Source organism: Cherax quadricarinatus, chromosome 4 (genome assembly GCF_038502225.1).
Source record: "Cherax quadricarinatus isolate ZL_2023a chromosome 4, ASM3850222v1, whole genome shotgun sequence".
NCBI classification, from domain to species: domain Eukaryota; kingdom Metazoa; phylum Arthropoda; class Malacostraca; order Decapoda; family Parastacidae; genus Cherax; species Cherax quadricarinatus.
The window spans coordinates 35,585,272-35,729,450 of record NC_091295.1 but is presented as its reverse complement, the minus strand read 5'-3'; the positions used below and the strand labels follow the sequence as shown (position 1 = coordinate 35,729,450).

General features: G+C 41.5%; 3 protein-coding genes across 10 annotated transcripts in view; 2 read left to right on the top strand and 1 right to left on the bottom strand.

Moving 5' to 3' along the window:
* Positions 1–15,654, top strand: part of Ppn (proteoglycan-like sulfated glycoprotein papilin) — a 504,188-nt gene extending 488,534 nt beyond the window's left edge. For 5 of the 6 annotated variants that reach the window (XM_070095679.1, XM_070095654.1, XM_070095670.1 and 2 more), the window contains 4 exons: positions 3,136–3,648; positions 6,332–6,487; positions 8,140–8,253; positions 12,989–15,654. In XM_070095679.1, the coding sequence (XP_069951780.1) occupies positions 3,136–3,648; positions 6,332–6,487; positions 8,140–8,253; positions 12,989–13,179 (974 nt within the window). In that variant the 3' untranslated portion in view covers positions 13,180–15,654. The remainder of the gene's footprint in view (positions 1–3,135; positions 3,649–6,331; positions 6,488–8,139; positions 8,254–12,988) is intronic. The other variant, XM_070095675.1, reaches the window with a different exon arrangement.
* A 19,306-nt stretch (positions 15,655–34,960) lies between these two features.
* LSm1 (U6 snRNA-associated Sm-like protein LSm1) lies at positions 34,961–80,667 on the top strand. 3 transcript variants are annotated; one of them, XM_070095643.1, is made up of 3 exons: positions 34,961–35,152; positions 61,750–61,934; positions 79,141–80,667. In XM_070095643.1, the coding sequence occupies exons 2-3, from the start codon at positions 61,758–61,760 to the stop codon at positions 79,312–79,314; spliced, it is 351 nt and encodes a 116-aa protein (XP_069951744.1). In that variant the 5' UTR covers positions 34,961–35,152; positions 61,750–61,757; the 3' UTR covers positions 79,315–80,667. The 3 variants fall into 3 exon arrangements, with proteins under 3 accessions (XP_069951744.1, XP_053626800.1, XP_053626801.1); XM_053770825.2 differs by lacking the exon at positions 34,961–35,152 and adding an exon at positions 56,047–56,205; XM_053770826.2 differs by lacking the exon at positions 34,961–35,152 and adding an exon at positions 56,071–56,209.
* Positions 80,668–85,018: 4,351 nt separating this feature from the next.
* On the bottom strand, positions 85,019–142,909 carry LOC128684375 (uncharacterized). Its single transcript, XM_070095623.1, has 2 exons — positions 142,689–142,909; positions 85,019–86,286 (listed from the first exon to the last, which is right to left on the bottom strand). The coding sequence occupies exons 1-2, from the start codon at positions 142,704–142,706 to the stop codon at positions 85,636–85,638; spliced, it is 669 nt and encodes a 222-aa protein (XP_069951724.1). The 5' UTR covers positions 142,707–142,909; the 3' UTR covers positions 85,019–85,635.
* Positions 142,910–144,179: the final 1,270 nt, after the last annotated feature.

Genomic DNA, 144,179 nt, shown 5'->3' with positions numbered 1-144,179 from the left:
CAGGCCTGACTTCCTACAAATAAAACTCACCTCTCACCCTACATTAAGACTACAAATATTTTAAGGTAAGTAATGAGTGTACTGTGTGTATAATACTTTTTGTAGATGAATGGTTCAGAGAACTGACATGTTGATAAATTAGACACATGTGCAACTCTTGGGTATCTTTATTGAGGAAACGTTTCGCCACACAGTGGCTTCATCAGTCCAAGAGTTGCACATGTGTCTAATTTATCAACATGTCGGTTCTCTGAACCATTCATCTACAAACCTGTCAGACACTGCAACTTCTTGGGATCTTAATACTTAGGAATTCTTCACTTGCCTAATTCTTGGGCACGACCTACTTCCACATTGAACAAATGTGACACCACCTATGACTGCTGCACCTCTTCTGCCATACGGTTTATAAGCTGCTTCTCTGCTCATATGCCGTATTCTATTCAAGATTGATGGACTGAACACATCGACTCAAGGTTGAGGGACTGATTACCTCATTCTCCTCCTGTTCTTCAAGTTTCTCCTACGTATGGACTGATGAAGCCACTGTGTGGCGAAACGTTTCCTCAATAAAGATACCCAAGAGTTGCACATGTGTCTAATTTATCATAATATTTTTTATTGTTTTTAATGCCTAGTTCTATTGCTAACTTAATATATGTTAGTGTAAACTTGTTACCTGGCATTTATATGCATTTATAAGTAGAAAAAATGGCATTCTGCTTTCCAGCGATGTCTGCTTTTAGGCAGTAGCCTGGAACCTAACCTGCCAAATAAGTGGGGCCCTACTGTACAAATTAATATTTCTAATATACATGTATTGGGAAATATGTATTTTTTCATAACTGTCAGGACTTTTTAAATGCACGAAATATAAATTAAAATAGGGTAATAAATTTTCTGTTATAGGTACTATAATGTATGCAAAGATAATGTTAGTTGAATTATGGTAGTTATAATTTTTTAACAATTGCATGAGTTTGGGTGATGTTTTCTTTCTCTCTTATTAACATTTAATAAATGTTTACATACTGACTATATAGTTTCCATATATTCTGCCATATTGTTCAGTTTATCTTGTACTGTACATTCATTAACAGGTGTTCATTTATAAGAAATTAATTTTATTATTATTTGTTATTAATGCAGTCTCATGGCAGTACTATGTTGATGTTGGCTTTTATTTATGTATTAAATATTACTGAAGTTAGTTAAATACTTTGTCAGTATGCAAACAACAGAATAATTAATATATAATTAAATTTATTAATAAATTAATTTAACTTGTTGTTTTACTGTTTATTGAGATTTATCATAAGCTAATACTAATGAACATAGCTACCTCTATATCTGTTATCTCTATCTCAGTTCAACTTGATAGCATTTGTCATATTATAAACTTCATTTTTATTTAGTAGTATATTGTAGACTTAAGAATTTTGTTTATTATAATGAATTTTTTTTTTATCTTAATGGCCATCTGCCACCAAGGGTGACTTGAAGAAGGAAACACATTCACCATCATTTATTCAGTGACTGTCTTGCCAGAAGTGTGCTGCCATCACAATTCAGATTACTGTTCAACTGCAACATTCCAACCTCTCCTTCAGTGTGCAACCACTGCTGTTCCCACCTCCAGGACTCAAGTCTGGTTAACCTGTTTTCCTGAATCTTTTCATTAATGTTACCTTGCTCACACTCCCACAGCACATCAAGCATTTAAAATCACTTGTATCCACTGACTCCAGTCTATCATACTCAAACTAGCCTGATGATTGCTCGAGCCCTTTCCCTGAAAATGCTCTTTTCCCCCTCCTTATAACCATTTGTAGGATAACCCTTACTCCTCCTTCCTTCTACCCCAGGTTTATATGTCTTCATGATCCTATATCTCATCCCATCCTCTCTAAATACCCAAGGCATCTCAGTAACTTCTCCTCAGACTTCTGAGTTTTATCCTTGTTAACCTTTATATGGTCCAAATTCTCTGCATGATAATCATTCAACACATTGCTCTCAAACATAACCTTTCCACTTCCTCTATCCTCCTCCTCATTGCATCTTCCAAAGCCCATGCTTCATAGCCATACAAATATGTCAGTACCACTATACTCTGGTACATACCCCCTTCTTTGCCTACATATATAAACTTCTTTTCACAGATGCTTTAACATACCACTTACCTCCCTTCCCCCCATCCCCATCCTCATCCATTCTATGATTCACCTTGTCTTTTATAAACCCATTTGCCAAGATGTGCACTCCCATATACTTAAGTACATTCACTCCCTCCAATATGATATCCAATCTTGTATTGCCTAGAGTTTTTGTTACTCTTATCTTTGTTCATTTTTAATATCTTCTTTTATATATCCTCCCTATTTCATCTACCAGTCTTTGGAATTTACCCACAGAATTCCTCAAAAGACCTATGTCATTGGCAAAGAGCAGATATGACAACTCTTACTGCATATTAAATTCATCATCTTTTTGTCCTAGAATGATGGGGACTTCCCCATCATTCTAGCATTTGCTTCTTTTACAACCCCATCTATAAATACATTAGCCAAAGTGCCATCACACATCCCTTTCTAAGTCCTATCTTCACAGGACAATAGTCCTTCTCTCTCCTACATGCTCTAACCTGAGCCTCACTCTCTGCATAAACACTCTTTGCTTCTTTTAGTAACCTGTCATCTTATCCACACATTTGGAATATCTGCCACATTACTGCACTATCCACCCTATCATAAGCTTTTTCTAAATCCATAAATGCAACAAAGAGCTCCTTACCCTTATCTAAGTAATGCTTGATTATATGCTTTAATGTAAACACTTGATCTACACATTACCTACTCTTCCTAAATACTCCTTGCTTTTCCACAGTCTTTCAATAATAATTTTAATGTACGTTTTCCCCAGTATACCTAAGAGGCTGATTCCTCTATTATTACACTATTTTGTAAAATAATTCAAATCTCATTAACAGATAATTGACAATTGTGATACAAATTGGTAATAACTTCTATACTAATTTAATCATCAAAAATTATGCTTAAGTTGAACTGAGAAGGGGTTAGAGATTAATATATTTAAGGTGATGGTTTGCACCTACTAATAAAACTTGCATGTCAGATCCAAAACCACGAGAATCAGCTGTAGTGCCTTGGAACCATGAATCTCCTGTGGTCTCACTGGGAAATCCCACCTCGCTATATTGCCGAGCTGTTGGCTGGCCAAGACCCTCTGTCACATGGTGGCGAAATTCTGACATGTTACCACTGTCCTCTCTGCAATATGAACAGTTCCGAGATGGCTCATTAACTATTCGTGTAGTAAATCTTCAGAATCTTGGTCCATACACTTGTCATGTTTACAATGGTCAAGGGCAGGCTAAATCTCAGACAATTGTATTGCGAGCTCTTGGGCCTGTCTACAATATAGTTAACAAATACCGGGATTTCCTTCAGTATATAGTTGACCCACCCAAGGCTCCTGCCTCCACCAAACCCCCTCAACCTACTATTCCTACCACTCCTTTCCCTGCTATACGTCCTGGGGAGAGACCTTATTGGCCTGCATATAGACCACCGCCTACTCAAAAAACCACATCTGCTTCTCGACCAACAACTCCTAGACCGTACATAGGTGAGGTCTTGCATGTTATTTTTCCTGGGATTACTAATTTTTCAATGTATAAACATAATTATACATATTTCATTAAGTCTTTATATATTTTGTGTGTGTGATGTACCTATTTATTGTGTAGCTGTCACTGGCTTACTTTAATCAAGGAATGGTTACTTTATAATACTAATTTTTTCATATTTTGGCAGTCTTTTGCTGGCATGTTCTCCATAAAAAAAAAATACAATATTAATATGATTTTCTTCAGCTACCAAGTAAGAGAAAACAAAGATTCAATCATATTTAGATTAAATTTAATTACATAAACTACATTTCTAAGTACTAATCCCAGAACTTTTGATATTGTATTTGTTTGTAATTCCTGGCATTTCGTTAAAAAAATCATTATTATTAGATATCTTTAGGGTATATCAGACTGTTGATTATTCAAGACAAGCTGAATTAAACATTATTTATTATGTAATTTGCCATAACTTCAGATACTGTATCTAAATTAACAGGACTTAAATCTTTGTTGTCAGTATTTAAAGTGTACTTATGCTGATGATGGCAAAAGAATATACAAAGCATGTACAATATGATCCCAAATGGATGAACAATAGATTAAAACATCTCATTGGTCAAAAGAGAGGCATATATAGGCATATCAAAAGAGGGAAGGGGCACTTAAGAAATCAATATATTCAGTTAAAGAGAGAGATAAAAAAAAGAATAAGAAAAGCAAAAAGAGATTACGAGGCTAAGGTCACAAGGAATTCGAAGACTAACCCAAAAGGGTTCTTTCAGGTATACAGAAGTAAGATTAGGGACAAGATAGGCCCACTTAAGAGTAGCTCAGGTCAGATCACTGACAGTGATAAGGATATGTGTTAAATTTTCAGTTCTTACTTCCTCTCAGTTTTTACTCAGGAAGATACTAGCGAAATTCCAGAAATAATAGATTATGTAGAACAGGACGATAATAAACTCTGCATGATTGCGGTAACTAGTGATATGCTCCTCAGACAAATAGAGAAATTAAAAGCTAACAAATCCCCAGGCCCTGATGAACTGTTTGCAAGGGTGTAAAAGGAATGTAAAGAGGAACTTAGCATACCTTGGCTGATCTTTTCAACATATCACTACAAACTGGCATAGTGCCTGATAAGTGGAAAATGGCAAATGTAATACCTATTTACAAGGCAGGTGACAGGTCCTTAGCTTCAAACTATAGGCCAATAAACCTCACCTCCATAGTGGGGAAATTTATGGAATCAATAATTACTGAAGCAGTTCGTAGCCATCTCAAAAGGCATAAATTAATTACTGAATCTCAGCACAGTTTTACAAAGTGGCGTTCCTGTCTTACGAATTTACTAACTTTCTTCACTAAGGTATTTGAGGAGGTAGATCATGGTATTGAATATGATATTGTGTATATGGACTTCAGTAAGGCTTTCAATAGAGTTCCACATCAGAGGCTGTTGAGGAACCTTAAGGCACACAGAATAGGAGGAGAAATATTTTCCTGGGTTGAGGCGTGGCTGACAAATAGACAGCAGAGAGTTTGCATAAATGGGGAGATATCAGAATTGGGGCACGTCACAGTGGTGTTCCACAAGGGTCAGTGTTGGGCCCCATGTTGTTCACAATTTACATAAACGACATAGATAAGGGAATAAATAGCGACATAAGTAAATTTGCTGATGACACCAAAATAGGCCATCCAATTCATTCTAATGAGGACATTAGAGCACTCCAGGATGATTTGAATAGACTGATGCAGTGGTCGGAGAAGTGGCAGATGCAGTTTAATATAGACAAATGCAAAGTTCTAAATGTTGGACAGGAAAATAACCATGCCACATATAAACTAAATAATGTAGATCTTAATATTACGGATTGCAAAAAGGATTTAGGAGCTCTGGTTAGTAGTAATCTAAAACCAAGACAACAGTGCATTAGTGTTCACAATAAAGCTAACAGAATCCTTGGCTTCATAGCAAGAAGTATAAATAATAGAAGTCCTCTGGTTGTTCTTCAATTCTATATATCTTTGGTTAGGCCTCATTTAGATTATGCTGCACAGTTTTGGTCACCGTATTACAGAATGGATATAAATGCACTGGAAAACATACAAGGGAGGATGACAAAGTTGATCCCATGTATCAGAAATCTTCCCTATGAGGATAGACTGAGGGCCCTGAGCCTGCACTGTCTAGAAAGGTGTAGAATTAGGGGGGATATGATTGAGATATATAAATGGAAAACAGGAATTAATAAAGGGGATGTAAATAGCATGCTAAAAATATCTGACTTAGACAGGACTCACAGCAATGGCTTTAAATTGGAAAAATTTAGATTCAGGTAGGATATAGGAAAGCACTGGTTTGGTAATAGAGTTGTGGATGAGTGGAACAAACTTCCGAGTACCGTCATAAACGCTAAGACGTGTAGTTTTAAAAATAGGTTGGATAAATACATGAGTGGGTGTGAGTTGGACCTGACTAGCTTGTGCTACTAGGTCAGATGCACTGCTCCTCCCTTAAGTGACGTTACTGACCTCACTCTGTTAAGGCATTGGCTTAAGCCGGTGGGAGAAATGGAGCTGCCTCGCATAGGCCAGTAGACCTGTTGCAGTGTTCCTTCTTATGTTCTTATGACTGTTCAAAAAACTATGTCTCATAAGTTAATCCTCACACAGTTCCACTGCGTGCCATAATCCGTCTGAACACTACTGAGTTCACACCGTCTTCAACTATACGTATACCCTGTGAAGTCAAAGGCTATCCACATCCAGTAACAACATGGTTTAAGGGAGAATATCCTGTAGAAGCCTCTGAAAAATATGAGATTGAAGGTAAGTCAGAGAATTATTACTTTTAACATGTATTTTGTATTTGTTGACAAGAATGGAAAAAAAGGAATGTTTTGCTGCTAATTTGTACTTCATCACCAATGATGTTACTGCATGCTATCAGTCATAAGTCGTTTTTATTTTAAAATGTGGCCAGTTATACATCTTATGAGTGCTTAACACAAAAATATACTGTTTGAAAAAATATTTGTATTTGAAAAAAGTAGTTAGAATACATCACCTTATGTTTTAGTTATTATTGGGTAAAGCTTTGTGATGATCTGTAAGCCATCACAACTTCCTGGATATTGTAACCCTTCAACTCATCAGTAATCAACTACCATGGGATGGAAGATTCTTTTAAAATATATCACAGCAGTCTGTCACTGAACTGTGAGCATGGTAACATTTTGTGAAGGAGTAAGGAAAGCCAGTTAGCCAGACTTGAGTCCTGAAGGTGCCTGCACTCTAGAGAAGTGGGGATAGTTACAGTTTAGAGGGTCATTTGAACTGTAATATCCCTGCGCCTCTGACAAGACAGTGATAGAGCGACTGATGGTTAAAGTTTCTTTTTTGAGTCAATCTATCTCTTTTTATGGGCGTGAAGCATGGGTTGTGAATGTTGCAGCAAGGAGGAGGCAAGAGGCAGTAGAGATAATGTGTCTGAGGACAATGTGTGGTGTGAATGTTATGCAGAGAATTCATAGCTTGGAGAGTACGAGGTGCAGGATTACTAAAAGTATTATTCAGAGGTCTGAGACAGGGTTGTTGAGGTGGTTTGGTAATTAAGAGGATGAAGCAAAATAGGATGACTTAGAGAATATATAAATCTGTAGTGGAGGGAAGACAGGACAAGGGTTGTCCTAGGAAAGGATGGAGGGAGGGGATAAAAGAGGTTTTGTGTGCAAGGGGCTTGTACATCCAACAGGCATGTGTGAGTGTGTTAGGAGTGGCAGAAAACTTTTGGAGGGACCTGATGAACTGTTGGAGTGTGAGCAAGGTAACATTTTGTGAACCGATTCAGAGAAACTGGTTAATGGGACAAGAGTCCTGGAGGTGGGAAGTATGGTGCCTGCACTCTACACACCTCTGGCAAGACAGTGATAGCATGAATGGTGGTAAAAGAATTTCTTTTTTTTTGGTCACCCTACCTCGGTAGGAGATGGCCAGTATGTTAAAAAAATTGTGTACTGTGTATGTATAAAATACACCTTAATTATTGTTTAAGTCCATAATTTGATATGTTGTTGAGGACGAATCTTGGATCTGATAAAACAAAAGTTGTCATCTGCAGTCAGGACTGGTTTAAGTTCCTGAGAAGCACTAAGTAGGCCATTGATGTAGCTCAGGAACAATGAGGGCCTAAGATGCTGTCCTGTTGCAACCCTATATTGATAGGCTGGGTTGATAAGGTTGTGTCATTAATAGTCACATGCTGGCATCTGTCTCTTAGGCAGGACTTAATGTAAGTGAGGGCATGGCCTCTGATTCCATAATATTCTAGTTTAAGCAGCAGGATTTTGTGGTCTTCTGCATCAAAAGTTTTTCTTAGATCATTGAAGATAGTCTCTTGTAACTTACTTATTTCCCTATGATGGAGTAGTATTGTTTTTTGTATGATAAACTTCTCAAATATTGAATTCTTATCTTTCCAGAGGATAGGACATTAGCAATTAAGGATGCACAGACTGGTGACTCAGGACGATATAAATGCCAGGTTCAAAATGAATTTGGCATTGCTGACAGCACCACTGTTATCACTGTCAAAGGTATGAACTTTAGTCACAAAATGGTTTATATTTTGTATTCATTACCTTCTTGTTCATGCCCTTACAATTAGATTTCCATACTACTTGTATGAGACAACTCACTTGTGGACTTCAAACTTAATTGTGCTACATATTTCTTTACCATCTTTTTCTCTCATATGATAATACTACACTTATAGCTTCATTAACAAGTAAATTTAATTATAAAGCAATCAGAATAAATAATAAATATGTACATTGTTTGGTTTATTGTAAATATCACTGAAGAAGAAGTTTTAGTTGAAATATATAATATAGTACATGTACCTGAATAAATGCAATACTCAATAAAGGCCAGTATAATAGGTGTATGATGCAAGAGAATAAGGATAAGGAAATAGACCAACAAGATTGACCATGGAATAGATATACAGTACAAAATCTTGGCTTATATACAGAGGGACACTCAGAATGAAATGAGACATTGAAACAGGTACAAAAGAAAGACTGAAATAAACAGAGAGGGGCAGTGGAAGAGAAATAAAAGGAGGTTAGTAAAAAAGAGAAGAGTAATATTTGAATAGACAAGATGGGATAGTAGAAGATGTAAAAGAATATAAAATTTGTTGTACTTCAGGGATGGAAGGGGAGGTGAAAGTAAATAAATTGGAGAAAGGCTCACTAGATTGGGAGTATAGGTAATGGGGAAGGGGGTCAAGGGGGTAGATTTAAGAATGAAGTGTTGGAGTGTGCAGCAGAAGTTAGTGAATATAGAAGTATGAGGGGTGAAATGAGGTAAAGAGGATGGTAAAGCAGAGAAAATAAGGATATGAGAGGCTTTTAGGATGTAGAAGTGTCATACAGAGGATGGAGTATATGGAGAGAAAAGGAAAGGTTAAAAAAATGGTGAGTGCAAAAGGTGAGCCAGTGTGAGAATGGGTGAGGATTTATCAATAAATTTTGCTGAGAATAAGAAATAGTTTTGGAGGGAAATTAATAAGTTAAGAAAACCCAGGAATCAGTGAAAAATAAAAGAGGGGAAATGTTAGATGAGGAGGTAGAGGTACTGGAAAAATGGAGGGAATATTTCAAGGCATTGTTAAATGTTAATGAAGAAAGGGAGATAATGATTTCATACATTGAGCAGAGAGGTAAGGAAGAACCAGCTGTGAATATAAGGGATATGTGTTAGGCAGTGGGTAGAATGAAAGGGAATAAAGCAGCTAGAATAGACAAAATTAAGACAGAAGTGTTAAAAGAATGTGAGAATGTAGTTTAGGGGAAAAAGGGGATGAAAATGTTTAAGGATTATAGGGAGATGAGCCTGTCAAGTATACTGCATCAAGTGTATGGTAGTATTAACCCTTTCAGGGTCCATCCTGTAGATCTATGGCTTTACGTTCAGGGTCCAAACCGTAGATCTATGCCATGAGCTCAGCTCACTCTGATAAACTGTGAGTGGTAAATTTGGGCCTAGATATGAGAGAATACATCTATTTATTTATTTATTTATTTATTTATTTATTTACAATTTGAGCACACATACAGAGGTACAAAAAAATACAGATAAGAGCAGCATGCCAAAGCCACTTATACTATGCATAGCATTACGGGCTGGCTTAAAATTAACTTAAGATTAACTAAGCAATGATGAAATCAGTGATAAAACATTAATGTAAACAGATTACTATAAAGCACAAGTGAGTATTACAAAGACAGGTCATATGGTTGCATGCATTGTTGTACATTCAGTCGTATGAAGTATTCTGTTAGGTAGTGTATTTAAAAAATAATAAAGTTAGATTCGGTTTTAGGTTTAACATTTATGTGATATAATTGTGAGAAACATTTAAGATATACAATTTATAAGGTTCAGTTATTCAGTATTTATTTGGTTTTGGGTGAGTAAGTGATCTTTGAGAAGAGACTTGAATTTATAAACAGGTAGTGTTTCTTTTATATTTACAGGTAATGAATTCCAGATTTTAGGTGGTATGTGTGCACCACATAAAACAAATCCTGCAGCACACTGTGTATAATGAGAGAAAAAGAACTGAGAACATGATTTTCGATTAAAACAGCGACTTTGCAGTGTTTTTTGTATATTTTTTATAGTTGTATTTGCGATTTCTTGGTCTCATTTGATAGAATGGAAGACATATTACAGAAATAGAGATGATTTTGATTGGTTTTAGCACTGGAAATGGCTTGAAACTGAGCTCAAAGTAGCGGAAATGTTAAATTTTTGCCGATGTTCAAGAGTAAACAAACGACCTCACACGTCTAATATACGCCAGCTGGTGGGTCTAATATACATTCACAAATGTGGTGATGATATTTATACAATTATTACAATATTGCATAACAGTAACTCTTCTATTTTTTGGTGTGAATAAAAATTCACAGAGGAAATGTTAGTTTAGTGCCAGGAATACCTACATTATTTATTCTGGACCCTATTTTGAAATTGGAATATTTTGAACTTTGTGTTAAATTGGCCAAATTACCATTTTCCGATCACTTTATTTTGTAGTTGAAACAGTTGACTTGGCGATTTCTTGTGCTCAATCGATAGAATGGAAGTAATACTAGTGAAATAGCTAAGAATTTGGTTGACTGGAATAATGTAATTGGCCTAAAATGGGAGTCAAAGTCGGCAAAATTGCCAATTCGTAAATATCGCTGACACATCAAAATTCGCAGGAGCATAATTTCGTCAATTTTCCATCAAATTTCGTACTTTTTGTTTTATTACCTTCACAAAAAGATTCTCTACCATTTCATAAGAAAAAATAACAATTTTTTTTTTTTTTTTTTTTGAAAATTTCTGGACACTGGGGCACCACTTCAGATTTTGGCCTTGGACCCTGAAAGGGTTAAAAGAATTATAGGTAAGACAGAAAGTAGGACTGCAGAGGAATTAGGAAAATTTAGGATGGATAAGGGATGTGTAGACCAAGTATTTACGGTAAAGCATAATGGTGAACAGTACTTAGCTAAAGGTAGGGAACCTTATGTTGCATTTATGGATTTAGATAAGGTAAATGATAGGGTAGGTAGGAAAGCATTGTCACAGATGTTGCAAGTGTATGGAATAGATAAATATGAGGGAGTTATTTTCCTAATAAAAGTAGGACTTAGACAAGAGATATGTGATGTTATGATGGTTGTTTAACATATTTATAGATGGAGGTTATAAAAGAAATAAATGCTAGTATGTTGGAGAGAGATGTGGTGTTAAAGGTTAATAAATTATATAAGCTGCAAAAATTGGAGGAGGAATTTTGGAGGGTATGTAAAAGAAGGAAATTAAAAGTGAACACAGGAAAGAGCAAGGTGATGAGAGTAAAAAAAACCTAGATGGTGAAAGATAGGAGGGAGAGAGCGTAGAGGAAGTAAATGTATAGCTATTTGAGGATAAACCTGTTTGCAGATGGTGCTATAAAAAAATAAAAGGTAAACCATAGAATGGAAAAGGTGGGTGGTACATTGAGATATGTATGGAGACAAAGAACTTTATCCATGGAGGCAAAAATTGGAATGTACCACAGAATATAGTGGTACCAACATTGTTATATAGGTGTGAAGTGCACGTTATAAACATTGAAGCTTCAAGCAGTGGAGATGTCATGTTTGACAGTGATGTGAATATTAGGCATAGAATTTAAAATGTGGATATTGGTTGTTTAGAGGTTGCCAAAAGTATAATTCAGAAGAATAAGGAGGGGTTGTGGCACTTAAGAGAGAGTGGATCAAAACAGGATGACTAGGATGGTATATAAATTTTGGGTGGAGAGGAGGGTTAGGGGTTGTCCCAGGAAGGGTTTGAGGGAGGTAGTTTACTACCTCCCTCAAAAAGGCTTGTGTGAACATGAGTGAGTAGAGTGCCTTTTGTGACCTGATGTGCTGTTGGAGTATGAGCAAGGTAACATTTATGAAGGGTTTCATGGAAACCCTTCATAAGGTACAGGGTCTGCACTCTAAAAAGAGGGGTGAGTATGTCATAGTTCAGAGGGCCATCTAAATTATGATAGCCTGCGAAGACAGCAATTGAGTAAATGAAGTTGACTCTTTCCTCCTTTTTTCTGGAGTCACCCTACCTCAGTGCAAGATGGCCCTGTGTATTTAAAAACTTTTTCATATATGTATCTTTTTTGCATAATTATATATGAATTACTTAAACTTTAGTATGTAGACTGTAATGTACAGTGGTACCTCAAGTTACAAACTTAATTCATTCCAGAAGGCTGTTCAAGTGCCGATACCAAACAAATTTGTTCACATAAGGAATAATGTAAATTAGATTAGTCCGTTGTAGACCCCCAAAAATACACTTACATAATTGTTCGAGTTGGGAGCTGTTCGAAACTTGACATACCACTGTATTATGTTTTCTTTATGTTTCAATAAATGGTAGAATTCTGTAAAAATATGCATGGTTATTATATAGGTAAAAAAAAATGACATGTGTTTGTGCCCTTAAACTCAGAAAAGAGAGAGTTTTACTTGCAAGAAAAAGAAGTTGAGATAACAGTTTGTGTAGATACTGTAGTTAGACTTCATACATTGTGGAAAACTGTTGGTGGATAAAGAATAAACATGGTAAAGAAGTTTTTACCACAAAAGTGGAAAGAGGAAACCTTAAAATGTATCTGATCATCTCTGACTAAACCATTTATCAAATAAATATATATCTTGTCGTGTATAGTAAATATATTTAAATATACACCCATGTAATAATTTTTAATTCTTTCAGGAGTTTATGTACATCCCAGCTGCACAGACAACCCCTTCTTTGCAAATTGCAAGTTGATAGTTCGTGCTCAGTATTGTACAAATAAATACTATGCTCGATTTTGCTGCCGTTCCTGTACATTGGCTGGACAACTGCCTTTTGATGGCCCACATCTATTGAATTATCCAAGTAGTAGTAAGAGAAGGAAGTGAATAAAAAATTCATAGTTTTTGTTAATGCCGTAGTGAGGCCAAGTTAGCAATGGCTTAACTAACATTACAACAGGCAACTGCCTTACATACCCAGGATTTGGTGTAACAGAATGGAGATACACTTGGTATTTTAGGATTTGATAAAGCTCATATGACCATGAAGACTGTTACGAATCCTGGACAGTGAAGGTGGTGGGTTCATCATAACTTCACAGATAAGACGTATTTTTTAACAACAAATGAAAACATTTTGATTCTGACATAGATGACGTTCATTCTTGGAGTCTTATTTCGGTGTATTCATTACTTATGATATTTTTACCATTTAATATATATAGCAGTATAAGGGGTAAACGTTCATTAAAAATAGTTTGTAATAGCTCCTCAAATTATATATTCAGTACTATCCCCATAACTTATAACATTTGGTATCTCTTAAGACTTGCCATATTCATCTTGAAAAATTATGAAAAATAAGTAAGATTTGTATTATAGGTGCAGCAGTAGTATAAAACTGAAAAGGGGAGAACCACATGTAGGACTCCAATTATGATAAAAATGCAAACAATGTGAGATTAGCTATAATTTCACTTGCTCGAACTCTTCCCCCCCCCCTTTTTTTTTTTTTGTAGAAAGAATAAAATTTCATTGTTAAATTACAGAAAGTTATAGTTAAAGAGTTTGAACACAGTGACAGCTGTGGCTATGTAGTCCTCAGGCTTGTACATAATGCACAGAATTTATACTTTAACATGACCAGAACCAATATGTTGGAAGTGAAATTCCTTTCACTTTCCAATACAATTCTAGGTTTAAACTTTTATTTAATTAAATATTCAAAATTTAATTATATATTAGTATTCATATACTGAAAACATGATCTTTTTTTAACTAATTTTGGTCTGTATTTTAGAATAATTAATTATAGAACCTAAAAAATGTATATCACTGTATAGTTTGTTTTTTCAAATAATGATAGCTTAGATCAAAGTTCATTAATACTCTATATTGTAGATATGGATAATTGTTTTATTATATTTTAATTGAGGAATGGAAATTCCACTTACCCATACAGCTGTTTACAAGTCTTATAGAGTAATTGCTCAAAGTCAATCACAAGTTTGTGACTAGTGTGGGTTTGAAACATTAACTGCCGTATATATGGCTTGGAGAAGTGTCTTGTTGAATACGTAGTGGTGATAGTTGCTAAACTGAAGGAATGAGCACTCTTAAATTTGCAATCTTTCACATATGGTTGCTTCTTAAAATAAATTACAAATATCAGGATAATATCTCCTTGTGAATATTAATTTATACAAAAAATATGGTTGTTACTAATTCTTGAAATTTTTGGGCGAGTGTAAGTTATAAGTAATTCGAGTGTCTTATCTGCAGCCATGTCTTCTGGAGGTGTTACCTTGATGTACTTGTAATCTGTTTCTGTGATGTCAGCTGAAGATCACATTTATTAGCTATGGCTAATGATATCCAGAGGTTTTACTCGTTCAATATTTTGGCACAGAGTCTAGATAATATCTTTGATGGTCATGGATTCTCAAACATTTATCCTCGCAAAAACTGCACGTCACTGCCACAGTGTTGTCAATAGTTTATAGGTTACCTTAGATCCAGGTAGTCCAGTGGTGCTCATTTATCTGATACAGTATATATTAATGAATACAAAATAAAATATTAAATGTATGTATAATTACTGTGTCTTGCTTTTTAAGCTGAACTTGCCAACTTTCTTTATATGGCAAGAATATTTTTACCAGACAGGCTAATATTTATTATAACTACAAAAAAATCAGTCTGAACATAAGAAAATTAATATTTTTGTTAAGGTTAAATAATTTTTATTAAATCTAAGCTGATGTTAAATAGGTTGGATAGAATTAAACTATATTATACTAAATTTGATCAAAGTTTCATTAGGTATCTAAGTTTCGATGCAAAATATAAATTTTTTACATGATAATTCACTTGAATGTATCCCTCATTGCTTAAGATGCAATTTTTAAAATGTATATCTTTAAGGCAATTAAGTTGTTTGAGTGCAGGGTATAAGAAGAATCACTATAACGAAAGGTAAATGGAATGCTTGAATGCTTGTGTGATTATTGACATAAATACACACATTACACACACACACACACACACACACACACACACACACACACACACACACACACACACACACACACACACACACACACACACACACACACACACACACACATTACACACACACACATTACACACACACACATTACACACACACACATTACACACACACACATTACACACACACACATTACACACACACACACATTACACACACACACATTACACACACACACATTACACACACACACATTACACACACACACACACACACACACACACACACACACACACACACACACACACACACACACACACACACACACACACACACACACACACACACACACACACACTGTATATTAACATAAGACCAATAAATATGTTAAATGATTGTGCCAAAATGATGTGATTTTGCTGAAACTTTTAAAAGAAACTGTAAATAAATGACTAAAAACTATTCGTTTTTAAAGTGCTTATCTCCACCTTATTCTTATAAGCCTTGGTGCATATGATTGTATTTCTTACAAAAAATTCATATTGATTGGAAAATATAAGCTTATTTGCTTGGCTATAGTAGGCCCCTGCCAACTAGTTTTCATAAGTACATGTACATACTAACCTTTTATGGTCATAAATAAGTTACTTCTAACATAGGCAGACTAAATTTTTTTCAAGTTATAAAATGCCTAAAAAAAAATTGTTGTGATTCTGGGCTTATAGTGTACTAACGTGCTGTTAATTAAGATGCAATCTTCTATGAAGTTTTCGATGTACAACAATTGCAGAATTGTGGCATATTTTTCAATTATGACTGAAATTAATTAATGATGGTGCAGCTTCATTGGAAAAATAATAAGTGTTGCAGGGCTGGACTGCTAATAGGATCCACAGCATTTCTGACAAAGCTTAGTCTTGTCCTAAAATCTACGTAGTTTTATTTTTATATTTTAAGGAGGTAATACCTGGTATTAATAGGAACTAAAAACAGACAAGTAACAAGATACTTCATGAATTAAAAAAATATATAATTGTAGTTACAAAAGGAGAGTGGTGCTAGTTTATGAAGTTACAATACAAAACAATATAATGTAATAAAAGTGTTCGGGTATCAGTTTATGAAGTTAAACAGGATTTGAAACTTCATTTTGAGTATTCTGAAGTTCTGATTAGTCAAGTTGTCTACCATTATTGTTTAGTGGTGCTACTTGCTGCATAAGTCATTCCAATTTGTTTTTCTCCATTTATTATTATAACCTGCTCACTTTTAGCCCTATCCATGGTTTCAGCAAATAAAGAAATGCTTCTCGTTGTGTAAAACACATACACCGTACATTGCCCATAGAAGATAAGGTGGCTCTGAAGCCACTGTCAGTCGCCATGAGCTCAGCTCACTCAGATAAACTGTGACTGGTAAATTTAAGTTTACGTGTGAGAAAATAGGTCTGTGTGGTAAGTGTGCACCATATAAAAAAAATCCTGCAGCACACAGTGCATAATGAGAATAAAGTGCGAGTGTTTATTTTGTAAAACAGTGACTTTGCGGTGTATTTTCGTATGTTTTTTATGGTTGTATTATAATTTTTTTGGTCTCATTTGATACAGTGGAAGATATTTTACAGAAATAGATATGATTTTGATTGGTTTCACAATGGAAAGTATCCTGAAATTGAGCTCAAAGCAGTGAAAATGTTCAATTTTTGCCGATGTTCAAGAGTAAACAAATGATGTCACTGTCCAATACGTGTCCATCTGGCTGGTCTAATATACTGTCATGAATGGGTTGACATTGCTTATACAAGTATTACAATAATGCAGTACTCTACATAGTAAATTTTCTAATCTTTGTGTAAATAAAAATTCAAAATTGAAAGCAAGTGTAATATAAGAGGGGCTTGGAGACATGACTAATGAACAGAGATAATGTTATTTTAGTACCAGGAATGCCTGCATTGTTTATTCTAGACCCTATTTGGAAATTGGCATCTCCTGAAATTTGTATGAAATTGGCCAAATTACCAATTTCTGACCACTTTATTGGGTAGCTGAAGTAGGTAAATGAGCAGTTTCTTGTACTCAATCAACAGAATGGAAGGAATACTAGCGAAATAGCTGTAAGTTTGGTGGACCGGAACAATGGAATGGGCCAAAAATAGGGTGTAAAGTGGGCAAAATCACTGATGCATAAATATTGCCGTTGGATTAAGTGTATTCTAACCTAACCACTCTGTAATCCAGCAATATCACTTATCCGGTACCCTACAGGTCCCAGTGATGCTGGATTAGTGATGGTCAACCTGTATAATAATCATAAGCTTAAGTGGAGTAGAACTGGTGGAAAATAGGTGTTTTATACTGTGAGGAGATTGAGGAAAGGAAGGAGCACTGTCTATTGATATTTTGTATCCATAAATAAAACTTCATTATTTTTCTCAAAAGTGAGGTATTCTCCTATTAGTAAAATTTTCTTTGTTATTTATGAATACAGTAGACTGTCATTTAGCACGGATTTATTTGGCATAATTCGGGTATAGCACAACTGGAGAATTGCTGCACAATTTTATGTAACACGTAAAATTAATATAACACGGTTCAGTTTGCAGGAAGGAAAAAAAAAAATTCCTTTTTCTCAAGCGGCCGCCTTGTTGTGGATCAGCCGGAGAGACCTCCCGCCATCCCCTGCCACCCCCTGACACCACCCCACTATCCTAACATTCATAATTCATAAGTGTCCAGTTAGTTTCTCTTCTCTGCTACAAGCTATTTGTGTTTGTGAATTGTGTTTTGATCTTTTAATTACTATATCTTGTATCTGCCCAGCAATCATGACACCCAGTAGGCATACCAGTATTGCTGAAAATGGCAAGAAAAGGTATAAGCATTTAAGTCTTAGAATTAAAGAAAGAAAACAAAGATATTAAAACAAGATAACCATAATGAAGTGTTATTTTGCACACATAAAAAGAGGTAAACATGAGTTTGTGTGACTGACTGACTTACTGACTTGACTGAATGACTTACTGACTTGACTGAATGACTTGACTGACTGACTGACTGAATGACAAAGTTAGGCACTCCAGTACAACCATCGACTTCAGTACCAGAACCTCTACCATCCACTTCAGCCCAGTAGGGCCACAGCATAGCTCTCCACTCTTCACAATCATCCACGAACACCAGCACCCACAATTTAAGGTAAGAAATACTATTATTTCTGTTACATTTGTAGTCTTAACCAATAAAAACAACATAATACATCACAACAATGAACTACAATTACATATTCACTTTTATTTTTGTAAGATGTAGAGGCATAAAAAAAAGTTGTTTGGCTTTTTTGGGGCTCCAAGGAACGTAACCCTATTTTTCCCATAAGTTCTTCAGTTCATCTGACACGGTTTTTTACCTAACACAGCATTTTCAGGAACATAACTACCGTGTTAAATGATGGTCTACTGCACACATTATGATTTTTACACACATTATTCAGGAATCATGGTTTTACAATCCCTTGAAGGGAATCTGTAATAGCCTTGACCATTTATGTTTTATGTATTTATTTTAAAATTAAGAATTTGGGGGGATATAATATAATGTGTCATTCAATTCCTTCTATATAATTTGTTTTTAACCTTTATTGTTCATCTAAAGTCCAATACAAAAATCTGAAACATTAAAAATTTGGCACAAATTTTTCCAAGGTGTTGCAGTATCAAAAATCATTATTTTTTCTCTGCTTATTTTTGAGCAAACGTCATGAAACTTCTAATATATACTTTGGACCACCTTAGCTCACAATAAAAAGTCATTGAAATTGGACTACTTTTACATTTTCCAAGTTGAATCCTGCTCCTCTTTTTAAGATTTTCATGTCACGTTGAACTGCAGATAACAAACCATGGAAACTGAACCCACAGATACAGGGGTCCTACTGTACTTCCAACCTCCAGGACTAGAGCCAAACTAATCAGTGTCAGAGAATATCTTCATGAAAATGACTTGTCCCCAGTCACTCCAATGACATGCTGACACACCTGGATGCTTAGGACTCACCAGTTTAATACCTCTTTCACAATGTCTCTCCAACCCATCCAGAATAACCCCCAGACTTGCATAGTTTATTGGCCCCTGTTTCTCTGATAGATCAAAGTGACTTACTACTTCATATTATCATTCCCTGATTTAATGGGTTTATTGAACTGCAGTTGATCTTACCTTGACACATCGCTGACTATACTCATTCAGTTGACATATATATGTATGTAATATTTCCTTTTATAGCCAACTGACAGAATAAATGTGAAGGGATCTTAGCCCTGATCAGACTATTAATTGTAATGATATAATAAATGGTGTTTTGATCAATAGGACTATTCATGATTACACCTAATATTAATGTCTGCCTGCGATGGCTCAAGCTAACGTGCCAGTCAGGGGGTACCCAGGCCACTGTGCCAGTCCAGGGGTACCCAGGCCACCGTGCCAATCCGGGGGTACTCGAGCCACAGTGTCAGTCAGGGTTCCTGGGCCACCATGCCAGTCAGGGGGTACCTGGGCCACTGTGCCAGTCAGGCAGTACCCAGGCCACCGTGCCATTCCGGGGAACCCAGGCCACCACCATGTCAGTCCGGGAGGCCCAACCAGGGGTGTCAACCTGGTACAGCCCAAGTCAGGGTGTCAGGCTGGGATGGCCCAAGTCAGGGTGTCAGCCCGGGACAGCCCAAGTCAGGGTGTCGGCCCGGGATGGCCCAAGTCAGTGTCGGCCCAGTATGGCCCAAGTTAGGGTGTTGGCCTGGGATGGCCAAAGTCAGGGTGTCAGCCCGGGATGCCCCAAGTCAGGGTGTTGGCCCAGGAAGGCCCAAGTCAGGGTGTCAGCCCGGGATGGTCCAAGTCAGGGTGTTGGCCTGGGATGGCCCAAGTCAGGGTGTCAGCCCGGGACGGCCCAAGCCAGGGTGTCGGCCTGGGACGGCCCAAGCCATGATATCGATCTGGGGACACAAGGCACCATGTCAATCTGGGGGACCCAAGCCATCATATCAGCTGGGGGACCCAATACACAATATCAGTCTGGAGGACTTAAGCCACCACAACAGTCTGGGGAACCAAAGCCACCACATCAGTCTGGGGGACCCAAGCCACCACATCAGTCTGGGGGACCCAAGCCACCACATCAGTCTGGGGGACCCAAGCTACCACATCAGTCTGGGGGGACCCAAGCCACCATGTCAGTCTAGGAGACCCAAACCACCATGTCTTTTTGAGAACCTTAGCCACTATTTCTTTTTGGGGAACCCAAGCTACCATTTCTCTTTGGCAAACCCAAGCCACAATGTCTTTCTAGGGAACCCAAATCACCATGGCTTATTGGGGAACACAAGCCACCATGTCAGTCTTGAGGACCCTAGGCCTTATGTCATTGTAGATAGTATGTCTACTCCATCTGTTTCACATACCTCCCAGTAGAGGCAATTGCTGGCCTACAGCTTGGTTTCATCAGTGCCCAGCAGCAGGAAAGCACTTAGGTCTGTCCTCCCGCCAAGTACTCATCCTCGCACTTTGCCCAAGCAACCCTACTTGTGTCTACCTAGGCACCCCTATAGCCAATAAACTCTGCTATAGTGTACATGTATCTATGTAACCTGAACGCTACCACTCAAGCATACTTCATGGATAACACAGGCAAGGTTTACGGTGGCCTGGTAGGCAGTGCTCTCACTTAACATGCTGAGTGTCCGTGGTTCAATCCCCAGCAAGGGTGGAAACATTGGACATGTTTCCTTACACCTGTTGTCCTGTTCACCAAGCAAACAAGTAGGCACCTAGATGTTAGTCAACTGGTGTGAGTCGCATCCTGGGGGAAAAAATGGAGGACCCCAATGAAAATAAGACAGACAGTTCCTCAATGACACACTGCCTTTCTTGAGTTATTCTGGGTGGCTAACCCTTTGGGGTTAAAAATCCAAGCAAAACCTTATCAAGATGGATTGCCTACATGCCAGTTACCATCTATGCAAACATACAACCATTACCTCAATCCAGGGGTACCCAAGCCATCATGCCAGTCCAGAGGGTCCAAGCCACCAGCCATGCCAGTCTGGGGAGACCCAAGCCACCAGCCGTGCCAGTCCGAGGGGACCCAAGCCACCATCTGTGCCACTCCAGGGGACCAAAACCACCATGTTGTCTAAGAGGCCCAACCAGGGGTATCGACCTGGGACAGCCCAACCAGGGGTGTCAACCTGGGATGGCCCAACCAGGGGTGTCGACCTGGGACCTCCCAACCAGAGGTGTCGACCTGGGATGGCCCAACCAGGGGTGTCAACCTGAAATGGCCCAACCAGGAGTGTCAACCTGAGACAGCCCAACCAGGGGTGTTGACCTGGGATTGCCCAACCAGGGGTGTCGACCTGGAACTGCCCAACCAGGCGTGTCAACCTGGGACAGCCCAACCAGGGGTGTCAACCTGGGATGGCCCAACCAGGGGTGTTGACCTGGGATGGCCCAACAACGGGTGTTGACCTGGGATGGACCAACCAGGCCATTGGTCTTCAGATGCATTATGGAACTTATGAACTAGCTAAGTTGTATGCTTTCAAAGAGGGGGTAGATTACAATCTTGGCTTGTAAGTTTGCAGTTTGAGAACAATAATACGAAAAGAACTTCAACTGTATTTTATTGACCTAAGACTCAGGGAAATTGACATTAGTCAGTCCATCTATCATTATTCTATCATACAGAAGGAGCCACATGTCTATGGTGCATCCAACAAAATAAGCCGACTCTTGGATGTCACTCCCCTCGAGGAAGGTTCCTTGATGTTGGTGAGGGGCTCTTGATTTAGGTAATTGGATCTGTGCTCCAGTTCCCCGAATTATGCCTGAATGCCTTCCACATCCCCCCCCCAGGCACTGTATAATCCTCCGGGTTTAGCGCTTCCCCTTGATTATAATAATAATAACTGGATGTCACTACTGCCCGGCTCCGGCTGGGTTACAAGTATCTTAGGCAGGTTAAATCACTACCGCCAGATGTAGACCAAACGAAATGCAAACTTTGCCAGATAGACTATTGTCACACCCTGCGTCATTATGTAATGGAGTGTGATAAAATTAATGCATTCAGAGACAACTCACTCAGAAATGTTCAAGATATATTTAAGTATTTTATCCACAGTGGTATATTACAGACCATTCTGGAAAAATACCCTGACTTTGCTCCTTATGTTGGTCAGGAGCCCTGAGCATACATGTCTGTACTTCTATTATATTATGATCTGAGTGTACTGTCTTTGATACTGTTATATATTGTACCAGGTTATTATTATTAGTGAAGATGAGGTTAGTTAGTTACTTTAATATGTTTATTATGCACCCCATACCCATCCTGCAGGCAGTAATCAAAAGATTACAGAGGTACATAATGGGTCCAGAGACTGGGCCCCAAAGTTTTGATAGCTGAGCAAGTTACAAAGGTAATGAACTCCAGGTAGATCTGGCCACAATCATGACAAGTTACAAAGGTATTTATAGATTACAGAGGTACATAATGGGTCCAGGGACTGGGCCCCCCAAAGTTTTGATAGCTGAACTAGGTACAAAGGTAATGAATCCTGTAAGTAAAGTTACTTACTTACGTTTATACATGGCTACAATCATGAACAAATTATAGAGTAATGAGCAATTCACACATTCACACCTGGTCACAACTGTAATGAGTTACTGGTGCAAATATTAATTGTTGGGTCACGCACACACACACACACACACACACACGCAGATGATGTGAAGTTGATGAGAAGAATTCAATCAGACGAAGACCAGGCAGAACTACAGAGGGATCTGAACAGACTGCAGGCCTGGTCCAGAAACTGGCTTCTGGAGTTCAACCCCACCAAGTGCAAAGTCATGAAGATTGGGGAAGGGCAAAGAAGACCACAGACGGAGTACAGTCTAGGGGGCCAGAGCCCACAAACCTCACTCAAGGAAAAGGATCTTGGTGTGAGTATAACACTGGGAACATCTGAGGTGCACATCAGCCAAATAACTGCTGCAGCATACAGGCGCCTGGCAAATCTTAGAACAGCATTCCGACATCTAAATAAGGAGTCATTCAGGACCCTGTACACTGTGTACGTTAGGCCCATGTTGGAATATGCAGTGCCAAGCATGTATGGACACTAGAAAAAGTGCAAAGGTTTGCAACGAGACTAGTCCTGGAGCTAAGGGGTATGTCATACGAGGAGAGGTTAAGGGAAATTGACCTGACGATGCTGGAAGACAGGAGAGTTAGGGATGATATGATAACAAACTAGGGATGCCAAGCCCATGATGACACTCTTCAGGTCACTTGTTCTATCTGGGCTGGAATATTGCTGCACAATAACAGCATCTTTCAAGGCAGGTGAAATTGCTGACCTAGAAAATGTACAGAGAACCTTCACAGCATGCATAACGGAGATAAAACACCTCAATTACTGGCAGCGCTTTAAGTTCCTGAACCTGTACTCCCTGGAATGCAGGCGGGAGAGATGCATGATTATATACACCTGGAATATCCTAGAGGTACTAGTACCAAACTTGCAAATGAAAATCACTCACTACGAAAGCAAAAGACTCGGCAGACGATGCAACATCCCCCCAATGAAAACCAGAGGTGTCACAAGCACGTTAAGAGACAACACAATAAGTGTCAGGGGCCCAAGACGGTTCAACTGCCAGCATACATAAGGGGGATTACCAATAGACCCCTGGCTGTCTTCAAGCAGGCACTGGACAAGCACCTAAAGTTGGTACCTGACCAGCTGGGCTGTGGCTCGTACATTGGATTGCATGCAGCCAGCAGTAACAGCCTGGTTGATCAGGCTCTGATCCACCATGAGGCCTGGTCACAGACCGGGCCGTGGGGGCACTGACCCCCAGAACTCTCTCCGGGTAAACTTCAGACATACAAAATACTGAGAGGTATAGCCAGGGTGGACAGAGACAGGATGTTCCAGAGATGGGACACAGCAACAAGGGGTCACAGTTGGAAGTTGAAGATTCAGATGAACCACAGGGATGTTAGGAAGTATTTCTTCAGTCACAGAGTTGTCAGGAAGTGGAATAGCCTGGGTAGTGATGCAGTGGAGGCAGGATCAATACATAGCTTTAAGAAGAGGTATGATAAAGCTCACGGAGCAGGAAGAGCGACCGGGTAGCGGCCAGGTGAAAAGGTGGGGCCAGGAGCTGTGACTCGACCCCTGCAACCACAACTAGGTGAGTATACACACACACAAATAGGTGAGTACACACACACACGAGTACAAGCACTCATATATGAGTACACAAATACACATACAAACACACACACCAGCACACACATACACAGATCGTGAATAGCCTAGAAAGTGATGTAGTGGAGGCAGTTTTAAGACGAGATATGACAAAGCTCATGGAGTGGGGAGAGAGAGGACATAGTAGCCACCAGTGAAGAGGTGGGGCCAGGAGTTATGACTCGACCCCTGCAACCACAAATATGTGAGTACAGACACACACACACACAAGGGGCCAGGAGCTTGGACTCGACCCCTGAAACCTCAACTAGGCGAGTACACGAGCGGGGTCCCACAGGGGTCAGTCCTAGAACCAGATCTATTTCTTGTATATGTGAATGACATGATGGAAGGGATAGACTCAGAGGTGTCCCTGTTCGCAGATGATGTGAAGTTATTGAGGAGAATTAAATCAGATGAGGACCAGACAGGACTTCAAAGAGACCTGGACAGGCTGGACACGTGGTCCAGCAACTGGCTTCTTGAATTCAACCCTGCCAAATGCAAAGTCATGAAGATCGGAGAAGGGCAAAGAAGACCGCAGACAGAGTATAGACTAGGTGGTCAAGGACTGCAAACCTTGCTCAAGGAGAAAGATCTTGGGGTGACCATAACACCGAGCATGTCTCTGGAGGCACACCTCTTCAAGGGGGGCTCCTTGGCGTGGTGAAGAGGCTCTTGGTCTGAGGAATTAGACCTGTCGGTCTACTTCCTCAGACCGAACCTAATTACCCCCCAATCCCCCATTCCCTATCCCATCCTCCCCTTTTTCCTTTCCTCCTCCTCCTCCTCCTCCTCCCCACCCCTCCCTTTTGCCCTTCCTTTTTGGCCTTTTTTTTTATTCCCACAGGCACGCTAGTTCCTAGGTAGGGGAAAGGGTACTGGGGTCCATCCCATTCCGTTGAGGTTCTTGGCGGTGGTGTAGTTTGCCGTGGAATCTGGATTGCCTGGGGATGTCCTGATCCCTCTCCGGTATCCCGGAGGGTGGCTTTGGGTGTCTCTCGGGCGACGGGTATATCTCTGGAAGCCACCTTTCGGATTCCGGGGATGGTGGCCGAAGAAGGTATGCTTTGTGGCGGATTTCTGGCCGCCCTCTCTTTTGTCCACCGAGGTAGCTCGGCAGATGTGAGGTTGCTATCCCGGATTGCCGGTTTACTGGCATGATGGGTAGGGTATGGCACGGGTTCCATGCTGCATCTGCGCTACTTGCGGTGCTGAGGTCCTCTTGGGCACGGAGGGAGATTTCTGGCCCTTTCATTCCTCCTAGGAACTATCCCTCCCCGGTCCCCCCTTTTTTTATTCTTTTTTTTATTTTTATTTTCTTTTCTTCTTTCTTTTTTTTTCTTAAAAACAAAAAGAAAGAAGTAACCTAACCATGGCAGCCCTAGTCCATGAACCTGCTACCCCCAGGCCCCTTCTTGATACCGCACCCCGTTCTGACCCCGCCTCGTCTTTGGACCACTCTTCGGACACTCCTCATGCCTCTGTACCTCTTGCCGGTGCTGTTTCCTCACCCGCTTCAGGTACTGAGGCCTCGACTGACTCCTTCGATTTATCAGACCTTCGCTCTCCTCTGACTATGCTTCCGGCCTCTCCCTCTACGGTGCGGCAATTTTCAAATTGCCGACCCATTCCACGTCGGACCAACTCTGGTCCCACGCCTAAACGTCAACGACAATTACCTGCTGATGATACTTCTCCACCTTCACCTTCTCGTTCTTCTCAGAAACGATCGACACGTCCTTCACTACCTTTCCACGCTCAGTTTCAGACTGAACAGTGGACTAAATTCTTCACTTTACGACCAACTTCCTCTACTGCCTATCTTTCTGACCATAGTATTGGCAAGGCACTCCTACGCCATGTTGGTAAAGATATTTCTTTTCATGCTCTTAAGAGCGGTACGCGCATCATTACCGTACAGAATGCTACCCAGGCTCGTGAGCTCTCTCGTCTTTCCCATATAGATACTGTTCCTGTCACCCTTGAAAAACATCATTCCCTCAATTCTTGTAGTGGTACCGTCATTCTGCCCCATACCATAGTTCAACAAAATTTCCAGACATGTGGCACTGACATTCTTGAACAGCTGGAACTCCAAGATCTCCCAATCCTCAAGGTAGACACTTACGTTCTTCCTGCCCGCGGGCGGAGACGATACCCTAGCAATGTGGCTCGTTTAACTTTTGACAGCCGTGAACTCCCATCCTCAGTTTATGTAGCAGGACATCGGTTACAAGTTCGAAAGGTGATCCCTGCACCGCAACAGTGTAGAAATTGCTGGCGATTTGGCCATCCAGCGAAATATTGCAGATCTATCGCCGAATGCCCAGTCTGTGGTGCCGATGACCATTCTAATACGTCTTGCAATTGACCTCCCTCTTGCCTTAATTGTCATGAGACTCACCCTTCGTACTCTCGCCGTTGTCAAGTCTACTTAAACGAGCGGGAAATCCGTTACCTCAAAGAGGCAGAAGGTCCCCCTTATGCCATGGCAGTTTCTCATCTCCGCCTCCAAGGGAGACTACCTCGTGTTTCTTATTCCCGTGTTTCAAAACGTCCCCCCACTTCTGGTAGCCCATCTTCTGCACCCACCTCTGTGATTACCTCTCCCATAGTCACTCCTGTAGCTAATTCTTTTGCTGTCCTCGGCTCAGACGTCCCTACTTCAACATCTCAGTCTTATCTCGCTTCTTCGTGTTCTCTCTCACAAGCCTCAGTAGCGATGAGATCTCGTATGACACCTCCTCCCAATTGTCCCTCTACTTCTCAAAAGTCAAAAAAAGGTCCGTTAACACCTCCTACCCATCTTCCACCTCCTCATTTTCCCTTCCCTGTCTCTGTACCTGGTTCTCCCCCTCTCACTGGCTCTGTTACAAATGTAGAGGTTCACCCTCCTCCTCGTACTGTACCTTCCTCCCCTGTTCCCTCCCAAGTTTCTTCCTCTTCTGCCACCTCCCAGGTTTCTGCCTCTTCTGTTCCCTTCCACGCTTCTCCAGTTCCCTCCACCCTTTCGCCTCCCCCTACCTTGGTACGGTCCATTACAGTTCCAATCTTTACTCATCCTCCCCCTACCATTTCCAATATTGTCTCCCATACGACGTCTCTGAATTCTGAAACACTTGAAGCAATCTCTGAATATATTGCAGAGACCAAACCATCAATGGACACTGATCCACCCTCCTCTCCTTCTCTCTCCTCTACTCCATCTGCGTAACTCCTTTCTTCACAGCACACCGTTCCTTCGCTGCTTGAACCTTTTCCACTGCCTCCGCATGTGGACTTTTCTAACCCCTCTAGTCCGTAGGAACCCTTACCTGTGGATTTCAGGTATCTTTATCATTGCCAATCATGGCCTATTTACAGTGGAATGTACACGGCCTCAGGGGTAATCCGGGTGAGCTTCAGATGTTACTCTCCCAGTTTTCCCCTGTTGGTGTTTGCTTACAGGAACCAAAATTACACTCTGCTGTTATCTCTCCCATCTCAGGCTATAATTTATTGTATTCTTCAGATCCTTTTCCTGATGGGACCTTTAATGAAAGTGCTCTTCTTCTACGCACTGATATTCCGTACCATCAGCTATTTGTTCGTACTTCGCTGCATTACACAGCAGCCGGTATCCAATTGCATAGGTGGTACACGCTCTGTTCTTTATATCTCTCTCCTTCTCGGGCATTATCTATTCCGGATATTGCCTTTCTTGTTTTGTCATTACCACCACCGATTCTGTTACTTGGTGATTTTAATGCCCACCATTTCCTCTGGGGGGGTTCTCACTGTGATTCCCGTGGCATTCAGTTAGAGGCTTTTCTTGCCACCCACCCCCTCCATGTTTTAAATACAGGTACTCACACCCATTTTGATCCTCGGACTCACACTCTCTCTTGCATCGATCTCAATCTGCTCTTCCTCCAACGCATTAGACTTCACTTGGTCTGTTCTTCCGGACTTACATGACAGCGATCATTTCCCAATCATTCTTACTTCCCCTTCATATTCACCACCTCTTCGCATCCCACGCTGGCAATTTGATCAGGCAAATTGGAACCTTTACTCACACCTAACTGTTGTTAGAGAGGTTCCTTCTTCATCCTCCATCGATGAGCTTTTACACCTCTTCTCGTCCTCCGTTTTAACCGCAGCTTCTCATTCTATACCCCAAACTTCGGGCAGGCATTCTCAGAAATGCGTGCCTTGGTGGTCTCCTGCTTGTGCTCGTGCAGTACGTTTGAAACGCGCTGCATGGGGCAGGTACCGGTACAATAGAACCACAGAGAGACTTCTTGATTTTAAGCAGAAGCGTGCGATCGCTCGCCGTGTCATCCGTGACGCTAAACGCACTTGCTGGCAAGATTATGTCTCCACCATCACCTCTGCTTCCTCAATGAGTGCAGTCTGGAAAAAGTACGAAAACTGAGTGGTAAATATTCTCCTGACCCAGCTCCTGTTCTGCGGGTTGCCGGTGTTGATATAGCAAACCCACTAGATGTTGCCAATGAAATTGGCAATCATCTGGTCCGTATTTCTCAGGGACTCCATCTATGCCCCTCATTTCTTTCCTCAAAGTCTGCCAGAGAGTTAGCACCCTTGGACTTTTCTTCTCTCAGAGAAGAACAGTATAATGTGCCTTTTACACTTCAAGAACTGGAGGCAACACTCTCAGCTTGCCGATCATCGGCAGCTGGGTCCGACGACATTCATATTCGTATGCTACAACATTTACATCAGTCAGCCCTTGCAGTCCTATTACGCCTTTACAATCTTATTTGGTCACAAGGAGTTCTTCCACAGCTGTGGAAATCCACCATTGTTCTCCCTTTCCACAAACCAGGCACTACGGGACATGAAACCTCCCACTATCGTCCCATTGCTCTTACCAGTGCAGTTTGCAAAGTGATGGAACGCCTAGTAAATAGACGTTTAGTGTGGTATTTAGAGACACACAACAGTCTCTCCACTCGTCAATATGGCTTTCGTAAGGGACGTTCTACCATAGACCCCTTACTACGCTTGGATACGTATGTTCGTAATGCCTTTGCGAATAACCACTCAGTTATTGCCATATTTTTTGACCTTGAGAAGGCATATGACACAACTTGGAGGTATAATATTTTAGCCCAAGCCCACTCCTTAGGCCTTCGAGGCAATCTACCATCCTTCCTTAAGAACTTTTTAACTGACAGGCATTTCCGTGTTTGGGTTAATAATGTGCTCTCCCCGGACTTTATCCAAGCTGAAGGTGTCCCCCAGGGATGTGTTCTGAGCACAACACTTTTTCTCCTTGCTATTAATGATTTGGCCTCTAGTCTTCCATCAAATATTTGGTCATCACTCTATGTTGATGACTTCCCTATTGCCTGTGCAGGCGCTGACTGTCACCTTATTAGTTTCTCTCCAGCATGCAGTCGACCGTGTTTCCAATTGGGCCACCACACGTGGGTTTAAATTTTCCAGCACTAAAACCCACCAAATTACTTTCACTAGACGCTCTGTCATCTCCGATCATCCTTTGTACCTCTATGGCTCCCGTATCCCTGAACGTGATACAGTCAAGTTTCTGGGCCTCCTCTTTGATCGTAGGTTATCCTGGAAACCTCACATTACCTCTCTGAAGGCAACTTGTCACAGCCGGCTGAACCTTCTTAAAACCCTTGCTCATCTTTCATGGGGAGCTGATCGTCGAACCCTCCTTCGCCTACATTCCACCCTTATTTTATTGAAACTTGATTATGGTGACCAGATCTCTTCAGCAGCATCTCCTGCTACTCTCTCTAGCCTTAACCCCATTCATCACCAAGGATTACTTTTATGCCTTGGTGCTTTTCGCTCTTCCCCTGTCGAAAGCCTCTATGCAGAAGCGAACGTTCCATCCTTATCCGATCGCCGTGATGCCCATTGCCTTTGCTACTATGTACGCTCTCATGATCTCCGCAATCCTTCCATTTATAGAATGGTCACTGATATTAGTAGACATTCTTTATTTGTTCGCCGCACCTGTTTACTCCGTCCCTTCTCTCTTCGCCTTCATTCGCTCTTGTCTTCTCTTCAATTACCACCTTTCTATGTACATGTAGCATCCCACTTTTCCCTACCCCCCTGGGAAGTTCCAGCTGTTCGAGTCTGTTCTTTCTCTCTCCCTTGCTCGAAAGCCCAACTGTCTACGGTCGCTTCCCGCTCTCTTTTTCTTGACCACTTTCACTCTCATTCTCATGCCATTGCTGTGTACACAGATGGCTCTAAGTCTTCTGACGGCGCAGGATTTGCAGCAGTGTTTCCGGACAGTGTCGTACAAGGGCATTTACTATCTTTGGCTAGTGTTTTTACTGCTGAATTGTATGCCATCCTTACAGCACTTATCCGTATTGCATCTATGCCTGTGTCATCATTTGTGGTTGTCTCAGACTCCCTTAGTGCTTTACAGGCTATACAGAAATTTGATACACCTCACCCCTTAGTCCTCCGTATCCAACTTTGGCTACGCCGCATCTTTACCAAGCATAAAAATATTGTTTTTTGTTGGGTCCCTGGTCATGTTGACGTACAGGGCAATGAACAGGCAGACACTGCTGCGCGGTCAGCAGTACATGACCTACCAGTTTCATGTAGAGGTATTCCATTTACGGACTATTTTGCTGCAATATCTTCCCAACTTCACACCCGTTGGCAACAACGTTGGTCTACTATGCTCGGCAACAAACTTCAATCTATTAAACCGAGTATAGGTTACTGGCTGTCTTCTTATCACCAATGTCGAGGTTGTAATAAAGTTGGTAGAATTACCGACAATATGTAAAGTAAAAGGACACAAGTGCAACTAATGTGACATTTATTGTGGCAACGTTTCGCTCTCCAGGAGCTTTATCAAGCCATTACCTAATGGCTTGATAAAGCTCCTGGAGAGCGAAACGTTGCCACAATAAATGTCACATTAGTTGCACTTGTGTCCTTTTACTTTACAATGTCGAGGTTGGGAGACTACTCTCTCTCGTCTTCGCATTGGCCATACTCGTCTTACTCATGGATATCTCATGGAGAGGCGCCCTGCTCCTCTCTGTGAGAATTGCCAAGTTCCATTATCAGTCAGCCACATTCTGTTGGACTGCCCACTTTATCAATGAGCACGCAGAATTTACCTCCATCGTTGTCTTCGCTCTGCTGCTCTCTCTTTACCTTCCCTTCTCACTGATGGACCCACCTTTCATCCAGACTCTCTCATTGACTTTTTGACAACAACTGACTTACTTCACAAATTCTGATACCTTCAGCCCTTTCTACTTCAATCTCTTGCTACCCTCTACCCTTGTACTATCCCCTGCCCCGCTGTTTTCTGTAACCTACTGATCATCCCTTCTCCCTTCTACCATCCAATACCCTCGCTTCCTTCCCTACCCTGCAGCGCTGTATAGCCCTTGTGGATTAGCGCTTCTTTTTTATTATAATAATAATCTGGAGGCACACATCAACCAGATAGCTGCTGCAGCATACGGGAGCCTGGCAAACCTGAGAATAGCATTCCGATACCTTAGTAAGGAATCATTCAAGACACTGTACACTGTGTACATCAGGCCCATATTGGAGTATGCAGCACCAGCTTGGAACCCACACCTAGTGTGGAAAATTGCATTTATCTGAATGTAACTAATTATGTACATAACAGTAAATGAACAATGATAACTATTATTTATCAGTTAGACAAGTAGGAATTTGGGACACTTAGGTCGCAAAAAATGTCCCCCTTCGATACCTACCACTGTCATATCCACAAGTTGCTCTGGACCTATTAATTAAATGAAATACACATACACCAGGAATACTGGTGAATATATAAATTTGTGGACTGTATATTAAAAATAATAAATGGTTATATATATACACAATTACATAACAGAGGGAAAATATATCTTACTATCACTCACCAATTTGACTGGAGATTAATGTGTATCATACTCAGAAAACCTCACTCTAACTAAATCTATGAAAATAATGCTGGCCAGAATTACAAATCTAGAGAGCTTATCTGAGGTTCCTGGAGCTGTCTTGTCCAGTCGCCTGATATCTCAAGTTATGCAGGAATGCATATCCACCAATTTCGCCTCCTATTTGAGAGGTGTCAGCACAATTTTAACCTCTAGAGCACGAAAAATTCTTCCCCATTCACCAACGTTTGTACAAAATTCAAAACCAAGATGGCGAGTCTCCTGCCCAGACGCAGGCTTTCCGTTTTCTATGACAAATATTATTAAATACAGTATAGCCATCTATTTACGTATAAATACTGAATTTCTGGAAAATATATACAGTATTTTCCACACCTGGTCAAACACGTCAAGAAATTAGAGAAAGTGCAAAGGCTTGCAATAAGGCTAATTCCGGAGCTCAGGGGTGTCCTACAAAGAAAGGTTGAGGGAAATCGGACTGACGACACTGGAGGACAGGAGGGCCAGGGGAGACATGATAACGACATACAAAATACTGCGTGGAAAAGATAAGGTGAACAGAGACAGGATGTTCCAGAGAGGGGGCACAGAAACAAGGGGTCGCCAGAGGAGTCGCTAGAGTTGGTGTCACCCGGGGCAGAATTCATCCTGGGGCTGGGACCAAGAGAACATGTAGGCCAGGATGAATTACAGCAGTTGGATATGCTGAATGTTGAAGACAGAGTAAAACAACTGAAGCTAAATCATGTTTATAAAATTGCTCACAGTGTCCAGAATATCTTGCTGTCAATTTTGTCAAGGTTGGGAACCAAAGCAATCATAGTACTAGGGGGAGAGAGCACAACTTTATAGTACCCACATTCATTGGCCAGGCGTCAAACACCTTTTATTGTACAGCAATAAAGGAATGGAACAGACTACCCGCACATGTCAAAGCCAGTCATAGCATGAACCAGTTCAAGAAGAGTGCCAAAAGGTGTCTGATGAATGTAGCTACAGAAAGGGAGGGGAATGATTTTCTATTTTTTAGCTAACATACGTGTAAATTTTACCTTATTCCTAGTAATGACCCTCGTATTGTAGATAGTCTTAATGACCCTCGTGTAGTAGATAGTCTTTTTAGTATGATAATAAGATGTTATCTTCACTGTAGAATAATAAGAAAATATTATAACCTTTATTTGTAAATGAAGTGATAAGCCTATAGAGGAAGGTGCCAGAAGTCGCCAGAAACTTACCACAGGTCAGCTGTTTTTAATAATCTTCCAGAATTTGGTTATTGTGTGGTTTACATGTAGTAAAATAATAATTACAGAGTGTACCACTAGAACACCTAGCATGGCTAGGCATTTCGAGGAGACATATTAAATCTTAAGTTTAAAATATTACAAAATTATGAGGTAAGTTGGTATTATGGCTAAGTGACTAAATACTAGTTGTGAGTTTAGCAATGTGAATGCTTTGTTTTGGCACTATACATAGTTTCAGTATTGGAGTATCACAAGTTAAGATTCATTATTTTGAGATTGAGATTGATATTTCTGTTTATGGTCAAATGGGTGAGTGAGTGTAAGTGTGAACCACCAGGTGGTATTCGTATTATTAGTTGACAGGGTGTATCAGGGAGATAAGATGTTTTCTGATGGTAGTTTTGAAGGTGATGAATGTGTCTGCAGTATTGGAATTTTCAGGTAGGGTGTTCCAGATTTTAGGGCCTTTGACATACATTGAATTTTTGTAAAGGTTTAGTCGGACACGGGGAATGTCATAGAGATGTTTGTGTCTGGTGTTGTGCCTGTGGGTTCTGTCACAACTATCAAGAAAGCGTTTTAGGTCAAGGTTAATATTGGAATTTAAGGTCCTGTAGATATAGATTGCACAGTAGTAAGTGTGGATGTACTGAACAGGGAGTAAGTTTAGATCTATGAAGAGTGGGGGGGAGGGGTGTTGCCAGGGATGGGATTTAGTGATTATTCTTACTGCGGCTTTTTGTTGGGTTATTATTGGCTTTAGGTGTGTTGCTGCAGTTGAACCCCATGCACAGATAGCATAGGTGAGGTATGGATATATAAGTGAATGGTATAGTGTGAGAAGGGCAGTTTGCGGCACGTAGTATCGTATCTTGGAGAGGATCCCCACCGTTTTGGATACTTTTTTGGTTATGTGTTGGATATGGGTGCTGAAGTTCAGGTTGTTGTCGAGGTATAGGCCTAGGAATTTGCCCTCATTATGCCTGGCAATTAGAGTGTTGTCGATCTTAATGTTAATTTGCGCATCTCCTGCTCTGCTACCAAACATAATGTAGTAGGTTTTGTCAACGTTAAGCGTAAGTTTTTTGGCTGTCATCCAAGTCGATATTTTGATCAGCTCCTCATTAACAATGGTGTTGAGGGTGGCAAGATTAGGGTGAGAGATGACATAAGTCGTGTCGTCAGCAAAGAGAATGGGGTTCAGGTGTCGAGATACGTTTGGAAGATCATTGATGTATATGAGGAAGAGCAGGGGACCAAGGACACTTCCCTGCGGAACTCCAGTATCAAGTGGCTGTGTTGTTGATGCTGTGTCTTTAATGGTGACATACTGATACCTATTAGTAAGGTAAGATTTGAAATGTGCAAGCTCATGGCCTCTTATACCGTAAGTCCTTAATTGATTATGCTGCTCCCATGTTGATATTAGCTAGAGAAAGTTCCCTCCGACCCTTGGAGTTAATGCAAAATGAAGCTCTCAGGACTATTCTTGGCTGTCCCAGATCTACAAAAGTTCTTAACATGAGGAAGGAGCTTGGTATTTCTAGAATCAGTGATAGGATTGTTGAAATTAACACTGTACTCGGTATTAGAATGTTGAGAAACGAACCAGACACTGTCACAGTGAATCTTACCAAGTGTCTAGAGGTAAATACACACAGATCTAAATGGATTGTGAAAACGTGCAATTGCATTAAGTTTTATAACCTGCATGAACTGTATCACTGTAGGCAACAAGAGCATTTCACCCCTCCATGGAAGATGTGTTCATTTAATATCACATACCTACAAGTCCCTCCCAAGAAGCTCATTGCTAGTAATCCCTTCCTTAAATCTCTTGTTAGAGCAACTGCTCAAGAAGAAATTTTTCGCCTAGCTGGTAGTAATAAGTTATCACAAGTTATATACACTGATGGATCTAAACAGGAGTCTTCTGGCAGGGCTGCATCTGCTCTTGTTGCCACCTCCCTAGTTAAGAACGATAATAAATTTGTTGAGTTAGGCATAAGAATTAACAACTGGGCGTCTACACTGCAAACTGAATTGTTTGCAATCCTAATGGCGCTAAAGCTAACCTATGACACTGAGCTTGACTCTATCATCATTACTGATTCTATGTCATCATTGAAGGCTCTTGGCTCATATAATGACTCCAACAACATGCTCATTGGGGAAGCCAGGTATAGATACTCAAAAATTAGGGACAAAGGAATTAATGTACAATTGCTATGGATCCCATCACACATTGGATTACTCCTTCATGATAAAGTTGATATGTTAGCCAAGAAGAGTATCCAGAAGGAGAACATAGAATATAACTTTGGTATAACTGTGTCTAGCATTAGGAATAATATTAGGAGAGAAGTAAATAATGAAGATGATTGTTATAGGAATGCAGTTAGAAGCCTGAGTAGATCTATAACCCACTATGATAACATGAACGTAGATAAGTATGTTTATGGAGCAACTTGCAATGTGAACAGACTGACTGATGTTGTAGTGGCCAGGCTTAGGCTTGGTTACAAGTACTTCTGGCAGTTTGGGAAACACACAGATGATGATCAAACTAAATGTAAATTATGTGATCAGGCATATGGTCACTCTCTTGAACACTATGTGCTTAATTGTCCACTTATTGAGGAATACAGAGACAGACAGTATAATAACCTATGTGACATGTCAAGATATCTTATTAATGAAAATAAGATACCAGATATACTAAGCAAATTTCCTAAATTTGCTTGTAACAGATAAGTGAACTATAGATATGTAGATATAAATCCATATGTATTCCTGTTAACCCTTTGGGGCCTAGTTCCTAGGCCTTTTGTGTATCCATATGCTCTCGCGCTACCGTCCACAGGATGGATATGGGGTGCACAATAAACTAGCCACTTCGGTGGCAAAATCTAAATCTATCTTATACCGTAATGGTCAATGTGGAAAATATTTTAATTTTCCGAAACTATAGTGCCTAATAGGTGTTTAATGTGTCTATATGGGTCAAAAATGTATTTGAAAATAGCAGCGGGCAGATATGGAAAATTTTCTAGGGTGCTTACCGGTATGTACCTCAACATTATATACATACCAGTAATCTCATTGGGAGACAATCATATTGTTTACCGTAGTCACCCCGCGTAGACATGTGAGAAAACTTAACCACCCCTGGTCGCGGCAAGTGGTCCCCTCGACCTCACAATCTTATCCATATCTATCCGAGACCAGTATGGATTGGATAGCACCCACAAGTACGGTGCTACTAATTAATTGTGGACTGTATAGATTATATTAGTTTAGCTGAATGAAGGGGGGGGGGGTAGGATACACCTGGATACATCCATCAAGGAAAACATTTGTACATAATCCCATCACTTACCAGATGTTCTCTGGTGGTCACTTGATGTAGCTGGATCACTCATAACCTATCTAATTACAACATAACACAACTGGCCAGCATAAGTTTGTTATAACTAGAAGGGTTACTTAACTGTGGGTGATTGATACTCCTTATTTCCTCCATTCACCATCTCATTTTCGATGTCCTGCTACACCGACACGGTTCTCATTCCAGCAGGACGAGGTATCCGTTGGTTTGTCCCGCTTTAAAAGTCGTGACTCAAGGAACTTCACTTTCCTCGTCTCGGGAACAACGAGGTCTAACGTGTTCACTCGGAGCAAAACGACTTATTTCACTTCACACATTCTCTTAACTTAGCGTTATTATCACTGATTACATTACCATTCACAAGACGATTTAACGTCTCATAATTATTATACAAATTAGAGGTCACTCCATTAAGATCTGAGGCCGATGAGCGAGGATTAACACACGGGTATGTCCCCTGGACACACACCCTGGCCGTGCACCTGCCACCCGGTCGAACATTATTCACTAATTTTACCACCCCTTTACAGTGGTCCCGTAAATCACGTTCCCTCACTCTTCACTAGGGACAGTCACGACACTTCCTATTATGAATTGAGGCCTATATTGATCCTTAGGCCCCCGTGAACGCCAGTTTCCTCATTCCCGGTTTTCTCAGCCTCCTCACCACATTCAAAACAATCCGCCTCTTCCCATGGCCCGCGTCCACCTCTCCCCCCGCACATCCGCGCATGCGCAAAGGGAACTCTTGGTTCTATTCTATTTTCAAATACATTTTTGACCCATATAGACACATTAAACACCTATTAGGCACTATAGTTTCGGAAAATTAAAATATTTTCCACAGTCAAGTTTGTGGAGTAGGATGCCGTGGTCTACTGTGTCAAAAGCTTTTCTTAGGTCAATAAAAATTCCTAGTGGATATTCCTTATTTTCCAATGCTGTGTAAAGCAGATCTAGCATTTTTATGATTGCATCGTTAGTGCTTTTATTTTTCCTGAATCCAAATTGGCAGGGGTTGAGTATGTTTTGTGACGTTATAAATGAATACAGTCTCCTGTGCACGAGTTTCTCAAAGATTTTGGATAGCAATGGTAAGTTTGATATTGGCCTATAGTTGTTTAAATCTGTAGGGTCACCACCTTTATGTATTGGTGTATAAACTGGTGACATAAACTGAACAGGAGAATACTTCTCAACTTTATTAATGATAAAATAAATAATCGTAGTAATATTGAGGAAACATAAACTCACATACCACTTTGAGTACAGCCAACAGATTCTACATTTATTCATCTTCAACAATGCTAAAAAAAAACTTGAAAAATAAAGGAAAACATTGCAATATCAGAGAAACACTAGTTCAGATTTGACCTTGAGTACAGGTAACATCTCAGTGAATCTGATCTTACGTTTGACCTTGAGTACAGGTAACATCTCAGTGAATTTGATCTTACATTTCCTTGCCTTCAGTTATGCAAAAATCATCTATCACATCATCAAAATCAATGATTTTCCCTGCCTCAAATGATGTAGTGGAAGTTTTAGCAGTAAAGGTCGAGAACCAAAACCTAGTCATTGTGGTAGTCTACAAGCCTCCGGATGCAACATCCCAGTAATTCCAGGAACAGCTGTTAAAAATTGACCACTGTCTGGAAAATCTTCCAGCTCCTGCACCCAACATCTTGCTCCTGGGGGATTTCAACTTAAGGCACCTAAAATGGAGGAATATAGCAAATAATATTGTTGCAGTAATAACACCAGGAGGCAGCTCTGATGAAAACTCACACGAGCTTTTAAATCTCTGCACAAAATTCAATTTAAACCAGCAAATAATAGAGCCTACTAGAATGGAGAATACACTAGACCTCATCTTCACTAACAATGATGATCTGATAAGAAATGTCACCATATCAAAAACAATATACTCAGATCACAACGGTCGCACGGTCGCTCTTACGTGCTAGAACTTTAATTTGTGTCATCAATCCTATACGATACATCCCTCTAGCGCCTGGAACCAATCTTGGGCGGAAAACATTATATACTGAGTCAAAAAAAAGGAGAATTAGTGTGCACTGCGTAGCAGAGTTTACTGCCAGAGGGGAATCATAGGCCTGTGTCCCGTGTGGAAAAAAATAATAATAATTGAACTTTTCATGTCAGAGGAAAGAAAGTCTCCCTGATATCATTGAGTATACATAGTGTATAGTGTATACTACAGTGGCTCCCTAGTATATTGATGATAAAGGCTAAAGTGTCATTTGAAAACAGGTGAATTTGTAAATGAAGTGATAAGCCTATAGAGGAAGGTGCCAGAAGTCGCCAGAAACTTACCACAGGTCAGCTGTTTTTAATAATCTTCCTGGCCTGCTAGTGTACTCGCATATAATCTAGTGATACCAGTGAATAGCAGAATACAGTGTTGTAGTAGCAACTAACCAGTATTATAATGGTACTTAGTGGAGTGGAGTGACTTTCATTAGTTTCTTTTCTTGAAATACGAGACGTTACTGTGAATTTCATATAACCTGTAGTTACCAGCGGTCGCAATATACACAACGAGAAGCAATTATTACTACAGAAAAAGCGTCCTTCCTCCAAAATTTGCACCAGTCAACTATAGTGATAATATAGCATTTATTGCGGTGGAGACGGAAAAAAAAAAAAATAGAAAAGCCAGATACAGCGATTGATAAACAAGGAGGTGACCGTTCGTCATTGTAGGAGCTGCCAGATATCACCGGCTCTTCAACACGCAAGTTATACTTTTGTATCAGTCAAATCACATATTACTCGGGTAGATAATTTCCAGTAGATCCTTCATGTGTTAGCTCAAATCACCGACCAGTATGTTTTAAATAAGTGACCCACTGATCAGAGCAGATCGACTGGTCCGGACCCTTGACTGGTCCGAACCCTTGACTGGTCCGAACCCGGGACTGGTTTCAAACAGTTTCGTTGGACAATAAAGCAGACTGTAAACGGGTGGGGTTGTAGGCGCCCTTATAAACACAAACATTAAAAATCAGGAACGTGACGGTAAGCTGTCCAATATACAAAAAGAGTTAGAAACAGAAATACAAATAGCTAGAGCTTCATTTAAGGTTATTAATATAATATTCAAGAGGTTGCTAGTAGAATTGCAGTAAATCAACCATTCAAATCATTATGAAGCTGTGTGTAGTCTGTGGTCAGTCAAACAAACGGGCTTCCACATGGATAAATTGTCATTTTTGTGGAAATTGGTGTCACGCCCCTTGTGCAGATATCCCAGAACTAGCTACAAGCAGTATTAAAACAGAGAAGTGTTTCTGGGTATGCCCAAATGAGGAAAATCTGTGGACTAAAATCACAAGGGTATTAAAAGAGGACAACATCAAAGCTGCTTTCATAGAAAACCTGGAAGCTTTCTACAACAGATGGGAACATAAAAAGTCTGGGCTGAATGGTACTGCCCTTGATACTGGCCATGTAGTCACAAACTGTAAGGCTGGAGGTGATGTCCTGGGAGACAGTAATAGTAAAGCTGGAGGTGCTGTCCTGGGAGACAGTAATGGTGAAGCTGGAGGTGCTGTCCTGGAAGACAGAAATGGTGAAGCTGGAGATACTGTCCTGGGAGACAGTAATGGTGAAGCTGGAGATTTTGTCCAGGTAGTCGGGAATTATACGCAGGAAGGAATACATATAAATGACCTCATAGGGGACAGGAGCCATAGTAGGGAAACAAGTGTAGTCAAAGATAAGATAAAACCAATATTGCAAACTAGAAATACCGCAGGAAATAGCAAACAAGAGGACTCCAATAGCAATAGTGAGGATAAATTACCAAAAACAACTGGTGGGAGCTCCTTTGTTGGTGCTAGGGAGGATAGAAGTAAGACAGGGAAACATGCACCAACAGGGAATACAGTCACAGAAACCCAAGGCAAGCGGAAACCAAGCCTGTGCACATACTATGCACTTGGTATCTGCTGGCATGGGAAATCTGGAAAAACAGATGGGACGTGCAACTATGACCACCCTAGAAAATGCCATGCCCATATGACAACAGGAAAATGCAAACTCCCTTCCTGTAAGCTTTTTCACCCTGAAATGTGTACCTCTTCAGTACAGGAAAGACTGTGCTATAACTTAAATTGCCAGGCATACCATCTAAAGGGGACAAAAAGATACAAAACATCCAGGCCATGGGAAAACCTGGGTAGCCACAGCCACTCAAGAGGGAGAGGTTTTTTAGTGCCAGGAAGGAAAAAAAACTGGCAGGAAATGGCAGAAATCGTACACCAAATCCAGTCATTCCTGGAGTGGAACCACAGTCGATGGCCTCCACTCCAAACCAACAGATACAGATACTAATGCCGGAAAAAAAATCCCCCCCCAGTACCAACAATACCACCAGTCCGATAACATTCTTCTTTGCAAATATACAGGGTCTAAAGCCAGCAACAAACAACAAAATACCTTTCATTCGTGGACTGCTTGCAGAGGCAAAGGCAATGTTCGCGGCTTTCACTGAGACCCACATAAAGGATCACTTGGACAATGAAATATGGATCCCAGGTTACAACCTATACAGATGTGACAGAGTGAACAGGCAAAAGGGGGGGGGGTTGGCCTGTACATTGCAGAGTCACTTGTTTGCACAGAACTGCTTAATGCCTCAAATGACGTAGTGGAAGTTTTAGCAGTAAAGGTCGAGAACCAAAACCTAGTCATTGTGGTAGTCTACAAGCCTCCGGATGCAACATCCCAGCAATTCCAGGAACAGCTGTTAAAAATTGACCACTGTCTGGAAAATCTTCCAGCTCCTGCACCCAACATCTTGCTCCTGGGGGATTTCAACTTAAGGCACCTAAAATGGAGGAATATAGCAAATAATATTGTTGCAGTAATAACACCAGGAGGCAGCTCTGATGAAAACTCACACTCACACGAGCTTTTAAATCTCTGCACAAAATTCAATTTAAACCAGCAAATAATAGAGCCTACTAGACTGGAGAATACACTAGACCTCATATTCACTAACAATGATGATCTGATAAGAAATGTCACCATATCAAAAACAATATACTCAGATCACAACATAATTGAGGTTCAGACATGTATGCGAGGAGCCCCAGACCGACAAAATGAGACTAGTCACGAGGGAGCATTCACCAAATTCAACTTCAATAACAAAAACATAAAGTGGGACCAAGTAAACCAAGTCCTAACCGATATAAGCTGGGAAGATATACTAAGCAACACAGACCCAAACTTATGCCTAGAACAGATTAACTCGGTGGCACTCGATGTATGCACAAGGCTTATTCCTCTAAGAAAAAGGAGGAGTAGATGTAAAATAGAAAGAGACAGGCGCTCCCTTTACAGGCGACGGAAAAGAATAACAGAGCGGCTAAAAGAGGTCAATATATCGGAAATGCGCAGGGAGACACTGGTCAGAGAAATAGCAAGCATCGAACTTAAGCTAAAAGAATCCTTTAGGAGTCAGGAATCGCGGGAAGAACTAAAAGCTATAAATGAAATCGAAAGAAACTCAAAGTATTTCTTCTCCTATGCCAAATCAAAATCGAGAACAACGCCCAGTATTGGGCCCCTACTTAAACAAGATGGGTCCTACACAGATGACAGCAAGGAAATGAGTGAGCTACTCAAGTCCCAATATGACTCAGTTTTTAGCAAGCCGCTAACCAGACTGAGAGTCGAAGATCAAAATGATTTTTTTATGAGAGAGCCACAAAATTTGATTAACACAAGCCTATCCGATGTTATCCTGACGCCAAATGACTTCGAACAGGCGATAAATGACATGCCCATGCACTCTGCCCCAGGGCCAGACTCATGGAACTCTGTGTTCATCAAGAACTGCAAGAAGCCCCTATCACGAGCCTTTTCCATCCTATGGAGAGGGAGCATGGACACGGGGGTCGTCCCTCAGTTACTAAAAACAACAGACATAGCCCCACTCCACAAAGGGGGCAGTAAAGCAACAGCAAAGAACTACAGACCAATAGCACTAACATCCCATATCATAAAAATCTTTGAAAGGGTCCTAAGAAGCAAGATCACCACCCATCTAGAAACCCATCAGTTACACAACCCAGGGCAACATGGGTTTAGAACAGGTCGCTCCTGTCTGTCTCAACTATTGGATCACTACGACAAGGTCCTAAATGCACTAGAAGACAAAAAGAATGCAGATGTAATATATACAGACTTTGCAAAAGCCTTCGACAAGTGTGACCATGGCGTAATAGCGCACAAAATGCGTGCTAAAGGAATAACCAGAAAAGTCGGTGTTCTGGTGTTTTCACGGTCGCTCTTACGTGCTAGAACTTTAATTTGTGTCATCAATCCTATACGATACATCCCTCTAGCGCCTGGAACCAATCTTGGGCGGAAAACATTATATACTGAGTCAAAAAAGGAGAATTAGTGTGCATTACCTAGCAGAGTTTACTGCCAGAGGGGAATCATAGGCCTGTTTCCCGTGTGAAAAAAATAATAATAATTGAACTTTGTGTCAGAGGAAAGAAAGTCTCCCTGAAAGCATTGAGTATACATAGTGTATAGTGTATACTACAGTGGCTCCCTAGTATATTGATGATAAAGGCTAAAGTGTCATTTGAAAACAGGTGAATTTGTAAATGAAGTGATAAGCCTATAGAGGCAGGTGCCAGAAGTCGCCAGAAACTTACCACAGGTCAGCTGTTTTTAATAATCTTCCTGGCCTGCTAGTGTACTCGCATATAATCTAGTGATACCAGTGAATAGCAGAATACAGTGTTGTAGTAGCAACTAACCAGTATTATAATGGTACTTAGTGGAGTGGAGTGACTTTCATTAGTTTCTTTTTCTTGAAATACGAGACGTTACTGTGAATTTCATATAACCTGTAGTTACCAGCGGTCGCAATATACACAACGAGAAGCAATTATTACTACAGAAAAAGCGTCCTTCCTCCAAAATTTGCACCAGTCAACTATAGTGATAATATAGCATTTATTGTGGTGGAGACGGAAAAAACAAAAATAGAAAAGCCAGATACAGCGATTGATAAACAAAGAGGTCGACTGTACGTCATTGTAGGAGCTGCCAGATATCACCGGCTCTTCAACACGCAAGTTATACTTTTGTATCAGTCAAATCACATATTACTCGGGTAGATAATTTCCAGTAGATCCTTCATGTGTTAGCTCAAATCACCGACCAGTATGTTTTAAATAAGTGACCCACTGATCAGAGCAGATCGACTGGTCCGAACCCTTGACTGGTCCGAACCCTTGACTGGTCCGAACCCGGGACTGGTTTCAAACAGTTTCGTTGGACAATAAAGCAGACTGTAAACGGATGGGTTTGTAGGCGCCCTTATAAACACAAACATTAAAAATCAGGAACGTGACGGTAAGCTGTCCAATATACAAAAAGAGTTAGAAACAGAAATACAAATAGCTAGAGCTTCATTTAAGGTTATTAATATAATATTCAAGAGGTTGCTAGTAGAATTGCAGTAAATCAACCATTCAAATCATTATGAAGCTGTGTGTAGTCTGTGGTCAGTCAAACAAACGGGCTTCCACATGGATAAATTGTCATTTTTGTGGAAATTGGTGTCACGCTCCTTGTGCAGATATCCCAGAACTAGCTACAAGCAGTATTAAAACAGAGAAGTGTTTTTGGGTATGCCCAAATGAGGAAAATCTGTGGACTAAAATCACAAGGGTATTAAAAGAGGATAACATCAAAGCTGCTTTCATAGAAAACCTGGAAGCTTTCTACAACAGATGGGAACATAAAAAGTCTGGGCTGAATGGTACTGCCCTTGATACTGGCCATGTAGTCACAAACTGTAAGGCTGGAGGTGATGTCCTGGTAGTCAGTAAATGTGGGGCTGATAGTGCTGTCCTGGGAGACAGTAATGGTGAAGCTGGAGGTGCTGTCCTGGGAGACAGAAATGGTGAAGCTGGAGATACTGTCCTGGGAGACAGTAATGGTGAAGCTGGAGATTTTGTCCAGGTAGTCGGGAATTATACGCAGGAAGGAATACATATAAATGACCTCATAGAGGACAGGAGCCATAGTAGGGAAACAAGTGTAGTCAAAGATAAGATAAAACCAATATTGCAAACTAGAAATACCGCAGGAAATAGCAAACAAGAGGACTCCAATAGCAATAGTGAGGATAAATTACCAAAAACAACTGGTGGGAGCTCCATTGTTGGTGCTAGGGAGGATAGGAATAAGACAGGGAAACATGCACCAACAGGGAATACAGTCACAGAAACCCAAGGCAAACGGAAACCAAGCCTGTGCACATACTATGCACTTGGTATCTGCTGGCATGGGAAATCTGGAAAAACAGATGGGACATGCAACTATGACCACCCTAGAAAATGTCATGCCCATATGACAACAGGAAAATGCAAACTCCCTTCCTGTAAGCTTTTTCACCCTGAAATGTGTACCTCTTCAGTACAGGAAAGACTGTGCTATAACTTAAATTGCCAGGCATACCATCTAAAGGGGACAAAAAGATACAAAACATCCAGGCCATGGGAAAACCTGGGTAGCCACAGCCACTCAAGAGGGAGAGGTTTTTTAGTGCCAGGAAGGAAAAAAAACTGGCAGGAAATGGCAGAAATCGTACACCAAATCCAGTCATTCCTGGAGTGGAACCACAGTCGATGGCCTCCACTCCAAACCAACAGATACAGATACTAATGCCGGAAAAAAAATCCCCCCCCAGTACCAACAATACCACCAGTCCGATAACATTCTTCTTTGCAAATATACAGGGTCTAAAGCCAGCAACAAACAACAAAATACCTTTCATCCGTGGACTGCTTGCAGAGGCAAAGGCAATGTTCGCGGCTTTCACTGAGACCCACATAAAGGATCACTTGGACAACGAAATATGGATCCCAGGTTACAACCTATACAGATGTGACAGAGTGAACAGGCAAAAGGGGGGGGGGGTTGGCCTGTACATTGCAGAGTCACTTGTTTGCACAGAACTGCTTAATGCCTCAAATGACGTAGTGGAAGTTTTAGCAGTAAAGGTCGAGAACCAAAACCTAGTCATTGTGGTAGTCTACAAGCCTCCGGATGCAACATCCCAGCAATTCCAGGAACAGCTGTTAAAAATTGACCACTGTCTGGAAAATCTTCCAGCTCCTGCACCCAACATCTTGCTCCTGGGGGATTTCAACTTAAGGCACCTAAAATGGAGGAATATAGCAAATAATATTGTTGCAGTAATAACACCAGGAGGCAGCTCTGATGAAAACTCACACTCACACGAGCTTTTAAATCTCTGCACAAAATTCAATTTAAACCAGCAAATAATAGAGCCTACTAGACTGGAGAATACACTAGACCTCATCTTCACTAACAATGATGATCTGATAAGAAATGTCACCATATCAAAAACAATATACTCAGATCACAACATAATTGAGGTTCAGACATGTATGCGTGGAGCCCCAGACCGACAAAATGAGACTAGTCACGAGGGAGCATTCACCAAATTCAACTTCAATAACAAAAACATAAAGTGGGACCAAGTAAACCAAGTCCTAACCGATATAAGCTGGGAAGATATACTAAGCAACACAGACCCAAACTTATGCCTAGAACAGATTAACTCGGTGGCACTCGATGTATGCACAAGGCTTATTCCTCTAAGAAAAAGGAGGAGTAGATGTAAAATAGAAAGAGACAGGCGCTCCCTTTACAGGCGACGGAAAAGAATAACAGAGCGGCTAAAAGAGGTCAATATATCTGAAATGCGCAGGGAGACACTGGTCAGAGAAATAGCAAGCATCGAACTTAAGCTAAAAGAATCCTTTAGGAGTCAGGAATCGCGGGAAGAACTAAAAGCCATAAATGAAATCGAAAGAAACCCAAAGTATTTCTTCTCCTATGCCAAATCAAAATCGAGAACAACGTCCAGTATTGGGCCCCTACTTAAACAAGATGGGTCCTACACAGATGACAGCAAGGAAATGAGTGAGCTACTCAAGTCCCAATATGACTCAGTTTTTAGCAAGCCGCTAACCAGACTGAGAGTCGAAGATCAAAATGAATTTTTTATGAGAGAGCCACAAAATTTGATTAACACAAGCCTATCCGATGTTATCCTGACGCCAAATGACTTCGAACAGGCGATAAATGACATGCCCATGCACTCTGCCCCAGGGCCAGACTCATGGAACTCTGTGTTCATCAAGAACTGCAAGAAGCCCCTATCACGAGCCTTTTCCATCCTATGGAGAGGGAGCATGGACACGGGGGTCGTCCCTCAGTTACTAAAAACAACAGACATAGCCCCACTCCACAAAGGGGGCAGTAAAGCAACAGCAAAGAACTACAGACCAATAGCACTAACATCCCATATCATAAAAATCTTTGAAAGGGTCCTAAGAAGCAAGATCACCACCCATCTAGAAACCCATCAGTTACACAACCCAGGGCAACATGGGTTTAGAACAGGTCGCTCCTGTCTGTCTCAACTACTGGATCACTACGACAAGGTCCTAAATGCACTAGAAGACAAAAAGAATGCAGATGTAATATATACAGACTTTGCAAAAGCCTTCGACAAGTGTGACCATGGCGTAATAGCGCACAAAATGCGCGCTAAAGGAATAACAGGAAAAGTCGGTCGATGGATCTATAATTTCCTCACTAACAGAACACAGAGAGTAGTCGTCAACAGAGTAAAGTCCGAGGCAGCTACGGTGAAAAGCTCTGTTCCACAAGGCACAGTACTAGCTCCCATCTTGTTCCTCATCCTCATATCCGACATAGACAAGGATGTCAGCCACAGCACCGTGTCTTCCTTTGCAGATGACACCCGAATCTGCATGACAGTGTCTTCCATTGCAGACACTGCAAGGCTCCAGGCGGACATCAACCAAATCTTTCAGTGGGCTGCAGAAAACAATATGAAGTTCAACGATGAGAAATTTCAATTACTCAGATATGGTAAACATGAGGAAATTAAATCTTCATCAGAGTACAAAACAAATTCTGGCCACAAAATAGAGCGAAACACCAACGTCAAAGACCTGGGAGTGATTATGTCGGAGGATCTCACCTTCAAGGACCATAACATTGTATCAATCGCATCTGCTAGAAAAATGACAGGATGGATAATGAGAACCTTCAAAACTAGGGAGGCCAAGCCCATGATGACACTCTTCAGGTCACTTGTTCTATCTAGGCTGGAATATTGCTGCACTCTAACAGCACCTTTCAAGGCAGGTGAAATTGCCGACCTAGAAAATGTACAGAGAACTTTCACGGCGCGCATAACGGAGATAAAACACCTCAATTACTGGGAGCGCTTGAGGTTTCTAAACCTGTATTCCCTGGAACGCAGGAGGGAGAGATACATGATTATATACACCTGGAAAATCCTAGAGGGACTAGTACCGAACTTGCACACGAAAATCACTCACTACGAAAGCAAAAGACTTGGCAGACGATGCACCATCCCCCCAATGAAAAGCAGGGGTGTCACTAGCACGTTAAGAGACCATACAATAAGTGTCAGGGGCCCGAGACTGTTCAACTGCCTCCCAGCACACATAAGGGGGATTACCAACAGACCCCTGGCAGTCTTCAAGCTGGCACTGGACAAGCACCTAAAGTCAGTTCCTGATCAGCCGGGCTGTGGCTCGTACGTTGGTTTGCGTGCAGCCAGCAGCAACAGCCTGGTTGATCAGGCGCTGATCCACCAGGAGGCCTGGTCACAGACCGGGCCGCGGGGGCGTTGACCCCCGAAACTCTCTCCAGGTAAACTCCAGGTAAACACAGAGAGTAGTCGTCAACAGAGTAAAGTCCGAGGCAGCTACGGTGAAAAGCTCTGTTCCACAAGGCACAGTACTCGCTCCCATCTTGTTCCTCATCCTCATATCCGACATAGACAAGGATGTCAGCCACAGCACCGTGTCTTCCTTTGCAGATGACACCCGAATCTGCATGACAGTGTCTTCCATTGCAGACACTGCAAGGCTCCAGGCGGACATCAACCAAATCTTTCAGTGGGCTGCAGAAAACAATATGAAGTTCAACGATGAGAAATTTCAATTACTCAGATATGGTAAACATGAGGAAATTAAATCTTCATCAGAGTACAAAACAAATTCTGGCCACAAAATAGAGCGAAACACCAACGTCAAAGACCTGGGAGTGATCATGTCGGAGGATCTCACCTTCAAGGACCATAACATTGTATCAATCGCATCTGCTAGAAAAATGACAGGATGGATAATGAGAACCTTCAAAACTAGGGAGGCCAAGCCCATGATGACACTCTTCAGGTCACTTGTTCTATCTAGGCTGGAATATTGCTGCACACTAACAGCACCTTTCAAGGCAGGTGAAATTGCCGACCTAGAAAATGTACAGAGAACTTTCACGGCGCGCATAACGGAGATAAAACACCTCAATTACTGGGAGCGCTTGAGGTTCCTAAACCTGTATTCCCTGGAACGCAGGAGGGAGAGATACATGATTATATACACCTGGAAAATCCTAGAGGGACTAGTACCGAACTTGCACACGAAAATCACTCACTACGAAAGCAAAAGACTTGGCAGACGATGCACCATCCCCCCAATGAAAAGCAGGGGTGTCACTAGCACGTTAAGAGACTATACAATAAGTGTCAGGGGCCCGAGACTGTTCAACTGCCTCCCAGCACACATAAGGGGGATTACCAACAGACCCCTGGCAGTCTTCAAGCTGGCACTGGACAAGCACCTAAAGTCAGTTCCTGATCAGCCGGGCTGTGGCTCGTACGTTGGTTTGCGTGCAGCCAGCAGCAACAGCCTGGTTGATCAGGCTCTGATCCACCAGGAGGCCTGGTCACAGACCGGGCCGCGGGGGCGTTGACCCCCGGAACTCTCTCCAGGTAAACTCCAGGTATAGGTTTTTTTTTTACATTGTTAATATATAATAGGCTATACAGAAACGAAGGATTCTTCTCTTATGTTGGTTCAGCACTGTTTTGGGCATTAGTGTCACCTTCTTTAGAGGCTCTATGGTGTCACCCTGGTTTAGAGGCTCTATGGTGTCACCCTTCTTTAGAGGCTCTATGGTGTCACCCTTCTTTAGAGGTTCTATGGTGTCACCAGCTTCCAATTGTGACTCCTCTGGGTGTCACAATTGGAAGCTGAAGACTCAGACGAGTCACAGGGATGTTAGGAAGTATTTCTTCAGTTATAGAGTCGTCAGGAAGTGGAACAGCCTAGCAATTGATGTATTGGAGGCAGGAACCATACATAGCTTTAAGACGAGGTATGACAAAGCTCAGGAAGCAGAGGACTTAGTAGCGATCAATGAAGAGGCGGGGCCAGGAGCCGAGTCTCGACCCCTGCAACCACAATTAGGTGAGTACACACACACGGGGCCAGCAGCTTGGACTCGACCCCTGCAACCTAAACCAGGTGAGTACACACCCTCACACACAAACACACACACAAGTGGTAATGCTTTATTTACATGGAGCAAAGTCAGGGTACTTTTCCAGAATGGTCTATAATATACCACTGTGGATAAAATACTCAGACATATCTTGAACATTTCTGAGTGAGTTGTCTCTGAATGCATTAATTTTATCGCACTCCAGCACATAATGACGCAGGGTGTGACGCACTCCAGTGCATAATGACGCAGGGTGTGACGCACTCCAGTACATAATGACGCAGGGTGTGACGCACTCCAGTACATAATGGCGCAGGGTGTGACGCACTCCAGTGCATAATGACGCAGGGTGTGACGCACTCCAGTACATAATGACGCAGGGTGTGGCAATAGTCCATCTGGCAAAGTTTACATTTCGTTTGGTCTACATCTAGTGGTGGTGATTTAAGTTTGTTAAATTCCGTGTGGTAAGCATGTTGTCAATATTATACGAATGTAGGAGATACTATGAGGCTGATTCATTACCCCTGTAACTTGCCATGATTGTGACCAGATCTACCTGGAGTTCATTACCTTTGTAACTAGTTCAGCTATCATAACTTTGGGGGCCAGTCACTGGACGCATTATGTACCTTTGTAATCTTTTGACTACCGCCCACAGGATGGGTATGGGGTGCATAATAAAGATATTAAACTAAACTGTGTGTGTGTGTGTGTGTGTGTGTGTGTGTGTGTGTGTGTGTGTGTGTGTGTGTGTGTGTGTGTGTGTGTGTGTGTGTGTGTGTGTGTGTGTGTCTGTGTGTGTACTCACCTATTTGTGGTTGCGTGTGTGTGTGTGTGTGTGTGAGTGTGTGAGTACTCACCTAGTTGTACTCACCTAGTTGAGGTTGCAGGGGTCGAGTCCAAGCTCCTGGCCCCGCCTCTTTACTGGTCGCTACTAGGTCACTCTCCCTGAACCGTGAGCTTTATCATACCTCTGCTTAAAGCTATGTATGGATCCTGCCCCCACTACATCGCTTCCCAAACTATTCCACTTCCTGACTACTTTGTGGCTGAAGAAAGTGTGTGTGTGTGTACTCACCTATTTGTACTCACCTATTTGTGGTTGCAGGGGTCGATTCACAGCTCCTGGCCCCGCCTCTTCGCTGATTGCTACTAGGTCCTCTCTCTCCCTGCCCCATGAGCTCTATTATACCTCGCCTTAAAACTATGTATGGTTCCTGCCTCCACCACATCACTTTCTAGGCTATTCCATGGCCTGATTACTCTATGACTGAAGAAATACTTCCTAACATCCCTTTGATTCATCTGAGTCTTCAACTTCCAATTGTGACCTCTTGTGTCTGTGTCCCATCTCTGGAACATCCCGTCTTTGTCCACCTCGTCTATTCCGCGCAGTATTTTATATGTCGTTATCATGTCTCCCCTGACCCTCCTGGCCTCCAGTGTCGTCAGGCCGATTTCCCTCAACCTTTCTTCATAGGACAATCCCCGTAGCTCTGGGACTAGTCTTGTTGCAAACCTTTGCACTTTCTCTAATTTCTTGACGTGCTTGACTAGGTGTGGATTCCAAACTGGTGCTGCATACTCCAGTATGGGCCTGACGTAGATGGTGTACAGAGTCTTAAACGAATCCTTACTGAGGTATCGGAACGCTATCCGTAGGTTTGCCAGGCGCCCGTATGCTGCAGCAGTGTACTCACCTATTTGTGGTTGCAGGGGTCGAGTCCTAGCTCCTGGCCCCGCCTCTTCACCGGTTGCTACTAGGCCCTCTCTCTCCCCGCTTCATGAGCTTTATCAAACCTCGTCTTAAAACTGTGTATGGTTCCTGCCTCCACTACATCATTTTCTAGGCTATTCCACTGCCTTACAACTCTATGACTGAAGAAATACTTCCTACTATCTCTCTGACTCATTTGTGTCTTCAACTTCCAATTGTGGCCTCTTGTTTCTGTGTCCCCTCCCTGGAACATCCTGTCTTTGTCCACCTTGTCTATTCCACGCAGTATTTTATATGTCGTTATCATGTCTCCCCTGACCCTCCTGTCCTCCAGTGTCGTCAGGCCGATTTCCCTTAATCTTTCTTCATAGGACATTTCCCTTAGCTCTGGAACTAACCTTGTCGCAAACCTTTGTACTTTCTCTAGTTTCTTGACGTGCTTTATCAAGTGCGGGTTCCAAACAGGTGCTGCATACTCCAGTATGGGCCTGACATACACGGTGTACAGTGTCTTGAATGATTCCTTACTAAGGTATCGGAATGCTGTTCTCAGGTTTGCCAGGCGCCCATATGCTGCAGCAGTTATCTGATTGATGTGTGCTTCCGGAGACATGCTCGGTGTTATACTCACCCCAAGATCTTTCTCCTTGAGTGAGGTTTGCAGTCTTTGGCCACCTAGCCTATACTCTGTCTGTGGTCTTCTGTGCCCTTCCCCTATCTTCATGACTTTGCATTTGGCAGGATTAAATTCGAGAAGCCATTTGCTGGACCAGGTGTCCAGTCTGTCCAGGTCTCTTTGAAGTCCTGCCTGGTCCTCATCAGATTTAATTCTCCTCATTAACTTCACATCATCTGCAAACAGGGACACTTCTGAGTCTAACCCTTCCGTCATGTCGTTCACATATACCAAAAATAGCACTGGTCCTAGGACCGACCCCTGTGGGACCCCGCTCGTCACAGGTGCCCACTGTGATACATCATTACGTACCATGACTCGTTGTTGCCTCCCTGTCAGGTATTCTCTGATCCATTGCAGTGCCCTTCCTGTTATATGCGCCTGATGCTCTAGCTTCTGCACTAATCTCTTGTGAGGAACTGTGTCAAAGGCCTTCTTGCAGTCCAAGAAGATGCAATCAACCCACCCCTCTCTCTCTTGTCTTACTTCTGTTATTTTATCATAAAACTCCAGAAGGTTTGTGACACAGGATTTGCCTTCCGTGAATCCGTGCTGGTTGGCATTTATACTCCTGTTCCGTTCCAGGTGCTCCACCACTCTCCTCCTGATAATCTTCTCCATAATTTTGCATACTATACACGTCAATGACACAGGTCTATAGTTTAGTGCCTCTTTTCTGTCTCCTTTTTTGAAAATGGGAACTACATTTGCCGTCTTCCATACCTCAGGTAGTTGCCCAGTTTCCAGGGATGTGTTGAAGATTGTGGTAAGTGGCACGCACAACATATCTGCTCCCTCTCTAAGGACCCACGGAGTGTGTGTGTGTGTGTGTGTGTGTGTGTGTAAGTGACTCAACAATCAATATTTGCACCAATAACTCATTACAGTTGTGACCGGGTGTGGAAGTGTGAATTGCTAATTACACTATAATTTGTTCATGATTGTAGCCATGTATAAACGTAAGTAACCATTCTTACAGAATTCATTACCTTCGTAACTTGTGAGCTCATTACCTTTGTACCTAGTTCAGCTATCAAAACTTTGGGGGCCCAGTCCCTGGACCCATTACGTACCTCTGTAATCTGTAAATACCTTCGTAACTTGTCATGATTGTGACCAGACCTACCTGGAGTTCATTACCTTTGTAAATTGTGAGTTCATTACCTTTGTAAATTGTGAGTTCATTACCTTTGTAAATTGTGAGTTCATTACCTTTGTAAATTGTGAGTTCATTACCTCTGTAACTTGCTCAGCTATCAAAACTTTGGAGTCCAGTCCCTGGACCAATTATGTACCTCTGTAATCTTTTGACTACCGCCCACAGGATGGGTATGGGGTGCATAATAAACATATTAAACTAACATCAATAGAAGAAATACTGTTAAAAATGTGGAGGAACATGTTTGTTTATAAATATAATGTATGACTTTGGGTAATATTCTTGATCTGTAATCTGTTGGTTTGTCCTATTGTCTTATGTATGGTTTTAAATAAAATAAAAAAAAATCTTTCAGTAACACGATCTCTGAGGCTTGGAATATCAAGTTCTTTTTGCATATTTAAAATTTTGGCCGTACGAGGGCATCCTAAAATGATCCTCATTGGTTCGTTTTGCAGTTTTTACAGCCTCCAAGCTTCCAGTCAGACATAAGAGCAAGTAGTGGCACAGCATAATCCACAAATGATCTCATGTAAGCAAGATACATAATTTTCACAATTTTAACATTAGCACCGTACCTGGGGTGAAACCCTGCCACAACTCTAAGTGCTCTCAGCCTTTCTTTGTATTGGCGACAAAGTCTCGTTACAACAGGTCCAAGTAGTGGGACCTCAAAGCCTAGATACTTTTATCTGGTTACATATTCTAGATTAGGCCCATCATGCAACTGGATCTGGCGAACTGTGCCTCTCTAGGAGGATGCTTATTGAGTATCTTTGTTTTATCAGTAGAGATTATCAACCCCAGCTCCTGACACGAGGCTAGTACATGGTTAAGAATGTTTTGGGTGTTGGAGAATCCGGTGGTGTGAATCATTATATCATCAGCAAAACTAATCATGTAATGATGGGGCTGGCTAGGGCTTAGCATTAATTAGAATACTGAATTGAGTAGGACTGAGCACACCTTCCCGTGGGGTTCCTAATTCAAAGTCTTTAGTTACACTTCTATGTCCCTAGAACAACACAGACGACTTTCTGTTGGACAGGTAGCCTTCAATCCAGCGGAGAAGCCATCCTCCAACATCCATTCTGGCAAGTTCACTAATGATTACATGTCGGTTGGCTACATCAAAAGCAGATTTAAGGTGAGGAAGGTAGTGTATGAGTGAAGATGATGTCGAGTGTATTTTCCAGTCTTGTTGGCTCCACTATTTGCTGGCTTAAGGTGAATGTTGTACTGGGAAAATTGGAGGTGTAGGATGAAGTAGTAACATCAAGGTTAGTAGCGACTGTTACAACCACATCGCAGAAATGCTGACTGTCAAATCATTCTTTTGTGACCTCTGGCTGTATGGTCCAGCGCTGGTCCTGCCGCAAACAAGGACCATGGTTCGAGGGTCCATCCTTCCTTTACTTTATTTATATATGTAAACTCTTAGTCTCGCACCTTCAATAGTTTCTTTTGCCTTAAGTTAGTCTGAAGCTGTTTTCTTATAAACATTTATTTCATGTAAGTTAATGCTTTTTTTATATAAAATATAAAAAAAATAATTTTCTGTTGGTGTACTGTAGAAGTTACACTCTGTCTCTCTATCTTATCTTCGGACATTATAAATATATTAAACTTAGTCTCTGGTTATATTTTGTTATTCATTACCAGGGGCTATTCAAAATGTGTTGAAATAAACTTCATATAATTCGGTAAGGATCACGTACATTTTGAAAATAATATTGTTTGTTAGTTTCGAGTAGTCAATAACCTTGAATTGTATAGCCCTTGTGGCTTAGCGCTTCTTTTTGATAATAATAATAATAATAATAATAATAATAACCTTGAAACCCAATTAAGAAACCAGCAACATCTGTCAGTTGCCCTTTAAACCCCAACAATCATTAGGCTCGTGTCTTGCAAAACAAGAACGTGATCTCTTTGATTCTTAAATAAAAAGAGGTGACAACTCGCATGCTAAAAAAGTATGAGTACTATTCCTGGGGCAGCGCAGCTCTTCGATGAGTTAGACAGTAGGTGAAGGATTTAAATTTATGTTGAGTAATAACTGTGGAAATAAACTGTTAACTTTTGTTAGATATCCGTCCCCGAGTCTTGATTTGTTACCTTATATACTTGTGTATATTTGTGAGAAAGATGCTGTGTTAACATTGAAACACTTTATTGCTACCTCGTCAAAGATTAATCATTACCAAGAGTCATGGATGAAACATTGTTAGTTTAACATTGTTATGCACCCATGCAGTTTTGAGTTATCCAAGGTAATTTACACAACGATAATTGCATTTATGTGTACCTGTGCCTATATAAGCTTACTTGCTTACCCGTCCTCTAGGTGGTAGTCAAAGGTTAAAGATGTTCGGTGGCCCGTGACCTCATATAGAGTGTCCGTGGTTCAATCCCCAGCAAGGGTGGAAACATTGGGCATGTTTCCTTACACCTGTTGTCCCATTCACCTAGCAAACAAGTAGGTACCTAGGTGTTAGTCGACTGGTGTGGGTCGTATCCAGGGGGACAAGATTTGAGGGCCCCATTGGAATTAAGACTAAGGCAGTCCCTCAAAGACACACTTACTTTCTTGGGTTATCTTGGGTGGCTAACCCTCTGGAGTTAAAAATCCAAACAAAATCTTGTATAATGGTTACAGGAATTGAGCCCCAAAGTTTTGATAGCTAAACAAGTTAGTGGTACTGAACTATTTGCATGTTTATATCTGGTTTATATCTGAGTTATTTATACAGACCTGAAAATATTAGTGTAGCTTATATGTGGGTTTGAATTAAGAGTATTTGTTTATCCTTATATTTTAGAATATTATTGTTGAATTTTAACAAGTTTAAGTTGTCAGTTATTCACAATAGGCACAGTCAGGATATTTTTCAAGAATGATTGGTAATATGCCGAGGTGTCCCATAGCTAGATTGCTAGCGCACTCGCTTCTCACACTGAGGTCTGGGGGATTGATCCTCGGTAAGGGTGAAAATATTAGAACTTGTTTTCTTAAGACACCTGCTGTTTATGTTTACCCATCAGTAAAATACATTACCTGGGTGTTAGTCGACCCGTGTGGGTTGCATCCTGGGACAAAATTGATCAAATTTGCTCAAAATGCTCTGCATAACAAGGGGGCAGCAATATAGTAATGTCATCGATGTTAGCTAGGCCAGTATACCTTGTATATGAACTTGTAAAAATATTATTATTATTACATTGACATTTGTTGAACATTTTTATGTTGTCTCTAAATTCATTAATTTTATTGCATTCCAACACACAATGATGCAAGGTGTGACAGAGGTCCATCTGGTAAAGTTAACATTATGTCTACGTCAGCTGTTGATACTGATACAACCTCCCAAAGATACTTGTAGCCCAGCCAGAGCCAGGCAGTAGTAACATAATAGTCTGCTGATTTTTGTTGGATGCAACATATACTTCATGTGACTCCTCTGGCATCATAGAATAATGATAGATGAACTGACTGCTATCAATCTCTTGCAGTCTCAATTTAATGAAGTTCAGATGAAGTTCTTTTCATATTGTCCTCAACTGCTAACTGAGAGCCTAAGATTTAAGTCCGCTTCCTCCTTGAGGGTACCTGCCTTTGTCAGATCATCATTTCTATCACATATCTTAAGACCCATGCAAAATAAAATAAACAGGTGTGAGTGGTACTTGGACTCCACTATCTACAAGCCTACCATATCTGTGTCTGGCTTCTAACACAAGCATGCCACACTTATCATTCATGGAGTTAAAATTATTTATTTATGATAGAATATCAGTTACAATTAGTAAATAAGTTTATTTAGGTCCAGGTACACGTAAGTACAATTATCATACCTAGTAACATATGAGTAAATTACCTAGGGCAGCTCAAAAAAAGGTCAAGACACATTTGAGTGCAAAGCATATAACAAACAGTTCAGTTTGAAGGGTAGAAGCCAATTATCAATGCATGCTCCAATTTCTATGAGAGCTATCACTGCATGACAACAGCAACACTCCAGTTGTGCCAGCAGATTGGTGAATAGAGCCATCAACAACCAGAATTTGTGGAAGAGAGCACTGTGTGACTAAGGCATCAATACAACATAGGGCATCACGAGATAAGATTTATTTGGATTTTTAATCTGGAGAGTTAGCACCCAGGATAACCCAATAAAGTCAGTGCATCATTGTGGACTGTCTTTTATTTGCATTGTCCCCCAGGATGCAACCCACAACAGTCGACTAACACCCAGGTACCTACTTGCTGTTAAGTGAACAGGGACAGTAGGTGTAAGGAAACATACCAACATTTCCACACATGCTTAGGTTAAAGGTGAAGCTTTGGTTGTTATTTCAGCTTTTTTTTTCTTTGGGGGGGGGGAGTGAGGGATAGTGGTTTGGAATGAGATAATTTCCCATGGTGCAGGGAAATAACATATAGATCATTTGATTTATATTTATTTGATTTATATGGAGGTCAGTTCTAATTTTTATGATCCATCTGGAGGAGTGCTTACCAGTTTTGAAGACAGTTCGAATGGTTTCTATGCAAGGCTTAGTTGGGTTTGCCTGAGCATATTAAAACCAGTGATGCTAAGAATAACATGTTCTTTCCACATGTTTGGAAGGTTTGCCATTTGAGGAGATTCTGAGGTGATCCTCATTGCTTCATTCTGCAATTTTTCAAGACCTTGAAGCTTTCAGTCAAACAAGAGCAAGTAGGGGAGTGACAATATCAACCAGTGATCTGATGTAAGCAAAATACATATATTATTTTCACAATTTTAATAATAGCTCTATACCTGGGATGAAAACCTGCCACAGCTCTTGATTGCTCTTACACTTTCTTTGTATTGTTGACACAATCTGGCTATGGTAAGTCCAAGTAGTGGGACTTTAAAGCCTAGATACCTGTATCTGGTTACATATTCTAGCCAAGACCCATCATGCAACTGGATCCTGTGGACTCCACCTCTGTTGGGAAGGATACCTGTTAAGTACAGTAGTAGTATCTTTGTTTTCTCAGTCGAGATGATCAATCACAGTTCCAGACACTGGTCTAGTACAAGATTAAGGATGTTTTGGGTGTTGGAGAATCAGGTTCAGATTTACAACGGAAAAGAATAACAGAGCGGCTAAAAGAAGCCAATATATATGAAATGCATAGGGAGTCACTGGTCAGAGAAATAGCAAGCATCGAACTTAAGCTAAAGGAATCTTATAGGAGTCAGGAATTGTGGGAAGAACTAAAAGCCATAAATGAAATTGAAAGAAACCCAAAGTATTTCTTTTCCTATGCCAAATCAAAGTCGAGAACAACGTCCAGTATTGGGCCCCTACTTAAACAAGTTGGGTCCTACACAGATGACAGCAAGGAAATGAGTGAGCTCCTCAAGTCCCAATATGATTCAGTTTTCAGCAAGCCGCTAACCAGACTGAGAGTCGAAGATCAAAATGAATTTTTTATGAGAGAGCCACAGAATTTGGTTAACACAAGCCTATCTGATGTTATCCTGACGCCAAATGACTTCGAACAGGTGGTAAATGACATGCCCATGCACTCTGCCCCAGGGCCAGACTCATGGAACTCCGTGTTCATCAAGAACTGCAAGAAGCCTTTATCACGAGCTTTTACCATCCTATGGTCGTCCCACAGTTACTGAAAACAACAGACATAGCCCCACTCCACAAAGGGGGCAGTAAAGCAATAGCAAAGAACTACAGACCGATAGCACTAACATCCCATATCATAAAAATCTTTGAAAGGGTCCTAAGAAGCAAGATCGCCACCCATCTAGAAACCCATCAATTACACAACCCAGGGCAACATGGGTTTAGAACAGGTCGCTCCTGTCTGTCTCAACTATTGGATCACTACGACAGGGTCCTAGATGCACTAGAAGACAAAAAGAATGCAGATGTAATATATACAGACTTTGCAAAAGCCTTCGACAAGTGTGATCATGGCGTAATAGCGCACAAGATGCGTGCTAGAGGAATAACAGGAAAAGCTGGTCGATGGATCTATAATTTCCTCACAAACAGAACACAAAGAGTAGTAGTCAACAGAGCAAAGTCCGAGGCAGCTACGGTGAAAAGCTCTGTTCCACAAGGCACAGTACTCGCTCCCATCTTGTTCCTCATCCTCATATCTGACATAGACAAGGATGTCAGCCACAGCACCGTGTCTTCCTTTGCAGATGACACCCGAATCTGCATGACAGTGTCTTCCATTGCAGACACTGCAAGGCTCCAGGCGGACATCAACCAAATCTTTCAGTGGGCTGCAGAAAACAATATGAAGTTCAACGATGAGAAATTTCAATTACTCAGATATGGTAAACACGAGGAAATTAAATCTTCATCAGAGTACAAAACAAATTCTGGCCACAAAATAGAGCGAAACACCAACGTCAAAGACCTGGGAGTGATCATGTCGGAGGATCTCGCCTTCAAGGACCATAACATTGTATCAATCGCAGCTGCTAGAAAAATGACAGGATGGATAATGAGAACGTTCAAAACTAGGGATGCCAAGCCCATGATGACACTCTTCAGGTCACTTGTTCTATCTAGGCTGGAATATTGCTGCACACTAACAGCACCTTTCAAGGCAGGTGAAATTGCTGACCTAGAAAATGTACAGAGAACCTTTACAGCACGCGTAACGGAGATAAAACACCTCAATTACTGGGAGCGCTTGAGGTTCCTGAACCTGTATTCCCTGGAATGCAGACGGGAGAGATACATGATTATATACACCTGGAAAATCCTAGAGGGACTAGTACCGAACTTGGACACGAAAATCGCTCACTACGAAAGCAAAAGACTTGGCAGACGATGCAACGTCCCCCCAATGAAAAGCAGGGGTGTCACTAGCATGTTAAGAGAGCATACAATAAGTGTCAGGGGCCCGAGACTGTTCAACTGCCTCCCAGCATACATAAGGGGGATTACCAATAGACCCCTGGCAGTCTTCAAGCTGGCACTGGACAAGCACCTAAAGTCGGTACCTGACCAGCCGGGGTGTGGCTGGTACGTTGGTTTGCGTGCAGCCAACAGTAACAGCCTGGTTGATCAGGCTCTGATCCACCAGGAGGTCTGGTCACAGGCTGGGCCGCAGGGGCGTTGACCCCTGGAACTCTCTCCAGGTAAACTCCAGGTAATTTCATAACTGAGAATGATTTTGTACATTTGTGACCTTACTTCTCTCACCCTCCCCTCTTTTCTGCTGATATTCTTTAAGTAAGACCCACTTCTACCCATATACTGTACGGTACCATGTTTTCACCTATGCTGAATGGCCTTTACGTGTTCTGTAATTTCAGTGAATATAATGATATAATCCTGGTGGCAGATTGAAAAAATCCTTCTTTTGTCATTGAAGAAAATCTTGATATACTGTAATGTATTTTCTACAACTTTCAAAATTTTACTGCTACAGCATTGAAGATATTCTCATGTTATTTAACTTAAAAATCTAATGAACATTAATGTCCATGATGAAAGTGTAATTTGTTGGTATTTCTGATTGTAATCTAATGTACACTTCTGTTTCTCTGCAGAAAAGTTAATGGTCTACTTGCGGGATGGCAGGACACTTATTGGTTATTTGCGCAGTGTTGACCAGTTTGCTAATTTAGTACTCCATCGCACAATAGAGCGTATCCACGTAGGAAACCGATATGGGGACATTGATCGTGGTGTTTTTGTCATCCGTGGAGAAAATGTGGTTTTACTGGGAGAAATTGTGAGTTTCCATTTTATACTGGCCTCAATATAATTCAGATTTATATTTTTAATATGGTATACATATACAGTAATTGTTTCATTTTATAATGCATCATGATCTTTATAATTTAAGTTCACACTCATTGAAGAATTAATTTATGACTTCAATATAGAAGGGGCTACATTAGACACAAGTCTCAAGAATGGTGTTACCTAGATCTATACAGTATTGCTAAAATTTTTAATCAACATGTGGGAAATGTTGTGTATCATGAGATACCAGTAGTGAATTTTAAAATGCTCAACAGGGTATGAAGTAATATATTATTCTTTTGGTTCAGTACTCTATACTTTTAATCATGCTTCATTTCCAATTAATGAGGTTACAGTAGAAGAGGTGCACCATTTCATGTTGAATGAAACAAGGCAGTTAATATTCCTGCTTTAGCTGAAAGCTTCACATTTGTATCATAATGTACTTAACCCTTTGAGGGTCGACAGGCCCTCTCCGAAACTCGTTCTCAGGGTCGGCCAAATTTCAAAAAAAAAAAAAATTATTTTTTCTTATGAAAAAATAGAGTATTTTTTTCTAAACATTATAGGCTAAACAAAAAAATTTTAACGTCAATACTTACCGAGATATGGAGGTGTGAAATTTGCCAAAATTGAACAACATATGGTAACATCGCCAACTGCCGTCACCCGGTATTTTTCTATTTACTTTTTTATGTACTATTTTCAATTATTTTTCAATTTTTCTTTTTCTGAGTAACTTTTATGGCCTCTGAGGCCAACATGATCAGTATTTTGTAAGTTATTTCTTTTTCAATACTACACAATAAGGGCGTAAACACTGTTGTCATTATTTTGTTTACAGAAAATATTTACACAAACAAACAATATGAAATGTTGTTTATTACTATTTTTCTATATTTTATATACACATATACAGTCACAGGGAATGTTTCTAGAAGTTCTGCAGCCTGTGGAACTCTTTGAAACATGGTGTCATGCACAGTGGAGTTTTGCACTCCTCACACATAAAACGAGTGTCTCTGCGTTGTTGTGGGCGTTTTTTTGTATGTGAACAGACGTACCACCTCTTCTGAGCCTTTTTCTTCAAAGCAGTAGCAGACAGTTTTACCAGGAAGTGATCACCATGCTTCAGACGAGCAGGTAGTTGTTGATAATTTGGTGGGCGGTCAATTGCAGGTGCTGTTCCTTGGTACTTGAATACTATTTGTCTGATGACAGACAAACAGAATTCGCTGTACTGTGGTTTGTTTCTGGTGCTCATCTTATACATATTATAAGCATTGAGCATGGAAATGTCCAGAAGATGGAAAAACAGTTTGATGTACCACTTATAACTCTTGCGAACACAATCAGCAAACCCAATCTGCATGTCACATTTGTCCACTGAACGCATGTTGAAGGTGTAATCAATCACAGCTGCAGGTTTTAGAATGGGTTCATTTCTCTCTCTATGCTGCCTGCCACTGTTTGCCATTTCATTAGGGTGAATTGATGACAACAGTGTGACATCTCGTTTGTCATGCCACCGAAATGCCATGATGTCATTGGCAGCAAACGCCTGCACCTCACCTCTACGAGTGCCAGCGTCAAACCTGGGCATATGTTTTCGATTTGCACGCACTGTGCCACACACATCTGTCATGTTCACTCGCAAAAAATCACTGAGTGAGGGGCTTGTGTACCAGTTATCTGTATATAATATATGCCCCTTACCAAGGTATGGTTCTATCATTGTTCGAACCACATCACCTGAGATGCCCAATAACTTCCTGGTATTTTGCAATGTATAACTTCCAGTGTACACAATAATATCCAATACCAGACCACTGTAACAATCACAAAGCACAAACAACTTTATACCAAAGCGTTTCCTCTTGCTTGGTATGTACTGCTTGAAAGAGAGTCTTCCTTTGAACAGAATCAAAGACTCGTCAATTACAAGCTTCCTGAAGGGATAAAAATGCGTACTGAATTTCTGTTTCGGATACACAAACACATTCCTTATCTTATATAACCTGTCAGTTCTGTCAGGCCTGGTTTTATCTGAGAAGTGAAGCATACGTAACATTAGCACAAATCGATTCACTGGCATTATATCACTGAAACCTGGTGTTGCAATCAGGGGGTCTGTTGACCAGTATGATTTCACTTTGTGCTTATACACATGTGGCATAAGCATTATTGTGGCAAAGAAAAGATACATCTCAGCCACAGTTGCCTCCTTCCATTGGTGTAGACGTGATTTTGGTGAAAGTAATGTGTTTGCCATGGTGTACTCGTAGTATGTGTTGCTTTCCATGACAATACTTTTCATCAGTGGTTCGTCAAAGAATAACTCGAAACATTCCAGTTCAGTGGCATTGTTCCCAAGTGCACAAGATGGCCGTATTCCACTTTGGCTGCCATCAAACTGGTGGGGATTTGGAACAAAATTGACAGCTTCCTGACAATCCCAGGTGCGGTCTGCTGGTGGGTACTGGACAATGACAGGTGGTTGTGGTTGTGGAGGTTGTGGTTGTGGAGGCTGGTGTGGTGGGGGAGTGGGGGATGGTGGCCTTTGTTCTAGATCAGCTGAGGCGGCGGCGTGGGTGGCAGCGTGGGTGGCAGCATGGCCCACTGCTGGTGCCTCACCGCCGGCACCACTACCACCACGCACATTTTCCATCCCAATTGCAACAGTATCTTCGTCATTTTCACTGTCTGTTCCTGTTGTACAGCCACGGGATGTACTCCGAGATACACTCCTTCCCCTTGGAATAGCATATGGCACACTTCCAGAGCGCATATATCGTCGTATATACTGACGCTTCACTGGGGAATATTGCACTTCACTATCACTACTGGAACTAGTTTGAAGAGCTTGTAGTTCATATTCACTATCACTATCATCACCCATGCTCTCATCTGAGTCTGGGATTTGGGAAAATAGAAGTTTCCTCTTGGGTTCTGGAACAACTGAACGTGAACACGAGGGCCCAGCACCAGAGGTGGAAGGCTGAGGGTCGTCTGGGTTTTCTTCACTATTACCGATATTATGGTCATTAGTTTCGGTCAAAACCTCACTAAAACCACGAAACTCATCTTCACTGGCACTTCCATCACTATTAGAACTGTCACTGGGGAACAAGTGTCCCAATTCGCCGAGGAGTGAGGAGCTTCTTACCGCGAGGCATGGTGGACATTGTTTACTAAGAGGGCATTCCCACAATGCACCACTGGGTCCCAGATTTTTTTTCTACCACGCACACCGATCACGCAGACCCATTCTCTCACACCTAGGCCTACCAGCCTTTTCGCGCGAGATTTGAGGCCGCTAGAATTTATGCGTACTAGTACGTCAAAAACCCCTACGCGTAAGACGTACTAGTACGACGAAAACCCTCAAAGGGTTAATAAACACAAGTGAATTTGATACCTACTATTTATTTATTATTTATTAATTTGAACATGATACAGAGAAGTACAAAAGAATACAGTTAAATGCAGCATGCCAAAGCCACTTGAATGCATAGCATTACAGGCAGGCTTAAAATTAACTTAAGATTAACTAAGCAATGAAGTATTCAGTGGTAAAACATTATTGTAAACAGATAACAATTAAGCACAAATGAGTATTACAAAAACAGGTCGTATGGTTGCTTGCATTGCTGTACAATCAGTGTTTATTTATTTATTTCTCTCTTTGACTTGCTTCATACCCTGTTGTCCGAGATCCATAAGATCAAGTCATGTCTTCATGTTTGTAACTCTCATGTGCCCCATACGTAACTGAAGCCATATCTAGCAAATTCCTGTTTCTTTGCCAAATGTGCAGTAGCTGGACCCTTACCTTATGCATGCTATCCCTCATATGTAAACACCAGCAGCTATACCATGTGGATCTGTTCAGTAGGCTTAATTGAATATGGATATACACCTACCATCCGACTTACGACCGAGTTCGGTTCCGAGAAACTGGTCGTAAGTCGAAATGGTCGTAAGTCGAACTTTACTACTGAATATCAACAAAACATTTTTGTAATGACTTTATTTTATTGTTTTATTTTGGTATTTCATGTTTTACTTCACTTTTTATGTTGTTAGTACTGTATTTTATACTGTAAGGTTTAGGATAAACACTGTGTACAACACAAATAGTTGTTTATTTCGCAGAAATTTGGTATGAAAAACACGGTCGTAAGTCGAGTGGTCGTAAGTCGAGCAGGTCGTAAGTCGGATGGTAGGTGTATTACTTTACACATGGCATGGCATAACTTCCCTTTTCAGTTTTCTTAACTTAGTTTCTTCTATACATATACACATATACACACACACATATACACACATACACATATACACACATACACATATACACACACATATACACACATACACATATACACACATACACATATACACACATACACATATACACACACATATACACACACATATACACACACATATACACACACATATACACACATACACATATACACACATACACATATACACACATACACATATACACACATACACATATACACACATACACATATACACACATACACACATACACACACACACACACACATACACACACACACACATACACACATACACACACATACACACACACACACACACACATCACACACACACATACACACATACACATACACATATACATACACACACATACACATACACACACTACACACACATACACACACATACACACACACATACACACACACATACATACACACACACATACATACACACATACACACATACACATACACACATACACACATACACATACACACATACACACATACACACACACACACACACACACACACACACACACACACACACACACACATAGTATATATATATATATATATTATATATATATATATATATATATATATATATATATATATATATATATATATTTATATATATATATATATATATATATATATATATATATATATATATATATATATATATATATATATATATATTAGAACCCCAGTGGCTAACACATCGGTCTAGAGTTTTATGAATCTCTGATCGAGGGTTCTAATTTTTTTGCAGGTAGTCGGTTGGTAGATAGCAACCACTCAGGGAGGTACTACCGTCCTGCCAAGTGAGTGTAAAACGAAAGCCTGTAATTGTTTTACATGATGGTAGGATTACTGGTGTCTTGTCTGTCTCATAAATATGCAAGATTACAGGTATGTCTTGCTACTTCTACTTACACTTAGGTCACACTACACATACATGTACACATTTATTTATACACACTCATCTGAATTTTCTTTGATTTTATCTTAATAGTTCTTGGTCTTATTACTTTTCCTTTTATATCCATGGGGAAGTGGAATAAGAATCTTTCCTCCGTAAGCCATGCGTGTTGTAAAAGTCAATTAAAATGCCGGGAACAATGGGCTAGTAACCCCTTTTCCTGTAAAGATTACTAAAAAGAATAAGAAGAAAATTGTCAAAGTTGTAAGTCTGAATGTGCGTGGATGTTGTGCAAATGATAAGAAAGAGATGATTGTGGATGTTATGAATGAGAAGAAGCTGGATGTCCTGGCTTTTTAAGTGAAACAAAGCCGAAAGGGGTGGGAGAGTTTCAGTGGAGAGAAATAAATGGGATTAGGTCAGGGGTTTCAAATAAAGTTAGAGCTAAAGAAGGAGTAGCAATAATGTTGAAGGATAAGATATGGCAGGAAAAGAGGGACTATAAATGTATTAATTCAAGGATTATGTGGAGTAAAATAAAGGTTGGATGTGAAAAGTGGGTTATAGTAAGCGTATTTGCACCTGGAGAAGAGAGAAGTGTAGACGAGAGAGAGAAATTTTGGGAAATGTTCAGTGAATGCGTGGGGAGTTTTGAACCAATGCAGATGTAATATATACAGACTTTGCAAAAGCCTTCGACAAGTGTGACCATGGCGTAATAGTGCACAAATTGCGTGCTAAAGGAATAACAGGAAAAGTTTGTAGATGGATCTATAATTTCCTCACAAACAAAACACAAAGAGTAGTAGTCAACAGAGTAAAGTCTGAGGCGGCTACGGTGAAAAGCTCTGTTCCACAAGGCACAGTACTCGCTCCTATCTTGTTTCTCATCCTCATATTTGACATAGACAAGGATGTCAGCCACAGCACCGTGTCTTCCTTTGCAGATGACACCCGAATCTGCATGACAGTGTCTTCCATTGCAGCCACTGCAGGGCTCCAGGCGGACATCAACCAAATCTTTCAATGGGCTGCAGAAAACTATTAAGTTCAACGATGAGAAATTTCAATATGGTAAATTTCGATATGGTGAACATGAGGAAATTAAAACTTCATCAGAGTACAAAACAAATTCCGGCCACAAAATAGAGCGAAAAACCAACGTCAAAGACCTGGGAGTGATCATGTCAGAGGATCTCACCTTCAAGGACCATAACATTGTATCAATCGTATCTGCTTGAAAAATGACAGGATGGATAATGAGAACCTTCAAAACTAGGGATGCCAAGCCCATGATGACACTCATCAGGTCACTTGTTCTATCTAGGCTGGAATATTGCTGCACACTAACAGCACCTTTCAAGGCAGGTGAAATTGCTGACCTAGAAAATGTACAGAGAACCTTCACAGCACGCATAATGGAGGTAACACACCTCAATTACTGGGAGCGCTTGAAGTTCCTGACCCTGTACTCCCTGGAACGCAGGCGGGAGAGATACAGTGGACCCCCACATACCGCACGCATCGCATACCGTACAATCCGCATACCGCTCGCTTTTTTCGCAAAAATTTTGCCTCGCATACCGCCCAAAAACCCGCTCACCGCCCTTCGTCCGAGACCCGTCCAATGTGCGGCCTGAGCCACGCTCACATGTTCCGCCGGTGGCATTGTTTACCAGCCAGCCTCCGCGGTAACATCCAAGCATGCAATCGGAACATTTCGTATTATTACAGTGTTTTTGGTGATTTTTTCTGGAAAATAAGTGACCATGGGCCCCAAGAAAGCTTCTAGTGCCAACCCTACAGCAATAAGGGTGAGAATTACTATAGAGATGAAGAAAAAGATCATTGATAAGTATGAAAGTGGAGTGCGTGTCTCCGAGCTGGCCAGGTTGTATAATAAACCCCAGTCAACCATCGCTACTATTGGTGGTACAGCTGCTGCTGCTGCTGCTGTACCACCGTCAGCTGCTGCTGCACTGTCAGCTGCTGCTGCACTGTCAGCTGCTGCTGCTGTTGTACCACCGTCAGCTGCTGCTGCTGCTGTAGCATCGTCTGCTGCTGCTGTAGCATCGTCTGCTGCTGCTGTAGCATCGTCTGCTGCTGCTGTAGCATTGTCTGCTGCTGCTGTAGCATCGTCTGCTGCTGCTGTAGCATCGTCTGCTGCTGCTGTAGCATCGTCTGCTGCTGCTGTAGCATCATCTGCTGCTGCTGTAGCATCGTCTGTTGCTGCTGTAGCATCGTCTGCTGCTGCTGTAGCATCGTCTGTTGCTGCTGTACCACCGTCAGCTGCTGCTGCTGCTGTAGCACCGTTGTTGGTGTGGCTTATTGAGAATACCAAGAAACAATTAACCCCAGAGGATTTGCCACCCAGGATAACCCAAAAAAGTCAGTGTCATCGAAGACTGTCTAACTTATTTCCATTGAGGTCCTTAATCTTGTCTCCCAGGATGCAACCCACACCAGTCGACTAACACCCAGGTGAACAGGGAAAAATGCCTGGAACTAGTGCTCATATTGGTGAATTTAAAGCCAGCAAAGGTTGGTTTGAGAGATTTAAGAATCGGAGTGGCATACACAGTGTGATAAGGCCTGTTCTGGAAGAAAATGCCAAACAGGACCTACAGTACTCAGGAGGAAAAGGCACTCCCAGGACACAGTGTCTCATCAGTCATTGCTGCATCTTCAATAAAGGTAAGTGTCATTTATTCTTCATTTAGTAGAGTAGTACATGCACAATATATATTGTGCATGTACTACTCTACTATTGTGCATGTATCCTTCTCTTTGTGTGTAGGAAAATGTATATTTCATGTGGTAAAATTTTTTTTTCATACTTTTGGGTGTCTTGCACGGATTAATTTGATTTCCATTATTTCTTATGGGGAAAATTCATTCACATACTGAACATTTCGCATAACAATCAGCCCTCTTGCACGGATTAAGGTCGCTATGTGGGGGTCCACTGTACATGATTATATACACCTGGAAAATCCTAGAGGGACTAGTACCGAACTTGCACACGAAAATCACACGGAACAAAAGCAAAAGACTCGGCAGACGATGCAGCATCCCCCCAATGAAAAGCAGGGGTGTCACTAGCACGTTAAGAGACTGTGAGGGAAAAGTTCAATAGATAGGAGTAGCAATATAGTAACAATAGTTTCATTACCGGCTACTAGTTAAGGTAGGGTAAGTCACGCTCCCGCTTTTCCCGCCTTTTCTCCCCCACCCCCTAAAGTGATAGTTTGATTGCTGGCTGCTTGTTAACGTAGGGTCAGTCTAGCTCCCGCTATCCCTTCCCCTCCCTCTTCCACCCCCCCCCTCGAAAGGTGACGTGTGGGGCTCTGGTCAAACAGTAAATCACTCGACTTGCAGCTCCCAACACTACTGTAAGTACATGCCTGCCATGTATTCTAGTGGATTTATTGGTTAAAAGCTTCACTTTTGACCAATAATAAACTTAGTCCTTTCAGTCTTGCTCTAGGTTGACTGTTGTAATAATCACCACGTCTTTTGAGTAATGTACACTGCCATGGAGAGTGATTATTTAAGCAGTGGGTAACCTGTCTATCTTTTCAGCTTGGATGACAGTGAGGGTCACCTGTCAATCAACGAGCAGAACAGGAGAAGGACTAATGTCCAGAGACTTCCCCATTTTGGATCTCATTACCTGTGCACCTGTATGAAATTGCAGGACGTTACCCCACATCATTGCAGCGGTAAAGAACCTGCTTTCCTGTCATCGGGATAATAATCACGGCGATTCTCTGTGAAGAACTAGCCAGTGGTGGTCACCAACACCTGCAACCCCCCCCCCCCCCACATCAGCAACGGCTACGATTTCAACAAGCAGTGTCACCAACACCAGACACCCAAGTGTTAAATTAGCGTTGAATTCAGTTATCATTTTATATTTTTCCTTTTTCATTTTCTTTAATGTAGGATTAATTTTTCATATTTAAATGTTTTATATTTTATATTTTCTATATAATAAAGTGTTTGTTTGTCTGTTATTATTTCTTTTTCTATTCACTAATTTTCCTGAGGAGGAGCCAGCCTGAGTAATAATGACTGAAGTTGTTACAGGGCTGAGTAAGCCTTCACAAGTGGCGACCTTGCCAGGATCAACTCTACTGAATCAAGATTCAACTCCATCTCGAATCTACCATTGGAACTTCAACGCCGCATACCACAGACGGTTACCACCAGCCATGAGTAATCATTCTCTATGGTAGGACTACGGTACAGGTATTTAAAAGATTTGGTGATTGTTATAGTCTCAATTTATTGTAAGTCAAGTCAGGCAGGATATAATAGTTAATTCTGCCACCTAATTGTGTGTAAGCTTGAAACACTTTGGAGGATTAGACTCTAGGGACCCGAGATTTTCCAGTGACAACTTGTTTCATTGAGCTCTTCATTATATCAAGGGAACTGTCATAGGACACTCTTGATTTGTTGGTGAGAAGATTGGATGGTCAAGGGACCCCATTCTACTTACTGTTTGCTCGGAGCCGGCATAGAACCCTTCGTTTTCGTTAATACATATTGTTTAATTGAAGCAGGGATCGAGCCCTCTGGTTTATTTACAGTTTGAGCGGAGCAGGAATTGAACCCTCCGTTTTCTTTAATACCCGTTTCATTTCCCCTGATAGTTTAAGTTATTCTTGCAAGCATGGATGAATACCAGTTTTGGATGAATGCTGGAAGTAAGTTAGGAATAACAGGGAAAAATTTAGAATCTTTCATTAGTGCTAAGATCCAGGAAAGACTTGAAAGAGAGAGAATTGAGAGAGAAGAAAGACAGCTAGAAAGGGAAAGAGAAGAGAATAAGGAGAGAGAGAGAATCGAAAGAGAAGAGAAAAAGGAGAAAGAGAACCTTGAAAGACAGGAGAAAAAGGAGAGAGAGAGAGAATTGAGAGAGAACTCCGAGAAAGACAGTTAGAAAGAGAGCGAGAAGACCAAAAAGAGCGTGATAGACTTGATCGTGAGGAAAGAGCTAGAGTACGTGAAGAACAAGTTAAATTAAGAGAACTTGAGGAAAGAGAAAAGGATCGCGAGCTCGAAAAATCTCGCCTTGAATTAGAGAATAAAAAGTTAATTTTTACACAACAACAATTAGAGGAAGGAGTAATGGAACAACGTGCAGTCAGTGCACATATTCCAACACCTAATTTACCTCCCTTCACAGAGGGGGAAGACATAACTTCATACATTATCAGGTTTGAAAATACCGCTACCCTCTGTGAATGGCCTGCTGACACCTGGGCTACCAGGTTAGGAATGTTATTTTCTGGTACTGCTTTGAATATCTATGCAACTTTGTCGCAGGATATCATATGTAATTATAACCTACTAAAGAAGGCAATCCTTAAAGCATATCAAAAAACCACTAATTCTTACAGGAAAGATTTCAGGTATGCCACCTTACAGCCTGGCCAGAACTTTCAACAGTTACAGGTAACACTCTTTCGTTTGTTCGACTTTTGGATAGAGAGTTCAGGAATTGATCACAGTTATGAATCTCTTCGAGACTTCATGGTTGCTGACCAGTTCCTGACAGCTCTTCCTCACCAGATACGAACATTCATTAGAGAACGTAACCTGATTAAAGCTGAGGCTGCTGACCTGTATGCTGAGGCTCACAATTCCTATAAAGACCTAAAGGGATCGAACCCTAAGGGCAAGGGTTCATCAGACCTTAAGAAATCAAAGCCTCTAGTGGAAAGTAAAATGACTTCTTTTATTCCTGTTTGTCATTTGTGTGGTGTTAAGGGACATAAACGTCCAGATTGTCCTTCTAAGAAGGTCCAAAAAGTTGGAAGATGTTTTAAAGACTGTAATGACCAAGCACCCTTCTGTTCAGGAACAGTTAATGGACTTAATGTATCTACCATTTTACGAGACACTGGATGCACATGTATAGTAATTTCTGATAAGCTGTTCCCTAATCTTAAAGAAACTCATTCCTCTGCTATACTTTCAGACTACTTGGGCCGTACAGACACTTTTCCTACCATCCGTTGTTACATTAGGTCTAAATGGTTCACAGGTTGGTCTGAAGCCGTACTAGCTCCCATCACTTCTTGCTCCGTACTAATAGGTAATGTAAAAGGTGCCATTCTTCCTTCTGAGGTTGACCTTTCATCACCAAAGATGGATATTAGTGTTTCAGATCCTCTTCCTGTAGAGTCGGAGAAGCCCCTCGAAAGTTCAGATGAGACAATGTCTCGTGAGATTCATGTGGGATTAAAAACCAGTGATGCTACTCTCGAAAGCGAGGTAGTAGGATCACCGGTTCACTTGTTAGATGAAAGTGAAGATATCACCTCCGATACCATAAATGTCTTGACTAGGGCTCAGACCAAAGCCCATGCTTCCCCTACTGTCCATCCTTTGATTTTCCCTGACTTTAAGCCTTTAGACATATCGAAGGACTCCTTTGTCAATTTACAACGTAATTGCCCTTCTCTTCAGAATTGCCATAATGCCGCTAAACAAAATCAAGTTATCCAAAGAACAAACTTTTCATATAAGTTTGAATATATAAAAGGTATCTTGTACAAGTCAGTATTCAAATTAAATTCAGATGAGATAGACTATTCCATCTTAGTTGTTCCAAGTCAATGCAGAGAGACTGTTCTTAAAATGGCTCATGACCTGCCAGTGGCCGGACATTTCTCGCATCGTAAAACCTTAAATAAAATTAGGGAAACCTATTTTTGGCCAAAAATGTCCTCAGATATCACTACCTATTGTAGATCGTGTAAAGTTTGCCAACTGTCATCCTCCCGAGGTACCAGGCGAGTACCTATGGTCAAAATGCCTATCTTTACGGTACCGTTTGAAAGAGTAGCTATTGACATCGTTGGTCCTTTATCTCCACTTTCATCTGGGGGACATAGATATATATTAACATTAGTTGATTATGCTTCGAGTTTCCCTGAAGCCGTTCCCTTGAAGACCATAACTACTACAGAGGTGGCTGAAGCCCTTTTGTCCATCTTCTCCAGAGTGGGCATCCCTAGAGAAATTTTGTCTGACCGTGGGACACAATTCACATCTGACTTAATGCAACATCTATACCAACTTCTGGGAGTGAAGCCTCTCTTCACCACACCCTATCATCCCAGCTGTAATGGGAGGATTGAGCGCCAGCATTCGATTCTCAAGTCCATTTTAAGGAAACTTTGCTCCCTTAAACCTAAGGAGTGGCATCGTTACCTACCCTGTGCTTTGTTTGCCATGAGGGAAGTTCCCAGTGACTCTTTGGTGTTTTCACCTTTTGAACTTCTCTGTGGTAGACAGGCCAGAGGTCCACTGTCCATCCTTCATGACTTATGGACTAATGAGGAGGTAAATGCTGAGGTTCAGTCTTCTTACCAGTTTCTCCTTGACCTTAGATCCAAACTTGAGGAGACCTCTGACATAGTTTCGAAAAACTTAAGTTTGTCAATGGACCAGTACAAAACCTATTTTGATTCCAAAAGTCAGAGGAGAAGTTTTAAAGTAGGTGATGAAGTTCTTGTACTTTTGCCGATTAAGTCAAATAAATTATTAGTAGCATGGAAAGGTCCATATAAAGTATTAAAAATTTGTGGGAAAATTGACTACCTCATAGAAGTCAAGGGGAAACCTAAGCTTTATCATATCAACGTCCTTAAGAAATATTACCGAAGAAATTCGGTTAACTGCCTTAACAACTTTGACTTAGTTTTTCCACACGAACTTGATAAGACAACTGAAGAATGTAAAGTGTGCGTAATTGACACCTCTAACTTAGACTATGATGAAGAACTACATGACTTGGTGACTCTTGACCACTCGGACGCAACCACCATTAATATTAATGAATCTTTGGATGACCATAAGAGACATGAACTACTTCAATGTGTGAGTAACTTTTCAGACGTCTTTACTGATATTCCAGGTGTTACCTCCACGGTAGTCCATAAGATTGACTTAGTGACGGACAATCCTATCAAACGGAAATTATACCCAGTTCCAGTTCACCTTAGGGATGCATTTGACCGAGAGGTAGACAAATTATTAAAACTAAAGATCATTGAACCTTCAGTATCTTCATATTGTTCACCAGTAGTCATGGTTAAGAAGGAGGATAATTCATATAGACTTGCTATTGACTTCAGAAGCCTTAATGCTATAACTCGGTGGGATGCTGAACCTATGCCCTTAATAGATAGCAATCTACACAAATTTTATGACGCTTCCTTCTTTTCAGAGATTGATATTGTGCAGGCATATCATCAAGTAATGTTAGATCCTTCTTCTAAGCAGTACACCGCTTTTCCTACACACCAAGGACTGATGCAATATAGAACTATGCCCTTCGGTTTGGTAACTGCCTGTGCTACCTACGTGAGACTGATGAGAAAGGTCTTGGGTAATATGCCAAATGTTTCAGTTTATTTTGATAACATTTACGTAATGACATCTACGTGGGGCGAACATATCCAAACATTAACATCAGTTTTGCGTAGGTTACGCTCACATGGCCTCACTGCCAAGCCGAAGAAATGCTTCCTTGGGTATAACAAGATTAGATATCTTGGACTGATACTTTCTAATAACTCTCTGCAGCCTCTCCCCAGTAAGATCAAAGCTTTATTAGAATTTAAATTCCCCAAAACCAAGAAGCTCATGCGAAGCTTTCTTGGTTCTGTAAATTTTTATGCACGGTTTATCCCGAACCTTACTGATCTTACAGGCATCTTATCAGACTTCCTTAAAAAGTCTGTGAAGGAACCTCTTGAACTTTCCGACGTAGCTCGGGAAAAGTTTAATGAGATTAAAAGTATCTTTTCGAAAGACCCTATACTTAAGATTCCAGATATTAATAAAACATTTTGTTTGAGAACTGATGCCTCTAATACTGGCTTAGGTGCGGTGTTACTACAATACCATGATGGTACTCCCTTCCCTGTATGCTTCCTAAGCCGGAAACTCCTTCCCGCAGAAACAAAATACTCCACAATAGAAAAGGAATGTTTAGCCCTTGTGTGGGGTATCTCCAAACTTAAATTTTATTTGCTGGGAAAAGAATTCATTTTAGAAACGGACCACAAACCTTTGATATACCTAGAAACTTTTAAGGGAACCAACAGTCGCCTCTTGAGGTGGACATTGGCACTCCAGGCTTTTAAGTTCCATATTGTGTATATCAATGGTTCATCCAATTATTTCTCTGACTGGTTAAGTCATGACAGTCAGTAGAAGATTTGCCTTACACGACTTCCACATGTTAGAACTTTTTCCTCGCCTATTCTTCTTATACTCCTTGACTATAAGTCTTGGTATGGGGGAGTGTGAGGGAAAAGTTCAATAGATAGGAGTAGCAATATAGTAACAATAGTTTCATTACCGGCTACTAGTTAAGGTAGGGTAAGTCACGCTCCTGCCTTTCTTCCCCCTCCCCGAAAGTGATAGTTTCATTGCCGGCTACTAGTTAAGGTAGGGTAAGTCACGCTCCCGTTTTTCCCGCCTTTTCTCCCCCACCCCTAAAGTGATAGTTTGATTGCCGGCTGCTTGTTAACGTAGGGTCAGTCTAGCTCCCACTATCCCTTCCCCTCCCTCTTCCACCCCCCCCCTCGAAAGGTGACGTGTGGGGCTCTGGTCAAACAGTAAATCACTCGACTCGCAGCTCCCAACACTACTGTAAGTACATGCCTACCTTGTATTCTAGTGGATTTATTGGTTAAAAGCTTCACTTTTGACCAATAATAAACTTAGTCCTTTCAGTCTTGCTCTAGGTTGACTGTTGTAATAATCACCACGTCTTTTGAGTAATGTACACTGCCATGGAGAGTGATTATTTAAGCAGTGGGTAACCTGTCTATCTTTTCAGCTTGGATGACAGTGAGGGGTCACCTGTCAATCAACGAGCAGAACAGGAGAAGGACTAACGTCCAGAGACTTCCCCATTTTGGATCTCATTACCTGTGCACCTGTATGAAATTGCAGGACGTAACCCCACATCATTGCAGCGGTAAAGAACCTGCTTTCCTGTCATCGGGATAATAATCACGGCGATTCTCTGTGAAGAACTAGCCAGTGGTGGTCACCAATACCTGCGACCCCCCCCCCCCCCCCATCAGCAACGGCTACGATTTCAACAAGCAGTGTCACCAACACCAGACACCCAAGTGTTAAATTAGTGTTGAATTCAGTTATTTTATATTTTTCCTTTTTCATTTTCTTTAATGTAGGATTAATTTTTCATATTTAAGTGTTTTATATTTTATATTTTCTATATAATAAAGTGTTTATGTTTGTCTGTTATTATTTCTTTTTCTATTCACTAATTTTCCTGAGGAGGAGCCAGCCTGAGTAATACTGACTGAAGTTGTTACAGGGCTGAGTAAGCCTTCACAAGACAATACAGTAAGTGTCAGGGGCCTGAGACTGTTCAACTTCCTCCCAGCATACATAAGGGGGATTACCAATAGACCCCTGGCTGTCTTCAAGCAGGCACTGGACAAGCACCTAAATTCGGTACCTGACCAGCCGGGCTGTGGCTCGTACATTGGATTGCGTGCAGCCAGCAGTAACAGCCTGGTTGATCAGGCTCTGATCTACCAGGAGGCCTGGTCACAGACCAGGCCGCGGGGGCGTTGACCCCCCGGAACTATCTCCAGGTAAACTCCAGGTAAACAAAAAATAGAAGATTTACTGTTATGCAGACTACTGCATTATCGTAATAATTGTAAAAATAATGTCAACCCATTCATGACTGCATATTGGAACGTGGACTGGCAGGCAGACACGTATTGGATGGTGATGTCATTTGTTTACTCTTGAATATTGCCAATCAAATGTTTCCGCTACTTTGAGCTCAATTTCAAGGTAGTTTTTGTTGTGAAAGCAATCAAAATCATGTCTATTTCTGTTATATATCTTCCATTCTATGAAATGAGACCAAAAAAATGAGAACACAACCATAAAAACCATACTAAAATACTATACCACTAACGGGTGGCTATTGGCTGAGAAGTGAACTCCGTTATTTGTGGTCCGATTTCTTTCATTTTTGATGTACATTAAGAAGCATCTTTCCATCATATATTGCCCAAGTTTCAATAAGCTAGCCCAACAAACAACTGAGAGAAAATAATTATTTACCAAATATCATATATGGCAAGCCATGCCAGGTACACCTAGAAATAAGTCACTTTGACTTTTTTGGGTTATTCTAGTTTCTTTACACACATGCTGCTATGTATGATACTCTGTGTAGAGAAAATAGCTTTTTTGTTTCAGTTTTAGGGTGCACTATGAGTGTATATCACAGTTAGCCCTCTGCTATACTCTGTTTTCTCTAATATAAGCCCTCAAGACAGGGATAGGAGAATGGTACTTGTATCTCATATCCTCTTCATACCTCCATTGAACTGCTCAGTATTATGCCAAATATTATTCATTCTGGAGTATTTAACATGTTTTTATGTTACTATTTATATTGTTTATTATGTCATACTAGATCAATTATGCTAGGCAAATAAACCATAGTTTTCATATTAGCATAATAAAGCATATTCCCCTGCATCACAAAACTGAGCTCATGGCAGCCGACAGTGGCTTCAAAGTCACCTTACCTTTTATGGACAATGTACTGTGTATGTGCTTTACACAGCGAGAAGCATTTCTTTTATTCGTTGGAACCATGGCTAGGGCTAAAAGTAAGCAGGTTATAACAATAAATAGAGAAAAAGAAATGGGAATGACTTATGCAGCAAGTAGCGCCACGAAACAGTAGCAACAGGTTGATGTGGCAACCCTGGAAATTTGAAATTATGCTAGCCAAAATTAGTGCAGAATGACTGATGGAACCAGATGTCTGATTGCTGGATTTGTGATGGCGGACCTGTATATGCAATATTTGAATTCTTAATACATCATTAACCTAAGCATATGTGCATTATTCTGTTTTTCAGGATGATACAAAAGAGGAAGCAGCAACTCTGGAACAAGTGAGCATTGAGGAAATTCTGGAGGCGCAACGTGTCGAACAAGAGCGCCGTCAAGAGCAAGAACAGCTTCGTGCACGATTTATGAAAGAACGGGGGCTTCAATACACTGCTGAGATTGGACCTGATGATATGTATTAAAACCATCCTGGTAATTACAGTTACAGGCAAAAATTATATTTCATTATTTATTTTCAATTAATACAGTGCTTTAAACCTTTGCATGGAAGAACAATCATAGCAGCAGTGCAGTATGTCGCATTTGATAGGGAAGTCTCTAAAAAAAGATAATCTAGAATGGCTATATTCACTTTGCAGCTCTTAAGTGCGACCATTTTATATAAACAAAAGATGAAAATTTTTAGATCATTAAAAAATATTTGAGCTTTCATTTTGAATATTTCTTATATTTTTGTAAAATGCAGTACTGTATGCATGAACATTTATGTTGTTGAGCACTTTGTTTTAGTTATAAAATGAATACAAAAGTATGTGTGCAGTTATCTGTGTCTACCCCAGTGTTTCCAGTAATATGTATCCTAAAAATAGTTTTAGGAAAAGTTAAATCTATGATTAATGTGAAGGATATGGGAAGGTGATGGTGAGTGATCCAGTAATGATCTTCATAATACAATAATACTGTGAATTTATATACAAATATACAATACTGTACTTTATATTATTTTAATGTAATATTCAGCTTATTTATTTTTTGTCATATTGTAAAATACTTCACTATACAACCTCTCCTCACTTAACAATGGAGTTCTGTTCGTAAGACTACTATGGTAAACAGATTTGTCGCTAAGTGAGGAGCACACTATAACGGTAGTGGATTTGTGTCAACCATCTTTGATATTGTTTTAATGTCACTTTTGCACCATTTATAACATTTCTGGTATATTTTAAATGTTTATTCAGTAGTGTACTGTAGAGTGTAATAAACAGCTCTAATATACCTTATTTAAGTATGCATACTGGTCAGAGCCCGTTGTAAGTCTGAGTCGTCGGTAAATGAGTACGTTGCTAAGTGAGGAGAGACTGTACTATCTAGATTTGTTTTTCTAAATCTAGATAGTTCCCCTACTTATATTTATTCAACAACAATGAATTACCATAATGAATACATGTATATGAGATTTTGGTCATATAGTTAGTCTAATTACAAGTTTGTGGATGTTTAGTTTTTGGGTAGAATTAAATGTCATTATGTGTTAGACAAGAAAATATTAAAAAGTTTGATTACATATTGTGTGTCAATATTATGAGCTTTTGTAATGAAATAATTATTTGCTTGATTATTTTTTCCAAGCACAATTCCATAAATATTTTAAGTTTAGGAAAATAATCCATATTATTACTGTTTAAATTTATTAGGCATGTAAATGGATCAGATCCAGTTTCACATGGATCTGTATCACCCTGTGATATACATTGCATATGTTATTATTTTTGTAATGCAAAAAAAGGTGAACAAATAAAAGCCAAATTTAATTTGCCTCTTGAGTACCATATTTCTTGATTAAATTTTATTTTTTTATTTTTATCAGTACAGTAATCAAGTCATTCATAAATATATTAAGATGACTTCTGAATAATAATGTTAAATTCACATGGCCTTGATCTAAAAAAGTGGCAAAATTGTTGACTTCTAGACATATCATTATAGTATTGGTATAGATTTGAAAATCTGAAAAGAATGGGAAAAAATATCTAAAATACTAAGGGAAAATAATACAGGGTTTGTAAATATACACTGTAGTTTCAAGTTATTGTAATGGAATTCTTTCCAGATGAAGATGAAGATTTGAGATTGACCAATAAAAGGGTGGCACTGAATTACCTACAGACAGACATTTTCTTTAACGTGCTGTGGCTTTAGGGGTCGTCACGGCAATTAAATGTTGCTTTTTTGTTTACCGTCCGATTTCCTCCAGTTTTGGTGCATAAGACGAAGTGTTTTCTCTAGTTACTGAAAATATTTATCAACAAGATACCTCGAACAACAACCGAGAAAGGACTGATTTACTGAAAATGCCCTTTGGCAGGATGGCGGTCCTACCTGGGACGACGTAAGGTTGTTTGGACACTTGGTGCCGAGAGAACAATGCTTATACGAATTTCTCACGGTTTAGCTTCTTTTAAATATCTTATCTTTATTTCACAAAAAAATAAAGTTTGTTAGTTCTTGGAATGTTGTAAAAACTCTGACCTTTACTCCCACATAACTCTCAAAATATTTGGAATATTTCCAAAAATGTACCATGAGAAATTAGAGAAATCATTATTTTACAATTTCTGTGAATATTATTCCACTTAATTAAGTAATAAAGGCGTACCTTAGCGAAATAAGTGAATAAGTTACTTATGAGATATTGGCCTGGAGCACCGGCTGGCTCCCCGTCTCGAAAAAAAAAAAACGCGAAAATTGCGTTTATTTCGGTGTATTTCTTAGTAAACTGATGTTCTAGTGCAGTTATCCTCTTCAAAACACCGTTTTCTCTTACTCAAAGATGACATGAGAGGAGTAACTCATTTATATCGAAATATTCCCGATGGTCTCTCGCCATATTATGGCTTATTTTATTCAGTCTAGATTATATAACATGTTTGTATGCTATTTATAGTGTTTATTATATCATATTATATCAATTCTGATAGATAAATAAGCCGTAGAGTTGATATATAAGCTGATATAAGCGTAATAATGAAGTGATTTCTCCTGGGTCTCTCTGGAGCGGGAATACTGCCGAGCGTTCCCAGGTGGTTCCTGATTGGCTGGCACTCTACAGATCAGCTCCACCTACTCTTTTATGATGCAAAATAGTCAAATATTATATTAGGAAGAATAATGCAAGAAAAAGTGATAAAAAACAAGGAAAAAAATTACAAAAAATATATGGGCTGTGAGCAGACGCACTACCCATATCGCCATCACCATACCTGATATAAATGACTATAATTTCTTGTAGAAATGTCGTAAAACATTGATTCTTGTACCATTGTGTTGCCAAAGAGTTAAGCTATTTTTCTGTATACATAACTCAATTTCCATAATTTTTCGATTTTTTTTTGAGAGCGCGCAGAAAATTGCTTGGTCGGCCCCTTTAGGCTTGCGGTGATGAGTCTACCTGATGTTTACTTGGTGATGGTTCCAAGTTTCTTGTTTGACTGTCAATTTAGGCTGTTGGTACTTACAGCATATCTTGATGTACACACCCCAGCTGGACTGATTAGGAACAGTTTGTAGGAATTTGTAAAGTTTTCTCTTGAAGAAAGTATTTTTCTGTTGGAAATCACCCATTATATATGAAGAGACCATGGTCAAAATCTTTAAATGCTTTATACCTGTTGAGTTTTCAGAATCTCAGCATTTTGTATAATATGATAAATCTTAATATTTTGCAATATTTTTACAATTTTGTGGTTTTATAAGCATTTTCAGAAAATTGTAGTTGCTTTTTAGGGGAGCTGTTTTGTGCCGTCAGCTATGCCCCCCCACTTTGTAAGGGGCTATTTTAGTGTGCAGATTTAGTGAACTCTTTATTTCCTCTTATCTCCACAGGAAAGTGGGAAAAGAATTCTTCCTCCTCAAGCTGTGCATGACATAAGAGGCTACTAAAATGCTGGGAGCAAGGGGCTGGTAACCCCTTTCTCCTGTATCATCTTTTTTCAACAAACATTACTAATGTGTACACAATAGTATTACTGGGGGTAACTGTGTAAAATTATTTCTTTCGTATGTCTTCACTCAGAGCGTCATTCCTTCTAAAAATGGTGTGTTACACGAGAATGGGAGTGTTGCTCTTTATTTATTCTACTGTCACTGTGCCCCACCCAGTTTGTTTACATTTTCCATGAGCTTCATGAACACCACGTCTCTCTATTATGTCTGGAAACTTTCCAAAATTTCAAGTGTTTTAAAGTTATTTCATATTTTGTATACAGTGTACTCTGATAATTATACTTGTGTGTACCTGTACGTAAATAAACTTGCACACTGTGGTGGCATGCAGGTACACATGAAAATCACTAAGAGTGGCTCGTTAGTCTTGAGGACGTCATAATAATAATCATAATAATCACTCTGAGGCGCATTAAATGTCGTATATTATGTTAATGTAAACATTTTCATTAATGCATCTATGATATTTTTTTTCAAAATTATATTATAAAAATGCTATGTGACATATAAACATGATAAATACATCCCACAGTAGACGGCGCTGTATGATCCTTGTAGGTTCAGCACTTCTTTTTCATTATAATAATAAATCTCACAGTGGAATAAATTAACATAAATATGAGATGTTAGGTGCAGATGAACATGTATCAACCATAACCAGATGCGTTTGTCTGTTTGTTTACATCTTCTGCGTCTCCTCTCATTTACTCATTCTCTCTCGTTTCTTCGTTTTACTTCGTTTACTCACCTCTTACCCTACATTAAGACTACAAATATTTTCAGGTAATTAATGAATATACTGTATGTGCTTACCCTACATTAAGACTACAAATATTTTCAGGTAATTAATGAATATACTATATGTGCATTTTATCGCTCTGGGGCACTTTAACCCTTTCAGGGTTGGTGCCGTACTAGTACAGCTTGCATGCCAGGGTTGGTGCTGTACTAGTACGCATAAATTCTAGCACCTTCAAATATAGCGAGAGAAAGCTGGTAGGCCTACATATGAAAGAATGGGTCTATGTGGTCAGTGTGCGCAGTATAAAAAAAATCCTGCAGCACACAGTGCATAATGAGAAAAAAAAAAAAACTGACCGTGTTTTTGCTTTAAAACAGCAACTTTGCAGTGTATTTTCGTGCTATTTACGGTTGTATTCTAGTTTTCATGGTCTCATTTTATAGAATGAAAGACATATTATAAAAATTGAGATGATTTTTGATTGGTTTCACAGTGAAAAGTACCTTGAAATTGAGCTCAAAGTAGCAATGTTTGATTTTTGCCAAAGTTCAAAAGTAAACAAATCATACCACACGTCCAATACATGTCAACTGGTGAGTCTAATATTCTTTCACAAGTGCGGTGATATTATTTATGCCATTTCTACACTAATGCAGTAGTCTGCATAACAGTGAAGCTTTTATTATTTTGTGAGAATAAAAATTCAAAGTGGAAAGCAAAAGAAATGTAAAGAGGCCTGGGCATGTGACTAATGAACTGAAAAAAATTTATTTTAGTGCCAGGAATGTCTGTCTTGTTTATTCTAGACCCTATTTGGAAATTGGCAAAATTGCCAATTTCTGACCACTTTATTGGATAGTTGAAATCAGTAAATGGGTGGTTTCTTGTATTCATTCGATAGAAAAAATGGAGTTGTAGCAAAATAGTAATGATTTTTGTTCAATGGTACATTGGAATTGGCCGAAGATAGGGCTCAAAGTGGGCAAAATCGCCAATGCATAAACATCGTCGAGACCGCTAATTTCACGAGAGCATAATTCCGTAAGTTTTCCATCAAATTTCATACTTTTGGTGTCATTATGACGGGAAAAGATTCTCTATCATTTCATAAGAATTTTTTTTTTTTTTTTTTTGAAAAATTTTTGACCCTGTTTTAACTATGCTGACTGCTGGCTCATTCCTGGGACATGCGAGCTGAATACAGTATTAGGGTACATAAATATACTATTCACTGAATGCTACAACATGTATTATTGATTTGTTAAGACAGGTGAAATGACATTTAGCAATTTGTATACATAAATTGACTTAAATACTAGGACACTGAAATGGTTATTTGATGATATAAGTCAACAACTAGCTATGCAGACACAAAAGTTAACTTTGAAAATGTGAATTCAGAGCTAGTTACTAGGCTATGTGAACAGCAGTTAGGAGAGAGAGACTTTCTCTTGACTACTTATTATTACATGAACTAAGTGTTGGCATGTTATAACAGGGAGACTTACTGTTGGCTGCCTATTTGCACTCTTCAAGATACTGCTGACTCTTATGACATATAAACCAGTTGTTGACTGAGCTAGGATACACAAACTGAACAGTTGGAAGTCCAACTTAACTACTAGCCTACTATTAAATACACAATTGATTGGTAGGGAGTAGAACCTAACTGCCAGGTTGCTGTTAAGATATGTATGTGGTAAGTTAAGTACTGTAGTAAGAAGTGGGACTTAACTGCTGCCTAATATGTATGAACTATTTATTGATTATTAGGATAGTAAACTCATCGGCTGTTGACTAACTATTAACACAAGCCCACCAATGACTGAATTTTAGGACATATTAACTAGTGGCAGACTAACTACTGTGACATACATGTCTGTATATGTCAAAAAGCCACATACAAAAAGGCTTGCACACTTTTAACTTGCCCAACCCTCAGTAATATTACCTTAAGTGATTTAATCTGTGTTCCTCACAATTCCATTATTCTCAGTTTCTCAGGTTTTCTCTTGCTTGTCTAGAGGGTCAAGTATCATCGTCCTTCAGGGTAACACTTGTCTCTTTTGAGACTTGACGTTGTTTCCCCTATATTGTAGTGGCCCCACCCTAGGTGTGGTGTATGGGTACTCCCAGCTTCCACGTCTGATTGGTGTTTGCCAGTTGAAGTGTTATGTTTGATGCCAGTTCTTAATGCCCTTTCCTCTATGTCTTGTCTAATTTCTTGTCTGGTATTCAGTAATTGTTTCACTCCTACATTGTTTTTTTCCTTCTTGTGTTGCTTAAGCATTAAATACTCCTGGAGCTGACTATCTTTCTGGCTGCCATCTTGAAGGAACAGTTGGTCTTGCAGTATTCTGTCATTATCCCTGGCTTTGGTTCCCATTATGCCCTGACTTAGAGTGAACTTGGGAATTGGATCATTACCCTTGCAGTGCTGTTGAAGTAATTTGCTGGTCTTGAACTTAATTTTCCTGAGATGTAGCTTGACCTTTGGATTCTGTAAATTTGTGTGTGGAACTACCTCGGATGACTTAAGGGTGGCTGTTGACTTGACCTCTAGAATCTCTCGACTAAACAGACCATTCTGTGGGTCACCTTGAATGACCTTGATTTCATCGAGACATTTTTCTTGTGTCTCCTTTTTCTGTTTTCTCCATTTGGCACGGCGATTTTTGAACCACACCTGTCAGGAAATACTTGCTGTAGTATAACAAGCAATGAAAAATGGTGATGTACAAATTAAAGACAGAGGCAACACCACAAAAACATGAAACTGAACAATCTGAGGAAATATGCCCAGAGAAAAACTCAGAACACATTATAGATGATAATTGGGGTGAAATATGTAATTATTACTCCAGGAGAATCTGCAGAAGAGATAAAAACCAATAAGCTGATAAAAAGACACTATATATAGCAAAATGGAAACCTTTAGACAATGTTTTGCCTGGAGGTAAAGCTTTGCCAAGTCTATGGAATTTAGAGTACATGTTAAGCATAGGTTTGTATAGTCTAGAGAGCAGGTGATGAGCAGGCATGAGGTGAGAACCTGACTCTGTGATATACCTGTGGCCAGTTTCAAGAGTTTTCCTACTCCCACAGCCTGGTCATGGGCCGGGCTTGCCTAAGCATCAGACTGTTGCTGTGGGTAGCTTCCTGGCACACATGTCCACATCACAACCTGGTTGATCTAGCACTTGGCATTGAGCCCTGGTTGGCAGATGTGGGAGTTGAGCATTAGTTGTAGCTTAACCCTGTCAACAAGAGAGTTCCTGATCAAATGCAAACATTCAACACATGTGGCCTAGTCAGGAAGACAGATGACATTTCATTCATGTACCAAGCTTGCTGCCACCACTGGAATTAGTCGTGAAGATCCTTGACCCGTTAAATGCATTACATGACACCATACTCTACAGCCACTTCCTGTGGGTGGGCTTAGATCCATACTGTTTCAAAATTTGTTACATATAAATATACAAGGGAAGGAAAAGGGGAATGAAAACCATTACCAATCACTGGTCAACATTTTTTGAAAAGTGGTATGCTTCTTAAATGAGACTGGTTAATTCTTATGTATTTTCATGTCCTGAATCCAAATATCACCTTGAAAAATGCTTACTGGCTATAGGTTTAAAGATACGAGACATTAATATTTGATTATATTATAACGTACAGTGTGTCAGTATATTTTAAACTCTAATCTATAGCTACTCTCTGCCTTTTTGCTTGATGCTTATAGTGGGCTGAAGAATCATCTCTTACTAATGTCCAGCAATAGTTTACAAGCATTCTTGTGCCCCCACATGCCCTGGTACCATTTTTCCATGGTTGAAATATCTTGGTGAAACCTTTCATCATGTTTGTCACTAACTGCCCCTCAGTTCTCTGGAAAAGTCTAAATGTGAGTCCAAAAAGTGGATTTTAAGTGACATGTTACATACTATGTTCTTGTAAGCCTTGATGAGGTTTTCCCACCAATTCTTCATAGTTGCCTTCCCTTTTGTTTCTGAGAAATACCTTTGCCACTAACTTGAAAGCTTCCCAAGCAGCTTTCTCCTCCCCATGAAGGTCTGATTCAAAGTTACCATCTTTAAGAAGCTCTCAAATCTGATGACCATTGAAGACTTCCTCTCTTAGCATCGCTCAGTGAGGAGAATTTTGATGTTAAATACTTGAATCCCTGACTGGATTTGTCCTTAGCTTTTACAAAGTTTTTCATGAGCCCCATTTTTATGTGTAGTGGTGGTAGCAAAATTTTGGTTAGTTCAATGAAAGGTGGATGTTCAACATATTTTATCCCAGGCTCCAATGATTGACGGGGTGGCCAGTCTCTCCTGATGTGGTGGGAACCTCTTGCATGGCTGTTTCATTAACATAAAAAGCAGCAGTACTTGGTGTATCTGCCCTGCAAACCCATCACAAGAGCAGCAACCTTTAAGTCACCACAGAGGTGCCATAGATGTTCATATTTCATGCACTGCAACATATGCTTTATATTCTTATAAGTTTCTTTCGTATGTGATGTTTAGCCCACAGAAACTGATGGTTTACTATTGCCATTATGCAGCAAGACACCTTTCAGACTTGTTTTTGATGAATCTATGAACAGCCTCCAGTGACTGGGTTCGTAGTCGATGCCAAGTGCTTCCATCAGACCATTAATGTTGTTGCAGGCCACTAAATCACCTTCTATTGTGAAGAAATCATTGAACTGCTGCTGATGGTCACAAAATTTTGAAATCTTCACATCAGCTGCTAGGAGATTCCACTGTTGAAGACGAGAGCCTAGCAGCTCTGCCTTATATTTGGGTAGTTGCAGATCCCTGACAAAGTCATGGAGTTCCCCTTTTGTTATGAAATGTGGCCTAGAGGAGTGTGCTTTAACAAAGTTTCGGTCACTCTGTAATCTAGCACTCTCATCCTTCTCTTCTTCCTCCTCACCACTTTCTTCATCTGACTCGAAGGATACCGAAGTTGGTGCATCAGGAACAGTTAGGCCTTCTCCATGTGGAACTGAGCAAATAGCTGATGGAATGTTTGGATATTCAATGGACCCCTTTTTTTTCTTTGACAAGCCCTTTTGTACTGGAGGTAACATGCAGAAATAACAATTGTTGGTATGGTCTATTGGCTCTCGCCATGTCACTAGCACAGCAAAAGGCATTCCTTTCCTCTTCCTGTTCAACCATTGGTGAAGGTTAGTACTGTAGCACAATTGTTGCAGCATATATGTGGAGCCCAATTCTTATCATGGTCACCAATCTTGCACCTAAAATATAGGTGATATGCCTTTCTAACCATAGCAGTTATATGGTGCTTCTGTGATGCAAAGATCACCTAACCACAAATGTAGCAGAAGTTGTCTGCCCTATTCACACAAGTACAAGGCATCTGAAAGAAGAAAACAACAAACAATTATACAAGATAAACAGAAAATTTATTAATTTATCATTACAGTGGTACTTTGACTTACGAGTTTAATTCATTCCGTGACCGAGCTCATAACTTGGCTTGCTCATACAGTATATCAAATAAATTTTCCTCATTGAAATTAATTGAAATGCCATTAATCCGTTCCTGTGGGATTCCTGGCTCTTAGGAGGCAGGAGAAAATACCTCAATATAACGCTAATATCAACTCTACGACTTATCTATCACAATTGATCTAATATGACATAATAAACAAAATAAATAACATAGAAACATGATATATATAGTCTAGAATGAATAAAATATGTCATGTGATGATTGGTGGAAGCCGCTCCTGAGGTTAAAATAATTATCGCTCTGACCATATCTTCCCATTCTTGCCATTTTGGGGTCTTATTATAAGAGAAAACAGTATTTGTGAGGCTAACTGCACTAAATCACTAGTTTCATAAGGAAAACACTGAAGCAGAAGTGATTTTTTTGTGTTTTTCTATGATTTCATGCTTTAATTCATTGGACATCATCCTCCTCTTCTTCTCAGCACTGTCCTTTGCACTTACAGTACTTTCTTAGGACCCATGGTTAGAAAAAACAAATTTGGCATAATAACTGCACAGAAAGCACAAAATGCTGGGATGCTAGGCGGATGTTGTGGCGTTCGCTGTGCCAACTAGTGGCAGCATATCTGAAGCTCGCTCATAACTAGGATTTTGGCTCTCGGCTCAAAGCAAAAAATCAACCGAGCGACTGCTCGTAGCTCGGAAAACTCATAAGTTGGGGCACTCGTAAGTCAAGGTACCACTGTATAGTACAAAGCATGACAGCTAAGCAGAAGTACTTACAGTATATCATTCAGTAGGAAAATTAAATTAATATAATATGCCTCACATACATATCAATAGCTTGCTCATTGAATATATATTATAAGTTTAAAAAGTTTTTGGCTAAGAAAATCACCTACCTTTCACCTCAGAATATAAATTTGCACAGCACAACCACCTTTTATGACTGCTGGAACAATAATGAAGGACAGCGAGACTGTGAGTGCAGTAAGAAACACACTGCCGCAAGCCTGTTGGAACCTGTTGTGACATATAGGTGTATACTGAAAAGTAGAGCTAACAAACAATTTTAACTGTGATATTCATTAACAGTGACCTAAAATTAATTAGAAACTGCTACTCTGGTCTCAGAAGCATTTTGGTTGTTGACCAGTGTTACAGAGACATATATCTATCGTTAAGCATATCAGGGCAACAAATATGACATACACTGGCACACTATGGAAGGTTCAGTATGAGAACCCTGCACTTTTAACAATACTGGTCACAATGTTACTTATAGGAAAGTCCATGGTGGACTCCAGCTACTTAAATCAACCGGCAAAGTCCTTGCTGAGGAATGAGCTATGATAATGTCGTCAAGTCAGCAAGTGAAAGAGACTGAATGTATATATAAATAAAAAGGGAATTGCACCCCATTGTCCTCATGCCTAATTCAATAAGAAGCTGACCTGGGCCTACATACTTCTCTTGGCCAATCCAACTTTTCCTGACTATGTATATCACATGACCAAGTCGTGCAGACTTTTACTACTGAACACATGATCTGACCTGACCCTGCACCTCTAGGTAGGTACCTGGGTAAGGTGCTAATACCCTCAAAGCAGACAAATACATTGTACAAACACCTTATCATCATTGGTGAACGATGCCAAAATAAACATGAAGGTAGCCTTAGTACAAGAGAAAAATATTGCAATCGGAAAAGTGTCTTCCACTGTGCAGTGGAAAATAACATGATGAAAAATAACTCTGTAAATGTAGATATGGAAAGAAGAAAGAACTCAAAACAAATACATTATTCGAAGTGTAAGAAAACCATCAAAGAGAATGAAATTAGCATGTAAAAGACTTTGGTAATAATGGCAGATGAACTATCATTTAAAAAAGAACAGGGTAAATACAATAAAGGTCAGAAAAACAACAGAACAGATAATGACTGGCCTACAGAATTTTCCAGTTCTGATAGTGTCGATGAATGGGTAGGCATATTTTTAAACACAATAAATTCACTATCTAACAAACATTGTGCCATAAAAACTAAACAGATCACCAACAAAAGACAAAGCTGCCCATGGCTTATTTAAAAACATTTAAGATCCATCGATATGAAGCATTAATATGAAAAACAATATAGAAGGGGCTTAATAACTAATATTTATCAGACACTACACGTCAGTCCTCGCCAAACTAATCAGATGTAGTATACACAGACTGCAAAAGCTTTCAACAAGTGTGACCATGGTGTAGCACACAAGATGTGTGATAAAGGAATAACAGGAAAAGTTGGTAGATGGATCTATAACTTCCTGACAAATAGAACACAAAGAGTACTAGTAAACAGATTAAAGTCCCAGGCAGCCACAGTAAAAAGCTCTGTTCCACAAGGCACAGTACTCGCTCCCATTCTATTCCTCATCCTCATTTCTGACATAGAGATGTATGCCATAGCTCCATGTCTTCCTCTGCAGATGACACCCGGATTACCATGGCAGTGACCTCCATCGAAGACACCACGAGACTCCAAGCAGACATCAACCAAATTTTCGAATGGGCCACTCAAAACAATATGAAGTTCAATGAGGAGAAATTTCAACTATACTCACATATGGGAAACTTGAGGAAATTAAAAATGTATCAGGTTATTCGACAAATTCTAACCATATAATAGAGTGGAAAAGTAATGTGAAGGATCTGGGAGTGATAATGTCAGAGGACCTAGCCTTCAAAGACCACAACAATGTATCTACCTCATCTGCTAGGAAAATGATAGGATGGATAATGAGAACCCTCAAAACTAGGGACGCCAAGCCCATGATGATTCTCTTCAAATCGCTTGTGCTCTCTATGCTGGAATACTACTGTACACTAACGGCGCCCTTCAAGGCTGGCAACATTGCAGACCTGGAGAGTGTACAAAGAACTTTCATGGCACACCTAAGCATGATAAATAACATACACTTGGAAGGTTCTGGAGGGATTGGTACCAAACCTGCACAGGAAAATCACTCCCTATGAAAGCAAAAAACTCGGCAGGATATGTAACATTCCCCCAATGAAAAGCAGGGGCGCCACAAGTACAATGAGAGACAACACAATAAGTGTTCGGGGCCCAAGGCTGTTCAACTGCCTCCCAGCATACATAAGGGGGATTACCTAGAGACTTCTGGCTGTCTTCAAGAAGGCACTGGACAGGCACCTGAAGTCAGTATCTGACCAGCTGGGCCGTGGTTCATACGCCAGTTTGTGTGTGGCCAGCAGTAACAGTCTGGTTGATCAGACCCTGATCCACCACGAGGCCTGATCTCAGACCAAGCTGCGCAGGCGTTGACCCCCGAAACCCTCTCCAGGTAAACTATACTCTCTCAGATTTTGGGCACCCACAAACTGAGCAAAGCTAGTAATATTGTACGTATTAGCTAAACCGAAAGAACCGCAACTACAGCCTACTGATACAGCTAACAAGATAAATGGCTTCTTCTCAACTGTAGGATCAAGTCTCGCCAGTAAAATTTCAAATACTAATGTCCAAGCTAATGATTATCTAGATGGAAACTTCTTAACATCTTCTATCTGGCACTGACAGAGCCCACTGAAGTTGCCATAATTATTAACTCACTAAAAAACAAATCAGGAAATATAGCTCAAGTTCTGCCACTACTGTACAAGTGAGTGGTCCTTTCACCCACCATTGCATTACTCTTTAACAAATCAGTGGAAACCAACACTTTTCCGGCATCACTCAAAATAGCAAAGGTTACACCAGTACATGTACATGAATGAAAATAAGTAAAGGACCCCAGTGGAAATAAGTAAAGGGCCCCATTGGAAATAAGTCACTTTGACTTTTTTGAGTTATCCTAGGTTCTCTACACATATGCTGCTATGTATGATAATCTATGTAACTATATTTGTGTATACCTGTACTTGGAGTATACCTGGAGAGGGTTTCGAGGGTCAATGCCCGCATGATTCAGCCTGAGATCAGGCCTCATGGTGGATCAGGGTCTGATCAACCAGGCTGTTACTGCTGGCTGCATGCAAACTGACGTACAAACCACAGCCCAGCTGGTCAGGTACATACTGACTTTAGGTGCCTATCCAGTGCCTCCTTGAAGACAGCCAAGGGCCTATAGGTAATCCCCCTTATGTATGCTGGGAGGCAGTTGAACAGTCTTGGGCCCTGGACATTTATTATGTTGTCTCTCAGTGTAATCGTGGTGCCCCTGCTTTTCCTTCAGGGAATGTTGTATCTCCTGCCGTGTCTTTTGCTTTCATAGGGAGTGATTTTCGTGTGCAAGTTTGGTACTAATCCCTCTAGGATTTTCCAAGTGTATATTATCATGTATGTCAGTCACCTGCATTCCAGGAAATACAAACCAAGGGCCTTCAACCATTCCCAGTAATTTAGGCACCTTATCGTACTTGTGTGTGCCTTGAAAGGCCTTCGTACACTCTCCAGGTCAGCATTTTGCCTGCCTTGAAGGGTGCAGTAGTATTCCAGCCTAAATAGAACAAGTGATTTGAAAAGAATCATCATGGGCTTGGTGTCCCTAGTTTTGAAGGTTCTCATTATCCATCCAATCATTTTCCTAGCAGATGCAGTAGATACATTGTTGTGGTCTTTGAAAGTGAGATCCTCTGACACTATCACTCCAGGTCCTTCACATTGCATTTTTGCTCTATTATTTGGTTAGAATTTGTTGTATACCTTGATGTTTTAATTTCCACAAGTTTTCCATATCCGAGTAGTTGAAATTTCTCTTCATTGAACGTCATGTTGTTTTGAGTGGCCCATTTGAAGATTTGGTTGGTGTCCGCTTGGAGTCTTGCAATGTCTTTGATGGCGGTCACTCTCATGGCAATTCAGGTGTCATCAGCAAAGGAAGACACGGAGCTATGGCTTACATCTCTGTCTGTCAGATATGAGGATGAGGAACAGAATGGGAGCGAGTACTGTGCCTTGTAGAATAGAGCATTTTACAGTGGCTGCCTGAGACTTTACTCTGTTTACTATTACTCTTTGTGTTCTATTTGTCAGGAAGTTGTAGATCCATCTACCAGCTTTTCATGTTATTCCTTTATCACACATTTTGTGCGCTATTACACTATGGTCACACATGTCGAAAGCTTTTGCAAAGTCTGCGTATACTACATCTGTATTTTGTTTATCCTCTACAGCATCCAGGATCTTGTCATAGTGGTCCAGTACTTGGGACAGGCAGGAAGGACCTGCTCTAAACCTATGTTGCCCTTTGTTGTGTAATTGATGGGTATCCAAGTGGTTGGCAATCTTACTTCTTAGAACTCTTTCAAAGATTTTTATGGGATGTTAGTGCTGTTGGTCTGTAGTTCTTTGCAATTGCTTTACTGCCACCTTTGTAGAGTAGTGCTATCTCTGCTGTTTTTAGTGAGTGTGGGATGACCCCTGTGTCCATGCTCCTTCTCCATAGAATGTGACAGGGGCTTCTTGCAGTTCTTGATGAAGACGGAGTTCCATGAGTCGGGCTGGGGTAGAGTGCATAGGCATGTCATTTATTGCCTTTTCAAAGTCTTGTGGCATACTTTTACCTATGATATACCTTTATTTATTTATTTATTTATTTAAAAATTTGAGCACACATACAGAGGTACAAAAAATACAGATAAGAGCAGCATGCCAAAGCCACTTATACTATGCATAGCATTACGGGCTGGCTTAAAATTAACTTAAGATGAACTAAGCAATGATGACATCAGTGATAAAACTTTAATGTAAACAGATTACTATAAAGCACAAGTGAGTATTACAAAGACAGGTCATATGGTTGTATGCATTGTTGTACATTCAGTAGAATGGAGTATTCTGTTAGGTAGTGTATTTAAAAAATAATAAAGTTAGATTGGGTTTTAGGTTTAACATTTATGTGATATAATTGTGAGAAACATTTAAGATATACAATTTATAAGGTTCAGTTATTCAGTATTTATTTGGTTTTGGGTGAGTAAGTGATCTTTGAGAAGAGACTTGAATTTATAAACAGGTAGTGTTTCTTTTATATTTACAGGTAATGAGTTCCAGATTTTAGGGCCTTTTATGTGCATTGAGTTTTTGCATAGTGTGAGATGGACACGAGGAACATCAAAGAGTGATCTGTGCCTTGTGTTATGGTCATGTGTTCTGTTGAGGTTGGCAAGGAGATGTTTGAGGGGAGGGTTAATATCAGAGTTAAGTGTTCTATGTATGTAATAGGTGCAGTAATAAGTATGAATGTTTTGTATGGTGAGTAGGTTTAGTGTATTGAATATTGGTGGAGTGTGCTGCCTATAGTGAGAATTTGTTATCATTCTAACTGCAGCCTTTTGTTGGGTAATTAGTGGTCTGAGATGGTTACTTGTTGTTGAGCCCCATGCACAAATTCCATAGGTGAGATAGGGGTAAATAAGAGAGTGATATAGGGCCAGGAGGGCTGACTGTGGAGCATAGTACCGTATCTTCGATAGTATGCCTACAGTCTTGGAAATTTTCTTAGAAATTTGTTGTATATGTGTATGAAATTTGAGTCTATTATCAAGGTGGATTCCTAAGAATTTTCCCTCTGTTAGCTTTGTGATAGGTGATCCGTTTATCATTATGTTAAGAGGGACATCTGTAGCTCTGTTACCAAACTGAATGAAGTAGGTTTTGTCAATGTTTAGTGTAAGTTTGTTAGTCCTCATCCAGGTAGATATTTTCTGTAATTCGGTATTTACAGTATTGGCTAGCGTGACTGGGCTCGGGTGGGAGAAGACGTATGTAGTGTCATCTGCAAATAGTGTGGGTTTGAAGAGTTTTGAGAGTTTACTCTTGGAGCCCAGCCATGGGCCAGGCTTGTCTAGTGCTTGCCTGATCAACCAGGCTGTTGCTGCTGGAGGCCCACTGCCCCACATATCCATCACAGCCTGATTGATCTGGCACCTGGTGAAGATACTTGTCCAGTTTCCTCTTGAAGGCTTCTACACTTGTTTCAGCTGTGTTTCTGATATCTTCTGGTAAGTGATGTTAGTGTGGAAAACACTGTATATATTTTCCAGAAATACGGTAATTTATAGGTAAATAGATGGCCTATATTGTATATAATAAAAATTATGTTATCAAAAATGGGAAGAAGCTGCGCCTGCGCAGAAGACACTCGCCATTATTGTTTGAATCGAACAGAATGTTAGTGAATAACAAGAATTTTTCGTGCTCTAGAGGTAAAATTGGGCAGACACCTCTCAAATAAGAGGCGAAATTGTTGGATGTGCATTCCTGCATAACTTGAGATATCAGGCGACTGGACAAGACAACTCCAGGAACCTCAGATAAGTCTGTTATGTTTGTAACTCTAGCCAGTGTTATTTTCATGTATAGACAGTGAGGTTTTCTGAGTATGATACACCTTAATCTCCAGTCAAATTGGTGAGTGATTTTAAGATATTCTCCTTCTGTTATGTATATGTGTATATATATAATCATTTATTAATTTTAATATACAGTCCACAAATTTATATATTTACCAGAATTCTTGGTGATGCATATTTCATTTGTAATTAATAGGTCTAGAGAAACTTGTGGATATGACAGTGGTAGGTATCGAAGGGGGACATTTTTTTGCGACCTAGGTGTCCCAAATTCCTAATTGTCTATGTAACCGATAAATAATAATTATCTTTATTATCATTTACTGTTATGTACATAATGAGTTACATTCAGATAAATGTAATTTTCCACAGTTAGGATAATATCCGAGATTTCTGAGATGACCAAATTTTGAGTCTTGTTCATGAAGAACTCGTTTGGAATAAACTTACACAAAGGTGGTGACCCAACAGATGTAAAAACTATAGGCCAATATCAAATACCCACTTGGACTCTCTATTGACCACAGCATCATCCTCAGCAATGCATCTCTATTAAGGATACAACCTCCTCAACAAAACCCCTGGACACTGGCGTACCACAAGGAAGCGTACGTGGCTCCCTCCCTTTCCTTTTATACATCAACGATCTTCTAAGTGTATCACAACAACTTAGACCTAACTTAGACCTATTCTCTTTGCTGACGACACGACTTCTGTCATCTCCCACCCAGATCTTACCTCACTCAACAGTTGTTAATGAAGAGCTCGTAAAAATATCAACACTTAATACAGATAAAACCTTCTACATTATGTTTGGGAGAAGAGCAGGAGAGGTCCAACTAAACATTATGCTTAACAACACTCCTATTGCTAAACATAATGAGGGAAAATTTCTGAGTTTGCACCTTGACAGTACCTTGAAATTCAACACCCATATCCAACACACAACAAAAAAAAGTATCTAAAACAGTTGGTATCCTCTCAAAGATACGTTACCATGTACCTGGGAGTGATAATGTCAGTGGGTCTCACCTTCAAAGACTACAACAATGTATCTACCACATCTGCTAGAAAAATGATAGAATGGATAATTACAACCTTCAAAACTAGGGATGCCAAACTCATGATGATTCTCTTCAAATAGCTTGTTCTCTCTAGGCTGGAATACTGCTGTACACTAACTGCCCCCTTCAAGACAGACGAAATTGCTGACCTGCAGTGTACAAAGAACTTTCACGGCACATATAAGTACGATAAAGTCCCTAAATTACTGGGAATGGTTGTATTCCCTGGAATGCAGGCGAGAAAGATACATGATAATATACACATAGAGAATCCTAGAGGGACTGGTATCAAACTTGCACACGAAACTCGCTCCCTATGAAAGCAAAAGACTCGGCAGGAGATGCAACATTCCCCCAGTGAAAAGCAGGGGTGCCATGAGTACATTGAGAGACAACACAACATACAAAAGGGGGATTACCAATAGACCCCTGGCTGTCTTCAAGAAGGTGCTGGACAGGCACCTAAAGTCAGTATGTACCTGACCAGCTGGGCTGTGGCTTGTACATCAGTTTGTGTGCTGCAAGAAGTAACAGCCTGGTTGATCAGACCCTGATCCACCATGAGGCCTGGGTGGGTGTGAGTTGGACCTGATTAGCGTGTGCTACTAGGTCAGATGCCGTGTTCCTCCCTTAAGTGAATGTGACTGAGAATTGGAGAATTGGACCTGCCTCGCATGGGCCAGTAGGCCTGTTGCAGTGTTCCTTCTGTCTTATGTTCTTAATATTATGCATAAAAATCTATGTGACATTCCCTGTCTCAAGCTAAATCTCTTCCAAAGTTCAATGTACATCAAAGGGCCCAACAGATGTAACTCTCCCAGAAATCTCCAGAACCACTGTCTCAGCTAGCATTTTTAAAAATACCGTTAAAAAAACACCTTATTTCAACAAGCAAACGCTGTATAGCCCTTGTGGCTTAGCGCTTCTTTTTTATTATAATAATAATCAACAAGCAAACGACATCCCCCACCCATCTATTTGCCGGAGGGAAAACATTAGCTGCGTTAAAACTTACAGATATCTTGGCGTAGATGTACCCTTTACAAATCCACTATACCACAACTAAATAAGAAATGCAAAGACAGGCTAAATGCTCTCAAAGCTGTTGCTGGCTACAATCCCAACTATGGTGCTAATGTGAGAATCGTGAGAATGATGTACATAGCCTACGTTAGGTCCTTAATTGATTATGCTGCTTCCATGTTGATATTAGCTAGAGAAAGTTCTCTCCGACCCTTGGAGTTAATGCAAAATGAAGCTCTCAGAATTATTCTTGGTTGTCCCAAATCTACAAAGGTTCTTAATAGGAAGGAGCTTGGTATTTCTAATATCAGTAATAGGATTGCTGATATTAACACTGTATTCGGCAGTGCTGTATAGCCCTTGTGGTTTAGCGCTTCTTTTTTATAATAATAATAGTAATAATAATAATAATAATAATAATAATAACACTGTATTTGGTATTAGAATGTTAAGAAATGAACCAGACACTGTCACAATGAACCTTACTGAGTGTCTAGAAGTAAATACACACATATATAAATGGATTGTGAAAACGTGCATTTGCATTAAGTTTTATAACCTGCATAAACTATCACTGTAGACAACAAGAGCATTTCACCCCTCCATGGAAGATGTGTTCATTTAATACCACATACCTGTAAGTCCCTCCCAAGAAGCTCATTGCTAGTAATCCCTTCCTTAAATCACTTGTTAAAGCAACTGCTCAAGAAGAAATTTCTCGCCTAGCTGGTAGTAATAAGTTATCACAAGTTATATACACTGATGGATCTAAACAGGAGTCTTCTGGCAGGGCTGCATCTGCTCTTGTTGCCATCTCCCTAGTTAAGAACGATAATAAACTTGTTGAACTAGGCATAAGAATTAACAACTGGGCGTCTGCATTGCAAACTGAACTGTTTGCAATCCTAATGGCGCTAAAGCTAACTTATGACACTGAGCTTGACTCTATCATCATTACTGATTCTATGTCATCACTGAATGCTCTTAACTCATATAATGACTCCAACAACATGCTCATTGGAGAAGCCAGGTATAGATACTCAAAAATCAGGGACAAAGGAATTAATGTACAATTGCTATGGATCCCATCACACACTGGATTACTCCTTCATGATAAAGTTGATATGTTAGCCAAGAAGAGTACCCAGAAGGAGAATGTACAATATTACTTTGGTATATCTGTGTCTAGCATTAGGGAAAATATTAGGAGAGAAGTAAATAATGAAAATGATTGTTATAGGAATGCAGTTAGAAGCCTGAGTAGATCTATAATCCACTATGATAACATGAACATAGATAAGTATGTTTATGGAGCAACTTGCAATGTGAACAGACTGACTGGTGTTGTAGTGGCCAGGCTTAGGCTTGGTTACAAATACTTCTGGCAGTGTGGGAGATACACAGATGATGATAAAACTAAATGTAAATTATGTGATCAGGCATATGGTCACTGTCTTGAACACTATGTGCTTAATTGTCCACTTATAGAGGAATACAGAGATGGACAGTATAATAATCTATGTGACATGTCAAGATATCTTATTAATGAAAATATAATACCAAACATACTAAGCAAATTTCCTAAATTTGCTTGTAACAGATAAGTGAACTATAGATATATAGATATAAATCCATATGTATTCTTGTTAACCCTTTGGGGCCTAGTTACTAGGTCTTGTGTGTATCCATATGCTTTTGCGCTACCGTCCACAGGATGGATATGGGGTGCACAATAAACTAGCCACTTCGGTGGCAAAAATCTGAATCTAATCTTTCCTTAACCTATCCCAGTCCATCATAAATACATATGTAAAAACTATACATGCATTTGCTCAATATCATGAACATAGGTAAAACATTATAATCAATATATACTTTCAATATCTGTAATCCTCTTGTGGAAATTTATTTAGTCCCAAAGAAATTCCACGGACGGATTCACTGTAAATACGCTTTAGGAGCCCTTAACATTCACCCAAGCAAACACAGAACAGCTGAGGTAGTGAGTTTACATACATTAATTGATAGATTTACCCTTTAAGGAAGTTTAGGTAGATTTATACAGTTAGTAACTAATACTAAAATTAATAATGTTGCCTTAGACCTTAATATAGGTAGTCTTATATCTTAAGACGACACATGTCATCTCCCACCCTAATCTTGCCACCCTCAACACCATTGTTAACGAGGAGCTGTTCAAAATATCGACTTGGATGACAGCCAATAAACTTACACTTAACACTGACAAAACCTACAATATTATGTTTGGTAGCAGAGCAGGTGTTGCCCAACTTAACATTAAGATCGACAACACTCTAATTGCCAGACATGAGGGCAAATTCCTTGGCCTATACCTCGACAACCTAAATTTCAGCACCCATATCCAACACATAGCAAAAAAAGTATCCAAAACGGTGGGAATCCTCTCCAAGATACGATACTACGTGCCGCAAACTGCCCTTCTCACACTATACCATTCACTTATATATCCATACCTCACCTATGCTATCTGTGCTTGGGGTTCAACTGCAGCAACACACCTAAAGCCAATAATAACCCAACAAAAAGCCGCAGTAAGAATAATCACTAAATCCCATCCCTGGCAACACCCCCCCCCACTCTTCATAGATCTAAACTTACTCCCTGTTCAGAACATCCACACTTACTACTGTGCAATCTATATCTACAGGACCTTAAATTCCAATATTAACCTTGACCTAAAACACTTTCTTGATAGTTGTGACAGGATCCACAGGCATAACACCAGACACAAACATCTCTATGACATTCCCCGTGTTCGACTAAACCTTTACAAAAATTCAATGTATTTCAAAGGACCTAAAATCTGGAACACCCTACCTCTTCAGGTAAACTCCAGGTAAACCTGAAAACTCTAGAACTGCAGACACATTCATCACTTTCAAAACTACAGTTAGAAAACATCTTATCTCCCTGATACACCCCGACAACTAACTACATAACCACCTGGTGGTTCACAATTACACTCACCCACTGACTATAAACCCAGAAATACTAATGAATACTAATAAATAAATCCTAACTAGTCATAAGTTTGCCTATGATACTCCAATATACACTCTTTGTATTGTGCCAAAACAAAAGCATTCACATTGCTAAACTCACAAATTATGATGTAGTCACTTAGCCTTAATACCATAATCTGTAAGGATTTAATGTTAAGAATTAGTCTAAGTCTGCCCTAAATGCCTAGCCATGCTAGGTGTCCTAGTGGCCCCCTCTGTAATTAGTATTTTATAACATGTAAACCACACAATGCCCAAAGCCTGTAAACCCCACATTGTAACCCTTATAGAGAATAAACTTGAATTGCGACGCCTAGCAACCCCATGCTTGAACAGCGTTTTTAGTGGACTAGACATCATGGTGATAACAAGGTACCTTCATTTCTCTTAGTATAGTTGGGCAGTGATATTCTGAGGAACGTGGGTTATTTGAACTGTGGGATTGGGTTATCAGCGGGCGAATGCCCACCATCGAGTGAGTAGATCACAGTGTAACTCCTCTTAAGTATTCAAATTCAAAGTTTATTCTCTATAAGGATTACAATGCTGAGTTTACAGAAATTTGGTTGTTGTTTGGTTTACATGTAGTAAAATTGTGATTACAGAGTGTACCACTAGAACGCTTAGCATGGCTAGGCATTTCGGGCATACTTAGTTTTATTCTTAATTGTAAAATATTACAAATTATGAGGTAAGTTGGTATTATGGCTAAGTGACTAAATACTAGTTTGTGAGTTTAGCAATGTGAATGCTTTTGTTTTGGCACAGTACATAGTTTCAGTATTGGAGTATCACAGGATTCATTATTTTAAGACTGAGATTAATATTTCCGTTTATGGTCAAATGAGTGAGTGAGTGTAAGTGTGAACCACCAGGTGGTATTCGTGTAGTTAGTTGACGGGGTGTATCAGGGAGATAAGATGTTTTCTAATGGTAGTTTTGAAGGTGATGAATGTGTCTGCAGTTCTAGAGTTCTCAGGTAGGGTATTCCAGATTTTAGGGCCTTTGACATACATTGAATTTTTGTAAAGGTTTAGTCGGACACGGGGAATGTCGTAGAGATGTTTGTGTCTGGTGTTATGCCTGTGGGTTCTGTCACAACTATCAAGAAAGCGTTTTAGGTCAAGGTTGATATTAGAGTTTAAGGCCCTGTAGATATAGATTGCACAGTAGTAAGTGTGGATGTACTGAACTGGGAGCAAGTTTAGATCTATGAAGAGTGGGGGGGTGTGTTGCCAGGGATGGGATTTAGTGATTATTCTTACTGCAGCTTTTTGTTGGGTTATTATTGGCTTAAGGTGTGTTGCTGCAGTTGATCCCCAAGCACAAATAGCATAGGTGAGGTATGGATAAATAAGTGAGTGGTATAGTGTGAGAAGGGCATTTTGCGGCACGTAGTTATTAGTCCAGAAGCTAGTGTTTCACTGCATAAATATTGCTTTGAGTACCCATTGAATTCAGGGATCCTTAAGGTGCTGGCTAGAGATACTAATATCATTTGAATAAGTCCTTCACTGCATGTGGTGTCTTAAAAAGAGAGAACAGAGGTATCTAGGTTTGCTTGGGTAGAATCAGATTTCTAGTAGCATATTCTCCACCTCCAATTAAGTCAGTCCTTTGTTTGTGCATGTAGTTAGGAATTTCTTGCAAGGTCAATTTAGATATAGAAATGTGTCCTAAAAGCCACTTGTGAGAGTGAGACGACTAAGCTCAGGGTGCCTGTGTCAACAGTACTTGCTAGGGTGAGCATCTCACAAAGAGGCAGTCCACACACATTTTCACACCTCTCAAACGTCAGTCCATTGTGTCAGCTTTAGGTTAATAATCATAACTGTATTTCCTCTCTATCTAACTTATTAAAGCCATATAGCATGAACTAATAGAATACTATTAAAATCTCATGTATTCATTATAAACTCCTAAATTTAAAATAACACTCACCTAAGTTTACCTGGAGTTTACCTGGAGAGAGTTCCGGGGGTCAACGCCCCCGCGGCCCGGTCTGTGACCAGGCCTCCTGGTGGATCAGAGCCTGATCAACCAGTGACTACATGTTAAGTGACTACATGTTTAAAATTACTCCTACGTGTTAAACTTAAGTTAGTCTTAAGTTTGCCCGAAATGTTCTGCATATAAAGGGGCTCTCGGCATGTACACCCAATTGTCATACCTGGAGTTTACCTAGAGAGTTCCGGGGGCCAACGCCCCCGCGGCCCGGTCTGTGACCAGGCCTCATGGTGGATCAGGGCCTGATCAACCAGGCTGTTACTGCTGGCTGCACGCAATCCAGCGTACGAACCACAGCCTGGCTGGTCAGGTACCGACTTTAAGTGCCTGTCCAGTGCCTGCTTGAAAACAGCCAGGGGTCTATCGGTAATCTCCCTTATGTATGCTGGGAAGTAGTTGAATAGTCTTGGGCCCCTGACACTTATTGTGTTGTCTCATCGTGCTAGTGGCACCCCTGCTTTACATTGGGGGGATGTTGCCTCGTCTGCCGAGTCATTTGCTTTCATAGGGAATGATTTTCGTGTGCAAGTTTGGTACTAATCCTACTAGGATTTTCCAAGTATATATAATTATGTATCTCTCCCGCCTGCGTTCTAGGGAGTACAGGTTGAGGAATTTCGAAGTGTTCCCATTAATTGAGGTGTTTTATCACAGTTGTGTGTGCCGTGAAGGTTCTCTGTATATTTTATTTCTGATACCTGCTGCCAGCAGATATCAGAAATAGTGCCAGAACTAGTGTATCAATTTTCAAGAGGAAACAGAAACACCACTGCCAAGTGTTGTTTGTTTGATGATGGTGGTGATGGCTATGTGGGCCAGCAGGCTGCCAACAGCAACAGCCAGGTTAAACAAGTAGTCAACAGAAAAGTTCAGCCTGAGGACGAGCCCTGAGGGCAGAGAAAACTCAAAACTGGCCACAGGTATTGGTTTTACTTGATGACCGCTTTATCACTTATAATTAATATCAAGTGGCTTTCAGGTTGTTGGTGTTACGTAAGAACCGTCTAACTGTGAAAACTGCTCCTCTACCTCACTGTATCTCCCACTTATTAAGTTGATTCTGAAGTATATCCTGGCTTGCAGTAGGCCTAGTTAACTGTAGGCTATCATAAAAATCTATTATTCAGTTATTTTTGGGTAATGGGAAGCTAGTCTAGATTGTGTGGTATTTAGCTTTGATCCCAAATCTTGTTTAAAGGTCAGAGGTCCAAGTTTTTCACAGCATCCATGGAGTCCTGATATATAGCGACTTCTTATTGTCAATGTCTTCTGGGGGTACACTGCTACTATTGCTACACTCAGACATGAGATTATAAGTAAGATGGTTTACTATTAATCTTTTTCTCCAATTAGGGCAATCAGCTTTGCGTGAATTACCCTTCATGCATTTCTGTATGCTTGATATTTCTTGGAAATTTTAGCAGTTATTGTTTGCGGTTAGGCTAGATTAGGAATGACTACGTAAATATATGTCAACCTTTATCTATGTGTTTTATGTCTGACAGTAAAAAAAAAAAAAATGGGCGGCTCACATTTGATAGCACAGGGCTTGCATCAATTTTTTTTCATGCATTTTCCCATGTATAAAAAAAAATGTGGAAAAATAGGCTACTGCTAGCGTGGCTTCAGATGCTCACGATTAGATTAGATTTTGCCACCGAAGTGGCTAGTTTATTGTGCACCCCATATCCATCCTGTGGACGGTAGCGCGAGAGCATATGGATACACAAAAGGCCTAGGAACTAGGCCCCAAAGGGTTAACAGGAATACATATGGATTTATATATACATATCTATAGTTCACTTATCTGTTACAAGCAAATTTAGGAAATTTGCTTAGTATATCTGGTATCTTATTTTCATTAATAAGATATCTTGACATGTCACATAGGTTATTATACTGTCTGTCTCTGTATTCCTCAATGAGTGGACAATTAAGCACATAGTGTTCAAGAGAGTGACCACATGCCTGATCACATAATTTACATTTAGTTTGATCATCATCTGTGTGTCTCCCAAACTGCCAGAAGTACTTGTAACCAAGCCTAAGCCTGACCACTACAACATCAGTCAGTCTGTTCACATTGCAAGTTGCTCCATAAACATACTTATCTACGTTCATGTTATCATAGTGGGTTATAGATCTACTCAGGCTTCTAACTGCATTCCTATAACAATCATTTTCATTATTTACTTCTCTCCTAATATTATTCCTAATGCTAGACACAGTTATACCAAAGTTATATTCTACATTCTCCTTCTGGGTACTCTTTTTGGCTAACATATCAACTTTATCATGAAGGAGTAATCCAATGTGTGATGGGATCCATAGCAATTGTACATTAATTCCTTTGTCCCTAATTTTTGAGTATCTATACCTGGCTTCCCCAATGAGCATGTTGCTCACGACAGAGGTTACTTCTACCGTGGCCCCAGATGCCCATGACAGTTTACTGCTAGCGTGGCTCCAGATGACCACAACAGAGGTTACTGCTAGCGTGAATTCAGAAGCCCATGACAGAGGTTACTGCTAGTGTGGTTCCAGATGCTCACGACAGAGGTTACTTCTACCGTGGCCCCAGATGCCCATGACAGTTTACTGCTAGCGTGGCTCCAGATGATCACAACAGAGGTTACTGCTAGCGTGGCACCAGATGCCCACGACAAAGGTTACTTCTACCGTGGCCCCAGATGCCCATGACAGAGTTTACTGCTAGCGTGGCTCCAGATGACCACGACAGAGGTTACTGCTAGCGTAGATTCAGAAGCCCATGACAGAGGTTACTGCTAGTGTGGCTCCAGATGCTCACGACAGAGGTTACTGCTAGCATGTATCCAAATGCCCACGAGAGGTTACTGCTAGCGTGGCTCCAGATGCTCACGACAGAGGTTACTACTAGTTTGGCTCCAGATGTCTGTGACAGACGTTACTGCTAGTGTGGCTCCAAATGCCCACGACAGAGGTTACTGCTAGTTTGGCTCCAGATGCCTATGACAGGTTACTGCTACCGTGACTCCAGATGACCACGACAGAGGTTACTGCTAGTGTGGTTCCAAATGCTCAAGTCAGAAGTTACAGCTAGTGTGACTCCAGAAGCCCATGCCAGAAGTTACTGCTAGTTTGGCTCCAGGTGCCCATGACGGAGGTTACTGCTACTTTGACTTCAGATGCTTGTGGCAGAGGTTACTGCTAGTGTGGTTCCAAATGCCCAAGTCAGAGGTTACTACTAGTGTGGCTCCAGAGGCCCACGACAGAGGTTACTCCTAGTTTGGTTCCAGATGCCTGTAACAGAAGTTACTGCTAGTTTGGTTCCAGATGCCTGAGACAGGTTATTGCTAGTGTGGTTCCAAATGCCCACTTCAGAAGTTACTACTAGTTTGGCTCCAGATGTCCACGACAGCGGTTACTGATAGTTTGGTTCCAGATACCTGTGACAGAGTTACTGCTAGTGTGGTTCCAGATGCCTATGGCAGAGGTTACTGCTAGTTTGGGTCGAGATGCCTTCGACAGAGGTTACTGCTGAAAATATCTAACATAGACAGGACTCACAGCAATGGCTTTAAATTGGAAAAATTCAGATTCAGGAAGGATATAGGAAAGCACTGGTTTGGTAATAGTTGTGGATGAGTGGAACAAACTCCCGAGTACCATCGTAGACGTTAAGACGTTGTGTAGTTTTAAAAAATGGTTGGATAAATACATAGGTGGGTGTGGGTGGGTGTGAGTTGGACCTGCCTAGCTTGTGCTACTAGGTCGGATGCATTGCTCCTTCCTTAAGTGGCGTGTCTGACCTCACTAGGTCAAGGCATTTCCTTAAGCCGGTGGGAGATATGGGGCTGCCTCGCATAGGCCAGTAGGCCTGCTGCAGTGTTCCTTCTTTCTTATGTTATATGCCCACTTCAGAGGTTACTAGTATTGTGGTTCCAAATGCCCACTTCAGAGGTTACTTCGTGTGGCCCCAGATGCCTGTGGCAGAGGTTACTGCTAGTTTGGTTCCAGATGCCTGTGACAGAGGCTACTGCTAGTGTGGCTCCAAATGCCCATGCCAGAGGTTACTGGTACTTTGCCTCCAGATGCCCATAACAGAGGTCACTGGTACTTGGGTCCAGATGCCTGTGACAGAGGTTACCGCTAGTGTGGTTCCAAATGCCCACGTCAGAGGTTAGTACTAGTGTGACTCCGGATGCTCACGACAGTAATTACTGTTAGTGTGGTTCCAGCTGCTTATGACAGGCTTGGCACACTTGTTGCTGCAGCCTCCTCTGGCTTCTCATGATGCACGCTCGACACTTGCTACTGTCACTTGTTTCTCTCCTCACGAACTCATTCTCCCTAGAATTGGTTTTCTCTATTCTATACTTTTCTCATCTTACATCTCTCTCCCCTTTATGGCAGGTTCTTTGATGAAGGTGAAGGGTTCTTGATCTAAGGAACTGGTCCTGTGTTTTCTTTCCATGGATCGAGCCTGAATGTATCTTATTCCTCCAGGCGCAGTATGACCCCTTCGGGTTAGCGCTCCCCTCCATGAATAAATAATAATCTTACATTTCTCTTATCCTGTCTTCCTTCTTTCCTTTATCTGTTCCTCCTCTCCTTACTCCTTGCCATGGCTTCCTCTTTTCTCCTTTGTTCTTATCGTTTACTAATTCATAGCCCTTCTCTTGTCTTCCATTGTTTATCTCCTCTTTCATTACTATCCACCCCTCCCAGTCCTTCTGATCCTACCCTTCTCTCCGGTTTTCCTCATCCTCCTCCCCTCCCCTTCTCATTCCTCTTCCCTCCTCATCCTTCCTCCTCCCTCTTCTCCCCCAGGCCCGTGTCGCCTACGCCAGGTGAAGGCGAGTGTTTTTTCCAAGTAAAATCAAGAGGGAAGAACCTTAAGAAGACGGACTTGGCATGCAAATGTCGGTTAGAGCGTTTCTGGTGTTCCGCTTCGTCGCAGGAATTTGCATACATGAATTAACTAGGAAAGCCATCACTGGGGAAGCTAATATTTGTCGAGGAGATGGGACACGGTTGACACAGACGTACACCAGGTGAGTGACAAGATGACAGGTGAACAGCCAGGTGAAAGGGTACCTGCAGATTGCTGCGACACAGAGATCCCGGCGATGAGTAAAAGAGGTAGATACTGGGGGGGGGGAGGAGATATATTAACAGAGGTAAGGAAATACTACATAAATCTTGGTTGCGGCGAGACAGAAGTGGTTATTCGAAAGAGGTATTGTGGGGGTGAAGAGTGAAGGATGTTATTATTATTAAGATAAAACTTTGTTCGGATTTGTAACCCCAAAAGGTTAGCTGTCCAGGATAACCCAAGAAAGGTCGTGTGTCAACGAGAGATTGTCTGTCTTATTTCCATTGGGGTCCTCAGTCCTGTCCCCCACGATGCGACCCACAAATAAATAACAATACACAAATAACCCGCACATAGGAGAGGGAGCCTACCACGACGTTTCTGTCCGACTAACACCCAGGTACCTACCTGCTAGGTGAACAGGACAACAGGTGTAAGGAAACGCGTCCAGTGTTTCCACCCCTGCCGGATATCGAACCCGAACCCTCAGCGTGTGAAGCGAGAGCTTTGTCATCTAGGCCACGGGGCCCCGTATTATATTAACCACCCCTCAAGGGAGGTTCTTTGATGCTGGTGAGGGGCTCTTCGTCTAAGGAACTGGATCTGTGCTCTAATTCCCTGAATTAAGCCTGAATGCTTTACATCCCCCTCCACAGGTGCTGTATAATTCCTACGGGTTTAGAGCTCCTTCATAATTATATTAACCAAAAAGACTATAATCTTGTGAATCAATCAGCACTGTCACAAAGGAGCGATGATGGGGAAGAGTAATGTGGAGATACAGGTCATGTGTGCAGGGGTACGGAATAAATATGGATAAAAGAATGTAAGAAACACGAAGATGTAAAAGAAATAAACCTACTGAAGGTTAATAATGAACAGCAGGTAGTATATATGAAAAAAAATAACATTAGCCCTTCTATACTGGAAAATCGAAGTTCTAATCTTGGTAGGGCCAAAACCTGTCTGAAGGGATGTTATGATATACTTAATGGCAAGGTGAGAGAGAGAGAGAATCGAAATCCTCTTCCAAAATCTTCCCTCCCATATACAGGAAGTAGTGTCGTAAATGAGTAAGACATGTGCAGCAGTTTGGTATCTTTATTGATGAATGGTTTCTTTGGCTCAACAGGCTTCAATCGAAATACGAGAGAGCAGACGTCATGGAGATTAGATGTGAGGTGATCAATCCGAAAGCCTGGAGAAAAAAATAAGATTGAGATAATGAGTCCTTAAGCTTATGTATGTTCAGCTCCAAAACTTCATCGAAGCTATGAAGCTGAACACACTTTTCCAGGCTGAGGGATTATCAGTTCATATCTACATCTCCACGACTTCTGTTGTCTCTGTATTTCGGCTGAAGAAGCCTGCTGAGCAGGCGAAACTTCTCATCTACTTGTTGGTATTGTGTGCCATTAATCTAAAGTACTGTAGTGGAGAGACCAAGTGCTATCTCTCACTTCACCGTCTCCAGGGTGAGCAAGAGGGCAGATCTTAGGTGCTCTATTGCTATTCTTGTCCACCCACTCCCTCTCCCATCCAGAAAAGAGATGAGAAAGAGTGGAGATTAGTGCGGTAGCCACTGTTAGCGAGTGGTAAAAAGTTCCTTCCTGCAGTCTGGATCCGTTAAGTAGACCCACTTAATGTATTCATCAGAATAATGATAATTCCTTCCTTTACTATTTTTGTTCCCTCAAACAATCTGTTGTTTTCACTCCAAACATCTGTGCTCAAGATGACCTACCCAGCTGATGCTGCTACTGGCTGACGACCACCCTACACTGACTACTTTTAAAATGCTGAAATAATAATTATTACATTGAATGAGAAGCGCTAAACCCATAGGGGTCATATAGTGCCTTGGGGAATGGGAAAGGGAGATTACCTTCAATTTCTTGAATCAAGACTCCTTCACCTTGCAGGGTGCTGACACCATAGGGTTGAGGGAGGACCCAGGGTACCAGTGATAAGTTTCAAGAGTTTTAACCTCATCCCTTATGGGGGAGGTTCTTGGTTGATCGTGAGGGGCTCGCGATCCAAGAAATTGGACCTAATTTCCCTTTCCTTGGAAAGAATCAGAATGCCTCCTATCTTCATAGGCACTATATGACCCCTACAGGTTTAGCGCTTCAACCTACTCCTTATGGCTGAGTTACTAATAATTCTAACCTCGCAGCCCGGCCTGAGGCCAGGCTTTTCTGCTGATTGTGGAATATGTATGGTGATAGCAGCAGTGTGTAGACACGCACAGTTCAAGATATTTATTAAAGAAACTTGACCACGACTGGCTTCTTCAGTCCTACAGAGGAGAATAAACAAGTGTTAGTAAGGTAAGAGGTCAGGTGAGCATAAACAATAAATAACATTAGAAGCGACATACTGGTTAATCTTTAAAAATAGTTGGATCCCACACACCCCTTCCCCTCCAGAACCCAAGATCCAACCCCCTTCTCCAGTCCCTTGGATCTCGGACCCTCCTAGTCCCTTGGAAAACGCCCACTCCCCGCCCGCCCGCCCCTCACTCAGACGGGCGGGAACATGGACTATTGTGTTTGGATAATTTCGCTTCAATCAAGATTACCGGAGTCTGAGCTCCGGCTGCAAAAGCTAATATTGTTGACTGTGAAAACACAAGAGCTGGGCTCGTGGCACAAAAACTTAGCCAAGGTTAATTATCTATAATCTCATGGATACATTAAACTTGCCCTCAGAGCTGAAGAGTTATGAATGATGAATGTATGATGGGTGGAGTGAAGGTGTAGTGGGTGGAGTGATGTGGATGGAGTGGTGTGGTACGTGGAGTGATGGTGTGGTGCATGGAGTGATGGTGTGGTGCGTGGAGTGATGGTGTGGTGCGTGGAGTGATGGTGTGGTGCGTGGAGTGATGGTGTGGTGGTGCATGGAGTGATGGTGTGGTGCGTGGAGTGATGGTGTGGTGCATGGAGTGATGTGCGTGGAGTGATGGTGTGGTGTGTGGAGTGATGGTGTGGTGCGTGCAGTGATGGTGTGGTACGTGGGGTGATGGTGTGGTGCATGGAGTGATGTGCGTGGAGTGATGATGTGGTGCGTGGAGTGATGGTGTGGTGCGTGGAGTGATGGTGTGGTGCGTGGAGTGATGGTGTGGTGCATGGAGTGATGTGCGTGGAGTGATGGTGTGGTTTACCTGGAGTTTACCTGGAGAGAGTTCCGGGGGTCAACGCCCCCGCGGCCCGGTCTGTGACCAGGCCTCCAGGTGGATCAGAGCCTGATCAACCAGGCTGTTGCTGCTGGCTGCACGCAAACCAACGTACGAGCCACAGCCCGGCTGATCAGGAACTGACTTTAGGTGCTTGTCCAGTGCCAGCTTGAAGACTGCCAGGGGTCTGTTGGTAATCCCCCTTATGTGTGCTGGGAGGCAGTTGAACAGTCTCGGGCCCCTGACACTTATTGTATGGTCTCTTAACGTGCTAGTGACACCCCTGCTTTTCATTGGGGGGATGGTGCATCGTCTGCCAAGTCTCTTGCTTTCGTAGTGAGTGATTTTCGTGTGCAAGTTCGGTACTAGTCCCTCTAGGATTTTCCAGGTGTATATAATCATGTATCTCTCCCTCCTGCGTTCCAGGGAATACAGGTTTAGGAACCTCAAGCGCTCCCAGTAATTGAAATGTTTTATCTCCGTTATGCGCGCCGTGAAAGTTCTCTGTACATTTTCTAGGTCGGCAATTTCACCTGCCTTGAAAGGTGCTGTTAGTGTGCAGCAATATTCCAGCCTAGATAGAACAAGTGACCTGAAGAGTGTCATCATGGGCTTGGCCTCCCTAGTTTTGAAGGTTCTCATTATCCATCCTGTCATTTTTCTAGCAGATGCGATTGATACAATGTTATGGTCCTTGAAGGTGAGATCCTCCGACATGATCACTCCCAGGTCTTTGACGTTGGTGTTTCGCTCTATTTTGTGGCCAGAATTTGTTTTGTACTCTGATGAAGATTTAATTTCCTCATGTTTACCATATCTGAGTAATTGAAATTTCTCATCGTTGAACTTCATATTGTTTTCTGTAGACCACTGAAAGATTTGGTTGATGTCCGCCTGGAGCCTTGCAGTGTCTGCATTGGAAGACACTGTCATGCAGATTCGGGTGTCATCTGCAAAGGAAGACACGGTGCTGTGGCTGACATCCTTGTCTATGTCGGATATGAGGATGAGGAACAAGATGGGAGCGAGTACTGTGCCTTGTGGAACAGAGCTTTTCACCGTAGCTGCCTCAGACTTTACTCTGTTGACGACTACTCTCTGTGTTCTGTTAGTGAGGAAATTATAGATCCATCGACCGACTTTACTTGTTATTCCTTTAGCACGCATTTTGTGCGCTATTACGCCATGGTCACACTTGTCGAAGGCTTTTGCAAAGTCTGTATATATTACATCTGCATTCTTTTTGTCTTCTAGTGCATTTAGGACCTTGTCGTAGTGATCCAATAGTTGAGACAGACAGGAGCGACCTGTTCTAAACCCATGTTGCCCTGGGTTGTGTAACTGATGGGTTTCTAGATGGGTGGTGATCTTGCTTCTTAGGACCCTTTCAAAGATTTTTATGATATGGGATGTTAGTGCTATTGGTCTGTAGTTCTTTGCTGTTGCTTTACTGCCCCCTTTGTGGAGTGGGGCTATGTCTGTTATTTTTAGTAACTGTGGGACGACCCCCGTGTCCATGCTCCCTCTCCATAGGATGGAAAAGGCTCGTGATAGGGGCTTCTTGCAGTTCTTGATGAACACAGAGTTCCATGAGTCTGGCCCTGGGGCAGAGTGCATGGGCATGTCATTTATCGCCTGTTCGAAGTCATTTGGCGTCAGGATAACATCGGATATGCTTGTGTTAATCAAATTTTGTGGCTCTCTCATAAAAAATTCATTTTGATCTTCGACTCTCAGTCTGGTTAGCGGCTTGCTAAAAACTGAGTCATTCTGGGACTTGAGTAGCTCACTCATTTCCTTGCTGTCATCTGTGTAGGACCCATCTTGTTTAAGTAGGGGCCCAATACTGGACGTTGTGATGTGCGTGGAGTGATGGTGTGGTGCGTGGAGTGATGGTGTGGTGCGTGGAGTGATGGTGTGGTGCGTGGAGTGATGGTGTGGTGCGTGGAGTGATGGTGTGGTGCGTGGAGTGATGGTGTGGTGCGTGGAGTGATGGTGTGGTGCGTGGAGTGATGGTGTGGTGCGTGGAGTGATGTGCGTGGAGTGATGGTGTGGTGCGTGGAGTGATGGTGTGGTACGTGGAGTGATGGTGTGGTACGTGGAGTGATGTGCGTGGAGTGATGGTGTGGTGCGTGGAGTGATGGTGTGGTGCGTGGAGTGATGGTGTGGTGCGTGGAGTGATGGTATGGTGCGTGGAGTGATGTGCGTGGAGTGATGGTGTGGTGCGTGGAGTGATGGTGTGGTGCGTGGAGTGATGGTGTGGTGCGTGGAGTGATGGTGTGGTGCGTGGAATGATGTGCGTGGAGTGATGGTGTGGTGCGTGGAGTGATAGTGTGGTGCGTGGAGTGATGGTGTGGTACATGAAGTGATGGTGTGGTGCGTGGAGTGGTGTGGTGCGTGGAGTGATGTGCCTGGAGTGATGGTGTGGTGCGTGGAGTGATGGTGTGGTGCGTGGAGTGATGGTGTGCTGCGTGGAGTGAGGGTGTGGTGGGTGGAATGATGGTGTGGTGGGTGGAGTGATGGTGTGGTGGGTGGAGTGATGGTGTGGTGGGTAGAGTGGTGGTGTTGTGCGTGGAGTGATGGTGTGGTGCGTGGAGTGATGGTGTGGTGCGTGGAGTGATGGTGTGGTGCGTGGAGTGATGGTGTGGTGCGTGGAGTGATGGTGTGGTGCGTGGAGTGATGGTGTGGTGCGTGGAGTGATGGTGTGGTGCGTGGAGTGATGGTGTGGTGCGTGGAGTGATGGTGTGGTGCGTGGAGTGATGGTGTGGTGGGTGGAGTGGTGGTGTGGTGGGTGGTGTGGTGGGTAGAGTTCCGGTGTTGTGAGTTGAGTGATGGTGTGGTGGGTGGAGTGATGGTGTGGTGGGTGGAGTGATGGTGTGGTGGGTGGAGTGATGGTGTGGTGGGTGGAGTGGTGGTGTGGTGGGTGGAGTGGTGGTGGGTAGAGTGGTGGTGGGTGGAGTGGTGGTGTGGTGGGTGGAGTGGTGGTGTGGTGGGTGGAGTGGTGGTGGGTGGAGTGGTGGTGTGGTGGATGGAGTGATGGTGTGGTGGTGGAGTGATGGTGTGGTGGGTGGAGTGATGGTGTGGTGGGTGGAGTGATGGTGTGGTGGGTGGAGTGGTGGTGTGGTGGGTGGAGTGGTGGTGTGGTGGGTGGAGTGGTGGTGGGTGGAGTGGAGGTGGGTGGAGTGGTGTGGTGGGTGGAGTGGAGGTGGGTGGAGTGGTGGTGTGGTGGGTGGAGTGGTGGTGTGGTGGGTGGAGTGGAGGTGTCGTGGGTGGGGTGGAGGTGGGTGGAGTGGTGGTGTGGTGGGTGGAGTGGAGGTAGGTGTAGTGGTGGTGTGGTGGGTGGAGTGGTGGTGTGGTGGGTGGAGTGGAGGTGGGTGTAGTGGTGGTGTGGTGGGTGGAGTGGTGGTGTGGAGGGATGGTGTGGTGGGTGGAGTGGAGGTGGGTGGAGTGGTGGTGTGGTGGGTGGAGTGGTGGTGTGGTGGGTGGAGTGGTGGTGTGGAGGGATGGTGTGGTGGGTGGAGTGGAGGTGGGTGGAGTGGTGGTGTGGTAGAGTGATATATCTTAAGGTCACAAACGTCTTGGTTATGTTGTTTATATAATAAGGGTGGCGTGGTCCCAGGCCAGACTTCTTAGTAGATATCCTGATCAACCAGGCTGTTGGTGCTAGCCATACAGAGTCCAGCATATGCATCACAGCCCAGTTGATCAGCAGTTGACTTGAGAAACTTACAAAGTTTCTTCATGAAGACAGCCAGGGGTCTGTTGGCAATTTTCCTTGTGTATAATGAGAGGGTGCTAAAAATTCGTTCCATTTGCACTTATTATGTTTTAGTGGCGTCCTTGCACTTCTGCTTTTCACTGGAGATATTTCACACCATCTGTTAAGCCTCTTCCTATAATAGGGAGTGATTTCTTTTGGCAGGTTTGGGAACAGTCCTACCAGAATTTTTCAGGTGTAGAAATATAATATAACTTTTTCGCCAGTATTCCATGGATCACGGGCTGAAGAAATTTCAGTTGCTCCCAATGAATTTATACAAGCGGTGAGCGTTCTCTGCACATTCTCTAGATCCGCAATTTCTGCTGCTTTAAAAGAGGCTGGAAGAGTACAACAGTATTTTAATCTTGAAAGACCAAGTGACGTAATAAATATCATTTGCTTGACATCTTTTGTTTTGAAGGTTCTAGTTATCCAGCTTATTACTTTCCTGGTATAACGCTACCATATATTTATTTCTCTTCATTATTTTGATAATACTGTCATGCTAATATCTTCGTTGTTAGCTAAAACGAAGATATTGGATCGTTGTACTATTATCCTCTTTATTTTTCATCATATGTTTGTAATTTTAACTAATGAGAAATGAGTATGCGTATTCATACGTCTTGTAGTGGTCTCATTGATATGTATAAGTACGTAACTATCATTGGATAATTCAAGAGTATTGCTGGTTTGTGACGTCTGAGGTTGGCGCCAACTATTAATTATATCACGTGACCCGACTTGACCTACGGTTCCAGGGGGTTCGGCTAGGCAGTGTCTCTTTTTACCTGCGTTGAGAGAAGGTCTATACTCAGAAAACACTTTATGGAGCTTTGGAGGCTTGAACTTAGCCTTCACATGTAGTTAGGTTACCAGTGTATAAGGAGAAATCTATACCTGGAGTTTACCTGGAGAGAGTTCCGGGGGTCAACGCCCCCGCGGCCCGGTCTGTGACCAGGCCTCCTGGTGGATCAGAGCCTGATCAACCAGGCTGTTACTGCTGGCTGCACGCAAACCAACGTACGAGCCACAGCACGGCTGGTCAGGTACCGACTTTAGGTGCTTGTCCAGTGCCAGCTTGAAGACTGCCAGGGGTCTATTAGTAATCCCCCTTATGTATGCTGGGAGGCAGTTGAACAGTCTCGGGCCCCTGACACTTATTGTATGGTCTCTTAACGTGCTAGTGACACCCCTGCTTTTCATTGGGGGGATGTTGCATCGTCTGCCAAGTCTTTTGCTTTCGCTGTGAGCGATTTTCGTGTGCAAGTTCGGTACTAGTCCCTCTAGGATTTTCCAGGTGTATATAATCGTGTATCTCTCCCGCCTGCGTTCCAGATAATACAGGTTCAAGTGGATTACCCAAGTGGATTACGACGAAGTTAATGCATTCTACTGTGCATACCAAAATACTCTGAGGAGACATTAAAATCCCAGTGTACTAGATCTTTTAAGACTGTCTGAAGAAAGTGTTATACTTCGTCTGTGTTAATTGAATTACGGTGGATCTGCGTAATGTCTCTTCTAGATTATAATCATTTAATAAGTCCGATTATGCCGAAACTAAGTATATAAAAGTAATGTCCTGTACTACTTTGATAAGAACTTAAAGGTACCAAAATTGTTCATCTATATATTATTTATATATACATTATGTAATATATATATATATATATATATATATATATATATATATATATATATATATATATATATATATATATATATATATTTATATTAAAAATGTATCAACTTCTGTATTAAATTTAAAGTCTCGACTACGTTTATCTCCTGTTTATATATAAATGATTGATAGAAAAATAAGGAATATCAGGTTAAAGATTATTAAGAGCCTAAGAGGATTAATCTTTTCATAGAGTATGTTCTCATTAGAACTTAAAGCAATTGCATTCCTCAAGCACGTAATAGCTGGCATTTCTGATATTGGCTTTGTGATCCTTGAAAGTAGAATTTTTTTAAAATTCTCCCTCTTAAGTCCCTTGCATTAATCATTTCAGCGAATAAAATGTATAAATAGAAAAATTAGGAAAATATCTATTCTGTTCGATGGGTAAAACAAAGTGGTGATAGTCATAGAATTCAAAATTTGGATATTCATTTTCGGAGGATTAGGAAACGGTAATAGTTATAAAAGTATTTGTAATAGTAGAAAAACTGGGTATTCAGTTTGCCAACGAACAGAACACAAATTAGTAATATGGATCCCAAGTTATAATTTATTCACAAGCGAAAGGATACAGACAACCCTTTATTCATGTCAACGCAAGATCACTTCCTAAATTAGCAGAGATTAGGATTCTAGCTAACAAAATTAGGGCGGCAGTTATAATCATCTTTGAATCCCGGTTGGATGATACGGTGACTGACGACGAGGTCAAAATAGGTTACAATATAAAACGCTTAGATAGGAACAGAAAGGGTGGTGGAGTATGTGCCTACATTAGAAATGACTTTGCTTACAACCCAAGACCAGATTTAAATAATAAACTGGGCATTCTATGGTTTGAAGTGCTGCTTCCCAAGACTAAACCCATCCTAGTAGGAACTAGTTACCGCCCTCCAACCCAGGACCAGTTCTTAGAAGACTTTTTCCCAGAGTATTGTCCGGACTTGAAAACAATCGAGACAATAATACTGGGCGACTTCAATATGTTTTCAGCAGCAAAATAACGGGCTATGCAAAAGGTATAAGCAAATTCTAGGTTTAAATAGTTACTCAACTAATTAATACACCAACCCGGATCAGTTCTCAGCCACCCTAATTGACCACATACTTTGTAACCGCTCTGATAACATTAGTCAGTCAGGCATCATTACCACAGGTCTTGATCATTTCATCATTTACTACACCAGGAAAATCACTAGGGATAGGATAGGCCTACACAGGACAGTAAAAATGAGGTAAACTAGAAACTACAGTAAAAAAAAACTGGTAAATAGGCTACACAATTTTGAGTGGACAGTGATAAGTTGCACGGACGTAAATGATCCCTGGAAAAAATTCAAAACAATGTTCACTACCATCCTTGATAATATTGTACCAGTTAGAGGTTACCTGGAGTTTACCTGGAAAGAGTTCCGGGGATCAATGCCCCCGCGGCCCGGTCTGTGACCAGGCCTCCTGGTGGATCAGAGCCTGATCAACCAGGCTGTTACTGCTGGCTGCACGCAAACCAACGTACGAGCCACAGCCCGGCTGGTCAGGTACCGACTTTAGGTGCTTGTCCAGTGCCAGCTTGAAGACTACCAGGGGTCTATTGGTAATCCCCCTTATGTATGCTGGGAGGCAGTTGAACAATCTCGGGCCTCTGGCACTTACTGTATGGTCTCTTAACGTGCTAGTGACACCCCTGCTTTTCATTGGGGGGATGTTGCATCGTCTGCCAAGTCTTTTTTGCTTTTGTTGTGAGTGATTTTCGTGTGCAAGTTCGGTACTAGTCCCTCTAGGATTTTCCAGGTTTATATAATCGTGTATCTCTCCCGCCTGCATTCCAGTGAATACAGGTTCAGGAACTTCAAGCGCTCCCAGTAATTCAGGTGTTTTATCTCCGTTATGCGCGCCGTGAAGGTTCTCTGTACATTTTCTAGGTCTGCAATTTCACCTGCCTTGAAAGGTGCTGTTAGGGTGCAGCAATATTCCAGCCTAGATAGAACAAGTGACCTGAAGAGTGTCATCATGGGCTTGGCATCCCTAGTTTTGAAGGTTCTCATTATCCATCCTGTCATTTTTCTAGCAGATGCGATTGATACAATGTTATGGTCCTTGAAGGTGAGATCCTCCGACATGATCACTCCTAGGTTTTTGACGTTGGTGTTTCGCTCTGTTTTGTGGCCAGAATTTGTTTTGTACTCTGAAGTTTTAATTTCCTCGTGTTTACCATATCTGAGTAATTGAAACTTCTCATCGTTGAACTTCATATTGTTTTCTGCAGCCCACTGAAAGATTTGGTTGATGTCCGCCTGGAGCCTTGCAGTGTCTGCAATGGAAGACAGTCATGCAGATTCGGGTGTCATCTGCAAAGGAAGACACGGTGCTGTGGCTGACATCCTTGTCTATGTCGGATATGAGGATGAGGAACAAGATGGGAGCGAGTACTGTGCCTTGTGGAACAGAGCTTTTCACCGTAGCTGCCTCAGACTTGACTCTGTTGACTACTACTCTTTGTGTTCTGTTTGAGGAAATTATAGATCCATCTACCAACTTTAACCTGTTATTCCTTTAGCACGCATTTTGTGCACTATTACGCCATGGTCACACTTGTCGAAGGCTTTTGCAAAGTCTGTATATATTACATCGGCATTCTTTGTCTTCTAGTGCATCTAGGACCTTGTCGTAGTGGTCCAATAGTTGAGACAGGAGCGACCTGTTTTAAACCCATGTTGCCCTGGGTTGTGTAATTGATGGGTTTCTAGATGGGTGGCGATCTTGCTTCTTGGGACCCTTTCAAAGATTTTTATGATATGGGATGTTAGTGCTATCGGTCTGTAGTTCTTTGCTATTACTTTACTTCCCCCTTTGTGGAGTGGGGCTATGTCTGTTGTTTTTAGTAACTGTGGGACAACCCCCAGTGTCCATGCTCCCTCTCCATAGGATGGTAAAAGCTCGTGACATGGGCTTCTTGCAGTTCTTGATGAACACGGAGTTCCATGAGTCTGGCCCTGGGACAGAGTGCATGGGCATGTCATTTATCGCCTGTTCGAAGTCATTTGGCGTCAGGATAGCATCAGATAGGCTTGTGTTAACCAAATTCTGTGGCTCTCATAAAAAATTCCTTTTGATCTTCGACTCTGTCTTGCTAAAAACCGAGTCATATTAGGACTTGAGTAGCTCACTCATTTCCTTGCTGTCATCTGTGTAGGACCCATCTTGTTTAAGTAGGGGCCCAATACTGGACGTTGTTCTCGACTTTGATTTGGTATAGGAGAAGAAATACTTTGGGTTTCTTTCGATTTCATTTATGGCTTTTAGTTCTTCCCGCGATTCCTGACTTCTATAAGATTCCTTTAGCTTAAGTTCGATGCTTGCTATTTCTCTGACCAGTGACTCCCTACGCATTTCAGATATATTGACCTCTTTTAGCCTCTGTTATTCTTTTCTGTCGCCTGTAAAGGGAGCGCCTGTCTTTCTATTTTACATCTACTCCTCCTTTTTCTTAGAGGAATAAACCTTGTGCATACATAGAGTTCCACAGAGTTAATCTGTTCTAGTGCTATTTTTAATTTGTATTTTTATATTATTAGATTAAATTCAGTTGTACCATAGCTCATTCTAACTCAATACATAGTCAATACCAAATTCACTATATTAGACCATAGTGCAATTACTAGTGAGAGACTAGTGCTATTTTTAATTTGTATTTTTATATTATTAAATTAAACCTATTGTACTATAGCTCATTCTAGCTCAAAACATAGACTCCACAAAAGTCATTATTAGACCTTAGTGCAATTACAAGTGAGAGTCTTGTTCTATTTTTCATTTGTATTTTTATATTACTAGTTTATACCTAGTTGTACTTTAGTTCATTCCAGCACAACACATAGACAACATCAACTTCATTATGTGTAGTAGTGACTATACTCTACATGACCAAAATACTCTAGCTATATACTTGTCCAAACTTCCTACCACTACAGATATCAGTACTAGAACTCAACACACAACTCAGGATATAAATAACCATAATTTAAACCTAGAAGATGATTGATCACGTTGACCCTGATCTAAACCTCAATAATCTGACACCCAATCAAAACCTATTGGAAAGTAACTGCCTTTATTACACAGCATCACAAGCCAGCACTATCCTAAACAATGCTAAAAGTCTATCAGTACTTAACTACAACATCAGGTCCTTAAGCAAACACTATGATGACCTCCTAGCACTCCTTGAATCACTAAAGACACCCTTCTCCTGCATTATTCTTACTGAGACCTGGCTTAAGCAGGACACAATAGATATCTACCCTCTACCAGGATACACAGCAATTCACAACTGCAGACCAAACCAAGTAGGGGGTGGTATTGCAATCTATTACTCTAACCAGTTATCTTGTATTAGCACCACTTGCTTTAGTGATGAATATGGGGAATACATTTTTGCTAATTTTACTGTAAAAAACCTTAAGACGCCTATAACAATCGGTGCCATTTACCGGATACCTCACACAAACATCCCAAATTTCAGTGAGAAATTAAAGTCACTAATAACAAACAGACAAATGAATAAGCACCACCTTCTCTTAGCTGGAGACTTCAACATCAACCTTGGCTTACTAGATGATCAGCCTGTAACTGATTTCATCAACAATATGAACAACACACTTCTCATACCAACAATAACTAAACCAACCAGGCTCACTGAGACAAGTGCAACCATGATAGACCACATATGGTTCTTGGCAGTGGCGTAGTTTGCCGTGGAATCCGGATTGCCTGGGATATCCTGATCCCTCTCTGGTATCCCAGAGGGTGGCTTTGGGTGTCTTTCGGGCGACGGGTGTATCTCTGGAAGCCACCTTTCAGATTCCGGGGGCGGTGGCCAAAGGAGGTATGCTTTGTGGCGGATATCCGGCCATCCTCTCTTTTGTCCACTGAGGTAGCTCGGCAGATGTGAGGCTGCTATCCCGGATTGCTGGTTTACTGGCATGATGGGTAGGGTATGGCACTGGTTCCGTGCTGCATCTGCGCTACTTGCGGTGCTGAGGTCCTCTTGGGCGTGGAGGGAGATTTCTGGCCCTTTCATTCCTCCTAGGAACTATCCCTCCCCGGTCCCCCCTTTTTTTATTCTTTTTTTATTTTTATTTTCTTCTTTCTTTTTTTTCTCTTAAAAACAAAAAAAAAGGAGCAACCTAACCATGGAAGCTCTAGTCCATGAACCTGCTACCCCTGGGCCCCTTCTTGATACCGCACCCCGTTCTGACCCCGCCTCATCTTTGGACCACTCTTCGGACGCTCCTAATGCCTCTGTACCTCTTGCCGGTGCTGTTTCCTCACCCGCTTCAGGTACTGAGGTCTCGACTGACTCCTTCGATTTATCTGACCTCCACTCTCCTTTGACTATGCTTCTGGCCTCTCCCTGTATGGTGCGGCAATTTTTGAATCGCCGGCCCATTCCAAGTCGGACCAACTCTTGTCCCACGCCTAAACGCCAACGACAATTACCTGCTAATGATACTTCTCCACCTTCTCGTTCTTCTCAGAAAAGATTGACACATCCTGCACTCCCTTTCCACGCTCAGTTTCAGAATGCACAATGGACTAAATTCTTCACTTTATGACTGACTTCCTCTATGGCCTATCTTTCCGACCATAGTATTGGCAAGGCACTCCTATGCCATGTTGGTAAAGATATTTCTTTTCATGCTCTTAAGAGCGGTATGCACATCATCACTGTACAGAATACTACTCAAGCTCATGATCTTTCTCTTCTTTCCCATATCGATACTGTTCCTGTCACTATTGAAAAACATTATTCCCTCAATTCTTGTAGTGGTACCGTCATTCTGCCCCATACCATAGTTCAACAAAATTTCGAGACATGTGGCAATGACATTCTTGAACAGCTGGAACTCCAAGATCTCCCAATCCTCAAGGTAGACACTTACGTTCTTCCTGCCCACGGGAGGAGACGATACCCTAGCAATGTGGCTCGTTTAACTTTTGACAGCCGTAAACTCCCATCTTCAGTTTATGTAGCAGGACATTGGTTACAAGTTCGAAAGGTGATCCCTACACTGCAACAGTGTAGAAATTGCTGGCGATTTGGCCATCCAGCAAAATATTGCTGGATGCCCAGTCTGTGGTGGCGATGACCATTCTAATACGTCTTGCAATCAACCTCCCTCTTGCCTTAATTGTCGTGAGGCTCACCCTTCATACTCTTGCTGTTGCCAAGTCTACTTAAATGAGCGGGAAATTCGTTACCTCAAAGAAGCAGAAGGTCTCCCTTATGCCATGGCAGTTTCTCATCTCCGCCTCCAAGGGAGACTACCTCGTGTTTCTTATTCCCGTGTTTCAAAACGTCCTCCCACTTCTGGGGTCCCATCTTCTGCAGCCTGCTCTGTGGTTACCTCTCCCATAGTCACTCCTGTATCTAATTCTTTTGCTGTCCTGGGATCAGACGTCCCTGCTTCAACACCTCAGTCTGTTCTCGCTTCTTCGTGTTCTCCCTCACAACCCTCGGTATCGACGAGATCTCGTACGACACTTCCTCCCAATCGTCCTTCTACTTCTCAGATGTCAAAAAAAGGTCCTTTAACCCCTCCTTCCCTTCTTCCAGCTCCTCATTTTACCTTCCCTGTCTCTGTACCTGGTTCTTCCCCTCTCACTGGCTCTGTTACAAGTGTAGAGGTTCATCCTCCTCCTCGTACTGTACCTTCCTCCCCTGTTCCCTCCCAAGTTTCTTCCTCTTCTGCCACCTCCCAGGTTTCTTCCTCTTCTGTCCCCTTCCACGCTTCTTCTCCAGTTCCCTCCACCCTTTCGTCCCCCCCCCTACCTTGGTACAGTTCATTACAGTTCCAATCTTTACTCATCCTCCCCTTACCATCTCCAATATTGTCTCCCATACAATGTTTCTGAATTCCGAAACACTTTAAGCAATCTCTGAATATATTGCAGAGACCAAACCATCAATGGACACTGATTCACCCTCTGTTCCTTCTCTCTCCTCTCCTCCATCTGCACAACTCCTTTCTTCGCAGCACACCATTCCTTCGCTGCTTGAACGTTTTCCGCTGCCTCCGCATGTGGACTTTTCTAACCCCTCTAGTCCGTAGGAACCCTTACCTGCGGATTTCAGGTATCTTTATCGTTGCCAATCATGGTCTATTTACAGTGGAATATACGCGGCCTCAGGGGTAATCGGGGTGAGCTTCAGATGTTACTCTCCCAGTTTTCCCCTGTTGGTGTTTGCTTACAGGAACCAAAATTACACTCTGCTGTTATCTATCCCATCTCAGGCTATAATTTATTGTATTCTTCAGATCCTTTTCCTGATGGGACCTTTAATGAAAGTGCCCTTCTTCTACCCACTGATATTCCGTACCATCAGCTATTTGTTCATACTTCACTGCATTACACAGCAGTCCATATCCACTTACATAGGCGGTATATGCTCTGTTCTTTATATCTCTCTCCTTCTCGGGCATTATCTATTCCGGATATTGCTTCGTCATTACCACCACCGCTTCTGTTACTTGGCGATTTTAATGCCCATCATTTCCTCTGGGGGGTCTCACTGTGATTCCCATGGCATTCAGTTAGAGGCTTTTCTTGCTACCCACCCCCTCCATGTTTTAAATACAGGTACTCACACCCATTTTGATCCTCGGACTCGCACTCTCTTGCATCAATCTCTCAGTCTGCTCTTCCTCCGCTGCATTAGACTTCAACTGGTCTGTTCTCCCGGATTTACATGACAGTGATCATTTCCCAATCATTCTTACTTCCCCTTCATATTCACCACCTCTTCGTATCCCACACTGGCAATTTGATCAGGAAAATTGGAACATTTACTCACAACTAACTGTTTTTAGTGAGGTTCCTTCTTCGCCCTCCATTGATGAGCTTTTACACCTCTTCTCGTCCTCCGTTTTAACAGCAGCTTCTCATTCTATACCCCAAACTTCGGGCAGGCATTCTCAGAAATGCGTGCCTTGGTGGTCTCCTGCTTGTGCTTGTGCAGTACATTTGAAACGCGCTGCGTGGGGCAGGTACCGGTACAATAGAACCACGGAGAGACTTCTTGATTTTAAGCAGAAGCATGCGATCGCTTGCCGTGTCATCCATGACACTAAACACACTTGCTGGCGAGATTATGTCTCCACCATCACCTCTGCTTGCTCTATGAGAGCAGTCTGGAAAAAAGTACGAAAATTGAGTGGTAAATATTCTCCTGACCCGGCTCCTGTTCTGCGGGTTGCCGGTGTTGATATAGCAAACCCACTAGATGTTGCCAATGAAATTGGCAATCATCTGGTCCGTATTTCTCAGGGGCTCCATCTATGCTCCTCGTTTGTTTCCTCAAAGTCTGTCAGAGAGTTGGCACCCTTGAACTTTTCTTCTCTCAGAGAAGAACGGTATAATCTGCCTTTTACACTTCAAGAACTGGAGGCAACAGTCTCAGCTTGCCGATCATCGGCAGCTGGGCCCGACGACATTCATATTCGTATGCTACAACATTTACATCAGTCAGCCCTTGCAGTCCTATTACGCCTTTTCAATCTTATTTGGTCACAAGGAGTTCTTCCACAGCCGTGGAAATCTGCCATTGTTCTCCCTTTCCGCAAACCGGGCACTACGGGACATGAAGCCTCCCACTATCGTCCCATTGCTCTTACCAGTGCAATTTGCAAAGTGATGGAACGCCTGGTAAATAGACGTTTAGTGTGGTATTTAGAGACACACAACAGTCTCTCCACTCGTCAATATGGCTTTTGTAAGGGACGTTCTACCATAGACCTCTTACTACGCTTGGATGTGTATGTTCGTAATTCCTTTGCAAATAACCACTCAGTTATTGCCATATTTTTTGACCTTGAGAAGGCATATGACACAACTTGGAGGTATAATATTTTGGCCCAAGCCCACTCCTTAGGCCTCCGAGGCAATCTACCATCCTTCCTTAAGAACTTTTTAACTGACAGGCATTTCCGTGTTCGGGTTAATAATGTGCTCTCCCCGGACTTTACCCAAGCTGAAGGTGTCCCCCAGGGATGTGTTCTGAGCACAACACTTTTTCTCTTTGCTATAAATGATTTGGCCTCTCGTCTTCCATCAAATATTTGGTCATCACTCTATGTTGATGACTTTGCTATTGCCTGTGTGTAGGCGCTGACTGTCACCTCATTACGGTTTCTCTCCAGCATGCGGTCGACCGTGTTTCCAATTGGTCCACCAAACATGGGTTTAAATTTTCCAGTACCAAAACTCACCAAATTACTTTCACTAGACGCTCTGTCGTCTCCGATCATCCTTTGTACCTCTATGCCTCCAGTATCCCTGAACGTGATACAGTCAGGTTTCTGAGCCTCCTCTTTGACTGTAGGTTATCCTGGAAACCTCACATCACCTCTCTGAAGGCAACTTGTCACAGCCGGCTGAACCTTCTTAAAACCGTTGCTCATCTTTCATGGGGAGCTGATCGTCGAACTCTCCTTCGCCTACATTCCACCCTCATTTTATCGAAACTTGATTATGTTGACCAGATCTATTCAGCATTATGTTGACCAGATCTATTCAGTGGCCTTTCCTGCTACTCTCTCTAGCCTTAACCCCATTCATCACCAAGGATTACATTTATACCTTGGTGCTTTTCGCTCTTCCCCTGTTGAGAACCTCTATGCAGAAGTGAACATTCCATCATTATCCAATCGCCATGATGCCCATTGCCTTCGCTACTATGTACGCTCTCATGATCTCCACAATCCTTCCATTTATAGAATGGTCACTGATATTAGTAGACATTATTTGTTCGCAGCCCCTGTTTACTCTGTCCCTTCTCTCTTCACCTACATTCGCTCTTGTCTTCTCTTCAATTACCACCTTTCTATGTTCATGTAGCATCTCACTTTTCCCTACCCCCCTGGGAAGTTCCAGCAGTTCGAGTCTGTTCTTTCTCTCTCCCTTGCTCGAAAGCCCAACTGTCTACGGTCGCTTCCTGCTCTCTTTTTCTTGACCACTTCCACTCTCATTTATCATGCCATTGCAGTGTACACAGATGGCTCTAAGTCTTCTGACTGCGTAGGATTCGCAGCAGTGTTTCTGGACAGCATCGTACGAGGGCATTTACTATCTTCGGCTAGTATTTTTACTGCTGAATTGTATGCAATTCTTGCAGCACTTATCCGTATTGCACCTATGCCTGTGTCATCATTTGTGGTTGTCTCACACTCCCTTAGTGCTTTACAGGCTATACAGAAATTTGATACACCTCACCCCTTAGTCCTCCGTATCCAACTTTGGCTACGCCGTATCTTTACCAAGCATAAAGATATTGTTTTTTGTTGGGTCCCTGGTCATGTTGACGTACAGGGCAATGAACAGGCAGACACTGCTGTGCGGTCAGCAGTACATGACCTCCCAGTTTCATATAGAGGTATTCCATTTATGGACTATTTTGCTGCAATAGCTACCCACCTTCACACCCGTTGGCAACAACGTTGGTCTACTATGCTTGGTAACAAACTTCAATCTATTAAACCGAGTATAGGTTACTGGCCATCTTCTTGTCACCAGTGTCGAGGTTGGGAGACTACTCTCTCCCGTCTTCGCATTGGCCATACTCGTCTTACTCATGGATATCTCACGGAGAGGCGCCCTGCTCCTCTCTGTGACAATTGTCAGGTTCCATTATCAGTCAGCCACATTCTGTTAGACTGCCCACTTTATCAACGAGCATGCAGAATTTACCTCCGTCGTCATCTTCGCTCTGCTGCTCTCTTTACCTTCCCTTCTTGCTGATGGACCCACCTTTCATCCGGACACACTCATTGACTTTTTGACAACAACTGACTTACTTCACAAACTCTGATACCTTCAGCCCTTTCTACCTCAATCTCTTGCTACCCTCTACCCCTGCACTGTCCCCTGCCCCGCTGTTTTCTGTAACCAACTGATCATCCCTCCCCCCTTCTGCCACCGAATACCCTCGTTTCCTTCCCTATCCTGCAGCGCTGTGTAGCCCTTGTGGCTTAGCGCTTCTTTTTTATTATGATAATAATGTACAGCGATAAAGGAATGGAACACTGCCCACACATATCAAAACCAGTCATAGCATGAACCAGTTCAAGAAGAGTGCCAAAAGGTGTCTGATGAATGTAGCTACAGAAAGGGAGGGGGATGATTTTCTATTTTTAGCTAAGATACGTGTAAATTTTACCTTATTCCTAATATTGACCCTCGTATTGTAGATAGTCTTAATGACCCTCGTGTAGTAGTCTTTTTAGTATGATAATAAGATGTTATCTTCATAATAGAATAATAAGAAAATATTATAACCTTTATATTATAATAATAAGGTAAAAGGACCCCAATGGAAATAAGTCACTGTCTGACTTTCTTGGGTTATCCTACGTTCTCTACACATATGCTGCTATGTATGATAATTCTATGTAACTATTTGTGTATACCTGAATAAACTTACTAACAAGGGGAGGGTGGTGGGGTTGGCCTGTATGTCAGTCATTCGTTTTCTCGAAATTACTAAATGCCACAAATGTTGAAGTTATGGCAGTAGATTGAAACCCAAACTTTTTCATTGTGGTTGTATAAAAGCCTCCAGATGCAACTTCCCAGGAATTCCAGGAACAGCTTTTCAAAATTGACCACTGTCTGGAAAATGTCCCAACTCCTGCCCCAAACATCTTGCTGCTGGGCGATTTCAACCCAAGACACCTAAAATGGAGGAATATAGCAAATGTTTTAGCAGAGATCATCCCAGGAGGCACGTCAGATAAAAATTCACACACATGAGCTATTATGTCTAACATTCACCTTAAACCAGCAAATAGCCAGCAAGACTGGAAAATACTCTACCTCATCTTCACTAATAATGACCTGGTACGTAATATAACAGTATCAAAGACAATACACTGAGATCATAATAGAAGTACAGAAATGTATTCTCAGGGCTCCTGACCAGCATAAGATCAGTTATGAGGGTGCCCTCGTCAAATTCAACTTCAATAACAAAATCATTGTGGGATCAAATCAATGTGCTAAATGAAACAAGCTGAGAAGATATCCTAAATAAGGATCCGAACCTTTGCCTAGAAAAAATTACTTCTGTAGCACTTGAAGTATGCTCAAGGTAACATTTGGGTATTTTTAATGAGGAAATGTTTCGCCACAGTGGCTTGATCAGTCCATACAAAGGAGAATGGTGAACAGGAGTAGTTTGAGGTAATCAGTCCCTCAAACTACTGTTCTTCACCATTCTTTGTATGGACTGATGAAGCCACTGTATGGCAAAACATTTCCTCATTAGATACCCAAATGTTGCATGTGTAACTCATCAACTTGTCGGTTCTCTGAACCATTCATCTAAAAGTGGAGATGTAAACTAGAAAGACATTCCCTATACAGGCGAAGAATCGGAGCTGCTGAAAGGGGCTAGTATGTCTGAAATACTTAAGGAGGCATTGGTCAGAGAAATAGCAAATATTGAACTTAAGTTTAAGGAATCACACAGGAGACAAGAAACACAGGAACTTAAATGCAATTAAAAAAGCTTTCATTTTTTATGCCAGCTCTAGGGCAAAAACCACATCCAGTATTGGATCCCTGCACAAACGAGATGGGATTTGCACAAATAGCAGCAACGAAATGAGTGAGATACTTAAGTCTCAGTATGACTCGGCATTTTGTGATTCATTAATCAGACTAAGGATCGACAATCTAAATTATTTTTTTTGACACTCAGTTTGGTAAATTCAAGTATTTCTGATATTATCCTGATACCACAAGCCTCTGAAAAGCAATGAAATACCCATGCAGTCTACCCCGGACTCTTGGAACTGTGTTCATCAAGAACTGCAAGAAATCCCTTTCACGAGCCTTAAGTGTTCTATGGAAAGATAACATGGACACAGGGGTCATCTGTCACTGAAAACAAGACAAAAAAAAACCCCACCCCCACAAAGGTGGCAGTAAAGCAATTGCAAAGAATTAGACCGATAGCACAAACGTCCCACACCATAAAAATCTTTGAAAGTGTTCTAAAAAGCAAAATCGCCACCCACTTAGATACCCACAAGTTGTACAACCCAGAACACCATGAGTTTAGAACAGGCTGCTCCCTCCTGTCCCCCTCTTCAAGGGGGGCTTCTTGGCTTGGTGAAGAGGCTCTTGGTATGAGGAACTAGACCTGTTGGTCTCCTTCCTCAGACCATACCTAATTAACCCCCAATCCCCCCTTCCCTATCCCATCCTCCCTTTTTCTCTTCCTCCTCCCCACCCCTCCCTTTTGCACTTCCTCTTTCTGGCCTTTGGGATTCTTCCCACAGGCACGCTAGTTCCTAGGTAGGGGAAAGGGTTCCGAGGTCCATCCCATTCCATTGAGGTTCTTGGCGGTGGTGTAGTTTGCTGTGGAATCTGGATCGCCTGGGGATGTCCCAATTCCTCTCCAGTCTCCCGGGGAAGGGGCTTTAGGTATCTTTTGGGCGACGGGTGTATCTCTGGAGGCCGTCTTTGGTGGCCAAAGGAGGTATGCTTTGTGGCTGATATCCAGCCGCCCACTTTTGTCCACTGAGGTAGCTCGGCAGATGTGATGTTACTATCCCGGATTGCTGGATTACTGGCATGAACGGTAGGGTATGGCATGGGCTCCATGCTGCATATGCACTACTTGCAGTGCTGAGGTCCTCTTGGGTGTGGAGGGTGATTTCTGGCCCTTTCATTCCTCCTAGGAACTATCCCTTCCCAGTCCCCCATTTTTTTATTCTTTTTCTTATTTTTTTCTTTTTCTTAAAAGCAAAAAGTAACCTTACCATGGAAGACCCAATCTATGACCCCGCTACCCCCGGGCCCCTTCTTGTTACTGCACCCTGTTCTGACCCCGCCTCATCTTTTGACCACTCTTCAGACACTCCTAATGCCCCTGTACCTCTTGCTGGTGCTGTTTCATCACCCACTTCAGGTGCCGGGGTTTTGACTGACTCCTTCGATTTGCCTGACTTCCGCTCTCCTTTGACTATGCTTCCGGCCTCTCCCTCTATGGTGCGGCAGTTTTTGAATCGCCAGCCTGTCCCACATTGGACCAACTCTGGTCCTACTCCTAAACGCCAACAACAATTGCCTGATGATACTTCTTTGCCACCTTCTCATTCTGCTCAGAAAAGACCGACACGTCGTGCTCTCCCTTTCCACGATCGGTTTTGGAATGCACAATGGACTAAATTCTTTACTTTATGACCAACTTTCTCTATTGCCTATCTTTCCGACTATAGTATTGGCAAAGCACTTCTACGCCATGTTGGTAAAGATATTTCCTTTCACGCTCTCGAGCTGTACCCGCATCATCACTGTCCAGAATGCCACCCAAGCTCGTGATCTTTCTCTTTCACATATCGATATTATTCCTGTCACTATCGAAAAACATCATTCCCTCAATTCTTGTAGTGGTATTGTTATTCTGCCCCATACAATAATCCAACAGAATTTCCAGATATGTGGCAATGACATTCTCGAACAGCTGGAACTCCAAGATTTCCCTATCCTCAAAGTAGACACTTACATCCTTCCTGCCCACGGGCGGTGACGTTACCCTCGCAGTGTGGCTCGATTAACTTTTGACAGCCGTGAACTCCCATCCTCTGTTTATGGAGCAGGACATCATTTACACGTTCAAAAAGTGATCCCTATACTGTAAGTGTAGAAACTGCTGGCGATTTGGTCACCCTGCGAAATATTGCAGATCTATAGCCGAATGCCCAGTCTGTGGTGCTGATGACCATTCTAATACGTCCTGTAGTTGATCTCCCTCTTGCCTTAATTGTCATGAGGCTCACCCTTCTTACTCTCACCGTTGCCAGGTCTACTTAAATGAGCGAGAAATCCGTTGCCTCAAAGTTGAAGGTCTCCCCTATTCTATGGCAGTTTCTCAACTGTGCAAAGGGAGACTGCCCAGTATTTCTTATTCTCATGTTTCTAAGCATCCCCCCACTTCTGCGGCCCCATCTTCTGCAACTTCCTCTGTGGTTACCCCTACCATAGTCACTCCTGTCTCTAATTCTTTTGCTCTCCTGGGCTCAGAAGTCCCTACTTCAGCACCTCAGTCTGTTCTCACTTCTTCGTGTTCTCCCTCACAAGCCCCGGTATCAAGACCTCGTACAACACCTCCTCCCAATTGTCCCTCTACTTCTCAGAAGTCCAAAAAATCTCCATTGCTCAAATCTCCTTTAACCCTTCCTTCCCTTCCACCTCCTCATTTTATCTTCCCAGTCTTGGTACCTGGTTCTTCCCCTCTCACTGGCTCTGTTACAAGTGTGGAGGTTCACCCTCCTCCTCATGCTGTGCCTTCCTCCTCTGTCCCCTCCCAAGTTTCTTCCTCTTCTGCCACCTCCCAGGTTTCTGCCTCTTCAGTCCCCTCCCACACTTCTCCAGTTCCCTCCACCCTTTCGTCCCCCCTACTTTGGTACAGTCCATTACGGTTCCAGTCTTTACTCGCCCTCCTCCTTCCATCTCCAATATTGTCTCCCATATGACGTCTTTGAATTTCAAAACTCTTGAAGCTATCTCTGAATATATTGCAATGGACACTGATCCACCCCCTGTTCCTTCTCTTTCCTCTCCTCCATCTACACAACTCTTTTTTTTTTTTTTTTGCAGCGCACTGTTCCTTCGCTGCTTGAACGTTTTCCGCTACCACCGCATGTGGACTTTTTTAACCCCTCTAGTCCGTAGGTACCCTTACCTGCTGATTTCTAGTTTCTTTATCGTTGCCAATCATGGCCTATTTTCAGTGGAATATATGTGGCCTCAGGGCTAATCGGGTGAGCTTCAGATGTTGCTCTCCCAGTTTTCTCCTGTTGGTGTTTGCTTACAAGAACCACAATTACTCTGCTGTTATCTATCCCATCTCAGGCTATAATTTATTGTATTCTTCGGATCCTTTTCCTGATGGGACCTTTAATGAAAGTGCTCTTCTACTCACTGATATTCTGTTCTATCAGCTATTTGTTTGTACTTCGCTGCATTACACACCAGCCTGTATCCACTTGCATAGGTGGTATACACTCTGTTCTTTGTATCTCTCTCCTTCTCGGGCATTATCTATACCGGATATTGCCTTTCTTGTTTCGTCCTTACTGCCACCACTTCTGTTACTTGGCGATTTTTATGCCCATCATTTCCTCTGGGGGGTCTCACTGTGATTACCGTGGTATTCATTTGGAGGCTTTTCTTGCTACCCACCCCCTCCATGTTTTAAATACAGGTACTCCCACCCATTTTGATCCTCATACTCATACTCTCTCTTGCATTGATCTCTGTCTGCTCTTCCTCTACTGCACTAGACTTCACCTGGTCTGTTCTCCTGGACTTGCATGACAGCTATCATTTTCCAATCATTCTTTCTTCTCCTTCATATTCACCACCTCTTCCTAGCCCACGCTGGCAATTTCATCAAGCAAATTGGGACCTTTACTCGCAACTAACTACAGTTAGTGAGGTTCCTTCTTTGTCCTCCATTGATGAGCTTTTACACCTCTTCTTGTCCTCAGTTTTAACCCAAACCTCGGGCAGACATTCTCAGAAGTGCATCCCTTGGTGGTCTCCTGCTTGTGCTAGTGCAGTATGTTTGAAATGCACTGTGTGGGGCAGATACCAGTACAATAGAACCGCTGAGAGACTTCTTGATTTTAAGCAGAAGCGTGCGGTCACTCGCTGTGTCATCCGTGATGCTAAACACACTCGCTGGCGAGATTGTTTCCACCATCACCTCTGCTTTCTCTGAGTGCAGTCTGGAAAAGTGCGGAAATTGAGTGGTAAATACTCTCTTGACCCGGCTCCTGTTCTGCAGGTCGCTGGTGTTGATATAGCAAACCCTGTTGACGCTGCCATTGAAATTGGCGATCATCTGGTCAGTATTTCTCGGGGGCTCCATCTATGCCCCTCATTTCTTTCCTCAAAGTCTCCCAGAGAGTTAGCACCCTTGGACTTTTTTCCTCTCAAAGAAGAACTGTATAATGTGCCTTTTACACTTCAGGAACTGGAGGCAACACTCTCAGTTTGCCGATCATTGGCAGCTGGGCCTGACGACATTCATATTCGGATGTTACAACATTTACATCAGTCAGCCCTTGCAGTCCTCTTACACCTCTTTAATCTTATTTGGCCACAAGGAGTTCTTCCCCAGCTGTGGAAATCTGTCATTGTTCTCCCTTTCTGCAAACTGGGTACTACGGGACATGATGCCTCCCACTATTATCCCATTGCTCTTACCAGTGCAATTTGCAAAGTGATGGAACGTCTGGTAAATCGCCGTTTAAAGTGGTATTTAGAGACACAACAGTCTCTCCACTAGTCAGTATGACTTTCGTAAGGGCCATTCTACCATAGCTCCCTTACTACGCTTGGATACATATGTTCGTAATGCCTTTGCAAATAACCACTCAGTTATTGCTATATTTTTGACCTTGAGAAGGCATATGATACAACTTGGAGGTATAATATTTTGGCCCAAGCCCACTCCTTAGGCCTCCGAGGCAATCTACCATCCTTCCTTAAGAACTTTTTAACTGACAGACATTTCCATGTTCCGGACTTTGTCCAAGCTGAAGGTGTCCCCCAGGGATGTGTTCTGAGCACAACACTTTTTCTCCTTGCTATAAATGATTTGGCCTCTCTTCCATCTAATATTTGGTCATCACTCTATGTTGATGACTTTGCTATTGTTTATGCAGGTGCTGACTGTCGCCTCATTACAGTTTCTCTCCAGCATGTGGTCAACGGTGTTTCCAATTGGGCCACCATGCATGGGTTTAAATTTTCCAGTACCAAAACTCGCCAAATTACTTTCACTAGACGCTGTCATCTCCGATCATCCTTTGTACCTCTATGGCTCACGTATCCCTGAACGTGATACGGTCAGGTTTCTAGGCCTTCTCTTTGACTGTAGGTTATTCTGGAAACCTCACATTACCTCTCTGAAGGCAACTTGTTACAGCCGGCTGAACCTTCTTAAAACCCTTGTTCATCTTTCATGGGGAGCTGATCGTCGAACTCTTCTTCACCCACATTCAGCCCTCATTTTATTGAAACTCAATTATGGTGACCAGACCTATTCATTGGCCTCTCCTGCTGCTCTCTCTAGCCTTAATCCCATCCATCACCAGGGATTACATTTATGCCTTGGTGCCTTTCACTCTTTCCCTGTTGAGAGCCTCTATGCAGAAGTGAATATTCCATCCTTGTCCGACTGCCGTGATGCCCATTGACTTTGCTAATATGTTTGCTCTCATGATCTGTGCAATCCTTCCATGTATGGAATAGTCACCGATGTTAGCAGACATTCTTTTTGTTCATTGCCCCTGTTTGCTCCGTCCCTTTTCTCTTCGCCTACATTCGTTCGTCTTCCCTTCAGTTACCACCTTTCTATGTTCATGTAGCATCTAACTTTTCCCTACCCCTCTGGGAAGTTCCAGCTGTTCGAGTCTGTTCTTTCTCACTCCCTTGCGCGAAAGCCCAACTGCCTACAGTAGCTTCCTGCTCTCTTTTTCTTGACTACTTCCGCTCTCATTCTCATGCCATTGCAGTGTACACAGATGGCTCTAAGTCTTCTGATGGCATCGGATTTGCAGCAATGTTTCTGGACCGTGTCGTGCAAGGGCATTTACTATCCTTGGCATTTTTACTGCTGAATTGTATGCAATTCTTGCAGCACTTATCAGTCTTGCATCTATGCTTGTGTCATCATTTGTGGTTGTTTCAGACTCCCTTAGTGCTTTACAGGCTATACAAAAATTTGATATACCTCACACCCTAGTTCGCTGTATCCAACTTTGGTTACACCGTATCTTTACCAAGCATAAAGATAGTTGACTCGCGAAATCGTAATGACACGATTGCAAACAAACCATACCATGGGCGGGGATAGAACCTGCGATCTGAGAGTCTCAGATCGCGGGTTCCATCCCCGCCCATGGTATTGTTTTAAAGATAGTTTTTTGTTGGGTCCCTGGTCATGTTGATGTACAGGGCAATGAACAGGCAGACACTGCTGCGCAGTCAGCAGTACATAACCTTCCAGTTTCATATAGAGGTGTTCCATTCACCGACTATTTTGCTGTAATAGCTACCCACCTTCACGCCCATTGGCAACAACATTGGTCTGATCTGCTCAATAACAAACTTCATTCTATTAAACCGAGTATAGGTTACTGGCCGTCTTCTTGTCATCAGTGTTGAGGTTGGGAGACTACTCTCTCCCATCTTCACATTGGCCATACTCGTCTTACTCGTGGGTATCTCATGGAGAGGCGCCCTGTTCCTCTCTGTGAGAATTGTCAGGTTCCAGTATCAGTTAGCCACATTCTCTTAGACTGCCCACTCTATCAAAGAGCCTGCAGAATTTACTTCCAATGCCGTCTCTGATCTGCTGCTCTCTCTTTACCTTTCCTTCTTGCTGATGGTCCCTCTTTTAATCCAGACTCATTGACTTTTTGACAACTGATTTACTCCACAAACTCTGATGTTGATACCTTTAGCACTTCCCTCAGCCTGTTCTACCTCAATCTCTTGCTACCCTCTACCTCCACACTATCCACTGCCCCACTGTTCTCCATACCCTACACCGGTGGCCTGGTGGCTAAAGCTCCCGCTTCACACACGGAGGGCCCGGGTTCAATTCCCGGCGGGTGGAAATTCCGACAAGTTTCCTTACACCTATTGTCCTGTTCACCTAGCAGCAAATAGGTACCTGGGTCTCAAAACTCCAGCCCGTCGCGCTAGCCACTAGACCAGCTAGCCACAATAAGATTCATCCAACTAGGTATATTTCTACACCATAGGAAAGTTAGCACAGGCACCTCTGTGACCACAAATGCAAGTTTTTACAGACGAATCTCCAGCTAGCGTGGCCGTGACGAACGGGCTGGAGTTTTGAGACTCTATGACCGCGGGTTCAATCCCGGCCGGGGGTAAGGTACCTGGGTGTTAGTCGACTGGTGTGGGTCGCATCCTGGGGGACAAGATTAAGGACCCCAATGGAAATAAGTTAGACAGTCCTCGATGACGCACTGACTTTCTTGGGTTATCCTGGGTGGCTAACCCTCCGGGGTTAAAAATCCGAACGAAATCTTATCTTATCTTATCATCCCTCTCCCTTTTGCCAACCGATATCCTCGCTTCCTTCTCTGCCCTGCAGTGACGTATAGCCCTTGTGGTTTTGCGCTTCTTTTTGATTATAATAATAATACATGGGTTCGTGTTGCATCTATTGCCTACAAGTTTCATTTAAATATTTAGTTGTTGACTCATTATGCACTTTAAATAGGTCTTCGTGTTTGAGTGTCAGAAAACCGTTTACCATCTTAGAGGTTTGAATGAGATCTTGTAGTTTCCGTTTCCTAAGAGAAAATAGTGTTGTCTTTCTTCGTATGATTTGTTTCCTAGTAACTTAATCTGGACACTAAATGTGGAAACATATTCAATGGGTGTAACAAGTGTATTTTTAAAGAGTTAGTATGGTTTCTGGTGTTTTGTACTCAGTTTTTTGGTTATGAAACCGAGCATTTTCTTGTCTGTTCTCAGATTGGCGAAGTTTGATACGTTTTAGTTCCTTGCTTATTATTCCAAGGTTCTTTTCTTTTGTTTTGATTAATGTGTTGCCAAACATTTTTTATTAATGTTAGGGATTATTATATCCAAATGTAAAGGCTAAGATCCCTAATATGAGACTAAAGATGATTGTGTTAGCTAGGCGAGCACTGTGTGAGAGAGTTAGATTATCTTTATTTTTCACACCATACCCATCTTATGGGCGACAATCAAAAGATTACAGAGGTATATATTGGGTCCAGAGACCAGGCCACAAAGTTTGGATATCTGAACAAGTTAGTGGTAATGAACTATTTACATGTTTATCTGGTCACAGTCGTGACAAGTTTAGGCAGACATGAATTAGGACACACACACACACACACACACACACACACACACACACACACACACACACACAAACTAAGTGCTCTAGAGAATGAAAAAAGTACAGAAGGCAAAGGACTCAGGAGAATAAAGAGATTAGTCGATGAGCCAGAAACGAGTACGCACAGATAAGGAGGGAGGCACAGCGGCAGTATGAAAATGACAGCATCGAAAGTCAAGTCTGACCCGAAACTACTCTACAGCCACATCAGGAGGAAGACAACAGTCAAGGACCAGGTAATCATGCTGAGGAAAGAAGGTGGGGAGCACACAAGAAACGACCAGGAGGTATGTGAGGAGCTCAACATGAGATTTCAGGAAGTATTTACAGAGGAGGCTGAAGGGACAATGGGAAGACAAAACAGTGGGGTACAGCAACAAGGGATATACCAACAAGTGTTGGATGAATTACACACAACTGAGGAGGTGGAGAAGCTCCTAAGTGACCTTGATACCTCAAAGGCGGTGGGACCAGACATCTCTCCGTGGATCCTTAGAGAGGGAGCAGGGACACTACGTGTGCCACTAACCAAAATCTTCAACACTTCCCTTGAAACTGGGCAACTACCTGAAGTATGGAAGAAGGCAAATGTAGTCCCCATGTTTAAGAAGGGAGACAGAAATGAAGCACTAAATTATAGACCAGTGTCACTGACATGTATAGCATGCAAAGTCTTGGAAAAGATTATCAGGAGGAGAGTGGTGGAGCACCTGGAGTGGAACAAGATTATAAAAAACAGCCAGCACGGATTCATGGAAAGCAAATCCTGTGTCACAAACCTACTAGAGTTTTGTGACAAGGTAACTGAAGTATGAAATGAGAGGGAGAGGTGGGTTGATTGCATTTTCTTGGACCTCAAGGCCTTTGACACAGTTCCTCACATGAGATTAGTACAGAAGCTAGAGGAACAGGCACGTACAACAGGAAGGGCACTGCAATGGATCAGAGAATACCTAACAGGGAGGCAACAGCGAGTCATGGTCCGTGATGAGGTATCACAGTGGGCGCCAGTGACGAGCAGGGTCCCACAGGGGTCAGTCCTGGGACCAATGCTATTCTTGGTATATGTGAACAACATGACAGAAGGGATAGACTTAGAAGTGTCCCTGTTTGCAGATGACGTGAAGTTAACGAGAATTAAATCAGATGCGGACCAGACAGGTCTACAAAGAGACCTGGACAGACTGGATGTGTGGTCTAGAAACTGGCTCCTAGAATTTAACCCTGCCAAATGCAAAGTCATGAAGATCGGAGGAGGGCAAAGAAGACCGCAGACAGAGTATAGGCTAGGAGGCCAAAGGCTGCAAACCTCACTCAAGGAGAAAGACCTAGGAGTGAGTATAATACCAAGTACATTGCCAGAAGCACACATTAACCAGATAACTGCTGCGGCATATGGGTGCTTGGCAAACCTGAGAATATCATTCCGGTACCTCAGTAAGGAATCGTTCAAGACTTTATACACTATGTACGTCAGGCCCATACTGGAGTACGCAGCACCAGTTTGGAACCCACACCTGATCAAACACGTCAAGAAATTAGAGAAAGTGCAAAGATTTGCAACAAGGCTAGTTCAAGAGCTAAGGGGAATGTCCTATGAAGAGAGGTTAAGGGAAATCGGTCTGGAAGCAAGTTCCATAATTAGCTTTAAGAAGAGGTATGACAAATATCATGACGCACGGAGAGAGTGATTTAGTATCGACCAGTGAAGAGGCGGGGCTAGGAGCTATGACTCGACCCCTGCAGCCGCATATAGGTGAGTACATATAGGTGAGTATACAACCTGGAGGTTATTCCGGGGATCAACGCCCCCGCGGCCCGGTCCATGACCGGGCCGCGGGGGTGTTGATCAGGGCCTGATCAACCAGGCTGTTACTGCTGGCTGCACGCAGTCCAGCGTACGAGCCACAGCCTGGCTGATCCGGCCCTGACTTTAGGTATCTGTCCAGCTCTCTCTTGAAGGCAGCCAGGGGTTTATTGGTAATTCCCCTAATGCTTGATGGGAGGCTGTTGAACAGTCTTGGACCCTGGACACTTATGGTGTTTTCTCTTAGTGTACCAATGGTGCCCCTACTTTTAATTGAGGGTATTTTGCATAGCCTGCCCAGTCTTTTACTTTCGTAGGGAGTGATTTCTGTGTGCAGATTCGGGACCATGGTAATGCTTTTTTTTACAGTGAGCAAATTTAGGATTTTTTCTAGAATAGTTTGTAATGTACCAGTCTGGATAAAATATTTTGACATTTCTTGACCATTTCTGAGTGAGTTGTCTCTTAATTCACAATTTTTACAGCATTCCGGTACATAATGACGCAAGGTGTGACAATTCGTATACATCTGATGATGGTGAATTAACCTTCCCAAGATACTGGTAACACAGCCAGAGCCGGGCTGTCTTACCAGTATCTGCTTGTTTTGTTGGATGCACCGGAGACATGTGGCTCTCCCGCATGATAGAATGATAGATTGACTAACTGGTGTCAGTCTCCCTGAGTCTTAAATCAATAAAGTTCATTTGAAGTTCTTTTCATATTATTGTTCTCAAACTGCTAACTGACAGCCCAAGATTGTAATCTACTTCCTCTTTGAAGGCATATAAATTAGCTAATTCATCAGTTCTATCATGCATCTGAAGATCAATGTGAGATGGAATCCACAGAAGGTGCACTCCATCTCCACTGTCTACAATCATGCCATACCTGTGTCTGGCTTTTGACACAAGCATGCCAAAATTTATACTTAATTTTTGTCGGGCAAACTCAAAAATTTTCTAGCTTAAACACGTGCAAGTTTGCGCGTGTCATCCTACACGCGCCGCACATCTGGATTCCCGTTCTTTAATTCTAACCAATCACAAGCCTTCCCTGAGTCGCTTCAGCTAAGTGGTGATGGCGTTTGCCGCCTTCCCATTGGTTGAGAGAACAGAACATAAACACTTGTGGCTTGGTGTCGCCCAGAGTAGGTTTTTTTCCATCCAGTGTCACTAATATACTCTTGGATTTTACCCTTTACAATGTCGGTAAGTACTAATTGTTGTTTAGTGCGTACATGAATAGTTTAGGCATATTTTGATATATACATAAAGTTTGTGTGAAGCATAATGTGAGTGTAGCATGCAGTTGAAAAAAGTGCAACAAAGGAAGCTCGAAAATTTTCGTGGCTGCCCGAGAAGTGACATAGTACAATTTCAGTAAAATAAATATTTATAAAAAAATTTCTATTGCATATATGAATTCTGTAGTGGTCTGGATCTATACAGAAGGTTTTTATTGTCCTTCCAGATCAATGAGAAATTGTTTTATGGGGAGCTCTCCAGCACCAGGTCAAAATGTGTCTGCATTTTGGAGGAGAGTGACTCGGAACCAGAGGTAGATGAATCAGAATTGCTGGATAGTGGTGATGAATACTTGCCACCGGATGCAGAGGTGTCAAGTGATGAGGAGGGAGAAAGGCCAACCAAAAAGTAGAAATTAGTGAAGAAAAAGAAAGGTATTATGATTGAGGCGTACCCTGATGAGGAACATATTTATGATGATATTGCTCTTGAAGGTCAATCTCAGTGGTCCCAGGTTGACCTCCAAAATGATTCTTTGCTGGCATATGAACATGAACTATCAATTAGCAATAATTGCTCTTCCTCATGAATCTCAGGAATATGGGACTTGAAAGTTTTATCCCTTTGCAATGTGTCCATGTTGCTATTTGTTTCATTTTTATATTTTTCTAATACTTACAAAATGTTTTGATACAAATTCCATTTATGTTTTTGATATTGTCTGTTTGTATAATAAATTTAAAAAATAGTTATTGGGTGTTTTATTAACAATTGAAAGTTTGCAACATTCAAATTTACTCCCCATGTCGGGCAAGAGCGAAAATTTTCGACTTTCGAAGATTAGCAATTGCTCGAAAACTAACCATCAGAATTCCATTTATATGGCCTCATTCAACTTATATTGAGATACTCTATCCACTCTAGGGAGTTCTGTTTGAATTTCTAATTTTATGGCCAGTTGCCCAACAAAGGGTTAATTAAGGAGCTGAGAACATTTATGGATAATAAAGAATCAGTTACAATTAAAGTGTCAGAGAAAGAGAGAGACCAGTTTCAATAAGGCATCACAGAAGGCAAGAAGTGTAAGGAATAAACACCTGAAGTATCAGTGGAAGGAGAGGCATGAATAAAATAGCTACCAAATGCAACAGTCTGACCAAATGTAAGTTTAATATTCACAATGATCAACCTTGCATTTTTCACCATTTTTTCTCCACTATACTCTTCTTTGGGGTGGATATACCCTTTCATTTCTTGAATCAAAACAGATTACCCCCAATTCACAGGCGCTGTATGACCCTTACGGGTTTAGCGCTTCCCATAACTATAATGATATATATACATCAGGAATGCTTACCTCTACTCTCTCCTCCATAAGGTCAACCTTCAGTGCGAGCTGTTCCCTGAGGAGGACGTCTGGGTAGTGTGTGTGCTGGAAGGTGAGCTCCAGCTGCCTCAACTGGTCCTCGGTGAAGATTGTACGGTGACGACGTTTCCTTTTGTTATTGCTGCTGGCCTGCCTCTCCCCCCTCTTGTGGGAGGCCTCTACCCATGACCCTCCCTCCCCATCTGGTCATCACACATGTGAGACAAATTAATACATAAGTAAATAAATAAATGTACATTTAATATATAATAGAGGTTAACCATAGAATTGATAAAGGAAAAAAGATGAGTGGTGCATTGAGGTGTATATGGAGACAAAAAACATTATCTATGGAGGCAAAGAAGGAAATATATGAAAGTATAGTGGTACGAACACTCTTATATGGGTGTGAAGGCTGGGTTGTAAATGCTGCAGCGAGGAGGTGGTTGGAGGCAGTGGAGATGTCCTGTCTAAGGGCAGTGTGTGGTGTAAATATTATGCAGAAAATTCGGAGTGTGGAAATTAAGAGGTGTGGAGTTAATAAAAGTATTAGAAGGCTGAAGAGGGGTTGTTGATTTGGTTTGGTCATTTAGAGAGAATGGGTCAAAGTAGAATGACATGGAGAGCATATAAATCTGTAGGGAAAGGAAGGTGGGGTAGGGGTCGTCCTTGAAAAGGTTGGAGGGTGGGGGTAAAGGAGGTTTTGTGGGCGAGGGGCTTGGACTTCCAGCAAGCATGCGTGAGCATGTTAGATAGGAGTGAATGGAGATGAATGGTATTTAGGACCTGACGAGCTGTTGGAGTGTGAGCAGGGTAATATTTAGTGAAGGGATTCAGGAAAACCGGTTATTTTTATATAGCCGGACCTGAGTCCTGGAAATGGGAAGTACAATGCCTGCACTTTAAAGGAGGGGTTTGGGATATTAGCAGTTTGGAGGGATATGTTGTGTGTCTTTATACGTATATACTTCTAAACTGTTGTATTCTGAGCACCTCTGCAAAAACAGTGATTATATATGAGTGAGGTGAAAGTGTTGAATGATGAAAGTATTTTCTTTTTGGGGATTTTCTTTCTTTTCGGGTCTCACTGCCTCGGTAGGAGACGGCCGACTTGTTTATATATATATATATATATATATATATATATATATATATATATATATATATATATATATATATATATATATATATATATATATATATATATATATATTATATGCACTCTGGGATTAAAAGAGAGCGAACAAGATACAAATTGGGAGTTGCTAGTTGTTCTTTGCCAATCACTCAGTACTTTTCGGGAGATTCCGAGAAGCTGGAAACATTGGTGAAGGAATTTGGGATGGTATGTTAAAAGAAGAAATTGAACATAAACTTAGAAAAGAGTAAGGGGATGAAAGTAACGAAAAATATAGGCATTGTAAACTTTGATTATCATATTGGAAGGACGTACATATGATCAGATATTAGGGAGTGGACCTG

Coding starts and splice junctions, on each gene's coding strand:
- LSm1 (XM_053770825.2), top strand. CDS start 56,160: ATGAGTACTATTCCTGGGGCAGCGCAGCTCTTCGATGAGTTAGACA. Junction 56,206..61,749: donor GCTCTTCGATGAGTTAGACA/GTAGGTGAAGGA, acceptor GTTTCTCTGCAG/AAAAGTTAATGGTCTACTTG. Junction 61,935..79,140: donor TGGTTTTACTGGGAGAAATT/GTGAGTTTCCAT, acceptor TCTGTTTTTCAG/GATGATACAAAAGAGGAAGC.